The sequence below is a fragment of the Suricata suricatta genome, chromosome 1, assembly GCF_006229205.1.
Source record: "Suricata suricatta isolate VVHF042 chromosome 1, meerkat_22Aug2017_6uvM2_HiC, whole genome shotgun sequence".
Lineage (NCBI taxonomy): Eukaryota > Metazoa > Chordata > Mammalia > Carnivora > Herpestidae > Suricata > Suricata suricatta.
In genome coordinates, this window is record NC_043700.1 from 91,497,367 (window position 1) to 91,600,298 (window position 102,932).

Here is a 102,932-nt window from a genome sequence, read left to right on the forward strand (position 1 = left end):
GTGATGGACATTTAGGCTCTTTCCATGATTTGGCTATTGTTGAAAGTGCTGCTATGAACATTGGGGTACATGTACCCCTATGCATCAGCACTTCTGTATCCCTTGGGTAAATCCCTAGCAGTGCTATTGCTGGGTCATAGGGGAGTCTGAATGCATTTTCTATAGGAATGTTATTTCTAGGGGCCACATTTCAGGGTTTTATTCAATTATAGGTAGTACGTAGTATACTATATAACTACGTACCTATGTAGGTTTCCTCAGAAAGATTACAAAAACCTACTCTTTGTATAATGCAAGTTTATATCAAATACATTCATTTATAAATGAATATCAGGAATATGTGTTTGTAAATTTAGGGAAATATACATACTGATTAAGGAGTAAAACTTACTGAGCACTAATTGCAACAGACACATGGTTGAATATTTCCTGGGCATGATTTTGTTTAACTCTCACAACTATCGTATCAGGCAGGTACTATTATTATACCTAGTATACAACTGAGGTGATTGAGATTGAGATAGGTTAAATAAAAACTGCTGAAAATCACAATGTAAGGAAAAGGCTGGGATTGGATTCCAGAATCTGACTCCTAAATCTATTAAATTTCTACTGCCTCTCTATAAAAATTCATTCCAGATAAAAACAGTAGTATTTTTGGTCAGATAATCCATTCTATATAAAAACCAGTATTTTTGGTCAAAATGAAACAAGGGAAAAAGACGATGCAAATGTAGGAGTATTTTGACACTGTCTAGTCATACAGAATAAAATAGCAATTTCCTAAGATATAATCACAAAATTGGTACGGAAAAACATAGTGATTGTGATATCTTTCTTTGCTAATAAAATATCTAAGTTTTTGACTTAATTGCTAAGAAAAAATAATCTCTTCAAAATTTAAGGCTGAGAAAAAAAACATTATGAACTCAATTCTGAGAGAATAATTAAGAATTAGAATGGAACAGAGGCACCCGGGTGTCTCAGTTGGTTGAGCATCTGACTTCAGCTCAGGTCATGATCTCACAGTTTTTGAGTTCGAGTCCTGCATCAGGCTCTATACTGACAGCTCAGAGCCTGGAGCATGCTTCAGATTCTGTGTCTCCCTCTCTCTCTGCCCCTCCCCTGCTCACACTCTGTCAATCTCTCTTTCAAAAATAAATAAACATTAAAAAATATTTAAATAGAAGAATTAAAATGGAACAAACAAATGAACTTACGGAGAGAAAAAGAGAGAGAGAGAGAGAGAGAGAGGCAAACCATAAAGCAGATTCAACTACAAAGAACAAACAGGGCTGCTAGAGGTGGGGTGGATGGGTTAAATGGGGGTTGGTATTAAGGAGGGCACTTGTGATGTACATTGGGTATTGTACACCTGAAAGTTATATTACACAGTATGTTAACTAACTGGAATTTAAATAAATACTTGAACCGGAAGAGAGAGAGACAGAGAGAATTAAAATACAGACCTGATGGGAAATGAGAAAAAGGTACTTGGCCATTTGCCAGTCAGCTTACTAGCCAAGCATGATAATGCTAAACATGTTTGGGTATATATATTCTAGACTGGTGTGCTACTACATGTTTTGATATACCCATCAGTAAAAAATATGTAAGGCTGATTCTCAAATATGTGTATATTAAAAAGATTATACGTATTTTCTACTACACTGCTCTGTTATGCACATTTGTAAAAATACCCAAAATAGAAATTAAAAGATGTAAAGATTCTTCATTTAACAACCTTTTATTTGGGATCTAGTATATAGTGGACCTGCTGGGGGAGCAATAGAAACAAACTTCTTGGGCTTATGGAGCTTATAATTTTAAGGAGAGGGACCAGGGAGACAGACTATGAACAAAAAATTTGTAAAGTGGCTTTAAGAACAAAAATAGTATGTGGACATGGAGACTGAGGAAGGGCTAAGATAGTGTAGTTGGGGAAAACTTCTGGCTAGGAGATATTAGAGAATAACTTGGCATTCATTGAACAATTAAATAATATTTTTAGATATTTTGCTAATCATGATGTTTTCATACCATTATACCCTTGAGGTGAGGTTCATTCTTAAGAACAGTGTACTTGGGGGCGCCTGGGTGGCTCATTCAGTTAAGTGACTAACTTTGGTTCAGGTCATGATCTCTCAGTTCATGGGTTCAAGCCCCTTGTAGGGCTCAGTGCTGACAGCCCTGAGCCTGGAGCCTGCTTTGGATTCTGTGTTGGAGTCTCCTTCGGATTCTGTGTCTCCCTTTCTCTTTGCCCCTCCCCAATTTGTACTCTCTCTCAAAAATAAAATAAAACATTAAAAATATTTAAAGAACAGTGTACATAAATATATACTTCAAATAGTCTTGATACTTTCAAATATTCAGGTGGTCTTGTCTCTATAAATCCAATGGAGCAAACATAAACTATGTTTATTACATAATAATTGAGGAAAGGTGCCTGTCAGCCCCTCTACCGGTGTGTGTAATTCATATTCTTTTGTTCAGAATGCCTTAGTGTCCTAGGATCTGTAAATGACATTTGGTCCAAGCATAGGTGCCAGTGCCAATTCATATACCAAATGTCAGTAATGTTTATGTTTACTTTCCCATTTTATTTAAAATGAATGTCTAATATTTTCTTTCCATATTTAAAACACTGTCTTCAAGATATAAAAAAAACCTCATAGCCAGAAATTCCTAAAAGATGAAAAGAGGTCTGGTAGGTGCTTAAAAATGAGCTGCATAGATCAGATCTTTGAAGGATTATGTTTGCAATATATGAAATAAAACAATTATTTTAAAAAATTATTACTTTAATTTAAATATTCTTACATATATGCACATTGTGCCCAGTGAAAAATTATAGCATAAACACCAAAATGGTAACTGTGGGGATTTTAGTAATGATTTGTTTTACTTTCTGATTCTTTATATTTTCTAATTTTCTATAACACACATTTTTTTGTGTAATACAGGTTTAAATAGTACTAAGAATATGCAAAGTTGGAAGGTTCTACAACCAACTAAAACATGGAGTAAATCTTTAAGAACAGCACCAGTCAAGATAAATCCAGAAGCTTTTATAAGCCAAGAAAAACTTACAGGGAGTATGAAAGATACCCAAAGAGATGTGGAAAGCTAAGTTCAGAGCTTTAAAATGAAAAGATCTAGCCGTGGGGACAGTGAGAGAGCATCTACCTACGCCTTACGTGTGCATGTCTCTCAGGTTCATTTCATGTTGCCTAAAGGAAGGAAAAGTTATCCGTAAAATGAGAGCAAACGTGAAACACAACAGAAACTTCAGAGCATTTGAAATGGGAATGTGCCTTGACTTTCAAAAAAGGGACAGAAGGTAAATTCCAGAAAATAAAAATTTCGGAACTTCACTGTCCAGTAAAATTCCAGTATGATCTACCATAGTGAATCTCAATCTTACCAGGCTTAAGTCCTCTATACAGAATAAATATTTAACAACACTTCCTTTAGGATCTAGAAACAATTCAAAGAGTGACTTCTTCAACAATGTTTTAAACATCCATATAATGCCCTCGTTACTACATAGGAAAAGAAAATAAATGCATTTTAAATAAAATTGGTTTTATATTTTATTTTTTAAAGTTTACTTATTTTGGAAGAGAGAACTGTACTGAGAGTTGTTCACCATTGTGAAAACTCAGGTCACCAAGGATGCTCACACACCCGAGCAGGGAGGGGCAGAGAGAGGGAGAGCAAGAAGCCCAAGCAGGCTCCACACTTACTTAGTCCCTGACGTGGGGCTCCATCCCACGACCATGAGATCATGACCTGAACCATAATCAAGTGTTGGACACTTAAACCACTGAGCCACCCAGGCGCCCCTAAAAAGGTATTTTAATTAGTAAATTGGTGAGGCATGAACACACCAAGGACAAAATTGTCAGATGCTTCCTTTCCCTTAATAATATTATACTTTATATACCATTAACATTTCTTTTAAAAGGGTTTTATAAATATATTTGTTTATTTATGTACAATCATCATGAATTCAATAGTTACAAATGAAGATGATGTTAAGTGGTGATCAAATATCAAAAGAATTGGTAACATAAGTTTTTACAACGGTGAACACCTCTCAGTATAATTCTTTAAAAATTTTTTTAATGTTTATTTATTTTTAAGAGACAGAGAGAGCGAGAGAGACAGAGCACAAGCAGGGAGAGACAGCAGAAGACACAGAATGCAAAGCAGGCTCAAGGCTCTGAGATGTCAGCACAGAGCCGGATGTGGGGCTCAAACTGGGGCACAAACTCACAAACCATGAGATCATGACTTGAGCCAAAGTTGACACTTAATGGACTAAGCCACCCAGGCACCCCCTCTCGGTACAATTTTTAACAAAACAAAATACAATATTCCCTCTACTCACAGGGTAGCTGAATTACTGGAATAAGTATATATGGAAACTATGTCCCAGACAGTTTGTGTTTGTAAGTAAATCAGTTAAGTTCTAGGCTTAGAAAAATCATAAACAGGTTTTACTGCTACATGAATGTCCAGTGGGAGAACTGAGCCATTTGGGTTGCAGGATAAGTGTTTGTTATGCAGGACTGGCCATGTGCAGCAGCAGGATGTTTAGCATCCCTGGCTTTTGCCTTTTAAATCATTGCAATTAAGTATTACAAACTTCTATCTTTGTGCTAAACAGAAAATTCCCTCCAAGTTTGTAAAAATGCCCCTAGATGGCAATATTATCCCTGTTGTGAATTACGAATCTCTTAGCATAGGATATTCCACGGAGTGTGTATTCATAACAATTTCTGCTTATAAGAACAGAAAGCATCTTCAAGTTCTGCTTATGATCATCTCATTGGAAGGTAAAGGAAGCAAGCACTAGAATGCTATTTAGAATGATCTCAACTTACAAAAGCCATATTGAATATATTTAGGTTTAAATTTTATTTAAAACACTTAAAATATAAAATAAATTAACAATGATCAGCACAATCTGACAAGAATATTTAACTTTACCTGACTAAATATTTAAAGCAGATTAGCTAATAATAGAGTCCCTACTTCTCTGAAGAGGTCTTATAATATAAACCAAGAAGAGATAGGCTCCGACCTTTCCTGTAAAAACCCTGGGGGACATGGGAAGCTTACTCTGATAAAGGAAATGGGAGTAGAGAAAAGTGAAGGACTATGAAAGATCTGAGCTCAGAGCTCAGCTCTTCAGATGCGCATTCTAAATTTACAGCTTAGATGATGCCTTAAGAATTACACTCCAAACAAAACAACTGCTTTAAAAAAAGCTAGAAAAACAAAAACAAAGGCAAAACCCAATTATACTCCACCCTAAATACTGCACCCAACAGGCATAGAGGAGTTGTAACTACATCTCTAGGGAGAGAATGGTTTTTTCATGGGAGAGTGACCTGCCACAGACTTAGGAGTAGAAGAGAGAACGGCCCTGGAGTGGAAGCCACTTCACTTCTTCAAGCTATATAATAAAACAGGTCCCTGCCGTTTTTATTTTTTCTAATGTTTATTTTTGAGAGAAAGAGACAGACAAAGCATGAGTGGGGGAGGGGCGGAGAGAGAGGAAGACAGAATCTGAAGCAGGCCCCAGACTCTGAGCTGTCAGCACAGAGCCCCATGCGGGGCTCAAACGCAGGAACTGTGAGATCATGACCTGAGCTGTAGTTGGTGACTTAACTGAGTGAGCCACCCAGGGGCCCCTGGCCTATTCCCTTTTTAGAGTTCACATATAGTTTTTGACTGAATACAACTACATGGGTGAATTATAAAAGATTTTTGATAAATCTATCCTCTTATCCACCTAGCTAACCTAGGTGCAATTCTGTAACAGAAGGGTATTTAATGGTTAGCAACACAGTTGGATTATTTATTCCTTGAAATCATTTCAGTATCACTGGATAAAAACCTCCACAATGAAAAAAAGATCAAAATTTTAATCAAGACAGGGCTGATACAAAAAGAAAAACTGGTTAATACTATTCTTGTCTTTATTTAAAATTTTGATATTTTAATCATTTTGGATTTTTCACATTAATTTTGATTTTTAAAAATACTGCACTAAAAAAATCATTTGTCTTTACTGAGTTTTTGGACATCCTCTTCTGAGGACACCCTCCTCCCATTTATTCACGGGTGAGTGTGCCTCTCTAGTTTCAGCCCTTGTCTTCAGTAGTTCTGAGAAATGAACAGAACCTCTTTCACTGAATAGCACCACAGTACTGGGAGGCTCCTATGCTTCCATATTTGGAGTACTTCTCTTACAAATATTTCAACAAATATTTAAGCAATATAAAGCATCTGTTAACATACAACAATGTGCCTAATGGCATCTCCCTAATCCTGGGAGGTCAACCACTTTCCTTCTGAGTCAGGCACAACTGCACCAAGGTGTAAACCCCGATGTGAAGGAGAAACTTAAGAGAAAAAAAAGAGAGTGTGGTGTCCTCTCCTACCCAGGACTGGTCACGTTATAGGTCTTCTTGGCTCTGGAAAGCGGAGCCTCTTAGGTTGAATAAGGAACTGAACTGTCAACAGTAGAGAAACAAACGCATCACTTGTGGTGCAGTCACCCACTCCCGGCCCACCCCTTCTCTGGCAAGCAGACCTAGACCCGGAAAGGTTGGCACAGCGGCCTCTGGTACGCACCCTGCTCGCGGGGAATCCGCACGAGACAGTCCACCATGCCTTTGTACTGCGCCTCGGCGGAGATCTGCTTGGACGACGCCTGCACCTGCAGCAGCAGCTTCACCCGCTCGATGGGCGCCACCGCTGTCTTGGACACAGCCGCTGCAACCCCGCCTGCCAGCAGGTCCTGCCCGAAGGACATGGGGTCAAAGAGCCGCTTTTCCGACTTCTCCTGCTTCCTCTTCGGAGGTTCACGCTGCATGGTGAGAGGACGGCGGTAAAAACGGGCAGCAAGAGGGAAAAAAGCCAGAGAGAAGTGATGAAGGGAAGCGTAAAACCGCCTAAGTTTCGTGCTGGCGGGAAAGCGACGCTCAGGACGCCGGGAGATCAGCGCGCCAGGACCTGTGGGAGTTCCTGGAGCTGCGCAGGCGTCTCCAACGGCCTCCCGCCATCTGCACCAGCCACGTGACTCCCAACACGTGTCTCCTCCGCGCTAAGCACTGCCTTTGATATTCAGGGGTCTGGGGTTTCCTTGCTGCCTGCACTGTTAGAAGGCGGTGGGTTCTGAACCGCGGAGGCCTAGGAAGGGGGCCGGCAGAACTAGTCCAGTATAAGGATAGTTAGTAGTCAAAATTAGAACAGGGGAGTAAACCAAATGTGTGAGGTTAACCAGGTTTTAAATTTTAGTTCCCGGAATTATCCTTTCATTTTCTCTTAAAAATCACATTAATTTCTGCTCCTTGAATTTAGCAGGGCTTGTTTATCCAGTCACGTTTTCAGTCTGGCTTTGCTGATTGCACCCCAATAGCTTAATCCAACATGTTCCTCTTTCTTGTGTATTTTATTTAAATTGGTAACTTCATCTGGAGCAGTGTTTCTCAATCCAGACTGCCCAAAGAAGACAGGGCTATGCTGTTTTAACTAATGCTTGGGCTTAGGGAGGCTGAGAACCAATGACCTATTATACAACAGTGTTTCACAAACTTAATTTTGGATTGCTTTTCACTTTTACAAAATTAAGACCACAAAGAGGCTTGTTTTTGTTATATACATTGATAGTGTCTGAAACTGAAACGGAAAAATATTAATTCACTTAAAGTAGCCCATATAAAAATTTTTAAATAAAAAGTAACTATTTTTCAGAACAAATGAGAATAGCCTTATTTTATATTTTTGAAAATCTCTTTAATGCCTGGCCTAATAAAAGACAGCTGGATTTATATGACTGCTTTTGTACGCAGTCTACTGCAATCCCACACATCCTGCACTTGCTGGAAAACCCCTCTATGCACTGAGAGAATGAGAGTGAAACAGACAAGTAACATCTTAGTATTATTAAAAGAAGTTGTTATCTCATGGAATCTCAGAGGAGGTCTTGGTGAGATCTACCTCCATACCACCATTTAAGAATTCATCTGGAGTCTTACCAGGTTCAGGTCTGACTCTGAGCAAGAATATGCAATAGACATACATCTATCCTGCACATGAGGTCTTGGTCTATTTTCTTTCACCTTGCTTTTTTTCACTTTGTACATCCTGGAGATCCTTCTGTAGTAGCAGCATTTAATATACTCCTGATTTCTTTTTTATAGCCTGTTTGATGGTTTCTAATAAAGAGATCCTATTTTATCATCTCTTACTCTGTAGGTCCTGCAGTCTTGAAACACATCTACAAAACAGGAGATTAGTTTTTTGAACTTGAGGTTCTAGTTTTTTATTATCTTAAGTGTGTTGTAACACTTTTAATACTACTTGTTGCTAGTACAAAACCATATGTAGGCCAAGATTACAAAGCAGGAATTTTGTTTATATTTTGATTACCTCATATAAAACCAGTTGGCAAGTCCTGCTGGTACCATTTTGCTGCTACCTTCCTTTCCATGGCAGATTGACTCTTAACTGGGTTTACGGCCAAATCTCTCCATTTTACATGCCGTTGCCAGATTACTATTTCTGAAGCAATTGCATTAATCACTATTCCTAGGCTTAAAAGATTTAAAGTCTTCTCGATGCACAGATTTCAAAACCCTTGGTGAAATCTACTGCAAATTCAAACGTGATTGGTGTTTTATCTGCAAAAATATGAATAATGAAAGAGGTTCTCGTCTCCTTTATGGTATATGAAAGTATTAACAAGAATACAGGGAGAAATTTAAGGAGGAAGGGGGAATACTTGAGTCACATTCCAGGCAAGATTGTGTTTTTAAGGTTCCAAGAGAGGTCAAAGGAATATCTCTGGTCACAAGGAACATCTATATCTCAGAAAAGCAAGTGTTCTGCTGCTCCCCAGGGAAATTTTCTCTTCCTTCCTTTCTTGACTCCCTTTTCCCCCCAACCCCACTTTTGACTCTATAGTTGACAATGTTTATAGTATACTGATTTATCATATCCTCAAGCTTATTTCTGACATATATTCAGTGATAGAAGATAGCAAAAGTTAAAGTACTTAGACATGTAGCTTTTTACCTTAAGAGCTGTGTATCAGCTCCTATCAAAGGTCTGAGCTGAAAATGTTTCACCAGCTTCATTGCATTTTATTTACTGATTTTGGGGGGAAAAAAGCTCTGGTGATTTATATGTTGATATAAAATAATAGCATCTCAGGGCCTTTGGAATGTTCACTCTGCTTTTCTTAGAAATCAGCATGGTTAGTTTCCTCTCTTAATTCGGGGCTTGGGTCACCTCAGCAACCCTTTCTCTGGCCACCCTATTTTTCACACTTCCTATCCAATTTCTTCTTTCACTCCTTTTTTTCCTCTTAACTTTTATCAACATATTTTACTTATTTGTCTTATTTGTGGCCTTCCTCTCCCACTGGAACATCAGGTCTGTGATGGTCATCGCTTTACCCCTGGTATCCAGAACAGTGCTTGGCACAGAGTAGAAAGTCAATAAACATTTGTTGGCTGAATGCATGAAAAGACAAGACAACTGCAAACAAACCTCCAAACCATCTTTATTAAAGACTATCAATATAAAAATAGCTTCAATTATATAGAATATAGAAATACACCTCTAGAAAATTAAATCATTTTCACATAGTTTAGTGTATAGATTAAGGTTTCAGTAACATTTAATAATGTATTTTAAAATATCCAAAATATACATCCTTGTTGTCAAAAGTGTACAGTGCTGAATATTTTTTCTCAGCTTTTTTCCAACATTTTGTACAGTAGCAGGTGTGATTTAGCTGACTCCTAGGTTTTCTTTCAACCAATGGATATTTAATAATAATAAATGGTGGTAGTAGTAGTAGATAACATTTTTATGGCACGTGCACTGTGCCAGGCACTATTTAGGGGGGACTTACACAGATATGAAATAATTATTCACAATATTATTTCCAAGCATGTTCAAAGCAGACAAACCTACTAAATTGGTTTCATAACTTTCTCCATTTGTGTCAGAAATATAAAAAAGCAGGCACTGCAAATTTAGGATCTGGTCAGTATGCATCATTATCAACAGTTCCTTGGCACAAATAAGAAACAAATTGCTAAGTACAGTTCTCTAACCTAACAAAAAGAAAGAAACAAAAGAAGAAAGGGGAGGAAGGGAGAAGGGAGGAAGGTGTAGAATCTAAAACATAATTTTGAGGGGCTAAAAGATATAGGTGATGATAAAATAGTACTTGATATTCCCCAAAATTGATAATTCGATAATCTTTTGCATTCATAGCCTGGTAAAAGGGAACATTTGTAAGATGCTAATAATAAAATCCAACTTAAGAATGTTTCTGTATCTGCTAAAGCATACCTCTAGGGTATCTGCACTTTTACTTTGTACCCTTTTTTTCAATAAAGTGGCAGATAGGCAGTCATTGGTCAATAGATTGATCTTTCAGATATGAATCTCAACAGTTTTGGAAAATGGGCAGCTAGATTTAGTTACAATGCTTACTTAAATATCCCTTTAGAGATGACAACCACAATGTTTGGTTTTATTTCTTAAAAATGCAGTGTCTCCGCAACATGGACATTACATTATACATCTACAATGTAGCTAAGGATTGTCCTCTTATTAAAGTAAGTAGTCTACTTTGTCTTTTAATTTTATTATTGAGTGGTGGTCTTGAGATTCTTTGACACCACGAAAGCAGTTAAAAGACCAAAATTTCATTAGATGAAATTTTTAAAAGTCCCTTATAATAAAACCTGAAATTTTAGTTCAGTCTGTTTGAAAAGCTGAGGTGAATAATAGGTGCATTTATTAATAAATCTCAGTAATGAAAATAGCACATGGTGTTTGGGGGACATATTAAGAAATTTAAGACATTTAATAAATACTTAAAAAACAAAGTGCCTTAAACTAATGCAGTGGTTAAGAGTCTCTACCACTCTGACCAATATTGTGATCTTAAGGGGAGGATATTTCAACCCATTTTGTACATTTCAAGAACCAAAATTTCTTGCCTTGATTTCAATGCTAAATTTAAGACCCACAAGTCTTAGGACAAACACAGTTATTTGCATTTTAAATACCTGGGTGAAAATCTCTTAAACTGATTACAGAGAGATAACAGTGTTTCTTTTAAAACCAAATATTTCAAATGGTGCACCCACTATGTTTTACAGTTAATTCTAACCTGGAGGGCTCATGTTCCAGGCGTCTGAGAGGGAGGAAACAGAAACTGACTTTAGATGTGTTCGCATAATTTCCCTTCCAAAACTTGAGTCACGAAGGAGAAAAAACCCAGTATTGTAGTCTTAGGGGCATCTGAGACTTCAGGAGGATCCATTAGGTAAGTGGTAATAAAAAATGCAGTATTATGTTTTTCCTTTCTTCTCAATCCACCAAATTGTCACAGCCAAAGAAAATTCTAATCTCATTAGTTTTCTTTCTCTACTAAAGGTCAAGTAAACTATTGCTCATTAAGGTACCTTCCTCTGGGAAAACCCAGCACATAATGAGCCATATCTGTAAGGCAAAGATTAGTATTTAACAGAAGTCACCATAGGATTACTTTAACCCAACTTTTTCAGTGTTTTTTAAAACATGATTAGATTCATAAAAAGATTTACATATAGCTGTCTTGAAATTCATAAACTATATAAAATGTGTGTGCATACCTGAATATATTTCAATGAAAAGAAATATAATAAAAGTTTATGAACAAGTAGTTTAAAAACTATATGCTGGAGAAAACAGAGCTAATCTGAAAGAGTAAAGAAAATCAAATAAATAGAGAAAGAAGTTTAATTTTCCTTCCTTAGTTCTTCTATCCCCCAGTGAGGTATCTATTAAAGCACTTAAACTAAAGAAAAGTATTTGATCTAATAAGGAATCAGTACTCGGACATAACGAATGTAGATACTGCTGAGTAGGCAAGAATAAAAAAAACTGCACATGTTACCTAAGAGGGACTTTAGAAGTCTCAATGCAGTCATCTCATTTATACATGAAGATTCTGAACTCAGAGAGGTATAAAAACTTGTTCATGGTCACAGCACTAATTAGTTACAGGACCTAATCACATCCTCCAGTTTTGTGATTCTTTCACCAGATATCATTATTAGTCTTGATAAAAATATGCAAGTGAATTCACTTATGAATTGTGTATTTTTTCCAAGATAAATATTTCCTCTATTAATTTTGCATAAAACAAATTCACATTATTTCAAACTAGTCAATAAATTAACATTACACATCAAAATGGAAATAAGTTAAAAATCCCTTCTTATTTTGATCAAGTATCTTTTCAAAAGTCTCACAATACTACAAAAGATTTAGTGCATCAAATCCAAGAGCATATCATCTCAATATTTAACATTATTATGTTCAAAATTGAACAGTTGAAAGAAGCTAAACCTTATCTTCTTGTGTATGATTTCAGCAATTCTAACACTGTTCAATATTCCATGCATAGTTGCTATGTATCAAGAAAACACAGCTATAAGGTTAATCCAAAGAACAATTTAAAAGCCATTTCTATGGCAATTTCTGTGACTGAATCATGAAAACAGACGTAAAGTTCTTGAAGTTTGGGACGAAGAAAGAGTCTCCTGTAGAGGAAAAGAACACACTTATTTCAGAAATTCAAATAAACAAAAACCAAAGGGAAAAAACTCCAATCTTTTACTATATTTAATTTTTGTTTTTGAAAAAATAGTGGTGAATTAAAAACCACTAGTCTAAATCTATAGGAGGGGGAATACAGCTAGACTTTATTTTTAAATTAATAATATATGCCTTAGGTCAATTATTTCTATTTTTCCAGAGCATAAAAAGCCTATTTAATCAATATGTATTACCATATCCCTTGGTTTTAAAATATTAAATGTAGTCATTCTTATAACAATAAAGCCAAGTGATGGTAACATCATTAAGTACAATAGCTACTGAACACTGCCATTTACTTTCTAAATGTTAATTATTATTAAAACATTAAGTATATGATTGCTGGTTTTGGAGATAGTATTCAATTAGAAATACCACTGAAATTTTATTTTATTTTTTTAGCATTAAAATTTTGATATTTTTAGTCAACACTAGTATATACAAATCAAACCATTTAAGTCAGGGATAGTTTGCCTGACTTCCTTAAATTTCTCTATTCTTTTTTTTTTTTTAATGTTTATTTTTGAGAAAGAGAGACAGAGTGCAAGCAGAGGAGGGGTAGATAGACATAGCATCTGAAGCAGGCTCCAGGCTCTGAGCTGTCAGCACAGAGCCCAAGAAGGGCTCAAACTCACGAACTGCGAAATCTTGACCTGATCTGATGTCAGACGCTTAACCAACTGAGCCACCCAGGCGCCCTGAATTGCTCTATTTTAAACATATCTGCATCATCACAATTCAATACCTCTTGATTCTTTCTATTCCAATTGTGAATGTAGTTAAGGCTCCACTGCGCATCTGCATATATGACTAACTGTTCTTCTTAACTCTGTTCTCTGTCTACACCACTCCTTTCTCTGCTCCTGGCTTAATCTTAAAGTAGCACATCACTGATCAGACTACACAGAGTTGAGCTTATGCTGATCCTCCTTCCAACTTTGGTTGATTACACATAATGATCACAAGGAACTTTGCTAAAAATATGGAGTCCTACTATCCTAGATTCTGTTAGCAGGTCTGGGGTGGGCCATAGGCATCTTTGATTTTAATAAGTGACTCAGGTGATTCTAAATCTTATGGACCAACACACAGGATTACTTCTTCCACCAATTCTTTTTTTTCTTAAGTTAAATTTTGTTATTTATTTATTTGCTTAAATATAATCGTTAGCTAATATACAATGTATATAGGGGTGCTCTTGGCTTTGAGAGTAGATACCCATGATCCATTGCTTACATATAACACACATTGCTCATCCCAACAATAAGTGCCCTCCTCAACGCCCATCACACATTTTCCCCTCTCCCCCAACCCTGTTTGTTCTTTGTATTTATAAAACTCTTTTATGGTTTGCTTCCCTCTTTCTTTGAAACTATTTTTTTCCCCTTCCCTTCCCCCATGGTCTTCTGTTAAGCTTCTCAAATTCTACATATGAGTGAAAATATATATGTCTTTCTCTGACTGACTTATTTCACTTAGCATAACGCCATCCAATTCCAACCACATTGTTACAAATGACAAGATTTCATTCTTTCTCATTGCTGAGTAGTATTTCATTATATATATAAACCACATCTTCTTGATCCATTCATCAGTTGATGGACATTTAGGCTCTTTCCATAATTTGGCTATTGTGGATAGTGCAGCCATAAACATCAGGGTGCATGTGCCCCTATGCATCAGCACTCCTGAATCCTTTGGATAAATTCCTAGTAGTGCTATTGCTGAGTCATAGGGGAGTTCTATTTTTAGTTTTCTGAGGATCCTCTAAACTGTTTTCTGGGACGGCTGCACCAGTTTGCATTCCCACCAGCAGTGCGAGAGGAATCCCATGTCTCCACGTCCTCGCCAGCATCTGTGGTTTCCTGAGTGGTTAATTTTAGCCACTCTGAACCATGTGAGGTGGTATCTCAGTGGGGCTTTGATTTGTATCTCCATGATGATGAGCGATGTTACGCAACTTTTCATGTGTCTATTGGCCATCTGGATGTCTTCTTTGGAAAAGTGTCTAGTCATGTCTTTTGCCCATTTCCTCACTGGATTATTTGTTTTTCAGGTGCTGAGTTTGGTAAGTTATTTATAGATTTTGGATACTAACCTTTTATCTGATATGTCATTAACAAGTCTTCACCCATTTCATCAGTTGCCTTTTAGTTTTGTTGATTTGTTTCCTTTGCTGTGCAGAAGTTTTTGTGTTATCTTAATGAGATCTCAATAGTTCGTTTTTGCTTTTATTTCCCTTGCCATCAGTAAGAAGTTGCTGCGGCTGAGGTCAAGGAGGTTGTTGCTCTCCTCTAGGATGTTGATGGTTTCCTGCTTCACATTTAGGTCTTTCATCCATTTTGAGTTTATTTTTGTGTACAGTGTTAAGAAAGTGGCCCAGGTTCATTCTTCTGCATGTTGCTGTCCAGCTCTCCCAGTACTACTTGCTAAAGAGATTGTCTTTTATTGATTGGATACTCTTTCCTGCTTTGTCGAAGATTAGCTGGCCATACATTTGTGGGTCCAATTCTGGGTTCTCAATTCTATTCCAATGGTCTATGTGTCTTTTTGTGTGCCAATACCATACTGTCTTGATGATTACAGCTTTGTAGTACAGGCTAAAGTCCAGAATTGTGATCCCTCCAGCTTTGGTTTTCTTTTTCAACATTAGTTTAGCTATTCAGGTCTTTTGTGGTTACAAATTTTAGGATTGTTTTTCTAGTTCTGAGAAGAATGCCAGTGCAATTTTAATTGGAATTGCATTGAATGTGTAGATTGCTTTGGGTTGTATCAACATTTTCACAATATTTGTTCTTCCATTCCTTGAGCATGGAATGTTTCCCCATTTCTTTGTGTCTTCTTCAATTTCTTTCATAAGTTTTCTATAGTTTTCAGTATACAGATCTTTTACATCTTTGGTTAGATTTATTCCTAGGTGCAATTGTAAATGGGACTGATTTCTTGATTTCTCTTTCTTTTGCTTCATTATTGGTGTATAGAAATGAAACTGATTTCTGTACATTGATTGTATATCCTGCAACTTTGCTGAATTCATGTATCAGTTCTAGCAGTTTTTTGGTGGAGTCTTTCAAGTTTTCCATGTAGAGTATCATGTCATCTGTGAAAAGTGAAAGTTTGACTTCTTCTTTGACAATTTGGATGCCTTTTATTTCTTTCTTTTCTTTTTCTTTTTCTTTTTCTTTTCTTTTCTTTTCTTTTATTTTTTTGGTCTGACTGCTGAGGCTACAACTTCTAACAGTATGTTAAACAACAGTGGTGAGAATGGACATCCCTGTGGTGTTCCAGATCCCAAGGGGAAAGCTATCAGTTTTTCCCCACTGAGTATATTAGCTGTGGGCCTTTCATATATGGCTTTTATGATGTTAAGATATGTTCCTTCTATCCCGACTTTCTTGAGGGTTTTTATTAAGGATGCTATATTTTGTTAAATGCTTTTTCTACATCTATTGACAGGATCATATGGTTCTTATCTTTTCTTCTATTAATATGATGTATCACACTGATTGATTTGTGACTATTGAACCAGACTTGCAGCCCAGGAATGAATCCCACTTGATCATGGTGAATAATTCTTTTAATATACTAAATTTGATTTGCTAGTATCTTGTTGAGAATTTCTGCATCCATGTTCATCAGGAATACTGGCCTGTAATTATCTTTTTTAATAGGGTCTTTGGTTTGGGAATCAAGGGGATGCTGGCTTCAAAGAATGAGTCCAGAAGCTTTCCTTCCATTTCTATTTTTTGGAGCAGCTGAGAAGAATAGATATTAACTCTGCTTTGAATGTCTGGTAGAATTCTCCTGGGAAGCCATGTGGCCCAGGAATCTTATTTCTTGGGAGAATTTTGACAACTGATTCAATTTCTTTCCTGGTTATTTGTCTGTTCAAAGCTTCTATTTCTGCCAATTTGAGTTTTGGTAGTGTGTGGGTATCTAGGAATTTGTCCATTTCTTCCAGATTGTCCAGTTTGTTGGCATATAATTTTTCATACTAGTCTCTAATAATTGTCTGTGCTGTTAGTTGTGATCTTTCCTCTTTCATTCATGATTTTATCTATTTGGGTTCTCTCTCTTTCCTTTTGGAGAGGTCTGCCTAGGGGTTTATCAATTTTGTTCTTTCAAACAACCAGCTCTTAGATTCATTGGTCTGTTTTACTGTGTGTTTTTAAAAATTCTATATTGTTTATTTCTGTCTTGATCTTTATTATTTCTCTTTTGCTGGCTTTGGGTTTCTTTGCTGCTCTGCTTCTAGTTCCTTTAGGTGTGACGTTAGGTTTTATATTTGGGATTTTTCTCATTTCTTGAGACAGTCCTGGATTGCAAGGTATTTTCCTCTTATGACTATCTTTGCTGCATCCCAAAGGTGGACTGTCATGTTTTCATTTTCATTTACTTCCATATGTTTTTAAATTTCTTCTTTAATGGTCTGGTTGACCCATTCATTCTTTAGTAGGATGTTCTTTAACCTCCATGCATTTGGAGGGTTTCCAAATTTTTTCTTGTGGTTGATTTCAAGTTTCATAGCATTGTGATCTGAAAATATGCATGGTAAGATCTCAATCATTTTATATTTACTGAAGGCTGTTTTGTGATCCAGTATATGATCTATTTTGGAGAATGTTCCATGTGCACTCAAGACGAATGTGTATTCTGCTGTTTTTAGATGAAAAGTTCTGAATATATCTGTCAAGTCCATCTAGTCCAGTGTATCATTCAGGGCCACTGTTTGTTTATTAATGACACCTACAATTACCATAAGATTGCTTACATTTGTGACTAACTGATTTATACATTTAGGTACTTTCAAGTTGGGGACATAAACATTTACAATTGTTAGCTCTTCTTGATGGATAGACTGCTTAATTATGATAGAATGCCCTTCTTCATCTGTAGTTACAGTCTTTAGTTTAAAATCTAGTTTGTCTGATACAAGTATGGCTACTTGAGCTTTCTTTTGACTTCCAGGAGCATGATAGATGGTTTTCCATCCCCTAACTTTCAATCTGAAGGCGCTTCAGGTCTAAATGAGTCTCTTCAATCTGAAGGCGCTTCAGGTCTAAATGAGTCTCTTGTAGACAGTATATAGATGGATCTTGGTGTGTATTTTTTTAATCCAATCTAATATCCTACATCTTTTGATTGGGGCACTTGGTCTACTTACATTCACAGCGATTACTGAAAAATTCAGATTTTGTGTCATTGTGTTATTTGTAGGTTTTGTGCTTGTGGTGATGTCTCTAGTCCTTTGTAGTCTTTGTAGCATTCCACTCACAGAGTCCCCCTTAGGATCTCCTGCAGAGCTGGTTTAGTGGTCATGAACTCCTTCAGTTTTTGTTTGTTTGGGAAAGCCTTTATTTCTCCTTCTATTCTGAAAGACAGCTTTATTGGAGAAAGGAGTATTGGCTGTGTATTTTATATTTTAGCACATTGAGTATTTCTTGCTACTCCCTTCTGGCCTGCCAAGTTTCAGTGGACAGGTCTGCTACTATCCTTATGTATCTACTCTTGTAGGTTAAGACCCATTTGTTCCTAGCTGCTTAAAGAATTCTCTCTTTATCTTTGTATTTTGCCTGTTTCACTATAATATGCCTTGGTGAAGTCCCATTTTTGTTGATTCTGAAGGGACTTCTCTGTACCTCCTGGACTTGGATGTCTGCTTCTTTCCCCAGATTAGTTCTCGGCTATAATTTGTTCAAATAAATCCTGATGTCTTAAAGGATCCCACCCCACGTGCCCCATTGTGCCACTGCCCACCTGACAAAAGATCTCTGGTTGGTGCCTGCAGAGTCTTTTGTCCTTGGAGTGGCAATATACCTCCTTCCCACAGCACTTGAGTAAGGGGACTGCTCTCCCAATGCGCCTCTGAGTTCACTGCTTAGCCAGGGATGGCTCTGCTCCCTGCCAGAGGCCAGGTGTAAGCACCGCACCAGCAGCTGGCTCTTCCACCAAGTCTTTACAGCAACTCAAAGAACGTTTAGTGGCTCAACATTTCACTCAAATTGAATTCCTGCGTCAGAAATTGGAGGCTCTTTGTAATGATCCTTACTTACCTTTCCGGCTTAATCTTTCATTTTATCTTTGTATATGTCATTCCTTTACCATCCTGGCAAATCAGTCTACTCAACTGCTATACCATATGGCTTCTCTTGTTTTGGTCTTTCTTCATCCCATCCTTTTCCTAGAATGTTTTATCCAAAACCAATTCATTTTCAAACTAGGTCAAATGGAATCTATAAGCCTTTCTTTGTAATCCCAATATGGGTTTTTTCTCCTTCCTCAGAACTCCCAAAGCATTTGGTTGTAACAACTAATTTATTCTATTTTAAAAAATCTATATATCCGTCTCTCTCTCTCTCTCTACACACACACACACACACACACGCACACACACACACACACACGTTTGAGCATATTTGTGCTTCTTCTGCTAGATGTAAGACTGCTAAGGGCTGTTACTTTATCTTTGTGTTTGCCATATCACCCTCCCATTACCAAATTTTGCCAATCACAATTCCATTTACTCAACTGTTACATATTTATCAAGTGACTATGTTTTAGGTGCTGTTGCAGGCACCAGTAGTGGACAAGACAGATATAATTCCTGACCCAACAAAGCTAATTTTCTAGTGAAGGAGAGGAAGACCATAACAAACAAGAACATAAACAATATAACTGAGAGGGAGGGAAACTGTAAGAGACTCTTAAATACAGAGAACAACCTGAGGGTTGATGGGGGTGGGGTAAATGAGTGATGGGCATTAAGGAGGAACTTGTTGGGATGAGCACTGGGCTTAACATGTAAGTGATGAATCACTGGGTTCTACTCCTGAAACCAATTATCACACTTTTTGTTAACTAACTTGAGAATAAAACCCATGGATCCTCTTTTGAGGCTAACACTTATCTGCATATCAAGGAGCTGGACATACAAAGGTTAGGAGGTAGAACATTTCACACAGGAGGAACAGCAGGAACTTAACAGTGTGGCTGTGCAGAGTGTGTGGAGAAGGAATGATAGCTGGAAAGAAGTGGCAGGGGCTAGGTCAGGTAGGGTCTTGTAGTTGGTAGGTGGGGATGGGGAGGAAGAAGAAGGAAGAGGTAAAGAAAGGAGAGGGAAGAAAAGAAGCAGGGATGGAAGGAAGGAAATAGTAAAATTGTGGAATCATTATCTTTTAGTGTATTGCTAGTATAATTTTATAAGGTTAACAGAATCAGCTTTTTTTTTTAATAGAAAATGACTTAGCAGTCAGACAAAGACGAATACCACATGATTTCACTCATATATACAATTTAAGAAACAAAACAAAGAAAAAAAGAGAAGCCAAAAAACAGTCTCGTAAATACAGAGAACAAACCGGTGCTGAGAGAGGGGAGGTGGGTGGGAGATGGGTGAAATAGGTAAAGGAGATCAGGAATACACTTATCATGATGAACACTGAGTAATGTATACAATTCTTGAATCATTATATTGTATACCTACAACTAACATAACACTGTGTTCATTATCCTTAAATTTAAAAATATATTAAAAAAATAAAAAGTAAAAAGAGAAAGGCTTGGAATTTACAGGACACAGTAAATAAAACAAAATTCTAAAGTCTTTTAAAATGTAGTTGGATTAATAATTCCATGCCTACATCTTAAAATGCTTATCTTCTTTACTGCTTTTCTAACTGCTTTTTTCTATTTCACTTTCAAATACTTTTTTCCCCACTTACCCTACTACCCAGTAAGCCATAACTGGTGGTGCTTTTCTCTGATCCGTCCACTTTTCAGGTGAGCATTCAAATAAAACACCATGTTCTTTCACAGGGTTAAGAGAAGATATGGGATTTGTAGAAGCTGAATGATCTCCACCATCTAGTGCTTTCTTTTTCTGTAAATTAAATAGGTATCAATAGTATTCACTAGTATTAATAATGTTACTTTAATATGTTCTCATGTAGAGATTTAAATTGGCTGATCCTAATACTTAAGTGCATAGAATGACACTCTTCACCTCTCAGTGGGAAAATTTCTATTCTTCCTCATACTTAGTATAAATATCATCTCCTAAAAAAGACTTAATAAAGTCTCCTTGAAATCTCCCAGAAAACATTTTGCTCACAGCCCTATTAGTATTTATATTAATTATATTAACATTTTATAGGTCTGTCTTCTCTAGTAGATTATACGCTTTTTGCTAGGGCAGAGACAATATGATACTCATATTTGTATGTATTGAAGCAACGGGGCCAGGTACATAGTAGGTGCTTAATAAATAGATTACTAATAAATAGTGTACTAAATTAATAGATGATTTTGTAATATACTTAAAAGAGTATTGTCTTTTCCTTTCTTAAAGTTTGTTTATTTATTTTTTAGAGAGAGAGCAAGAGCGCGTGCATGAGCTGGGTAAGGGCAGGAGAGATTTAGAGAGAGAATCCCAAGCAGGCTCTAGGCTGTCAGCATGGAGCCCAACATGGGGCTCAATCTCATGAACTATGAGATCATGACCTGAGCTTAAGAGGTGGCTGCTTAACCCACAGAGTTACCCAGGTGCCCCTTGTCCCTTCTTTCATGCATACTCTAAATTTCCTATTGATTAAGTCACTAGCAAAACAATAACTCATTTGGGAAAAAAAAAAAGACTTTTTGTAAGGCTCAGGCTAAAACAGTGATGTGATCCTTGCTTCTTCTTTTTCTCTCAAAATCCTTATCTGTCAACAGATCCTTTTGGCTCACCCTCCAAAATATATCCAGAATCCAGAAGGCACTATCATTTCTTGCTCTGAGAATTTCTATAGCCTCCTAATGGAAATTCCTGGTCCCTGCCTCTACCCTTGCTACCCCACAGATCTTGTTCTTGGCACCGTAGTAGCTTGAGTGATCCTTTCAAAAATTTAGGATCACCTCCTTCCTCTGCTCAGAATGAAGAGTTTCCCATCTCCTTCAGAGCAAACCCCAAAGTCCTTAAATATTATCAGGCCACGTGCAGTCTGGCCCTGCTAACCTCTGTGATCTCAACTCCTACCACCCTCCTCCCCAGTGGTTCCAGCATTCTCAGCCACTCCTACATCTGTGGCTTTGCACTTGCACTTGCACCTGTTTCCTCTGGAAGCCCTAAATTCAGATTGCCACATAACATGCTTCCTCACTACATTCAGGTCTTTAAATATTACCCTACCTTATTATTCCTCTTAAAAAAGTATCCTACCTGACATATTACACTGCTTGCCAATTAATTGGTCTTCCCCATTAGATACAGCCTTTGTTAGAGTAGGCAGTTAGTTAGACATGAGCAGGAGGCAAAGGTGGTGATAAATAGGTGACACATAAGAAGCCTGAGGGCACAACATCCTGACTTGGTGGTTTTTAATATCCAGGCCTTAAATTAAGGGATCCAAAACCCGAAGGCTGACAGACAAAGAGCCACAGGTAGAGCCACAGGTGCAGAACGTGTGCTCTCCTCTTCCACCTCCCCCTGCCCCAGGGTAACCTACAGCTTCAGTATAATATATTTACATTGTAGTTTCAACCCCCACACCCCTCTCACCAAGGAGGAAGATGGCCTTGACAGTTGTGGCAAGAACCCTGCAGGGCCCCAAACTCTCCCTCCCCACCAGTACAAGTCCTTTAGACTGTCCTAGCTATGACCCATAACCTACGCAAACATAAAAAGAAAAGACGCCCCTAGCCCCGGTGTAGCTGCTACCTCTGGGCCTGCCCATTTTCCCACCTTGAGAATGTACTGTCCTTAATAAATTGTTTTATGCTTAGTAGTTTCCTCTTAGCTGTCTTTATTCCAGCACAGATCCTCATGTAAAGCCTTCATGGGGAATCTAAGAACCCAGACCTCCATTCACACAAGGAAGACTCTTCCACTGGTAACAGCTTCATGAAGAAAGGGACTTATTCACTGCTGTATCCCCAGCACCAGAATAGTGTCTGGTGCACAGTAGAGACCTCAATAGCTCAGTAATATGGAAAAGGCTAATTTACATTACTAAGTATTACTGAATAAGTTACTGAGACATTGCCTTATAGAATATATCAGTTATGTTAAAAGGAAAGAGGGAGCATAAGACCACAAAACACAGAGAGATATATGGTCAGACATAACATTTTGCTGAATACTAATTTCTGACAGCTCAAAGAAGAAATCCTGAAAGACACAGAATTTATTGCTAAATAAGTTCTAAGACATAATTCAGCCCATTTACTTTATAGTAAGGAAATGGGAAGAGTTGAGGCTCAGTCAGGATTCCTTATTCCCAGGCCATTCTACCTTTAACCCCAGTTCTTCACGACTTTAGCATTCATAAAACACATACTGCTATATACATTACTATCATCCTCAGAGAGCATTTTGTGGCTTTTATTTTTTAGTTTTTGGCTGTATGATGTTTGACCACTGCCAAATGAACTTCTATATGTTTATCCTTTTCAAGAAAGCAATATATACTTTCCCTGCCATTAAGATAATCTAATTGATTTTTTAACTTTACTACTTATCTTTATCTTTACTTACTTAACTTTACTACTTTATCTTTACTACTACTAATATACAACATTACTACTTATCCAGAGGTATAATATTAAATGAAACTTCATCCTGGATTAAAAAGCAAGAAAGAAATGAATCAAGTGGCTGAAACATTTGTAACAGTACTGTGTCTACTGCTGTCTTATTATATTACAAAATATCTTATATTACTGATGGAATACTTAAAGAATTATCAGAGTTACCAACTGGTAATGGTTGTGAGTAATGGTTGACTCACAAATATCAAATATGGAGGCTAACTTACATTACAAACTACCATATTCTACTTTGCTATAGATAAACACAAGTCTACCATGTTCTGAAATAGTAATCCAGGACATCAAACTCAGTATTATGAAACAAAGGTTTGAAGTTAAATATTGTGAGTATAATCCTTTGGGCATTCAAGTTACATTGGGTACTCTAGTTAGATTAGGTGACTGTTAAAAATTTTTTTAATAAAAACTGTCATTATTGGACATATTAAAGACCTTTTAGGAAAATACTTAGAGCTCTGGGGACAAAACAGAAAACTATACTTTTGGCAGTATCCTACCTCTTCTACCAATGTCTGTTGGAAAATTGCACGAATGGAGAGACAACACTGATGGAAATTCTTTATTAGTTGAGGGTGGATAGAGCCACTTAGCTGTGCCACTTCTTCATGGGTAGGAGTAATAAAGATCCCTTGCACAGTTTCTAAGGCAACATAGTGGAAAAGTGTGTTCTCAGGACCAGATGTCAATCTTGAAAAGAAGAAAAAAAGAAGACAAAAGGTATTTAAGTAAACTTAAAAATATTCTTTCATTATGAATGTTTGTAGACTCCTAAGCTTTTATCTACAATATAATATTAGTAGTATAATTAGGGCAAGGAAACTAGGCCAAACATTTAATTCCATTTCTTCCTAAACTAAAGTACAGGCTAGGGTTATTATAAATTCCTTAATGGAGGCAAATACTACAGGACAACTTAATTGTTCCTTTGCTAAACAACCCAAATTGGTTAACCCCTTCTTTTTCCATAGTTGGTAATAAATAACTCAGCCTCTGTCTGGCCCAGATACCTATAAGTCATAAATAAGGTATCAGTCTAGAGTGGACCACATACAAGAACACCTTCCAACAAAATGAACACATTTAAGTTAGTAGCATAACAGTCAGACTGATGATCCTAAAGAAAAATAAAATTATTACTGACTGCAAAGATGGGTTAATAATCTAGAATACTATGGCATTATTGGTAGTATTCTACTACTCATCATCACAGTCTTCCTTCTCTTCCATGTTTTCTTACTATTTCCATTCTCCATTCTTCTTCTAAATTCTTTCTTCCCCTGTTTAGGTCTCAGACAAGCCAGTAGAATCTACGAATATGTACTTCTACCAGTGGTAAGAAGAGCTAAAGAATAACAGTAACAGCAACAACAAAATACTAATAGTTAGCACATACTGAATGCCCTCTCTGTGCTGGAGGGCGGGGGGTGGTGCTTTAAAGTACTTCTCATAATGGCCCTGTGAGATATTAAATAGTATTACTCCCCTCATTTTAACCATGAGGAAATCAGTGTTCAGAGATCTCAGATTAACTTGCTTGAGGTCACACAGCTAAGTGGCTGAGCTAAGCTAACTCCAAAGCTTACTCCACTATACCTTGCTTTTTCCTTTCCACTGATGACTTCTCATTAGCAATCTTTAAACATACGGACAGCAAATGTCCATCTGCATTTTAAACACTCAAGCTGCCCCCCAGTTGATTTCTTTTCCAGCCATAAGCACAGAAAAGGCATATTTTAGCTCTTAGCCTAGATACTGCCTTTGATCATCCATGCTAGTTAAATTCCTGTTAAACTGTTAATTAGGTGACATGATCAGAATAATTTCTCCTTCTTATTAGTGATTTATGGCCGTGGTTCTCTTTTCAGACCAGGGATAAATAGGGAAGGAGATCATCGGCAAATTTTTCTCATACTTTACTAGAAGGTGGCTGGCTCATTAACAACTCAACTGGTGACTGATATTTTTCAACTAGTAACTCAAATAGTCAAGAAGAAAGAAGTTATGATTATTCAAAAAGGAAAAAAATTAAAACATATATTTTAGTTTAGAGGTCTTCAAAATTAAGAAAAGTACAGAACAGAAACAATTCCTTAAAAAAGAGCAATTAATAGAGTCCTTTTCTTAAGTTTTCAGAATCTTTTGTTTGTTTATTTATTTTTGAGACAGGGAGAGACAGAGCACAGAGAGAGAGAGAGAGGGAGACACAGAATCTGAAGCGGGCTCCAGGCTCTGAGCTGCCAGCACAGAACCGATGCGGGGCTTGCACCCACGACCGTGAGATCATGACCTGAGCCAAAATCGGGCACTTGGCCAACAGAGCCACCCAGGAGCCCTTGAATCTTTACTTATTTTTTAATGTTTATTTTTGAGAGAGAGAGAGAGAGAGAGAGAGAGAGAGAGAGAGAGAGAGACAGAGCGTGAGCATGCGCGGTGCGTGGGGGGGGGGGGGGGCGGGGCAGAGAAGGAGACACAGAATCTGAATCAGGCTCCAGGCTCTGAGCTCAGGCTCTGTCTGAGCTGTCTGCACAGAGCCCAATGCGGGGCTCAAACTCACAAACTGAGATGATGACCTGAGCTGAAGTCAGATGCTTAACTGACTGAGCCAACTAGGCACCCCAGTAAGATTCCTTTTTAGGAAGGTTTAGAATTAATATTTTTGTTGTCTTTTGTAACTCTCAAAAAAAATTTAAAAACCCACAACACAGTGAGTAAATTTAGCTCTTAAAAATCATAAATTCACTTAGAGTATATTAACTCAGGGCATATACTACAAGTTTAAAAATCATCACACAAACAATTACCCAATGGGAAGACAAGATATTTGTGAAAGCACAGCTTAAGTCAGATTTATTACTGAGAAAGGTCACTGCTGTAGCAGAAAATGGATTCACGGTAGGCTGGGAGTTTAGAGACTGTTGCAGTAGAACCGGGCAAGACAATGGCAGCCTGATCTACGGTAGGAACAACAGGGGCTGAATGGATTAAATAATTATTAGGATGTAGAATTGTTAGGACTCATTTACTGAATGAACTGTTTTGTGGATGTTATTTTTAATATGTTATACATTTTATTTTGTAAAAGTATGTACATACAAATTAAGATAATCGACACTGGTTTATGTCACACTTTTAAAAATAACTACACAGTATGAACATCTTTCATGTCAATAAAGAAAATAAATATGCATCTGTAGCATCTTTTTAAAAAATTTTTTAAATGTTTAATTTATTTATTTTGAGAGAGAGAGACAGATAGAGAGCGAGCACATGTGGGAGGGGAGCAGGGGGAAAGGAAGAGAGAGAGAGAATTCCAAGCAGGCTCCACGCTCAGCATGGAGCCCCAGGCAGGGCTCGATCTCATGACCTCAAGATCATGACCTAGGCCAATATCAAGAATCGGATGCTTAACCGAGTAAGCCACCCAGGCACCTCTGCAGCATATTTTTAAATAGAGAGCCTGTGATTTACGTCGTACATGAATTTATATTTAAGCCTGAACTGAACTTGGAAAAACAGTTCCTTTTACTATAGACTAGGCCAAAATAACACACACATTTAAAAAATAAGTTGTGAGGGTAACAAAATTTCAGAGTGGTAGCTGTTGTTAAATGGAAAATGGGGGTTTGGGAAAGTGTTTCATAGTTCCACAAAGGGTTTGACTTAGATTTGTTTAATAAGCATTTTTAACTATTAAAAATTAATCATGGTTTTTGAAGGCTTAAATATAAAATTTAACACATTAGATTCCCACTGCATTATTTTATGCAGACAAGTTATCTTGTTTTTGTTCTAATGTCAGAAAAAAAAGTTGTTTCTGACAACTCTATGACATATATATATGAACTTATTATAAAATGTTTTGGAGTGCCTGGGTGGCTCAGTTGAGTAAGTGTCTTGATTTTAGCTCAGGTCATTATCTCACGGTTTGTGAGTTTGAGCCCTGTGTCCAGCTCTAGGCTGACTGTGTGGAGCCTGCTTGGAATTCTCTCTCTCTCCCCCTTTCTTTCTCTTTCTCAAAGATAAATAAACATTCATAATCCTTAAGAAATGTTTCATGATTAAGAAAGTAATAGCGCCAAAATTTTTTGCTGTGATTTGTAGTTCTATGTGTCCGCCTGTTCAAATAAAAGTGTGCAATTGAGTTTGTTATACTAACTGATTCTACACATAATATAATTAAACATCAGGCAGATCTCAGACAGACCTGCTCGTCACCACATAATAGTTGCACAAGAAGTGAATATGTAACATTTTATATTTCAATAATTATAGAGTTTAATAATTATAGACATTTTATATTTTAATAATCTATTACAGATGTGCTCCTCTCAGTTCCTTTTATTTCAGAATTCCCTAATTAATGAAAGTTTGAGGTTTCCTCTCTTTCCTAAAATGGGTGTTATAGGCTCAGTTCCTGCCCCCAGACTCTGAGAAAGTTTACTAGGGAGAACTCTGGGGAATAACACCCGTTGCGGGGGGAGCGTGAAAGAAGCAGGACTGAGCAGAGGGAGAAGCTGAACCACCTGCAGTTGAAACAAGATCTCAGCAGATACCACTTGGAACTCTGAGGCTTGGATGGCCTTTTAGAGTTGTCTTAAATTTAGGCCAAGTCTTTGTATTCAACTTATCTATTAGTCATTAGATGTGAGCTAGTCCCAGGAAGAAATTGTCATCTTGGCTGAGTCAGTAAACTTCCAAGCAGAGCAAGACCAGGGAGGGACTCAGTGGTGAGCAGTTAGCAGCCATTATCCCCGAACACTGGGAAGGTATACCCAGGGCTACGGAGTATCTGTGCAGCAGACCACAGCATCCACCAAGGTCTAAAAACAGTACATACTATAACTACAAAACTAGACATACAAAAGGGAGGTTATCTGTGGGAAAGAGATAAACGGGAACTTTCACATTTTGAAACATTACTCTCTTTTTTCATCACTTATAACAGGAGTACAGGTTCCCTATTGTATAATGAAAAACAGTAGTGAATTAGCATAGACATTTCATTTAATATGTAAGATATATCATAATTACATTTTTGAATTAAATCTCTATATGTTATGGATTCATACTTTCTTATTGTAAAATTTCCTCAAAGACATGATGTTTAAAAAAAAAAGATTATTATAAGGAAGTTTCTTACTTCATTGTGTTATATATTTCCAGTTCTTTTTCTGAAAAGTCCTTTTTCAAGTTCCCCAAATGAAATGGATTTGGAAGAGCAGACTTCTTTTTAGTGACCTGAAAAATGCAGTTAAGTAGATCGGTTTATAGCTAAGAATGGAATCAAACAGAAAAAATAGTATAAAAACTGAAAACCCTTCTAAGAGAGCTACTTACTATTTTGCAATGTTTCCTTTAAATATGTTTGATGCTAACTTATACCTCCTGGCTTATTCTTTGCTAACAGTGATCTCAGGCCATGTCATAGAAGGACATGATAGTTCTTCCTGAAAATCTATGTGAGCCATTATCAAGTTTTGTTATACTTTTTTCAATTTTTTTCTTTTCTTTATTTTAGAGAAAGAGAGTGTGAGAGGGGAAGAGGGGCAGAGGGAGAAAGAGAGAAAAATCTCAAGAAGGCATGTCCATGCTCAGGATAGAGCCCAATGGGGGGCTTGATCCCACAAGCCTGGGGTCATGATGTGTGCCTAAACCAAGAGTCAGACACTCAACCAAATGAGCCACCTATGTGCCCCAAGTTTTGTTACATTTGATATGTAAATATCTTGTCTTCCTCTCTAGACTTTGCACTCCACAGCAGGGGCTGTGTCTTATCCGTCTTCACATCTTCTCTGTGTAGTATGACCCTTAGCACATAACAGGTATTCAATCAAATCTGTTGAATGGTTCAGTCATAGAGATTATTTAATTTCTCTGCAGAGCTATTCATGGCTCCTTAAATCTATTACTTTTTAAACTATGTTTCCTACCAATTTCACCAACTGGGATAATGAATGTATAGAACAAATGCAAGTATTTTCTAAATATATTCACTAAGACTCCAAGAGTGCTGAACTGTCTGGAATTAGAAGATGGAATTGATGGCTATTTATGCCATGACACTCAGAATCTCACATTTTATTTGTGCCCCTTCTCAGATTCCACTTTCTTCATGCCTTGTCTGGCATCACCTCCATCAATCCAAATGACAAGTTTCAAAAGTGTTTTGAGGGGCGCCTGGGTGGGTCAGTCAGTTAAGCGTCCAACTTCGGCTCATGTCATGATCTCATGATTGGTGGGTTTGAGTCCCGCATTGGGCTCTGTGCTGACAGTTCAGAGCCTGGAGCCTGCTTTGGATTCTGTGTCTTTCTCTCTCTCTCTGACCCTCCCCTGCTCACACTGTCTCTCTCTATCAAAAATAAATAAAATATTAAAAAAAATTTTTTTAAAGTATTCTGAAAGTGGAGCATCACTAGAATAATACAAGACCCCCCAGGGTAATTACTTTGATGATCATTTGGATACATTATTGTATCCAAAATCATGGAAAAATGATAAAAAATAAACAACCTGGAAAAGGAACACTCTCTTTGCTTTATAATCACATTTTAAATTCTTGACAATGGAGGCCATACCTTTATAGATGCAGATAAAAACAAAACAAAACAAAACAAAAACGATTAAAACCTATAGAGTAACATGTACACACACAAATATTTACACAAATACTTTTTTAAGTTTCTGATTCTTTTTTCTGTTTCTGCTGAACATTTTATTGGTTATTTGGTCAGATCAGCCCTCAAAAACCCCCCACAACTAGGATGTTCTCTGTTAATGCTGTGAATACAGAAGAAAGATGAACAGAGAAAGCAGGATTAAAGAATTTCCCTACTTGTACGTAGTGTCAAGCACCTGTCCTGGATGCTAGTATTTTATTACTTAATATTTCTTTCTCTTTTTGGTTCTAAATCACTGGTTTGCTAACAATAACCAAAACAACTACCAGATCAAATGAAGAATGATTTGCCATTAAAAATTTTTGTACAATTATAAGAACTTGAAAGACAGCTTAGCTCCCAAATGTACACACTCAAGTGAACACATACCTTAAGCAAGGCCCCACTCTCTTCCGGACCATCAGAGCCCCGAGATTCTCTTTGTGGTCTCTGTACTGCATCTGGTGCAGTGTGGGGGCTCAGGCCAACACCTTCTCCACCTTCACAACCATTGTCAGATCCTCCACTGCTTCGGGAAGGACTGGGCTTACGTGTCTTTAAGGAATAGTCACCAAAAAGAATTCTTCTGCATGTTGGAGAGGTTGCTACTTTTGAAGTACCTGGTAGCCTACTAAGGATGGGCGAGGCTGTCAAACTATCTAATTTTTCATGTGATCCAGTAAGGAACCAGTCAGCACAAGACAAACAGGGGCTTGGAGAAGATGTTAGTCGCTCATTTATGCGACAATCTATTCCTTCCAGCTGGTGAAGAGTTGTTTTGACCTGATCCACATATATACAGTCTGGTCCAGGAGTCCCAATAGCTTTGGATGCACAGCCTCCAGCTTCTAATAGTACACATAACATATAATGCTTCTATAAGAGAAAAATATTAATAGAGGTTTAACTACATGAGAATGTTTATATGCAGTGTGCATGTATAAATTAATAAATAATAAAAACATGGTGTAAACATGATTATTAACAATTCCCTCTGTTTCTTAGGTATTCTCAATGCTTCTTGATCATCCTTGAAAAGAAATCTCATATTGCCTTCTCCTGGTATACCAACAAACACTACTTTCTGGTACATGGACTTCCCTAAGGTAGCTTTCAAAGAGCCACAATGATTGTATGTCATTTCATCTACAATCATATGTTTTTTTTTCTGATTCTATATTCTTTTTGAGTCTCTATTTCCTAAGACAAACCAGAGGATAAAAATCACTATAGAAATGAGAACAAAAGATCTTAAGAACCTGATAAAATCTCATTCTAGGCTTTGTTAATATATCTCCACAAGTATTAAATGGATGTAAAAGAAAAGGAATAAGGGACAGGTAACATTTTCTTGAATACTGGCATCTGACATGCTCATAATTTTAAATTATCATGTTTGTGTATTTATTTAGATAATAAATGGTCAAAAAAAAAATCCCACCCGAACACACACACACACACACACACACACACACACACACACAAACCAAAGTAAACTTACCAAGCCAACAATCAGCAAAAAATATCTTCCTTCAGGTTCCTGAAAGACTTCAGTGTTTGGGTCAGTAGAAGGTTGGAGGTGATGTCGAGGAAACACTTCTCTCCATATAACCAACTGACCAATTCTTTGTTTTGCTGCTAAAGGCAGTAGGCAGTGGTGGCGACAGTATACGGCGATATCAATAAGGTCATCCTTAGGCAAATGACTGCAGATCAAATAACCCTTAAATTTAACCACAAAGAACAAAAGTCAATTATGCCATAATATATTTCTAAGAGTTTGATAGGTACTTCAGGTAGCTTACAATATTCCAGTTTCAAACAGAATAAAGACATAGCAAAAAATAAATGTTCTTTTTCTGAGGTCAGTTAGAGATCAAATATTTATGATAAGTTAAGTCTACAACAGACTTTAGCACAAAGCAAGATGACCTGAGCAGTATAAGCCTGAAGGTTTGGCAAAGTTGGAAAAGAATTGAATTCTGAGGATGGAAAGTGGGTAAGAAATGTTACGGTGAGGACAGACTTAACTTTTCACTGTGTACCATTCTGTACTGTCTGATTCTTTTTTTGATGTTTTAAATGGTGTTTAAAAATCTTCTTGAATTACCAAAACACTTAAATGCATTTGATGACTAATTTGCTTTGCATGGAAGTCTACAAAATGTTAGAAGATTTACTAAAAAGATACATGGTTATGTCTGAGGATAAGAAAACAAGCGCACCGCTGCAAAACCCCCAGGAAGTATTGGCCTTCTCTCATGTGCACTTGGCCCCTGAGTACTGTTTCTCCTTCATACGTCTGCAAATGCTTTAGAATGTAAGAAAATCAGAAATATTTATTGTATATGTAAATATGTAGGTACTGTTTTTTTTTTAAGACCTTAATTTATGGTAACTACATTCAAAGGAAAAGAGATAAATTTATTTTCCATGTTTGTAGATATTAGAGAAAATTTACTTTAGGTCTGTTCACATAGCTGTTGGACATTTATAAAAATGTCAACCTTCAACTTACCTTATAAAACAGAGAAGATCCTAAAATTGTATACAGCCGCCTCATGTCATAGTAGTCCTCAGACTAGGAGAGAAAAACCACATTTTTCTTTGATTAAAAAAATCCTAGTTAAGCTCTAATAATTAAAAATGGCAACTATATTCTTTAGTAACTGAAGTTTTCTTAGTGCCTTCTTTAGAAATGAATATACTAGGTTTCAAAAAATATCAATAGAACTCCCTTATGACCCAGCAATAGCATTGCTGGGGATTTACCCAAGAGAGACAGAAATGCTGATGCATAGGAGCACATGTACCCCAATGTTCATAGCAACAATGTCAACAATAGCCAAAACATGGAAGGAGCCTAAATGTCCATCACCTGACGAATGGATGAAGAAGATGTGGTATATTTTCACTATGGAGTACTACATGGCAATGAGAGGGAATGACATATGGCCCTTCGTAGGAAAGTGGATGGACCTTGAGGGTGTCATGCTGAGTGAAGTAAGCCAGGCAGAGAAGGACAGAAACCATATGTTTGCACTCATAGGTCTAGCAGGAAAACAGGAGAGACCTAATGGAGAACCACGGGGAACGGAGGAGGGAGAGAGAGTTGGGGAGAGAGAGGGACGCAAAACTTGAGAGACTATTGAATGCTGAGAATGAACTGAGGGTTGAAGGGAAAGGGGGAGGGGAGAAAAGAGGTGGTGGTGATGGTGGAGGGCACTTAAGGGGAAGAGCACTGGGTGTTGTATGGAAAACAATTTGACAATAAAATATTATGGAAAAAAAATGAATATACTAGGGTATTAAGGTGAAAGATAATGTGCATATATTTTTGACTGAAAATAATATTACTCTTTATTCTTACAAGATATTGTTGATTAGAGACATTTAGGGATAGGACGTAAGTAGGGTGCCTGGGTGGCTCAGTAAGTTAAGCACCCAGCTACTGATTTTAGCTCAGGTTATGATCTCATGGTCTATGGATTCAAGCCCCATGTCAGGCTCTGTGCTGACAGCTCAGAACCTGAAGCCTACTTAGGATTCTGTATCACCCTTTCTCTCTGCTCTCTCTTTCTCAAAAATAAATAAATGTTAAAATAAATAAATAAATAAATTAATTAATTAAAAATAAATAAATATGAGTTTTTTAAGGCAAGCAAAATAGATTTTATTCATATCAAGATAGAAATCCAGTGCTACATATTTCAGGATTATGACATGACCATTTGAAAAATATTTAGAATAATGGCTGATTTACAATATATGAAATCAACATTACACTTAAAAGACACTGGTTTTCTTACCAGTTCTGCAAAATCTGCAGACTCCAAGTCACTTAATGCTGTGTCGAGTTTCATCTATGTGGGGAAAAAAAATAACCATTTAACTCACGTTTCTTTAAGAAATGAATAAATATTTTTATTCTTTGTGATATTTAAGAAATATCCAAAAATAGAACATGTTGTTTTAAGCTTTGCAACTACAGGGAAAAACATTATTCAACATATTGTCATTTTCCAATTAAATCTCAATTATTACAAAATGAGCTTCACTCTGTATTCAATGCAAAATAACTTACAAGGTTAAAAAATTGCTTTCTAGTTCTGAGCCAGAAAATTTTTGAACCTATTAAAATTCTTACAGGAAAATAATCTTAATTTGCCCATCTATTTTGAAGGTTTTCTCCCTCTATTGCTATATATTTCTCAACAGTTAGTCCCTGGAAAATAAACATTCATCCCTGTTTCTTTCCTATGTTCTATATAAAAGGACTTTTAATCTTTATTTATGGATTAAAACATGAAAACAAGTGTTCCCCTGGAACCTGGCACAGTTTAGCTTCCCTACAGAGTTATTAGAAAAATCTTACTTAGGATTTAGCTTTTGTTTCTATGGAAATTGCCCAAACTCTTTCATGTGTTGTTCTTCCATAAAACATTCAAAATTTAAAAACAGAATAAATTTAACCTGTAATTTAATCTGCAATGCTTATATATAAATTGAAAACTATTGGCAATTAAAGCGCGTAATATATATACAATTTGTGGAAAAGAATCCTCTTTTTTTTCTTTTCCTTTTTCTTTTTAAAGGCCAAGGCACTCTCCCCAGGACTATTTCGCACACTGTGTCTCCCTGAGATGACAAAAGCTTTGGAAACATTAGTCCTGCCTTTCAGTGCTTTTCACACGCTATGACTTATTACTCATTTATGACCTACATTTTTCTGTATCTAGCAAATATTTCACTTACTCCTTTTTGTGGCTATAATTTCTCTTGTAAAAAATAACAGGCAAAATAAAAAGTACCCACTTGTGAATTCTGATCTCACAAATACGAATGTTTACAGGCTGCTATCCCTGCGACTGAACTCCGTAGGCTAATGTACAAGGTCACTGTAATTGTTTCTTCACACTCCTTATGAGAACAGGCAAAGTATCTGTTCTCTTAATTATTCCCGTGTACCTTATGGAAAGTGACATTAAAAAAAAAAACATGTGACAAACAAAAGCAAGTTGCACCATATAATTATGATTTCTGAGAAGTATTACACATTTTTAAAATGTTTAAATATTAAAGTAAGATGAGAGAGCTAATTTCTGTTTAGAAAGAAATATTTGTCTTTCTAAGTTCACTGTACTGGATCACCTACTTCATCAATCAATGGCTTCAACTCTTACCCACAATCCTGAAAATAACAAAAAGGTTAAAAAAAGAGAGAAGATAAAAAAATTACAAGGCAACTGTTCTGATTCTTATTTATGACATACAGGGTTACCTTGATTTCCCGTGGAAGTGTGAGCCACCGGACTCCGGGGAGGCTGTCTAAGAGCACTGCACTGGAAGCATCATATTGTTGTGCGTTCAAACTGGCACTGGCATGCAGTTTAGCAGGCTGGAGTGCTCTTTGAAAGAACAAGTTGAAAAAATGATCCAAACGAGGAACATTCTCAACCTGGCAAAAGGCACTGAGGAAAGAACAGCTGTAAGTCAGAAAAGCATATGGAAATGGCGGTCGTCTTTTGTATGTTCCTAGGAGACTGGATCTTTCCTAAATAGATAGGCTCTCTTCCTTCCTCCTCTCCCTTATGAAGAATTACTGCTATAATGTTATTGTACCAAAAACCTACTTTCAAATGCACTGAGTAGATGGTATTATGGAAGAACCACAGGGCTAATACAAGCAGCATATTTACAACAGAATGGGCTGAAGCACCCTTTTCGTAAAAAAAAAAGTAAGTTACCATATTTCTTAATTATTTAACCTCTCAATATCTTTCAGGCAGGATGGAAACATAAAGAGATTTTGAGTTTTGTAAAGGAACTTTGAATCTTATCATTGCTTTTACCAGGTAGTTGTCTCAGGAAAAGTTCTTTGAACTTTTGTTTCCAACTCTAAAAATGGGGATAATACAATCTCTCTGGCATGCAAAGTATCTAGTACATAATAAGTATTTATTATACTTATTACTTACTGAACACAGTAAGCACATAATTAACCTAAGTTATTTCTCCTCTCTTCACCAATGTAGGCAACACTACTGAAGAACTCAAAGGAGAGAAAGAAAGAGAGAAAGACTAAACACTTGGCTTTAGTTAGGTAAAAATAATAGAGCATTGCCTACAACCATTCATTGGAATAGCCTGCTTGACAACACAATAGCTATATATGTACCATTAATACATCAGAATCACATTCATGGATTCATTCAACAAATTGCTTGAGTGCTATGTTCCAGGCACTATTCTCATTGCTGGAGGTACAGCAGTAAAAATATCAAGACAAAAGACAAGGTCTTTGTTTCTGTGGAGTTCATGTTCTAAAGGAGAAAGACAACTAGTGAACAAAGAGTAAACACAGGAACTTGTACAAAGCGCTAGACAGAGAATCAGATCATGTGAATGGGATATATGACTGGTTGGTTATTTTAGATCAAAAGTTGGGAAAGAGTCTTTGAGAATGGGCATTTAGCTGAGATCCCAATGTCAAGAAGAGCTGGTGAGAGAAAAGAGCACAAAAGTCCTAGGGTGGAAACAAGTGCGGCCAGGGTGTCCACAGAACAGCACAGAGGAGTAACTGTGGTTTGAGATCTGAAATCAGAAAGGAGCCAGATTATAATGTAAAAATACCACTTTAGCTGCATTTGGAAATTTATTAAAGTGGCAAGAATGGACATGGTTGTAGTGAGAAAGAGATGGTTGTGGCTGGACAAGGTGATAGTGAAGATGGAGAGAAATGAAATGGATTTGAGATATGTTTTGGAGACAGACTGTTTAGAACTCGCTGACAGTGTAGCTGGGAATAGTAAAGGAAATATATCATTAATATGATCATAACACTAAACTTTTTTTTTTTTTTTGAGAGAGAGAGCATGAGCAGGAGAAGGGTAAAGGGAGAGGAAGAAAGTGAATCTTTTAAATTTTTTTGTTTTTTACTTATTTTTGAGAGACAAAGAGAGACAGCACGAGCAGGGGAGGGTCAGAGAGAGAAGGAGACACAGAATCTGAAACAGGCTCCAGGCTCTGAGTAAGCTGTCAGCACAGAGCCTAACATGGGGCTCGAACCCACGAACTGTGAGATCATAACCTGAGCTGAAGCCGGACGCTTGACCGACTGAGCCACCCAGGTACTCCTGAAGAGAGTGAATCTTAAGCAGACTCCACGTCCAGCACAGAGCCCAATGCCGGGCTCGATCTCATGACCATGAGATCATGACCTGAGCAGAAATCAAGAGTCAGACAGTCAACTGACTGTTTAGGGGCAAGGTGCCCCTAAACTTTGTTAATACATAGTTTAGTGATTAATACATAATCACTTTTCCGTGGCTCACAGGAACTAACCACCTCATAACTTTAAAAAAATTAAGTCTCTGGACTTTTTAGTCTTTTCATAATTTCTTTCATAATTAGAAAAAATTATTAAAAATTACTACAAAATGACTATTAACAACATCTTGGATCCATACTACTTCTAATGGTCTTAAGAACTCAATGGATCTTCACATGTACTACCTTAGTTTGCTTTTCCAATTCTCACTAGAACAAGAAGAAACTAAAATTTGCTGCCAATCCGGCGATACTTTCAAGTAAATGGAAGCTAAATTTCAAAATGAAATTCACAGAAATGAACAGTCCCTCTGCTCCCAACCTAGTCCATTGAAATTTGCAAAACAACCCCAGATGATTGTCTTAAGGTGTGGAATTCATCACAAGAATTTAATCTTTAATCATCTCTGTTTTTATGAAAACATAAAGCTTCATTTAAGGCAAAACATAGCAAGATTTGCTCACCCAGTATAAATTTAAGGAAGTAGTTGACAACCATATCCTTACTGTTCATTGGAACTTTCATTAAAAGTTTCCTTATTAGTAAAAGGTAAAAACAATGTGGCTGCCTGGCCTTTTGTAGTTCACACATTTGGAAGAGGCTCATCAGTAATTGTGTTTGAGAGGATGTATCTCCTAAGAGGCTCTCTGAGGAGAATTCCAATGGCACAATCACAGAAATTCTTTCAGGCTGCTCTGAGAACAGAGACAACAAAGATCCACAAGAGATAAACAGAGAGCTGATACCACCACTATGGTTTGGAAAGACATAAAAACTGTTCTGGATTTTTATACTGATATACTCTTAAGGTTTTGAAAGCAAAGGTATCATTTTAGCTCTCTGAAGTATTGGGACTTAGAAAAGTCCCACAAACAGAAAAATCTATTTTTCATCCATAATTTTATATGTTCAAATGTTGAAGTTACCTCAAATTGCCTCCTTCAGATCAAGAAAGAGGAATTACTGTAATGTTAAAAAAGCAAGAAGCAAGAAAATAGGCATAACAAGAGCCCACATATATTTTAAAAGAAAATATATATACTGTATTCATATTGTATAGGAAATATATGACACATTTGAAACTAAATAATCAATACCTTCTTTGTTGTGTCATTTATTTATTTTAACAGTGCATTTTTTTTTACTAAAAAATTTATTTTAAGAAAGAAGAATCACATTTTAGGATAGTGAATTTGACAATGGTTTTATAGTCAGAGAAAAACAGAATTTAAATTCTTACTCTTTTCTTTATTTGTTTTGAAGAAATGCCCTTAAAATTTGCTTCTACAGAAATATATCAAATCAGAATATAATTATGGTTTTATCACTATTTTACTTTATTTCACTAAACTAACATGAGACCAAAAAAGAAAAAGCAATGAATGGATCAAGTGAAAAAGTACCTAGAACTGTAAAATACAGCCTATAATAAAAGATGAGAAAATTAGAGGAAAAAAGAAAAAAAACAAATAACTAACTTGCCAAGCAAGGAAAGGTATTAAATACAAAAGGTAATTTGGAATCATGTACTTAAAACTTGAGATTCATTTTTTTAGGAGCACTGGTATCTTTATTATTTTTCTATATTATTTTTATTCCAGTATAGTTAACATTCTGTTATATTAATTTCAAGTATGCAATATAGTGATTCAAGACATTCCATATCACCCAGGGCTCATCACAGCAAGTGCACTCCTTAATCCCATTTACCAATTTTCCCCAACCTCCCACCTCCCTCCCCTCATAACCATCAGTTTGTTCTCTATGGCTAAAAGTGTGTGTTTTTTTTTTTTTAACAAAAACCTTGAGATTCAATTCATACTTACCTATCTAAAGAACCATACATAAATGTTAAGGTTTGGGCAACATCTTTTATCATACTCCTTAGCTGTGGGAGAGGAACTCTAAAAAGAGCAAAAATACATTTGTTTATTTATAATATAACCAAGTGATACATATTTAAAAGCAGCAGAACATCATTACACTTTATATGTAAGGAATGTGAAAAGTCTGTGTCAACCCCGAGTATAGCTGCATAAAATAGTTCACTGAATTAGCAATTCAAGACTCTCATATCTAGACTTGGAGTTCTAGTATGGGTCAAGTAGGGACTTTTACATCACTACCTACATGGAAATTATTTATGCCTCCTTAGGATTCGGTTTCCTCATGTATGAAATGGGGGAATAATCACTAAGCCCTTCTCAAGTTCATTTTGAGGATTAAATTAATGCATATAAAGTAATGCAGGGCCTATAGAAAAAAGTGCTAAATTCCTGACACTTTCTAGTATTACTCAGATCTCAACTGAACTTCCAATTCCTGTGACAAAAGACCTCCCTAAACAAATGGGAGAAAGGAAAGGAAGTAGAGGAAAGAAGTAGACTTAACAGTGTTTTCATGGTAGCCTGATAAAAATTCTACAAAGTCGGTCTGATTATTCCTGTTAGAGCAATGGGTAAACGAAGGTCCAAGAAGTTAAGTAACTTGGACAAGGACATAAAGGGAGTAGAACCTGCCTGTGGACATCCATGTTCCTGGCTCTGAAGTTTCCCTCTCTACTACCTCACAATGACTTCCTGGTTGGGTTCCCACGATTCACTGCAGCCATCACAGAAAGATGATCTCCCCTCTGAAAACACATGTTCCTGGATTATACACCCGACCTGATCTTCTGCGGGATAGCACTTTTCTCATCTTGCTCGTAAAAGGCACAGTGGCAAAGAAGGAAATTCACAGACTATGGCATTTCGGACAAATGAGAGAAAAATCCCAGGCCTTCCACTTCGATTACAAACCATATGCACAGTTTTGGGAGATACAAAGACCTATTAACTGTCACTGAGAAGGTGCTTGTGCATGATCTCTCAAACTCTATTTCTCAGTTTGAACAAAGTAGAATAATAATTCCTATCTTTCATAGCAATGTGAAACAAGGTGGGATGAAGAAAAGAATCTGATACAGAGTGGAATAAAGGGGATCTTCAAATTCATTCTAATTTTTCAAGCCAAGTTCTCCAGGATAGGAATGACTAATATTTAGGGAAGACACCTTCTATCCCTATCACCCAGTAATAAAGATTGTAAAATTGGCTAGAGCATCCCTTATGCGGTACAACCTTGATCCAGAGCTCAGCTCTGCTGGGACAATTTTTGGGGGGTTTTGTTTTGTTTTGTTTTGGCTTCAGTGTAAAACCTTGCCTGGAAACCGTCTCTAGCTGCATAATTAATTTGGCTGATAGCATCAGAATGTGGCTGAGCAGCCTCTGCTCAGTTCCTTAGCTGGGCCTTCCTTTTCTCTGTCTGTCTACGCTACCTTCGGCTTACCATTGTATTACCCGTTTTCTTTCTTTTGCCATTTGGGCTACTATAAAAGTCTAAGGACAATTGTTTTATCCTAAAGTAATTTATAATGGGTGTTCTTCAATTCTTGTAAGCCCATATTTTCAAAATAACTCAGTTTTTTCAAAATCTAACCCATTGGCATAAGGCTGTTATCATAGCAGTGTTCATCATAGTCTCTTCTGAGACAGAAGAATACAAATTAGCTCGTTAATTTGAGAGTCACCATGTAGTATATGTCACAACACCACTGTCCCTCAGGTTAAACATTTTGAAACACACAGGAAATACATGGAGACAAATTAAAATGAAAACACAATGGTCCAAAATCTTGGGGATGCAGTAAAAGTTCTTCTAGGTGGGAAATTTATAGCAATACCAGCCTACTTTGGTAACCAAAAAAGTATCAAATAAACAACCTAATCTTAACTCCTAAAGGATCTAGAAATAGAAAAACGCAGTCCAAAGTCAACAGAAGTAAAAAAATAGTCAAGATTGGAACAGAAACAAATGAAATTATAAAAATTTTTGAACCATACATTCATGACAGATCATATTACTTTTTGTCCAAAATTAGACACCTTTAAAGCATAATCATTTTGATATTTTTTCACTTTAGCCTCTTTTGGAGCTCCTGTTTATGGTGTGAAAACATGTCTATAGATTGTTCAGTACTCTTCCTCTCTAGAGGGAGAGCTTAACTGCCCTCCCCTTGAATATGGGCTGGATTTAGTTATTTACTTCTAACAAATCGTATATGGTAGAAATGACTGCATCATTTATAGGACTAAGTCAGTGTCCCCTCTTTCTCTGTTTTGGAGAAATCTATTCCTCTATCACCTACTTTGGAGGAAGCCAGCTGACAAATGAGGACACTCCAGCAGTTCTACAGAGAAATCCACGTGGCAAGGAACTAAGTCCTCCCAACAATGTCTGTGTGTAAGCCATCTTGGATGCAGATGCTCTAGCTTCAGTTAAGCCTTCAAATAACTGTGTCCTTGGCCAACATTTTGACTGCAACCTCAAGACAGATCCTGAATCAGAACCACCTAGCTAAGATGTTCATAAATTCCTGACTCACAAAGACACCTATGAGATAATAAATATCTGCTGTTTTAAGTCCCTAAATTTTGGGGTAATTTGTTATCTAGGAATAGAGAACTAATACACTGTTACATAATGAAAGAAATCTGGTTAACAAAATCATCAATAATACAAAATAGTCATATTCCTGTTTGGAGTGGCTGTACAATGAATTTTTTTGAGGTCTACTTTTTTCTTCCTTGGGAAGCATAAGGCAACAGCAAAGGAAAAGTTATCTAAACTGGTGTTCTCTAACCTATGCCAGTCATATAGTATAGTATTTATTTTGATATTTGATTACTATTGGGTAGACAATATATGGTTCTATGGACCAAAAGGTTAAAACTAAAATGTGTTAATAGTTTAATAGAAGTTGCCCAATTTTTTCTTAAGCAAGGAAGAGTCTAAATTACAAGTTTTAAAAAAATCATTGAATAGGGACATAAGACTAGTCTGACAATAATTAAAAACCTCTCCTTTGGGCAGTTCTCCATATTCCTACCCCACTTTCCCCCAGCTTTTAATGTCTTATGACATTAGGGAAGCAATGCAGTTTCAGAAATAATTCAGAAAGACTCTCCTTCAATTTCCAATTCTGTTTCTTGTTAGTTTTGTGACCTTTAGCAAGTTATTTAATCTTCCCTTGGTTTTACTTTCCTCATTTATAAAATGGGGCCAAAGATCAAGAAGTACATCTGGAGCTGATTTTGAAGATTAAGTGAGATTAATGAATGTAAAATACCTAAAGCAGTCCTTTGGTTCACAGTCTACTTATTATAAATGTCAATCCAGATCTTACCTCCAACTATAAAAACAATATATATATATATATATATATATATATATCAAAATTAAAAGTTAAGAAGGTGAAAATAATATGAGACATACTATTAGAGAAGTCACTTTAACTGAAAATCCAAGTATAAATTTCGACTCCCCGAAAACTTAATATAATAGTCTACTGTTGATGGGAAGCTTTGTGATAATACAAACAGTTAATTAACACATATTTTGTATGTATTATATACTGTATTCTTATGATAAAGCAAGCTAGAGGAAAGAAAATGTTTTTAAGAAAATCATAAGAAGAGAAACTGATACCATAAGTTTGTATCATCTGTTTACAAGATGAATCATCTGTCAGTACCTATGGCATTCATGTCTTATATAATATAAAACACTGTAGATGTTATACATATTGCTAAGACTAGACATCCAAAATGAAAGATGTTAAAAAATTCATATTGATTCACAGGTAATTTATGTGCTGATAATAAAGAAACAGCAATATGATTGCTTTACGGTAGCCTCGTATACTTGATAGTATTACTTCATGGTGGCCTAGCCTATATACTAGCGAATGAATCATTAACTTTTTTAGGGCACACTGTATTATATTCATAACACAATACTGGAAATACTGCTACAAAAAAGCAAAGTTATAAAGCAGTTAGAAAACTAACACATTATTAATTTTACATTAAATATCAATCATCTATGCCTCTATAAGGAAAGGCTATTCACCTTCCACAGAAATCCTGCTCATGATGTTCTACAAGATGAATACTTAAGACGATGATGATGACACAGTTCTTGCTCTACAATTATTAGATTTTCACATGAAGACACACATATACACAATGGCTAAGTTCATTAACTGTATCCCACAATGATTATCTACTATTGACTAGGTGGAAGGGGATCATCATAAAGATCTTCATCCTCCTCATCTTCATATTGAGTAGGCAGAGGAGGACGAGAAGGAGAAAGGGGAGTCGGTCTTGCTGTCTCAGGTGGCAGAAACATGTGGAGGTGGAAGGGGAGGCAGGAGAGGCGGGCACACTTGGTGTAACTTTACAGAAATATATTGTAGTTTCTTTCTGACTTTTCTGCTTTTTTGTTTCTCTAAAAATATGCCTATATGGTATCAAAATTTCTTCCACCATTTGCTTTATTATCAGTGCCCATATCATAGAAGGGTTCATGTCGTAAAGAGGTCAAAAGCAGTCCTGAATAATTAGAATGTTTCTGCCAGATTGTCTAGTATCAATTTGTTTGCTGGCACTGGTTCAAAAGTACTCAACTCCATCTAGTCATTGTTCACTGCTCTGGTGTGGTATCTATTAGCTCTTGAAATTCTCTAAGATCTCTATCTTGAAGCTCTTCACCTCCCCTGCCCTGATACCTATTTGCCATATCCACAATATCTTTCATGATTTCCCTGAATGGCTCTGTCATAAATCCTGTGAAGTCATGTACGGCATCTGGACGCCATTTGCTCTAGCAGTAATTTAGTGTTTCAGGCTTGATGACTTTCATGGCTTTTCCTATAACAACAATGGCATCTTCAGTGATGTAATCCTTCCAGATTTTCATGATGTTCTCTCTATTGGGGTCCCCTTCCACAGCACTAACAATCCTTTTCATAGAGTACCATGTGTAATGAGGTTGAAAGGCCCTTGTGACCCCCTGATCTATAGGCTAAATTGGAGATGTGTTTGGGAGCAAGTAGACAGACATCTTAGGTACTGAACTCATGAACTTTGGTTCTGAGTGGCCAGGGGCATAGTCCAATGTCAAATGAACTTTCAAAGGCAGTCCCTTACTGATGAAGTACTTCCTGACTTCAGGGACAAAGCATCAGTGGAACCAATCCAGAAAAAGGGTTCTCATTGCCCAGGCCTTCTTGTTGTATAGTCAAAAGACTGACAACTGGTGTTTATCTTTTCCCTTCAAGATTTGGGGTTTAGCAGCTTTTGACACAAGGCCAGTCCTCATCATAAACCTGTGTTTGCATAAAACAGAATTAGCCTATTCCCCCCACTTAAATTCTGGTGCTCACTTTTCCTCTTTATTAATGTCATATGAAACAGTTTTCTTTCTCTCAGAACGGGGCACTTTTGTCTGTATTAAAAACCTTGAGGGATGCTTGGGTGGCTCAGTTGGTTGAGCATCTGACTTCAGCTTAGGTCATGATCTCAGGGTTTGTGAGTTCAAGCCCCACAAGGGGTTTGCTGCTGTCAGTGCAGGACCTACTTCGGATCCTCTGACCCCTCGGTCTGCCCCTCTGCCATCTGCCCTCCCTCAAAAATAAATAAACATTAAAAAAAACACCAACCTTGAGGCAGATATCCTTCCTCCTCACTGATTTTTTTAATGGCATCTGGGAAATCATCTGTGATCTCTTAGCAGAATCTGCTTCTCCTGTTATCTTGACATTTTGAAAGCTAAACCTCCTTCTAAAATTGTCAAACCATCCTTTGTGCTGGCATTAAATTCTCCCGTCTTAGATCCTTCACCTTCCCTTTGCCTTAAGTTGTCATATCATGGCTGTTTTTTCTTAAATCATACTAGTCTATAGGGATGCCTTCCTTCTAGCAATCCTGCACCTACATAAAAGCTGCATTTTCAGTACGAGATAAAAAAGATCTTTCACAAAAAGTGCAATGTTTTGGCACCTGCTGGCCTAACTGTAATGATGGCTTCAGGAATTTCCTTTCCTTTCTTTACAATGGCCACCATGCTGGATTTATTTATCTTGAAATGGTGGCCAACTGCAGCTGCAGATCTCAATCTATAGTCATATCAAGCAATTTTTTTTCTTGTAACGTCCCAACTTTTCTCTGCTTCTTGGGAGCACTTCCCGCATTACTAGTGGCACTTCATATGGGTCTCTTGGTGATATTCGAGGTTTACACTATTGCTTCTCTCAACTGCGAATAGCTCCATGTAAGTGTTTGTTTAAGTGTTGACAGATTTAAACTTTCAATAATAGATTTATGTGTACTTTATGGTAGCAAATGATAAAACTGACTAGTATCTACACATATTTTATGCATTCATGACATACGTAACTTTTCCTCAATTTTTTCAATATTTTTAGACTATGGAGTTCATCTTCTAGCTTTTTCATATTATCACAAATCTCCAAAAAAAATTTTACAATATATTTATTGAAAAAAAGCTGCATATAAATGAATTAGCATGATTAAAATCCACGTTGTTCAAGGGCCAGCTGTATTTTATCAAAGGTACTCAACACCTTTTTCCTTGACCTTTAATTCTCCAAATTCTCCAACAGTAAAAAATCAAATACACAAAATCCAAACCACAATCTTGTCAACAGTTTGAGCAGAGAAGGTCATCTCTCAGCCACCTTCGTACTGGCCACATCTCAGAAGAAAGTGTATTGAAAACCCTTCTCCTTACTAAGTGGTCCAGCTGGGTGTTCCCAGCACTTTTCGATAGTTTTAATATTAAATTAACATAGGTAGCTATTGCTCTGGTGGAACAGATCTTTAAAATATAAGACTTTATTTTTTTTAATTAAAATTTTTTTTAATGTTTATTCATTTTTGAGAGACAGAAAGAGAGTGAGAGAGAACACAAGCAGGGGAGGGTCAGAGAGAGAGGGAGACATAGAATCCAAAGCAGGCTCCAGTGTCTGTGCTGTCAGTACAGCCACAAATCATGAGATCATGACCTGAGTTGAAGTCGGAGGACTGAGCCATCCAGGTGCCCCAACATAAGACTTTGTTTAAAGGAGTTTCACTTTTGACAAAAACGTCATACTTTTAATGAAATAGACTTTCTTAGCGGTATATAAGAAATGATTTTAAGGTAAACAAAAATCTCAACTTACTCTTCAGCAGGCAGTCCAATTAACAACAACTTGTCACATTCTTTCCAATAAGCCACATGGATTTGTTTCCCATTTAAAAGAAGGGATGAGCTAAGAAAAATTAGAGTTAAATAAAGTTAGAATATCTTTAAATGTCATAAAATTATAAACTCATAAAAGATTACACATGGTATGAATTAAGAACCACATGCTTAATAAGCAAGTATTGGCATATATCTGCACACAGAAAAGGCAAAGAATTGCATAACAACAATAATGTATTCTAAAATATTTTTTTAATACCTATATAAAGCTCTAGGTCAAACAAAAATAGACACATTAAAAGTAAAAGGTATTGAAATTCTTTTGAGAGGGAGAGAGCATGTGGACATGTGTGACCAGGGAGGGGCAGAGAGAGGGAAAAAGAGAATCTCAAGCGGGGTCCACGCTGTCAGCACAGAGCCTGATGTGGAGTTTAATCTCATGAACCATGAGATTATGACCTGAGCCAAATCAAGAGTCAGACATTTAACTGACTAAGCCACCCAGATGTACCCCCTCCTTTTTTTAGCGGTTTTTTTTTAAACTTTCTTTAACATTTATTTATTTTTGAGAGACAGAGAGACAGTGTGATCAGGGGAGGGGCAGAGAGAGAGGGAGACACAGAATCTGAAGCAGGCTCCAGGCTCTGAGCTAGCTGTCAGCACAGAGCCCAACACGGGGCTCGAACCCACGAACTATGAGATCATGACCTGAGCCGAAGCCGGACACTTAACTGACTGAGCCACCCAGGCACCCCAGTGTTTTTTTTTTCTTTAAATGAGAATATACACATCAGTTTTTATCGAGTGAGTCCTTAGAATATAATGTATATTCTATACTCCAACAGATAAGTGCTATCTATTGCTAAGTAGAGTATTTCAAAAGAAATATTACTTTTGCCTTAATAAAATTTAAAAATATGTATGCTTTTTGAAAAATATTGGATTCTTTTTATACTCACACATTAATATCACTATAGTTTTAAAACCATGTATATAAGACATACATATTGCTAAGGAATCTCTGAATTAATAATCATTTTCATATTTACTATTTTACAAAAACGTTTTTCTACCTATATTTACTGTTTTCCACGTTTCACCCATAGCTTATCATTAATAATAATATTTAAATATCAAGTAAAATAACATCTATCTTTAAAGTAAGAAGAAAAAAATCAAATCCACATGGAGAAACTTAAAACAAAATTTCTTTCCAATATGATTAAGACGGGGGCCTTAACCTTAAAAACAGTATCCTAAGAAGCCAGTCACAAATAAGCATGTATTATGATTTCATTCACATGAAATGTCCGGTATAGGTTTTTATTTGGGTGCGGTGAAAATATTCTAAAATTGACTCTGGTAATGGTTGCAAACACCTGCAAATATACAACCACTGAATTGTACACTTTAATGGGCAAATTGTATGATAAATGAACAGTATCTCAATAAAGCTATTTAAAAAAAATAAAAGGAGGGCACTTGGGTGGCTCAGTTAAGCAACTGACTCTTGATTTTGGTTCAGGTTGTGATCTCATGGTTGTGAGATCAAGCCCTGTGCTGGGCGCCATGCTGAACATGGAGCCTGCTTGGGATTCTCTCTCTCCCTCTCTTTCTGCCTGCCCCCACCCTGTGTGCACTCTCTTTCTTTCAAAAAAAAAAATTTAAAAAATAAAAATAAAAAATAAAAGGAGGCCTGCAACATGTTTTTTCATATCATTATTTTGATTATTTTCTTTAATGCTTAGTATGTATTATTTGTTATTGTTATTATTTTTATTATAATCAAATGCATACCACTTGCTAGATATTATATCTTGTAATCTTTTTAATATCCTATTCAGGTATTACTATCATTATATTTTTAAAATTTTTGTTAACTTTTATTTAAATTCCAGTTAGTTGGGGCTCCTGGGTGGCTCAGTCAGTTAAGTGTCTGCGTCTTGATTCAGCTCAGGTCATGATCTCATTGTTCATGGGAATCGTGGGATCGAGCAATGTATCAGGCTCTGTGTTCACAGCACAGAGACTGCTTGGGGTTTTATCTCTCCCTCTCTCTGCCCCTCCCCGACTTGTGCTTTCTCTCTCTCAAAAATAAATAACTTTATTTACAAAGATACAAAATAGATTTTTAAAATCCTTTAAGTTCCAGTTAAACATACAGTGTAATATTAGTTTCAGGAGTACAATACAGTGATTCAGCACTTCCATACATCACCCAGTGTTCATCACAGCAAGTGCATTCCTTAATTCCGATCACTTATTTTACCTATTCCCCCACCAACTTTCCACCTGGTAACACCAGTTCGTTCTCTATAGTTAAAAGTCTGTTTCTTAGTTTGTCTCCCTCTCTCATTTTATTTTCTCTTTGCTTACTTGTTCTGTTTCTTAAATTCCAAATATGAGTGAAATCATTTGTTGTCTTTCTCTAACTTACTTAGCTTAGCATAATACTCTCTAGCTCATCCATGTCATTGCAAAGATAAAGACTCTACTAAAAAAGAAAACATTAGGCCAATATACCTGATGAACATATATGCAAAAATTCTCAATAAACTACTAGCAAACTGGATCCAACAACACATCAAAAAAAAATCATTCATAGGGTGCCTGAGTGGCTCAGTTGGTTGAGTGTCCAACTTTGGCTGAGATCATGATCTCCTGGTTCATCAGTTCAAGTGCCATATTGGGTTTGCTGACATCAGCATGGAGTCCACTTGGGATCTTTTGTCCCTCTGTCTCTCTCTGTCCCTCCCTCACTCCCTCTCCCTTCCTCTCTCTCTTTCTCTCTCTCTCTCCCTCTCTCTCAAAAATAAATAAACATTACAAAAAAATCATTCACCACTATCTAGTGGGATTTATTCCTGATCATTTACCACAATCAAATGGGATTTACTCCTGAGTTGCAAGGGAGGTTCAATATTTGCATATCAATCAATGTGTTACACAATAAAAATTTTAAAATATCCTTCAATAGAGGAAAAAGCATTTGACAAAGTACATTCACTTATGATAAAACCCTCAAAAGTAGGTTTAGAGAGAGCATACCCCAACATAATTAAGGCCTCATATGAAATACTCACAGATAATATTATCCTCAATGGGGAAAAACTGAAAGCTTTGCATCTATGGTCAGAAACAAGACAAGGACGTCCACTCTCACCATTGTTATTTAACATAGTACTAGAAATCCTAGCCTCAGTAATCAGAGGACAAAAAGAAATTAAAGACATCCATATCAACAGGTAAGAAGTAAAACTTTAACTATCTGCAGATGATATGATACTCTTTATAGTAAATTCCCCCCAAAAAACACCAAAAACCCTGCTAGAACTAATACACGAATTGAGTAAAGTCACAGGATACAAAATCAATGTACAGAAATCTGTTGCATTTCTACACACCAAAAATGAAGCACTAGAAAGAAAAATAAAGAAAAAAAATCCTATTTATAATTGCACTAAAAATGAAAAGATACCTAGGAATAAACCTAACCAAAAAGGTGAAAGACCTGTATTCTAAAAACCATAAAACACTAATGAAAGAAATTGAAGGGAGGGGGGAGGGGGGAAGAGAGGTGGTGGTGATGGTGGAGGGCACTTGAGGGGAAGAGCACTGGGTGTTGTATGGAAAACAATTTGACAATAAAATATTAAAAAAAAAAAAGAAATTGAAGACACAGAGAAATGGAAAGACATTCCATGTTCATGAATTGGAAGAACAAATATTGTTAAAATGTCTACACTATCCAAAGCAATCTATACATTTAATGCAATTCTTATCAAAATATTACCTGCATTTTTTCACAGAGCTACAACAAATCCTAAAATCTGAATGGAACCACAAAAGACTCTGAATAGCCAAAGTAATCTTGAAAAAGCAAAGCAAAGCTAGAGATATCACAATTCTAGACTTTAAGTTTTATTACAAAGCTATAGTGATCAAGAGAGTTTGGTACAGGCACAAAAACAGACACATAGATCAATGGAACAGAATAGAAAACCTAGAAATGAGCCCATACCTATATGGTCAATTAATCTTCAACAAAGGGGAAACAAAGAATATCTAATGGGGAAAAAGACCATCTCTTCAACAAATGGTGTTGGGAAAATTGGACAGCAACATGGAGAAGAGTGAAACTGGACCACTTTCTTATACCATACACAAAAATAAACTCAAGATGGATGAAAGATCTAAATATGAGACAGGAAACCATTAAAATCCTAAAGAAGCACAGGTAGTAACTTCTTTGACATTGGCTGTAGCAACTTACTTTTAAATATGTCTCCTAAGGCAAGGGAAACAAAAGCAAAAATAAACTACTGGGACATCATCAAAATAAGCTTCTGCACATTGCAGCAAACAGTCAACAAAACTAAAAGGCAGTCTATGGAATAAGGGGAGATATTTGCAAATGGTATCATCAGATAAAGAATTAGTATCCAAAATATGTAAAAATCTTATAAAATTCAACACCCCAAAACCAAATAATCCAACTTAAAAATGGGCAGAAGACATGAAGAGACATTTTTCCAAATAAGACATACAGATGACTAACAGACACATGAAAAGATGTTCAACACCAGTCATCAGGGAAATGAAAATCAATATCACAATAAGCTATCATCTCATACCTGTCAGGATGGCTAAAATCAATAGTACAAGACACAATAGGTCCTGGTAGAGAAAAGGGAACCCTCTTGAATTGTTAGGGGGAATGCAAACTGGTGCAGATGCTCTGGAAAACAGTATGAAAGTTCCTCTTAAAGTTAAAAACAGAATTACCCTACCATCTAGCAATTGTACTACTAAGTATTTTCCTAAAGATTACAAAAACACTAATTCAAAGGTATATATATACACGTCAATGCTTATAGCAGCATTATCTACAAGCAACATTATCTACAACAACTAAATTATGGGAAGACCTAAATGTCCACTGACTGATGAATGGATCAAGAAGAGGTGGTATGTATCTACAATGGAATATTACTCAGCCATAAAAAATGAAATCTTGCCATTTGCAATGACATATATGGAGCTAGAGTATTATGATAAGTGAAATGAGCCAGAAAAAGACAAATGTCATATGATTTCACTTAACACGTTTTTTTGAATGCAAATTTATACACTAAGTATAGCCTCAGTTATTAGCGTCCAGAAAATGAGTCCCAGAGTTAAACCTGACTTTCATTTAGAAAAGAAGAAAATTCTTCTTGCTGTTGTCTTGCAGATCTTAGCTTTCAGAACCTTAGAGGTGTCATTTTTACCAAAAAATGGGAAAAGTTAAAGCCTTAGAAAATCCAACTTTATATTTCTAAAACTTTTGAAATATTAAGGAAGAAAAATGGCTTGTAATCCCTCAATTTATTTTATTAAGAAAACAAAAAACAAAACTCAACAAAGTTTTGAGCACCCTCTTCCCATAAGTTAATTGTGGCATTTCAAAGCCAGGGCTTACTAAATCAACATTGAATGGGATATGTGGCTCTATAACTGAGTATATGGTATATTTTATTTTTCAAAAAATTATTTCACAATAGTCTTGTTTATCCATCGAGTGAACGTACACAGATAATACAAGGAGCATTCTGGCTCCTCTTCTCAAAGTGTATGCGTATTGTGTTTTTCTCTGTCATTGTTGTAGAACAGACTATTTTGAACTACATGAAAAATTCAGTGTTCAATCATTCTTTCCAACCACAGGAATATTGCCAGGCAGGTTAATAATCAAGACAAAAACATGAAAAAGCCCAGACTCAACATAATGCCATGCTTAATAAATATTACCTTCATGAATAAATGCTAAAAGACAGGTCATTAGTCCAAATTTGTTATTTAAAGTATGCCAAACACCCACATCTACAGTGTATTAAGAACCTACGCCTTATAGGTGACCGGTAGAAATAACTTGGACAAAACAAAATATCTGCAGACATCATAACTGCTATACGGATTTCTACATTATAGATACAAATATATTTGTATAATACTTGTAGTAGTATTTTGTCAGAACCAAGGTACAGAACTTGAAAGAAACAGAAAGAAGCTAAATAAAAAATCAATTCTTACCTAGTAACTTGTGTCCCAGTTACATTCTCCAACATGTCACAGAGTGTGAGAAATATCCCTCTCACACTTTTCAGTTTCTGAGATGCATCAGAAATTGGACAATGATAAAGAATTTCCTGCTGTTAAATGAAAAGAAATGGAAGTGATCAACCCCCTAAATTTTCCAACCATTACTTTCGTCATGGAAAGTTCAGGCTTTGTACTATTAAGAAAAGAACAAAAAAATGAATCCTTTCAGCTTCAGGGGAAGTTTTATTCAAACACAAGAAGGAAAGTATGCCTGGAATTTTAACACATTACCTAGCATGTAAAACACTGCATTTGAAAGTCAGTTACAAACTGTCAAAATTGGTCATAATGCCAAAATGTATACTGACTAGGACACTGATTATTTAGAATAATTACAATTAATTTCATTGTTTTAAACTTTAATTTTTTTTACAATAAATTCTAAGAATAGTATTTTATTGTAATTCATTCCTCAAATTTTCTTATCTCCTGGGGTAGCATATCTGTACAGATACCACATGTAACTTCTAAGAGTCTTTAAATTTAATTACTTTCATTACTGACATTTAAAAGATAATCATCATCTTTGGTGAATTCATTAAATCTCTATTTAAACATAAGACAGTACTATAATTAAATTTATGAAGTAAGAATACAAAATCAAAGTGGTGCAGATAGAGAGAAAGCAGGATTATGATATTATAATATCTTATCTGTCTTAAATTTAAAAGGGTATTTTTTGCCCACCACAAATTAATCTGAATTCAAACTTTAAAAGAAAGCACATTTTAAATTAGGGAAAAAAACTAGATCTATAAGATATTCACAAAACGCTTAATATTTTTTTTGTTTTCAAGAAAAGCATGTTCCAAGGAAACAAACAGTTTTTATAAAATAAAATAAATTTCAAAATCAGGATATGCATTTGTGCTAGATCTTTTACACAAAGGGATGAATTATTCTGTACCTCACTTTTTTGTTGTTAAAACAACATGCTGTTTTTCTCACAAGGAAAATTAAAAGCAGGCAAAATAAAAAATTTTTGATGGAAATAACAGAATTCAAAGTAACTCTGTTATACTATTTAATATTTAATACCCCTAAACGATTAATACAGTCACTACTGAAAGCCCAAATTCCTAACATAGATCTTTTCCTTGGCTCTCTCACTAAAGAGTGTTCTACATCTTGTTTTGATCTCTCTTTACAAGAAATAATTATCTGTCCTAGAGTCCATGTCTTGGCAATTTTTACATCAAGACAAATATAAATAATGATAAACTGGACACATCATTTTTAATACTTATTAAGCACATTCACTATATGCAAATTGCTATAGAATATGTTGGCCAAATACACTCTACCTAACCATCAAATTTTCTTGCAATATTTCTAGTGTAAAACAGTTATAAAAATTCTATCTTTAGAAATTAAGCCAAATATCAGTTAAGATCTTCTGTTATGCTTACTTAGTAAAGCTAAACCTTGACTAGTAAATATACTTATTGCACTTGGCCAAATACCAAAAACCAGTTTAAACAAATAACCATATACTCTTTGATTAGGTTTTTGAAATTTTCAAATCTTATAACTTGGAGAAGATAAGTTATTAAATATGTAACTCACATGAAAACTAAATGACCCCTATGACATTTTATTGTAAATTAAGTCATACTAGTAAAAAAGGTCATTTGAAAAAGTCTCTATTCCAACCTCTGTAGCAACCAGCCTAGAAAGCCTATTAAGGACCTGGCAAACTCAACAGTTTCTAACCAGTTTAATTAGCTGTATTTTTAGGCACTTGTTAGTGGCATGCATTTGCAGCAGCTTCCACTCTGTTCAGTAAGAATAAAAAGCCTCTTCTAATTACAATGTTGATACAGGGCTGTCAACAGACAGAAACCTGTTCATGTGAGAAGCATCTACACACTTTCCCATGGAAAGAAAGGCTAAGACGACAAAAGGCCTCAGCAGTATTCTACTCCAAGGGATCTAGGAAGTTTCAGAGTATTACCATCCTGGGATTTTGTTGTATGTTTTTAATAATAAATGGTTAAATTTCTCATTTGTTTTAAAGGTATAAGAGACTAGTAGTACATGCAAGAATTCAGAAAACAGAAAATTATTAAAATACACATAAGTAAATCCTTTCTTTTTTGATATACAAAAAAAAGCAACACTTTTGAAAAAAAGTTAAAAAAAAAAAGCAAGACGAGGAAACACTCCTTGGATAAAATGGCTTCAGCAATGAGAATATAGGCTGCAAGGATTTCAAAAGAAAAGAAGTGTAAATTAGGTAAAAACTTTTTAGATCTTACTTGTGCTTGAAGCATTATGGTAAACTAGATGCTTTGAGAGATCCTTATGCTAAAAACAAGTAGAGTCCTTCCTAGAACATAACTTGTTGTGTTGCTAGATATGTAAGAAGGACATTTTCTCCGTACCCTTTCATTCCCCTTCCCCAGAACTGCAAAGCAAGCTGGGAGTGGTGAGTGGTGGACCGAAGGACAGAGGTGGGGTTGTTTTGAGGGATGATGCCGACAGTAGTGTCAGTGAGGACCCTGAGTATTGGATTAGTGGCTAAGTAGGTAAGCTGAACCTAGCACCATTTTGTTAAATCCAGATTCTTGAGTAAGGCTGAAGTACCCTAGGTCAGTGGCAGAAGCAGAAGCGGCAAATTCTCTTTGGAGGATGTCATTCCCACTTTTAAACCACAGGACTCCCAGTGATAAAATCAAGCAGTAAGTTTAGTCAGTGATCACCCAAGGACACAAGAGGCAAACCACCACAAGTCTGAGCACTTATGACTTAGAGTTGGTAGAATGCGCAGATAAAGGATACAGGAGAACAAAGAATATGCACAACATACTTACAGAAATAAAGTATAGAATCACTAAGACAAGCAAGCAACAAAAGACTACCTGGAATATCATGGTAGATTTGAAATAATACATTAAAGAGTTTTCAGGAATTCCTGTAAATAAAAAGATGATTGCTTAAATAGAAAACACAAGAGAGAAATTACAAACAGTTTGGACACTGCAGAAGCAAGAAATTGAACAAAGAAATAAGATTCCTTACAAATGAATGACTGACAGTAGACTTCTTAATAGCAATAACTGAAGTCAGAAGTCAAAGGAATACTATCTTCAAACAGATTAAATAACTTTCTACCTGAATGATATAAGCAATAGCACGTGTTAACTTCATCTTCTTTTCGGCCAGACAGGAGAACTCCATTTTCTTACCTCCTTCCATTGGGAGAGACCACATAACTAGTTCCAGACACTGGAACATGGACAAAAGTGATGTTCCAATTTTTAAGCTAGGACTCTGAAATGTCACATCAGATATTAAATGTTTCCTCTCTTCTCTCATTGGTGAACTAGATGCAAGTGATCTACGGCTCTGAAGCCTTTGGAAATCATGGGACCACTAGAGGAAGGGTCTAACCACCGAGCAACATGAGCAGGAACATTTATATTGAAGTAAGAGATAAACTATGATGTTAAGCCACAAAGACATCAGGGTTGTTAATAGCGATCGGCCTATTTTCACTAAATCAGTGTAGAATTAGAAAGCACCTTTCAAGAAGGTGAAAACATCATCATCAGATAAATAACAACAAAAAGAATTTATCATCAAGAGACTTTCACTAAAAAGAAATGCCTAAAATATACATCTTAAGAAGAAGAAAAATGATCAAATAAGGACAGTTGGAGTTATAAGAAAGATAGTAAAGAAAGTGGTAAGCATTTATGAAAGTTTAAAGTTTATGACATTTATACATTATACAGCATAATATATGATATGCATTTTATAATGTATTACTTACATATTTTATAATGTATACAATGTAACAATAATTAATAGTAGTAGCACTAGTATAATTACACTCAATTTCTGGAATTTTAAAAAAGTGATAACACTAAAATACTGAGGAAAAACAGCATGTATGTGAAGAGGGGAAAGGGGAATTAAGGTGCACCAAGGGCCTCGAATTTTTTTTAAATTTTTTTAATGTTTTATTTATTTCTGATACAGAGAAAGACAGAGCATGAGAGGGGGAGGGGCGGAGAGAGAAGGAGACACAGAATGGGAAGCAGGCTCCAGGCTCTGAGCTAGCAGCTGTGAGCACACAGCCTGACGCGGGGCTCGAACTCAAGAACGTGAGATCTGACCTGAGCTGAAGTCGGAGGCTTAACTGACTGAGCCACCCACGTGCCCCTTGAATTATTTTTAAAAAGACTTAAGGTACTATTTTACAGTCTGCTAAGATAATTATAATAAAGTTTTAAGAGCAAATCACTTAAAAAACAGAAATAAAGACCAAAGCAACCAATAATAGGTAAGAAATATATTATGGAAAAAGTCGTTCAAACAGAAAATTTTAAAGAAGATGGTAGAAACAAATTTAAATATTTCAGTAATCTGTATAAATGGACTCATTAGGCTTGACAATTAGAAGACTGTGTAAGAGACATTCCAAAATGATAAAGACACAGAATGACTGAAAAAAGTGATTATTCACTTGGAAGACTATACAAGATCCGTATTCTTTTTCTTTGCACCTTTGAGAAGGCACTCACCTCTTCCTTTGATGCTTCCGAATCAAGCTGAAGTGTGAGATACATAACAATATGAGGAGTGTTTAGGATATTTTGCTGGATACCTTCAACCTCTTCTCCCCATATAAGTTTGACTAAATCACTTGTGTTCGACTGTGCCTTTTTCTGTTTTGGTTGAGTTGTTTCCTTTTTCACAGCATATGCATTCTCAAATGTCAGTTTTACCTTTAACAATTAAAACACTGTGTTGATTTCTTTAACAAGAGAAAGTAAGCTACAGTTTTTACAAAAAAGGGCCTGTACATGCATAAATATTCAGGTACACATAGTATATCTAAAAATCACCTAGAATGTGAGCTCTCTATGGCAAGGACTATGTAGTCTATTTGTATTTCTATCTCTAGCTTGTAGCCTAGCACATATTATTATAAATATTTATTGAATAAAAATTCATAATTATGTGTACAAAAAATCATTATTTAATTACTGTATTCTAAGTTACTGACAACAAAAGAAATTGCCATGGAAAAACAAGAATTTGTATGACCTCATAATTTCAAAAAGAGTTAACACTATTACTACGAATGCTGATAGCACTGATTCATCTGGGAAAGGGAAAAGGAAGATTCAGGATTAAAAGGAACTTCATAAAACCAGATTAGCTTTCCTTTCAAGTAAGGTGATATTCAAACATTTTTCTTAGACATTCTTTGAGGTCCTTTAAAATAAAGACCAAGGAAAACTATCAATGTCCTGGACCTTGGATCATGACTTTGAGATTATCAGGCTTATCAAGACAGTTTTATTTTCATTGTTGACAAGCCTGGGAAGAGTCCAGAATGTGGCATTTTCCAGTTGTTGAAAGGAAGCTTCCACTTCTCAATTACATTTCCTTGAAAAAGGAGATATATATAGATGCCAATTGGCCAAAGATAACTCATTCATTTTAAAAAAGCACCAGTGTGTATCTTGACTAAAAGAAGTTTTCACTAGATATAGCTAATTTGGTGTAATAAGGACATCATCATAAGCTATATAATCACAAAGTATTCCTGTGTTTAAAATCTTAACAGAAAATACATGAATAAAACAGGATACTCTAACTGTAATAATCTATAGAGTTTCAAACTTAAATATTAAAGTGTAGTGACTCTTTTAAAATTAGGTTAAATTTGAAGTCAGAAAATAAATACATGCTTTATCAAGAAAAAAGAAGTCTGCTCAATATATGTATATTAAATCATCACACTGCATCCTTTAAAGGAAATCATGTACAACCTAAATATATACAATTTTTATTTGTCAATCAAACCTAAATAAAGCAGGGGGGATGTCCAGCCAATATTTAAAAGGAGATAAAATTATACATATTAAGTTATATTTTGAGAGAAAATCTTTAAAAGCTATTATCAAGATAGTAATAAATAATCCCTAAATAAATTTTAATAATTTATTATAAGAGGTACCATTTTTAAGGCCAACTTTAAATATGTGATGAATACTAACATATGTAGTCACTTTTTAAAAAATGAGCTTTATATATTTATATTTTTTCATCAAAAATATTAAGCATATTATTTTAAAAAATTCATTCATAATCCTCCCAGCCATCCAATTGTTGTTAATATTAGACTATAAAATAAATGTGTGCTGATAAATAAAATGTTCCAAAGGAAAAATATCTAAATATCCTTTTTTGTTGACAAGGAAAGACTATTTATGGTTGTATTCAATTTTGCTAACCTGTAGCTGTCTGTGGCATTTCAGGGGCACTAAATTATCTCTGTCTACCTAAAGTGAATTAAGTTAAATAAACATCTTTTCTAAATTAAATCTCAGATTTATGTTATTTACAAGTAGAAAAGTGACATGAGGTCTAAATTCATCAATATGTATATATTCAAAGTAAAGATAAACTGATCAAGATCAGCAGTAATCTGTATAGAAAGTAGGAGGGGAAAAATTCTTCATAAAATTTTCCTGAGGTCTGATAATCATGCTTTTCTTTACAAAGCATGTAATAGTATTCCAAACAGAAAAGATCAACCTTTACTAAATTTTTCATGTTTGCTATAAACCTAATGTTGAAAAATGGGCTCTTGATATTACAGCACTGTGTCAAAAAAAGGCTGGGTAGAAAATTGGTATATGGGGGGAGAATATTAGGCAAACTAAATAAAAATATTAAAAATTAGAGATCCTATATGGGAACAATCAAGCAATATCTGATGAAACTTAATATAAGGTTACAGTGAGAGATAGCTGAAGAGATGTTATTTTAGAAAAGATCTTAGGAAAATTTGAAAACGAATATGTGGTGTGAGGTTCTGACCCATAGAACCAACAGGTAAGCATTAGATGGCCTGAAAGACTGTGTTCTGAGGGTTCTATCCGTACTTGTGGGCAGTGCTCAACATATGTATACAAAAACAGACATACAAACATAAGCATAAACATATAAAATCCTTGAACAAAGATCTCATGAAGTGAATGGTTTGGTGGCTGAGGGTCCTTTTATCTGAGAATGAGAATTTAAGTGGGTCCAAAAGAAAATATATGAGAGCCTTCGGTGGTGTTCCTTGAAAATGTGAGAAATCTAAGAATTTGGGGAAATCTGGAACCCAGACCTTATGACAGGATAGATGAGAGATTTTGAGATTGTCCCCATCAGTGGGCTGTGGTGAGGAGCCATATACATAAGTGGAGTGGAGAAGGCGAAATCTGACTGCAGGAGGCACAAGACGAGTGACATCTTGGGAAGCAGGTGTCACAGCGACAGGCTGGTCTTTTGGGAGTGTCCCTGAGAGATACGCATACCAGTGGTGAACAAGGAGAAAGGTGGTCTACAGAGAGAGAGACATGTTTCAGAACAGGGAGGGCATCGTTTCCAGCTGAGATTCTTGTGGGTGGAGAGGTCAAAAGACCGGGTGTAACCAAAAATGACAACAGGAAATAAAGTGGTAAACTCAAAATAAAAATTCACTAATTTTACTTGAGGCAGCAACAACAACCTAAAATTTAAGACTAGTTTGCTATGCTTAGTGAAAAATGACATCCTTGAAAACTAATGTTATACTTGGCAAACAACTGCACTTCTTTTCTGTGGTGTAAGGACGTTTCCCTCTCACAATGTCAAAAACGCAAACAAATACACAGACCGCAGAACCATCCATTAAAATTCTTTTAAGAACGATTTTAGCCACCATTCTTCTGATTTAAGTAAAGTTAGCTTCAAATGCAAAGATAATTACATTTTAGCCAGACATTCTGAAAAGCATAATGTTAGGTAGCTCTAAAATGTCAGGATATCTGGTTGCCTTGATAAAATGAAAATGGGTGAGACAAAATTAAGAGTTAAGTGCTATTTTTAAAAAGAGGTTGATACACATAATATTAAGGATATGTGTTTTATAGAAAAAAAAACTTTTACTAAGAAACATTTAATATAAAATAGTTTACAGGAGACTTCTTATAAAAGGGTTTTCTTTTGTCGTTCCTTTCTAGATGTTACCTGTGACATGTTTTATCATTCCTCGTTGTGGGTCTCCCTCAAAACGTGTGTGTGTGTGTGTGTGTGTGTGTGTGTGTGTGTGTAAGCGCAAGCGCGTGCGCGCCAATTTCCCATCCTTTCTTTCTTCCTTTCCTTCCCGTTCAGGAGATGATGAGCCCTTCCTCAGGGTCTGGCATGCTCTCTAGAACTCATCACTTCCAAATCTTGTTTCCTCAGTTACCACCTCTCTACGGCTATCTTCAACGCTTCCATGTAACCAGCAATGTCTCGTCAGCCTCTGTCAAACAAGCAACTTCTTTCTCTCCAGGCCATCCTCTTCACAGATGGGAACCAGGAGCTTGTCAGGTTCTGAAGCAGCTCCAAGAGCTGACCAGTCTCCCACCTCTACCTCACGGCCCTCGTCGTCTCTCTGACAACCTCTGGCTACTATCTGCATATCTGGTCCTTTCTCCTTTGTCTGATAGATGCTTTGAAAATTTCTCCATCAAAATTCTGAAGGAATTGAGTCTCTTTGAGTCAGCAAATTGTCTCTCCTTGATCCTCTTCTCTTTTGGGCAATCTCACTGATTACTCAGACAAAACCCGGAAGGCACCTTGCACTTTCCTCCATTCTTCAGGAAGTACAGTCTTCTTCAGTTCACATTATTTAAAATCTAATCTACTCCTTCCTCCATATCCACAGTCCACACCTTGTTCAGGCCTTTATCACCTCTCTTCTGATTGCTGTGAAATCAGTCACCTGGTTTCCCAACCTCCAGTCCCGTTCAGAGTGAAATATTCCTAAAATGCAAATCTGATCAAGTCAGTCCTCGCTTTAAAGGATTAGTTAGTTCTTTAGATATATATCACTTCAGTCTGCCTTAGTCTAGAACAGTTCTCCAGTCTTTTGTCCTTTCATGACAGTTAAATTTTTGGAGACACTAAGACAATTGTTTTTGCAGAATGTTAAAACTTGGCTTTGAAAGAAAATGATTTGGGCTTTTTTATATCTCACCTAACATACAGGATTCACCTCTGCATCTCATTCTGGTTTCGGATGCCATAGCAGCAGCAGGTAAAACACTTTTTCTGAAACAAATTCACTCAGTTCTGACCCAGCAGGAGTGAAGACCCACCCAGGTTTTGTCACAAAGGGAAGGATTGTGCACTGGAGCCAGTTTCAGTTCCTTGAGTTAATTCTACTGTCTTGGAGAAATCATTAAATTTCTCTTAGATTCTTTTTCTTTACATATAAAATAGAAATACAATTATTGGCATCTTAAACTGTTATATGGAATAAAGAATAAATAAAATTGCTAAAGGAAACGATATTAACAAAATCCCAACATATGCCTGGCACATACAAACACTATTTCCTTTCCCAATTCTACTCCTAACCTCCCTGAACCTCCTAGTTGACAGGGCTGTTAGTGAGAAGCTTATACTTTTCCCTATTTTTAACACTAAAAATGTGATTTACCAATTAAACATTATTTCTAGTTAGAAGAATTTTTACTATGTTCTAAATCATTATTAAAGACAAATTACCCTAAATGCTGCCTGCTTTTGAGTATGACACAGCCATAATACCAATTCTGCTAGTAAAACAAACAAATGCATACATTTTTATACTCAGGGGGTTAAACCAGAATAAAATATTCGAAAATATTAATAGTAGATATCCTCAGGTGGTGGGATTTTAAAAGATTTTGTCCCTTAGGTCTTCATGTTTTCCAGTTTTTACAATAAACATGTATTACATTTATAATTAGAAAAATTTAATAATGTACATCTTAAGACAGGATTATATTTTCAAATTATATAGTGTCAAAATCACTTTGAACTTACATTAAGAAAGGCAAGAACATGCGACAGTCCTGGAGTAGAACATATTCTCTCAATATGATAAACTCACACAATTCAAAACAGTTTTTCTTCCATCTTCAAAGCAAACTTCTTCATTTAGGCACAAGATGTACATATTGGCACATAAAAGCTGCGTGTGTGTGTGTGTGTGTGTGTGTGTGTGTGTGTGTGTGTTTAAATCTAGAACCACACTGGATGCAGTAAGATGCTCATGCTGTAAAAGGCAAACCGGGCAAACAGCAGATATGTGACTCCTACTTCACACTTAACAAGGACATGTAAATGGTGGGTGGAATTGGACCAAAATATTTAAATCATTATTTCTTCCTCTTTTTTTCCTCTGAGTGTGCAAGCTGACTTTGCAAATGTTAATTACACCTAAGTATAATGTGACTGCACTGTAAACGTGACTTTTCTGTTTTGGAAGACAGAAGAGACATGGTTGAACCGTGGCGACACTGGCAGACACCGGCACCTGACAGAGGCAAGAGAGGAGGAATGGCAGACGCAGGGCTGACGTACAGCCAGTTTACTTGGGTGAAGCTGGGTCAGTTGTTCAAATGCCGTAATTCTTCATTACTGACTGGTAAGTAGTTGCTATCTGAGCCCGCTGAGGAACCCTAGTACCTTGGCTGACCTCTCCATGTCCGGCAACCAAAGAGGACAACAGTATACTCTATTTCTGCATTAAGGCTGGTGTCTGCCTGATTGTTAATATTTTGAACACCACCTTGTGTCCATTGATATCTCTCTATCCATTCCTAAGCACTCCTGGTCACTAGCTACCACAGTTACTTTAGCACTTTCATTTTGCATTTCCAAAGATAGCTACTTTTATAGAGCATCCATATGTGTGTTTGGTGTGTATGTGTGCTTTAAGAGAAAAAAAAATGAGAATAAGGGAAATGTTATTTCTTAAAAAATAAAGAATTGTTCATTAGGGTCCTATTATTTCAGAATCTCAAATCAGATGCAGGATGATTCTGATTTATCAGGAATTCTGTTCTTCATCCTGATCAATTCAGAAAGTTGCTTCATTCTCTCATAGTCTAATAAAACATCTAATCTATCTAAAGCATATCATCCTTCCTATCCCTCAAAAGAGAGAAAGCTACTTTATTTTTTTATTTTTTAAAAAAGTTTATTTGTGTGTGTGTGTGAGAGAGAACGAGCACACAAGCTGGGGAGGGACAGAGAGAGGGGGAGAGAGAGAATCCCAAGTAGGCTCCACACTGTCAGCACAGAGACCAATGTGGGGCTTGAACTCACAAATCATGAGATCATGACCTGGGCTGAAACCAAGAAATGGACACTTAACTGACCATCTAGGCACTCCAGCTAATTCCTGAGACTAACAAGAGCAGAGCATTCATAAATAAAAGTATAGAACTTTCAAAACACATCTAATGACCTAAATATGTCATCTATGATACAAAATGTCAATGCTTAGACTATCAAAATAACTATTATGAAAGAGATTTACTTTTACCTACAAGGAATGAAAAATAATTCACTAAATAGCTAAATAAGAGCTAGGGAATACGGTTAAACTAGATAACAGAAAAAAATCAACAAAATAGTATAGTTTTTTAAATAAACAAAGCCACACTTTAAAAAGCTTAATAGTGATTTTAATAAATCAGAGAAAAGAAAATTACATGACTGTTTAAAACAACTTTTCTAGGAACTGGATTTTTATCAACATACGTGGTAGTTATAATGACAGGTTAGTCATTATAGATCTTTTTATCATTGTTCCTGCTTTACTTAGAAGTTTTTTTGTTTGTTTAATTTTTAAAAATTTTTTAAGTTTATTTATTTATTTTGAGAGAGAATGAGCAAGCACAAGCCGGGGAAGGGCAGAGAGTAGAGAGAGTCCCAAGCAGGCTCAATGCTCAGCAGTGACCCCAATGTAGGGCTTCGACCCACAAACCATGAGATTATAACCTGAGCTGAAATCAAGAGTCAGACACTTAACTGACTGAGCAACCTAGGCACCCCAGGAAGAATTTTATGTGTAGATATTTCTCCTCTTTTTAGAATAATCTCCAAAAGCTAAAAATGTTAACAAGAGCTAATTTATTTTAAATAGCCAAGTGTTTAGGGGCGTGTGGGTGACACAGTTGGTTGAGCTTCTGACTTCAGCTCAGGTCATGATCTCACGGTTTGTGAGTTCAAGCCTCATATTGGGTCCTGTGCTAAAATCTCAGGGCCTAAAGACTGCTTCAGATTTTGTATCTCCCTCTCTGTCTGCCCCTCCCCTGCTCATGGTCTGTCTCTCTCTCTCCCTCTCTCAAAAATAAACGTTAAAAAAACCCACAAAAAAACCTTAAATAGTAAAGTATGTAAGTATAATTCACATTATATATGGTAATTTTCAGAATCTTAAAAAAATAAAACAGTACAAGATGCCCTTATTTTTTGAAATTCATCATAAAATATAGAAAAAGACTGTCCTTACCTGCATAGGTCCAGGAATGCAAGATAGAACCCTCTCTATGTTCTCAGAAGTCACATCCACATCATTCACGGCAACAAGGACATCACCTGAAAACAGTAACAAAGGTTGTATGAATATCCAAAACCCAAAAAGATCTAGAATTAGAACATTAAAAAGCATCTATTCTGACTTCTTCAAAGTACTATGGAACTCATTATGTATTATTATACAGCTCATTACCAGGAGAGGTACCTTTTCTGACATTATAATACAGCCCAACACAGTACCATATCTAAATACAACCTATGGATATTTAAAGAGATGAATTTTCTCATTTTAGATATAATTTGAGAGCATTATGTAAACTCAAAGGACAAGTAGTGCACACTTAGCAAAACGGACACTATTCACTTAAACACACAGTAAAGAAATGTAGCTAAAATTTTAACTCAATCCATGTGGCATATCATAACTCAGTATGCTGCAGTATTCACTGTAAATATTGATCTGTGCCTTTGTTTCAAAGGCCCCAGCCATAACAAAACACACAGCATGTTTTCATAACAATCTCCTTCTCCATGGCTTTTCTTTATATGTGTATGTTTATCAAATTTGGTGGCTTTCATAAAATAAAGATCAATGTTAAAATGGAAATTTACTTTTACAACATAATTAGAGGTAATATCAAAATACCAATGGGCTTTATTAATAGGAATATATATATATATCAAGGTTATTTTTTATCATTCCTTATCAATCATATCATTAGGAAAGGGACCAAATAATTAATATTCACCTAACAAATCCTCATTGAGCACCTGTGTGTCATTTACTGTTTTAGGCACTACAGATAGAGAATTGAATAAAACAGACAAAAATCTCTACCCTCATGGAGCTTCATACACTTTGTGGAAGACAGATAATAAACATGTATACAGATAATAGTGTTGGTAAACAATTCTCCATCAGTCTCTCATGTTTTTGTAGATCTTGCAAGCTAAAGCACTGAAAGTCCTCGCCCTGAATTATTTTTTCAACGATGTTTGCGTAGTGAACAGCCTTGGACAACAGAGATAGTGTTATAGGGACTAATCATCTGAAAACATGTCTAACAAAGCTCTAAAAGTAGGAACCATACATGTATCATCATAACAGATATGAAAATTAATTTTAGAGTGAGTGTAGTATGCAAAATATTTGTTAGGTAGAAAAATTTCTTTCTTTCTTTGATCAATTTTTGAGAGAGAGAGAGAGACAGAGAGAGACAGAGAGAGAGACAGAGTGAGAGCAGAGGAGGGGCAGAGAGAGAGACAGAGACATGGGATCTGAAGCAGGCTCCAGGCTCTGAGCTGTCAGCACAGAGCCCGACACAGGGCTCAAATTCATGAACCACAAGATCATGACCTAAGCCGAAGTTGGACACTTAACTGACTGAGCCACCCAGGCGTCCCGAAAAATTTTTTTCTATAACAGAAGAGTTATATCCACTTCTTACTCTCCCAGCTATTTGTTTTCCTCATGTTTTGTCAGCATCTCTGTGACTCAGAAATGGCAGGCTTCCTGGACATATCACTGTAGTGGGCAGTATACACTCTGGAAAGTTCTTTTTCAACAATGACATAGGAGTCATTAGTATGCATTGTCAAAGGCTGAAAGGAAATGAATTGCATGAATTGGTTTGAATTGTTAGATAAGAAATGGTCTGTGAATTGCTGATGGAAAATTTTATCGAGATACATTCAAAGTCAAATAAAATATAAAGAGGTGAAAACAGCATATCGCAGTGCTTAAATCTGTCCCTCAATGTAAAATTAATCATTTGAAAAAATCCATCAATTTCTCGCATCTACTTACTATCAAATGTGTACTGAAGGGTACCAAGGCCTATGAAAAGATATATGCCCAAGTTTGTTTCCTGTTCTGTTTATACTATATACAAAATGAATATACAGGTTAAGACATTATTTTTAATATAAAAATATTACATGTAAATGCAGGAAAAAGAAAAGATACATATAAACTTTTTGCCTTTGGGCGTATGTGCTTTTTCTTTTTTTGCTTAATTATATTTTCTAAACTGTCTACATTAAACAAATTACTATTACAAAGAGAAAAAATTAAAACTCATTATGTTACCTAAAAAACCCCACCGTGGTAAGTAGGTACACAGAGGAAGCTGGAGGAAAAAAAATAAATCTTGTTAGACGGAGGGACTTATGCACAGAAAGACTGGGAAATATGTATGTGCCAGCGGTGGGACCAGACTGTGAATTTAAATTGGTTATTTAAATTAAGCTAAATTTGACTTCAGGGAGAAAAGAATCTGACTTTTGAAACAGAGTTACCATACTGCTATTTTACACCTTCAAGTTAATGTGTTTACCATCAAGGTATATACTAAAAAATTTTAAATTTTAGAGAATTTTACTATGCATTTTTTGAGCTTCAGTACCAATCCCTCATTTATAATGCACAGGCATAAGCAGAAAATTAAGTCCCTCCTAACCTATCGTTCTAGAAATCCTTGAATAATGGTGAGTCATATACTGTAACTATCATTCAAAACATTGGATTAAGTACAATATCACATTCCCTGATGAAGCTGAAAAAGAAACTAGTGTAAGGTTTTTATTTCTTATTAAAATAGAAAATAATACTACAGGGGAGCCTGGGTGGCTCAGTTGGTTAAGCATCTGACTTGAGCTCAGGTCATGATCTCATGGTTTGTGGGTTCGAGCCCCGCATCAAGCTCTATGCTGACAGCTAGCTCAGAGCCTGGAGCCCGCTTCGGATTCTGTCTCCTTCTCTCTCTGACCCTCCCTGTTCACGCTGTCTCTCTCTCTCAAAAATATATAAAACATTAAAAAAAATTTTTTTAGAAAAGAGACGTTGGAAAAGTTATTGATGACCCCAGCACTATAACCAAAATTATTTTCACAAATTATTTTTAGTCTTTACCTATACTGACACAAATGAGGTATAAACGAATTTCATCCTTTTAAACCTCTCAAGCAGTAAGAATTTTAATGTTAATATGTTGGTTTTGTTTTTATAATGTTTATTTTTGAGGCAGAGAGACAGAGCAGCAGTGGTTGCGGTGGGGTGACGGGGGGCTGGGGGGGCAGGAAGAGAGAGAGTGAGACACAGAATCTAAAGCAGGCTCCAGGCTCCAAGCTCTCAGCACAGAGCCCAACATAAGGCTTGAACCCATGAACTGTGAGATGGTGACCTGAGCTGAAGTTGGCGCTTAACTGCCTGAGCCACCCAGATGCCCCACACTGTTTTTAGATTATAATTTTTATAGACAAATAACACATACATTTATTAAGTTATAATTCAAATAACCATAGTTGGTTTGACATGTTCATGATTTTTTATTTTTTATTACTGAAAAATGTTTAAATAAATGTTTTCTTACTTTTTTTTTTACATTTTTTATTATTTTTGAGAGAGACAGAGAGAGCGTGAGCGGGGGAGGGGCAGAAAGAGAGACACAGAATCCACAGGCTCCAGGCTCTGACCTGTCAGCACAGAGCCCAACATGGGGCTCCAATCCACGAACCATAAGATCATAACCTGAGATGAAGTTGAACGTTTCACCAACTGAGCCACCCAGGTGCCCCTATATAAATGTTTTCATGCACGTAGTTTTTCCTTCTTTTACATCTGGGGTCAGGAAACTTCTGCAAGAGGCAAGATAAGTAAATACTTTAGGCTCTGCAGGCCATATGGTATTTGTTGCAGCACTACTCAAATTTGCAACTGTAGCTTGAAAGCAGCAATAAACTATAAATGAATTCGGCTATGTTCCAATACAATTTTATTTATGAACATTAGTACTGAATTTCATAAAATTTTCATATGTAATAAAATATTATTCTTTTGAAATTTTTTTATCATTGAAAAGGTAAAAGCCATTCTCAGTTTGCAGACTGTACAAAAATGGGTGGTCGTAGGCCTAATACAACATGCAGGCCATGATTTACAGATCTGTTTTAGATTATTTCTTTTGGATAAGTGTCTCAAAATGGATTAAATGGGTTAAAAAGTACATTGTTGTAGCTTAATCCTTATTTCCAAATTACATTTTGAAGGGACTAAATAATTTCTTTTATTTTTACTTCAAAGAGAAATCCTGGCACTTTCTCACCCATTCAAGTGAATACTACAGCAAGCCAAAGAACTTTGTGAATGGAAATCGAACTTGTAGGTCGCAGTTTATCACTGACTGCCCTCTGTTCCTGGGCAAATCATGTAATCCCTTTGGTACTTGTCTGTAGAAGGTATTAACTCTACCAGAAGCTCTCTAGGAAGGCCTAAAAACTCTAAAATTCTATCTTTCCAATGATCTCACTGCTTCAGTTTCTTTCCTTTACTGCTGAGTCAAGTACCACAGGTAAAATGTGGGAAAGAAATGTGAGGAAGGAGAGACAAACACAGCAGAGTTCCCTTCCATGAGAATATTGAAATGTTTCAAGTATTACAGAAGGTGAAAATAAAAATGTGTATCAAATAACAACATGCAAAATATTAAAAGGATAAAACCATCCATTATGTATTCATAAAAAACAAATCCATCTTTTTTAAAAAGCACATCAGGGGTACCTAGATGGCTTAGTTGGCTAGGTGTCTGACGTTTGGTTTCAGCTCAGGTCATGATCTCGTGGTTCATGAGGTTCGGCCCTACATGGGCTCTGACAGTATGAAGCCTGCTTGGGATTTTCTGTCTCTCTCTCTCTGTTCCTCCTCCCCTGCTCATGTGCTCGCTCGCTCTCTCTCTCTCTCTCAAAATAAATAAATAAACATTAAAAAAACCTGCTTTTTAAAAAAAGTACTTCAAATGTTTTACCTAGAAACAACCAGAATGTCATCAACAGTGAAATGGAAAATAATAGAGTACATTCATATGAAGGAATACTACAGAGCAACAACTTGGATATTTCTCACAGATTGTAAGATAAAGAAAATAAACACAAGGGAATACACACTATAGACTTCTATTTATATGAAGTTCAAGAAGAGGTAAAATAAAACAATAAAAAAAGAGGAGGAAGCAAAATCAACTCTGTTGAGAGAAAACTTGACTTTCAGATTACCTTTGGGAGGGGGTACTAAGTGGGAGGAGGCCCCATGGAGACTTCTGGATACTAGAAATGTTCTACATTTTGATCTGGGTGGTAGTTACACAGGTGTAGACATATGACAAAATTCACTGAATGTACACGTAAGATTTGTCCATCTTATGAATGTATGTTATATATACACCTCAAAGAGATTTTTAAAAAGTAAAAAAAAAAAATTCAAAAAATTTAAGAGAGAAATAGCACAAATATGTCATACCAAAAAAATGCTATTCAGTGATTGCATTAGAAGTTACATAATAAGAGCTTAAAATAAAAATTTTAGGGACACCTGGCTGGCTCAGTCAGTAGAGCATTTGACCCCTGACCTCAGGGTTATAAGTTTGAGTCCCACATTAGGTAGAGAGATTACTTAAATATAAAATCTTCAAAATAAAAAAATAAAAACTTTGTGTTATTGTTGAACTGAAACATTCTTCAGGGTTATGTGTGTCTAGAACAATAATGTGTGATTTTTCTAACCCTATCCTTCCCCATCCTTAAAAAACACCTAGTTAAAATGAGCAAAAATGGGTTATCTTGAATTAAAAAAATTTTTTTTTGTCACCTATACCCTAGAAACTGGGTATAAGAGGATATGCTTTGGTCTGGGGATGGAGGCTGGCTATTGGTAGTCAAGAAGCAACCAGCTGTCAAACTTTAGGAAAAACTCAGAAATAAAAATAAAAAATAAAGATGAAAGTTGGCAGTAAGAAGAGCAAAAATGGCACTGAAAAATACAGCAAACCCCCAAAATCCCGGGACAGAAGGATCAGAATAGAATAGAGTTCTGCTGTCTTGAAAGGAAAGAATGAGAAGATTCACTGGTCTCACTGCGATGGCCAACGGACTTCAGTCAAAGGAGGGTCACCCTCCAGCTAGGTAATAGCAGAAGTCACCCAGCAAACTGCGTTACCATGACAAAATTCTCATGATCCTCCCCCTCCCACTCACCCAGACTTCAGTGTGAAATGAAACTATGAAAGAAACAAATGAGAAAAGTCCATCTTGTGGGATTATCAAACTCAACATGACATTAAATAATCCATTATTCATTCCCAAAGTATGCAACCTTAAAAACATACAACATAATCATAAAATTAAAAATCTGAAAAAAGAGAGAAAACAAATCACCCATAATGTCTCCGCACTAACCCAACACTATTAGCATTTTGCTGTATTTATATTTACATCTAATTGTTTTCCCTATGCGTATTTTTTACACAGTTTATACATTTATTCAGTCAATGTTTTTGAGGGCTTATTTATCAACCAAGCATTTTGTTATGCACCAAAGATCAAATAATCATTTTATTCTGACTAATGCTTTTTTTGTAACTTATTAGTTAGTAAGTCATAAATGCTTCCATTATGAAACTGAAACCATGAACCTCTTTTTTCTAACTTTTTATTGTTATTCCATACACATGCAGACAAGTGCACAAATTGTAGCGGTACAACAATAAATTATCAAAAGATGAACACATCCATGTAACCACACTCAGGTCAGAAAGTACACTACCAGTATCCTGTGTATCTTTAAACTATTTTAAAGATGAATAGCAGGACCGCCTAGTAATTTCTTCTTCTCTATAGTCATTCTCTTTCCTCCTATGCAGTTGGGGCAGATGGATTAACCTAGAGGTAAGGCCTAGAAGGTTCAGGAGACTGGAGTGAAGATCAGGGGAAAGGAAACATGGAAGAGAAGGCTCACTGACCATAATCACTCTCTACTAGGTTTCAAGAGGAATGAGTAAAACGGATTTTAGAGATTTGTCTATAAATCAGTCCAATTAGGTACTGAGCAGAGGCCCCAGATAAATATAGATAGTACGTTAGCTGGAGTTTCCCATCCATGGTACCTAAAATTATGGTGGTTGGCAATCCAAGCAGGATTTCATAAGCATGAATTCTGGCCTCCTCTGATGGAATGAAAAGAATAAAACTTGGAGATACTTTACAAAAAAGAAAGCTGAGAACCTGAGAGAATGTAAGCATGCATTAGCTTCTCTTCCAGCTTTCCGTTGCCACATAATGAATGACCCCAAAACTAAGTGGTTTAAAACAATGAGCACCATTTATTATCTTTCCCGGTTCTGGAGTTGACTGGGCTTAGTTGAGGTTCTCACTCAGGGTTCCTCACGTAGTTGCAGCCACATGGTGGTTGAGGCTGGAGTTATTTGGAAGGTTTCTTCACTTGTGTGTGGTAGCGGATACTGTAGAGGGTTAAGGCCTCAGCTGGGGTGATTAGCCAGAGTACTGCTCATGGTCTCTTCATGTACACTGGCCTTGCTCACGGAATGGTAACTGGATACCAAGAATACCAGCAGAAGCTGCATCACCTTTTATAATCCTACCTCTGAAATCACATAATACTATTTGAGCTGTAGCCAAAAGCCCAAGGCACAGACCAGGGGGTGTGGGAAGTAACACAGACACTGAAACTCTCCACGGGAGGAGTATCAACATTACATTGTAAGAAGAGAACGTGGAGATCTTGTTGCAACCATTTGGAACACACACTGCACAGATGCTCTTCCTACATGATTCATCCTTGTAAACCCCCATGATGGCACTTATCATACTATTGAAAGTATCTGCCTGTTTCTGACTCATCTTTTCCACCACAGTATGAACTTCCTAAGAGGAGTAACTGGATCATTAGAGTAATCTTCATATTCCTGACACTTTGCAGATGCTAAAACATTTTATTGAGTCAATGAACAAATAAATGTGACTCAGACTTGAAGAAATATTTTTAGGGGAGTCAGAGTGGCTCAGTCAGTTAAGTGTCCCACTTCAGCTCAGGTCATGATCTGAACCCATGATCACGTTCACAGCTTCAAGTTCCACATTGGTCTCTGTGACAGCTCAAAGCCTGGAGCCTGCTTCAGATTCTGTCTCCCTTTCTCTCTGCTCCTCCCCAACTCGTGCTGCCTCTGTCTCTCTCTTTCTCTGTTTCTGTCTTTCTCAAAAATAAATATTAAAACTTTTTTTATATTTAAAAAAATGTTTCTAAAGTGTTTATAAAAGTTCCTTTATCTAAATCTTATAGGCTGAGTCAACTTAAAAGACTGTCAGCTTTTAGATTTGTTAATAGCTTTTAAATTTCACTAATATATTTTCACATCTGACTAATATAGCTTTCCCTAAGTAATAAAGTTGCCGCTGATGCAAGAATTATATCCAACAGCTAAAAATGTATTAGCAATACAAAATTCTCACTTTAACATATATTCAGAATAACTTTCGGATTTATTTTTTTCCCCTAGAAACTGATGAGATATTTTATGACAAGTACCCTGAAAAGGAAACTTACGTATAACATCACTGTGACTAAATATGCCAAATGAAACAGTTTAAAACCATTCCAAGAACTTAGTGTACTCAGTGCAAACATACAATTTAGAAGTATTTTTATTCACAAATTACATATTTCTTATTATGCTATTGGGTATAGGTCATTCAAATCTAAATTATCACTGTAAAATCAACTTATTTTCTTTTTCTTGTCAGCAAATATAACCAAGATGAAATAAAATTATATAATTCAAAACTCAAAGATTAGTTAAGCTATTCATTGGCCTAAACAAGGCACACACACATTCAACTCACCAAAGTACTCATTTAAAGAACACTATGCTTTGCAGTTCACCATGCTTAAATAATTTCACTACTGTCCCAAATATCATGAAGCAGTCCTTAATCTATTGAGACTTTGGGGTATAATTCTGCTTTGATCACATGTCTCAAAAGGCATTATTAATCATAAATTTCTGCAAACAAGAACTGATGTTCACTAACAACACTTACCAATTAATATCTGACCACTTTTCATAGCAGATCCTCCTGGCAATAGGCCATGGACCACAAGTCTCTCTCTACTGCCCTGTTTTCCAGTTTTTTTCCAGCTCCACTTAGTCTGATGAATAATCCCAACGAGTACTTCCAGAAGCTTCAGCTGCTCTTTGGCTTTGGTCACAGTTAACTTTTTGGGGTTTACATAAATATTCACATCTTTGTACCGCTGTTGGACAACCACTCCTGTTTTCTGGTTGGACTGATGCTTTAGAATGGACACCGGCTCACTGTCATTGCTATTTTTTTTATTGTAGCGCTTGGGTAAAAGACTTTTACTTTTTAAAATTTTGGTAAACCGCTTGAGTTTAGGTTCATACTTTTTTCCTTCTTTGTAATCATCCTCTTCAATTATAATTTCATTTTCACTGAACCTGACATGGTTCACAGTAGGAGTTTCAGGAAGGAGACTTTCTTCTTCACCCTCACTCAATTCCAAATAAAATAATTCTCCATTTTTCTGCACACTGTCCAGCCATTCAGGTTCAACATCACTATGAAAAAGAGAAAAGATAATCTGAATAGCAGCCAACATAAGAAAAATAGTTATGTCTTTTGGGCACAGGTGGTGAAGAGAAGGGGGAGGTGGTGAAAATTCTTTGATTCTATCCAAGTCTCTTTATTATTTCTAATTTATTGTAAATATCAACATTATTTCCTAGCACACTTTTTGTAGAGTCTTGAAGAAATGGGGTTGGAGGACAGGGAATCAAAAAGGCATAGTGATAGAAAAGAAAACAAAAAGGAAATGGCCTCCTTCTAGAATCTAAGGTATTTTTTATTATTACTTTAATTCAGTCCCTGTATGGTTATAGTTCACTTTAGCCAATCTCACTGGACAATGATTTACAGTAATAGCTGATTGTGCAATTATATCCAGACATAAGCCATTTGGAAACTGGACATAAAAACATCCTATTTGCATAGAAATGATTCATCATGGCTATCATGTTAAATGAAAGCTATAGCCTACCACTATTAATAAGATTTGTTTATACAATAAATTTCCAAAAAAAGAAACGTTCACCTCCCCATAAAATCTTTGCTGAAAATGACCAGTTTGTAATCACAGTTAATAATGATTGCTTCCATAGCTTGTAATTTCCGTAAAACTCCTTTTTATGAATAATTGTAAGAAGGAAAGTAAACCACATATTACATAATTTGCCATGTGCTTGTTAAAAAAAAAACTTTAACTGGGAAGTAGGCCACTGAAAAAAACAAAAGTATTGCTATTAAAATTACTGAAACAGTGTTAAAAAACAAAATGCTCATCTTAAGGTAACAAACCTAATCATGAAATCTATCCCCCTGTTGAATGTTATGAACACCTTACCTTTCAAACTGCTATTTTTTAGAGCAAAACTGGTTACAGTGGAAAATATAATATGTAAAGAGGGTCCTTCAGAAACACCAGCTGTAATATCCTGATGTAAAAGGGTATAATTTGTGTTCTAATCATTCTATCAGACAGACGACATTTCTATTTTCTGCAGTGTTTATTAGCAACTCTGGTTCTTTTTAAAGTCAACTATCTCTCTAAAATCTGTGAAAACTGATCCCCTCCAATATGCACTATTCTATTACTCAACTCTGGAACTAACCACTGATCTCATTCATGGTTGGTAACTAATATATAATTTTCAACTATATACTAATGGCAAAAACAAAAAGGCATACTAGTCCCAAATATCAAATGTGTTGCATCATTTTGGCACCACTTAGCACCAGGTATTAACCATTTATCAGTTGGTTTAACCACATCTATCTGTATCCACAGAAATTAGTACTTAACTCTGCAATTCTACTCTAAAGAATCTAAAATTTTCCAACCATAAAAAATTTAGATAACCCTGTATCATAATTTAAAATGGTACAATGTACAGATCATGATTATATATGATTACTTATGAAGATATGTATCAATTTAAAAAAGGAATGAAATTATTTGCTCTATAATCTTACTCCTTTAATCTGGTATGTTATTTGTATTAGAGTATGTGACCCCAAAGAAAAACTTTTCCCCCTATACTAAACAGGAAGATGTTTCATCTTAATCTCTGAAACTGAATGTGAAACCACTTTTGGGCTATAACTTAAAGACTTCTGTTGGTGGGAGGCTGGGGGCACAGGGCTTTAATCATGAGCAAATGAACAGTGCCAGGCACCTGTAAGGTGCTAGAATTATAATGATTAAAATATCAGTTCCTTCCCTTGTCTTGTGGAAATGAGAAAGTAAGAAAGAATTCATAACAATGCACAAGGTAAATTCAAGACAGAGGTCACCTAGTTTAGCCTAGGAAGGAAGGTGAGGTCAAAGAGAATTTCTAGTAGAGGAAACACAGAAGTTAAGTCCCAAAAGAGTAAGTGGTTGGGGAGGGTGAATGGTGGGGGTGAAGAGGAAAAGAGAATCCCAAGCAGAAGTAACAGCATAAGCAGAGGCCTTGAGGGACAGTCTCCATGGCCTAGGTGGACAACCAAAGCTAGTTAATGGTTGCCAAAGTAAGGATAGAGGGAACACATTTCAACATCATAAAGGCCTTTATATTAAAAACCCACAATAATATCAGCTCTCAGTGGGGAAAACTGAGAGCTTTTCCTCTACAGTCAGGAACAAAACAGGGATGTCCACTCTCACCATTGTTATTTAACAGAGTACTAGAAGTCCTAGCCTTGAAAATCAGACAATAAAAAGAAAAAAAGGCATCCAAATCAGCAAAGAAGTCAAACTTTCACTATTTGCAGACAACATGATACTTTATGTAGAAAACCTGAAAGATTCCACCAAAAATTGCTAGAACTGATTACAGCAAAGTCATAAGATACAAAATCAATGTACAGAAATCTGTTGCATTTCTAAACACCAATAATGAAGTAGCAAAAGGAGAAATCAAGGAATTGATCCCATTTACAACTGCACCAAAAACCATGAGATACCTAGGAATAAACCTAACCAAAGAGATAAAAGATGTGTATGCTGAAAACTACAGAAAGCTTATAAGAGAAATTGAAGAAGACACAAAGAAATGTAAAGACATTCCATGCTCATGGATTGGAAGAACAAATATTGTTTAAATGTCTGTACTAGGGAGGCAAGATGGCAGAGAAGGAGCTCCATTACCTCTGCCCACCTGCAATTATCAAACTGAGAAGAATTAAAAGCCACAGCTTTCTGATCTACAAGAACAGAGATGCGTGCACAGACTCCTTTTTGACAACAGCCTCAACGATGCCTGAGTAAGTGTGAACAGGCACCCGAGACTTTGGGGGAGGGAATGCCAGCCCAAAGCGGAGTCAGAGAGAAACTGCACCCAGAAACTTGGCACCAGACTGCAGAGAGCCGTGTGTCCAGAGGCTCACAGAACCGTGGAGAGCTGTGCGGGATGGCAGTGCAGGGTGGCGGCAGTGCAGGGTGGCGCAGAGACCGGGGAAGACCGTTCGCCCCGGACTGAAAGCCACTGGGCGTGGGGAGACAAATCTGTCCCCCTCAGCGGGCTTGTTCTCCCTTGGGCCCAGCAGCTGGCTGACTTCAGGCAGAGCCAGGGGAAAAACTGGCTTCACAATCCCCCTACTCAATCCCGGCCAGAAAGCCGCCTGCCTGCCAGAGATTTTAACTGTGATGGCAGCATCAAAGTGCACAGGCTAAAACTTAGAAACCTGGCAGAACTTAGAAAACTGAAACAATTTGACCCGCCCGTGGCACAAGGAAGTTGGACTCAAGAGAGTGGCTGGCAACACATGGTCTTAGGGGGCTTGGGGCACCACCATTCTTCTCCCCACATCCACTAAGGTGGGGTCTCTGAGAGCAGCCCCTGAGGCCCGACCTACCTACACCAAGCCACGCCCATACACGCTGGAGAGCTGCTGTGGTTTGCTTATTATTTTTAATTGTTTTTTCTTTCTTTTGTTATTATTACTTTTTAATTTTTTCCCTTGTTTTCCCTTTTCTATTCTCCTATTTCCTTCTTTTCTCCCGTTCCCCCTGGAGTCTGGGAAAGACCCACATTTATGCACTGCTGTCTTTAGATCAAGATATTTTTCCCTTTATCTCATCCTTATCTCCCCTCTCTACAGGTTTTATGCTCTCAGACTGTCCTTTATTTCTGACTTTCGCTGCCCCCCCCCTTTTTTTTTTTCCTTTCTGGTCCTCTCATTTCTTTCCTGTTCCTCTTTTTCTTTCCCCTTTTGGTATGCTTGTTTACTTATTCGTCAGTGTGTTTGCATGCTTGTGTTCTCTGTGTGTTTGTCTGTCTGTTTTCCTTTTCAGGGCTACCTCAAGAAACAAGCCAAAGTATACATAGTGGAAAGTCCCAAATATCACTGAGTAGGGAAATAAATTAATCAGAGACGTAACAAGAGAAACCAAAATACACCACACCATTAAAAGAACATCTCCTGAAACGACAGACCCTAGACAATCAAAGAGCCTCCTTCAATAGAGAAATACTAATAGGCACACAGTGCAGAACGAGCTTTTAAAACTGTCAAGAGACAGAAAGCTAGCCAAAATGATGAAGCGAAAGAATTCTACTTTAAAGAAACTCCAGGAAGGAATCACAGCTACAGAACTGCTCAAAACAGACAAAAGCAACATAACTGCACAAGAATTTAGAACGATTGTCAGAAAATTAGTCACTGGGCTTGAAAAAAGCATAGAAGCCGTCACAGAAGATATTGATACAAAGACTAGGAACCTTCAAAATAGCTGTGATGACTTAAAAATAGCTATATATGAGATGAATAATAAAATGGAGGCTGCCACTGCATGGATTGAAGAACCAGAGAGGAGAATAGGTGAATTAGAAGAAACAATTATAGCAAAAGAGCAAGCCGAGAAAAAGAGAAATTGATACAGGAGTAGGAAAGGAGAATTAGAGACCTGAGTGATACAATCAAGGGGAACAATATATGTATCATAGGAGTTCATGAAGAGGAAGAAAGAGAAAGAGGTCATGAAGGAGAGCTGGATCAAATTATACACGAAGATTTCTCCAATCTGGGGAAGGAGAAAGACATTGAAATTCAAGAGGCATATCAAACTCCCCTAAGACGTACCTTGAAATGACCTTCAGCACAACATATCATAAGTGAAACTGGCAAAATATAAAGATAAAAAGAGAATTCTGAAAGCAGCTAGGGATAAAAGGGCCCTAACATACAAAGGGAAACCTATCAGAGTGGTTACAGACCTATCTACTGAAACTTGGCAGGCCAGAAAGGAATGGCAGGAAATCTTCAATGTGATGAACAGAAAAAATATGCAAATAAGAATTCTTTATCCAGCGAGCCTGTGATTCAAAATAGGAGAGATAAAAATTTCCCAAATAAATAAAAGTTGAGAAAATTCATCACCACCAGATAGCCCTACAAGAAATTCTAAGACAGACTCTATAAGAGAAAGGTAGCGAGGAATATAAGACATCAGAGACATTAATACAAACACAAACCCTACAGAAAACACAATGACTCTAAACCCACATTTTTCAATAATAACACTGAATATAAATGGACTGAATACTCCAACCAAAGGACACAGGGTAGCAGAATGGATAAAAAGACAAAATCCATCTATTTGCTGTCTAGAAGAGACTCACCTTAGACCTGAAGACGCCTTCAGATTGAAAGTAAGGGGATGGAGAAATATCTACCATATGACTAAAGAAAGCTGGAGTAGCCATACTTATATCAGACAAACTGGACTTAAAAGTAAAGGTAGCAACAAAAGATAAAGAAGGACATTATGTAATAATTACAGGGTCTCTCCATCAGGAAGAGCTAACAATCATAAACATCTATGCACCGAATTCAGGAGCACCCAAATACATAAAACAACTAATCACAAACAGAAGCAGTCATATTGATAAGAATGTGCTAATTGCAGGGGACTTTAATGCTCCATTTACAACAATGGATAGGTCAACCAAACAAAAAAAATCACTAAGAAACAATGGACCTGAATGGATACTGGAACAGATGGAATTAATACATACATTTAGAATTCTGCATCCTGAAGTGAGGGAATTCACTTTCTTCTCGAGTGCACATGGCATATTCTCCAAGATTGATCACATACTGGGTCATAAAACAGCCCTCCATAAATACAAAGGAACTGAGATCATACCATGCACACTTTCAGATCACAATGCTATGAAACTTGAAATTAACCATAGGAAATAAACTGGAAAACCTCCAAAAATGTGGAGGTTTAAAACTACCCTACTGAAGAATGATTGGGCAAACCAGGCAATTAGGGAGGAAATTTAAAAATATATGGAAATAAATGAAAACAAAAATACAACAATCCAAACTCTCTGGGACGCAGCAAAGGCAGTCCTAAGAGGAAAATTTATTGCAATCCAGGCATATTTCAACAAACTAGAAAAAGCACACACTCAAAATCTAACAGAGCACCTAAGGAAACTAGAAAGGAAGCAACAAGAGACCCCAAACCCAGCAGAAGAAGAGAAATAATAAAGATCAGGGCAGAAATACACAATATAGAATCCACAAAAACAGTGAACAGATCAATGAAACCAAGAGTTGGTTCTTTGAAAAAATAAACAAAATTGATAAACCTCTAGCCAGGTACCTCAATAAGAAAAGAGAGAACATCCAAATAGACAAAATCATGAATGAAAATGGATCTATTATAACGGATCCCTCAGAAATACAAGCAATCATCAGAGATTACTATGAAAAATTATATGCCAACAAACTGGACAATCTAGAAGAAATGGACAAATTCCTAAACGCACATGTACTACCAAAATTCAAATAGGAAGAGAGAGAAAATCTGAACAGACCCATAACCAGTGAAGAAATAAAATCAGTTATCAAAAATCTCCCAATGAATAAGATCCCAGGCCAGATGGATTCTCAGGGGAATTCTACCAGACATTTAAAACAGAGTTAAACCGATCCTTCTCAAGTAATTCCAAAAAATAGAAATGGAAGGAAGACTTCCAGACTCATTCTATGAAGCACATATCACTTTGATTCCTAAGCCAGATAGACCCAACAAAAAAAGAGAACTACAAGCCAATATCCTTAATGAATACGGATGCAAAAATACTCAACAAGATACTAGCAAATTGAATTCAACAACATATAAAAAAAATTATCCATTATGATCAAGTGGGATTCATTCCTTGGTTACAGGGCTGGTTCAATATTCGAAAATCCATCAATGTGATAGATCACATTAACAAAAGAAAAGAAGAAAAACATATGAATCTATCAACAGATGCAGAAAAAGTATTTGACAAAATACAACATCCCTTCTAAATAAAAACCCTCGAGAAAGTCAGGATAGAAGGAACTTACTTAAACATTATAAAAGCCACTTATGAAAAGCCCATAGCTAATGTTATCCTCAATGGGGAAAAACTGAGAGGTTTCACCCTGAAATCAGGGACACGACAGGGATGTCCACTTTCACCACTATTGTTTAACATAGTGCTGGAAGTCCTAGATTCAGCAATCAGACAACAAAAGTAAATAAAAGGCATCAGAATCGTCGAAGAATTCAAATTGTCCCTTTTTGCAGATGACATGATACTCTACATGGAAAACCCAATCGACTCCACCAGAAGCCTTCTAGAACTGATCCATGAATTCAGTAAAGTCGCAGGGTACAAAATCGATGTACAGAAATCGGTTGCATTCTTATACACCAAAAATGAAGCAGCCGAAAGAGAAATCAAGAAACTGATCCCATTTACGATTGCACGAAAAACCATAAAATACCTAGGAATAAACCTAATCTAAGATGTAAAAGACCTATATGATGAAAACTATAGAAAATTTATGAAAGAGATTGAAGAAGACACTAAGAAATGGAAAAACATTCCCTGTTCATGAATCGGAAGAATAAACATTGTGAAATGTCATTACTACCCAAAGCAATCTACACATTCAATGCAATCCCCATCAAAATTGCACCAACATTCTTCTCAAAGCTCGAACAAACTATACTCAAATTTGTATGGAACCACAAAAGACCCCGAATAGCCAAAGTCATATTGAAGAAGAAAACCAAAATGGGAGGCATCACAATCCCAGACTTTAGCCTCTATTACAAAGCTGTCATCCTCAAGACAGTATGGTATTGGCACAAAAACAAACACATAGACCAATGGAATATAACAGAGAGCCCAGAACTGGACCCACAAGTGTATGGCCAATTAATATTTGACAAAATAGGAAAGAGTATCCAATGGAAAAAAGACAGCCTCTTCAATAGGTGGTGTTGGGAGAGCTGGACAGCAACATGTAGAATGAAACTACACCACTTCCTTACACCATTTACAAAAACAAACTCAAAATGTATAAAGGATGACCTGAATGTGAGACAGGAAACCATAAAAACCCTCAAGGAGAAGCAGGAAATAGCTTCCTTGACGTCAACTGTAGCAATTTCCTCCTGGACACACCCCCAGAGGCTAGGGAATCAAGAACAAAAATGAACCCTTGTGACCTCAGCAAGATAAAAAGCTTCTGGAATGCAAAGGAACAATTAAAAAAAAAAAAACCAAATAGGCAACCAACAGAATAGGAAAAGAGTGGCAAATAGCATATCAGATAAAGGACTAGTATTTAAAATCTATAAGGAACTCACTAAACTCCCTACCCGAAAAACAAATAATCCAGTGAAGAAATGGGCAGAAGACTTAGACACTTCACCAAAGAGGACATCCAGATGGCCGACAGGCACATGAAACAACACTCACCGTCACTCATCATCAGGGAAATACAAATCAAAACCACAGTGAGATACCTCCTCACACTGGCCAGAGTGGCTAAAATGAACAAATCAAGAGACTATAGATGCTGGCGAGGATGTGGAGATATGGGCACCCTCCTACACTGTTGGTGGGAATGTAAACTGGTACAGTCACTCTGGAAAACAGTGTGGAGACTCCTCAAAAAACTATCAGTGGAACTCCCCTATAACTCAGCAATAGCACTGTTGGGGATCTACCCAAGGGATACAGAAGTGCTGACACACAGGGGCAGATGTACCCCAGTGTTCATAGTGGCACTTTCAACAAAAGCCGCATCATGGAAAGAGCCTAAATGTCCATCAACTAATGAATGGACCAAGAAGATATAGTATATATATATACAATGGAATACTACATGGCAATGAGAAAGAATGAAATCTGGCCATTTGTAGCAAAATGGACGGACCTGGAAGGAGTCATGCAAAGCGACATAAGTCAGGCAGAGAAGGAAAGATACCATATGTTTTCACTCATAGGTGTAGCAGGAGAAACCTAATAAGGGTCCATGGGAAGGGGAAAGGGAGGGAAAATAGTTGGGGAGAGGGAGTGAGGCAAATCATGAGAGACTTTTGAATGAAACTGAGGGCTGAGGAGGGAGGGTCAAAGGGGAAGGGAAATGATGGTTGTGGAGGGGGGCACTTGTGGGGAAGAGCACTGGGTGTTATATGGAAACCAATTAGTAATAAACTATTTTAAAAAAATGTCTGTACTACCCAAAGTAATCTATGTATTTAATTTAATCCTATCAAAATATCACCAGCGTTTTTCACAGAGCTAAAACAATCCTTAAATTTGTATGGAACCACAAAAGACTACCTGAATAGCCAAAGCAATTTTGAAAAAGAAATGCAAAGCGGGAGGCATCAAAATGCAGCCTTCAAGTTTTATTACAAAGCTGTTGTGATCAAGACAGTATGGTAACTGGCATAAAAACAGACCCAGAGATTAATGGAACAGAATAGAGAACCCAGAAATGGACCCACTACTATATGGTCAACTAATCTTTGACAAAGCAGGAAAGAATATCCAATAGAAAAAAGACAATCTCTTCAACAAATGGTGTTGGGAATACTGGACCACAACATGGAAAAAAATGATACCGTACCACTTTCTCAATAATACGTAAAAATAAATTCAAAATGGATGAAAGAGTTCAGTATGAGACAGGAAACCATCAAAATCCTAAAGGAGAACATAGGCAGCAACCTTTTTGACCTGTGCTGTAACAACTTTCTCCTGCAGCATGGGAAACAAAAGCAAAAATGAACTATTGAGACTTCATCAAGATAAAAAGCTTCTTCACAGCAAAGGAAACAATCAACAAAAGTAAACAGCACCCTTCAGAATGGGAGAAGATATTTATTTGCAAATGACATATCAGGTAAAAGGTTAATATCCAAAATCTATAAGGAACTTATCAAACTCAACACCCAAAAAACAAATACTCCAATTAAAAATGGGCAGAAGACATGAATAGACATTTTTCAAAAGAGAACATACATATGACCAATAGACACATGAAAAGATGCTTGATATCACTCATCATCAGGGAAATACAAATCAAAACTACAATGAGATAATTACTTCACACCTGTCAGAATGACTGAAATTAACAACTCAGGCAACAACAGGTGTTGGTGAGGATGTGGAGAAAGAGAAACCCTTTTGCACGGCTGGTGTAAATGCAAACTGGTGCAGCCATTCTGGAAGACAGAATGGAGGTTCCTCAAGTTAAAAATAGAATTATCCTACAATCCAGCAACTGCACTGGTATTTACCCAAAGGATGCAAAAATACAGATTTGAACAGATATATGCACCCTGATGTTTACAGCAGCATTATGAACAATAGCCAAATTATGGAAAGAGCCCAAATGTCCATCGACCAATAAATGGATAAAGAAGATATGGTATATGTACACATACAATGGAATATTACTCAGCTACTAAAAGAATGAAATCTTGCCATTTGCAATGCTGTGTATGGAGCTAGGTATTATGCCAAGCAAAATAAGTCAGTCAGAGAAAGACAAATACCATATGATTTCACTCATACATGGAATTTAAGAAACCAAACAAATGAACATAAAGGGAAAAAAGAGAGGGAAATCATAAAACAGACTCTTAACTATAGAGAACAAACTGAGGGTTGCTGAAGGAAAGGTGGGGGGGGACTAAATTGGTGATGGGTATTAAGGAGGGAACTTGTGATGAGCACTGGGTGTTGTAAGTGATGAATCACTAAATTCTACTCCTGAAACTACTATTACATATGCTCTATGTTAACTAACTGGGATTCTCATAAAATCTTGTACACAAAACAAAGCTAGTCTATACTTGGCAAAGATGGGGCATAACAGGAAAAGTAGTCACGTCCTAATTTTGCAAGGCCTTTTAGACCATGGCAAGGGGTTTGGATTTTGTAATGTAAGTAAGGGGGCATCAAAGAAGAGTTTTAGACAGAGAGTCTAATATCCCTAGACAGATGTACTTTGACAAGAAAATGTAAGAAGAATTTGAGTAGACAAGACTCAAGTCAAGAGAATAGTTAGAGGGTTGTTTTAGTAGTCCAAGCCAAGATGGTACCTAAAGCAATGGCAGAAAACATGGAAAGTAAGAAAAACATTTGAGAAATGCTTAAAAATCACTGGACTTTGAGGCTGATTTGATGAGAAGATGAGAGAAGGAGGGAATTAATATCAACTAGATTTCTAGTTGGTGACTGTACTTTCATGCATCCTTTTATACATTCATATGCACAGACTCGTTTTATATAAATGGGAACATAACTATAATATATGTTATCGTCCCTTCCTAATTTTTACTGATATAAACAATATATCCATGCTATGCATGTTCTTAAAATCATAAAAACATATAAAAATGTACGTAAGAATATTCTGTCATTGTTTTTGAAAAACAATTATTATATATTGTTTATATATACAATTACAATTATATATTTTTTCAAAAGTGTATATACATATGTACATGTATATATACATACATACCTTTATCATTTATCACTGAATAATACAGTTTAGAAACCTCTAATGGCTGCATTAATAGTCCCTTATTAAGGATGTAGTACTTCTGGTCATTCATCTCCTGATTAGCTTTGTGTTCAGATTTTGTTTTGCCCCTTATGGATGATGATACAGCAGCTCGCTCTCTCGCTCTCTCTCTCTCCCTACCACATCTGTCTATATGTTTTTACCTAAATGACACTTCATTTTATGAGGAAGAAGAAATTAAAAGAAGGGAGATGAGAGGAACAGGAATAAAGACAGGGAAATGAATGTACAAGACTCTGAGAAAAGAAGGAAACATGTATAGTAAAAAGAAAATGAACTGAGACGTAACAAAGACCTGGATTCAAATTTGGTTCTATCGACATTTTTACTTTTCTAAGCTTTACTTTTTCTCTTTTAGAAAATGGATTACAGCGACTTCAGATGGCTGTTACCAATAGTAAATTAAAAAATATGCTAGATGATGTCAAATAAATGTCAGTTCCTTTCCTCTTGCCCAGCACAGTTAAAAATGTAGAGAAACTTACAACTTTATTGGATACAGCACCCATACTTCTGCACTCTTTCAATCCCTGGCAGTAAATGAAGATGTCTCCAGTGACCTCTATTTGCTGGGTTCCAGGCTAAATGCCTTTGGCATAAGGAGCAGAAGATGGCTATGGCTGCCATAGTTCAGTATTCCTGGAAAGTTCCTTGTTCCTACTCTGGATGATTAATTCCTATTTAGATGCAACAAGAGCGTAGCTGATTAATGTGCTAGAAAGCTTAACAGACTTGTAGAGACTGTACTCCAAACTAGTTCTAACAGGAGGGGTTATATTAAAAACAACTATAAGAAAAGCCCAACCTTTCACTGCAACTATTATTCATAATAAAATTAAAGAAATTAATATTATATGTTGATACTCCCTGCTCCAGGAGATGGAGCTTAATCTTTCCTCCCCTTTATCGTGAACTGGACTTAGTGACATGCTTCCAAAGAAGAGAGTATGTAAAGTGAGAAATAGTAACTTCACGATGATGAAACTTTGCAGATGTTACTTTAAGCAAGTAATCCTGGTTATAAAAAAACAAGGAACAACTAAGAAACTGTCACACCAAAAGAAACTAGGGACACGTAATGACTAAAGGCGGCATGATATCCTGGTTTAGATCCTAGAAACGGAAAAGGACATAAGTAGAGAAATGGAGAAATCTAAATAAAGTCTGGAGTTTATTTAACAGCACAGTTCTAATGTTAATTTCTTAGCTTTGGCAAACATACCATAGTTGTGTAAGATGTTAACATCAGGGGAAACTGGGTGAAGGGTATATGGGAACTCTGTACTATGTCTGCAACTTTTCTGTCAATCTAAACTTACTACAGAATGTTTATTTTTAAAAAGGCATGAATTCTAGCTGCTTTAATTCAGATTTTTGTAAAAATGTTTCATTCTCTTTTCTGAGATCCTCCGGTACATGCTGCAAAGTTGTCATTGTATAAGTGTCTTTCAATGAGATTACTTTATTCTATTTTTTCATAACAGAAATAACTGTATATTCAGTCTGCTTGCAAAGTTTGAGAACACGTTAATTGGTTTTCAAGGCTCTAAGTGAGGTAGTAAACATGAGCAGAGTCCTTCCCAAAGAAAGATTTGCTAATTTGTAAATAAGGAAGTTCGCTTATACAAACTGTAGTATAATTATAATAAAGAAAATGAACTTCAGATAATGCAAATCAGTTTCTCAATTCGTATTCAAGAATTCTCACTAACACTAATTTTTTTTCTTCTAAATTATTGAATCTCTCAGGCCTTTATGTGTCAGTATTTTTCATCAATTGAAATAGTATTAGAATTTTCTTGGCTATCACAAGGAAAGTTATAAATAGCCAGATCTATTGGTTCATTTCTTTAAGGAAAACAGATTTTTGCTATGTCTCCAAACCTGTTATAGAATACTTTTTGTTTTTCCCTTTTAGTAGGCAAAAGCACACCAAAGTGGCCAATACACATAGTGACATGGTGCTAATATGTACAGCAAGACCATTTTAGGGATGGAGAAAAACCACACAGAATAAAACCATCACGACAAACGAATACGGTTTCTCTCTGGTGTTTGTTCAGTACTGGTCTGCCCAATGCTTTTCTGTGCTCTGATGCTTAAAAGAAGTCATGTGACATGGAAGGCCACATGACAAGTGTCAGGGACGAAGAGAACATAGCTTGTCTGACACCTACTCTTACAGTACTCACTATACTGCATCAGGATGACTATTTCAGGCAGCATAATAAAGAAATGCCTTTGTAATTGAGGTGGTTGATTCTTTGCACAATACAACCATCAGCAATCAAGCCTGACATTATTATTTTTTCAATCTCAGCCTTATCTTGCTGATCACAGGGATGATCTAGTTAAACATGGATATTTGTTTCATTTTATTTAGCTTCATTGGTAATATTTATGCATGTGTTTAATTCTATTTTTGATCTAACTGGCACAATATATCTTTTTGTAGTAGGTTCTCTAAGAAACAAATGACTTAGAACTGTGTTTTAGAAAGTAAACTCTGGCAGCTATATGGAAAAAGAAGACTAGAAATAAAAGAAATTAGAGGCATCCAGATCAGTTAGAAGGCTACTCCACTCGTGTATGGGAGAGGCAAGCCCTTACAGTCAGGTAGTACCTCTAAATAAAGAAAGAAGAAGGAGTGGATATTAGAAAAGGAAGTCAACAGGACGGGAGACTTATTAGATGTAAAGACATGAACAAGGAAAGAGTGATGTCAGTAAAGAAGATGGGCAACACTAGAAGAAAAACAAGGAAGATAATGAATTTTCTTCAAATATGTTGATCTGGAAGTAGAGAGAAAGGGTAGCAAAGAATTGCCATTTCTCTTCGTAAATTTAGTTATATACTGTTTGAATTTTTAATTTATTTAATTTGATAAAAGAGAAATTAAAAGAAAAAAGAAGTCAGAGTTCAGAGCTGGAGAAGAAAAGGGAATTATCCTAAACTGGATATTAATACAGAATATAGCATCATAACTTTGAAATATTTTGAGTATAACATTCTTAAGTTAAAACCCAAGAAAAAAAATTTGGTATATTCATACAATGGAATGCTGTTCAGAAATTTTAACAGAATGAACTACATGTAGGCAACAACATGGATAAGTTTCAAAATACTTATCTTGAGTAAAAGAAGTCAGACAAAGAGAGTCTATATTGTTTGATTCCATTTTTATAAAACTCTAGAAAATACAAACTGACTTATAATGACAAAGCAGGTAAGTGTTTGCGAGGCATGACAGTATGTGAGCAGTCTGAAGGAGATGCATGGGGAAACTTCTGGATGACATAGTTATGTTTGTTATCTTGACAAATGTATACATATAAAGACTTACCAAACTGTACACTTTATTTTTATTCTTATTTGAGAGAGTGAGAGAGTGCTCAACTGGGGTAGAGGGACAGAGGGAGAGAGAGAATATCTTAAGCAGGCTCCCTGCTCAGAGCCTGACCCGGAGCTCGGTACCCTGATGCTGGGATCATGACCTGAGTGGAAATCAAGAGTTGGACACTTAGCCAACTGAGCCACCCAGGCACCCCTGTACCCTTTAAATACACAGTTTGTTGTATGTTTAAAAAAAAATCTCAGGAAAAAACTGTAAAGGACATATTTCCCTTCTTTTCCAGTCATTCTTATTTTCAGTGGAAGTTCCTTAACTTTTTATAGCTAAATTCTCTTTTTGAATTATCCCTCTTTCTGTAAGTCAAGCTTTTAAAAATAACTAGAAACAACAAAAATTCACTTTGAAAAGACAAAAATCTAAGTTACAAAATTGAGAATTCTGACCAATCTGAACTAACCAATGTTGCTTCAAAAAGCTGGATAACTGGAAAACCACAGCAAAGGATGCCAACCACAAACCCAAACCCTAATTTAATCATGACCTTAAATCTAACTACCACTAACCTGTATCCCATAAATTCTACCCTAATCCTAACTCTAACCCCAAACCTAACCTCTGGAGAGGTCTCTGGACTGCAGGATATGAGGCACATACCCTCACCCCAACCCTAACCTCAGCTCTAAACCTAATTTCTAACACAAACCCAAACACTAACCCTAAACCTAAACCCATTCCTCTGGAGAGATCTCTGACCTGCAGGATAACAGGCACACGCCCTACCCTGGCCTTAATCCTAACCCTATTCTAGCCCTAAACTGAACCCTAATTCCAGGGGGAGAAAAGTTGGTATATATACACACATACAAACACACAATGGAATATTATTATTCAGCCATAAAAAAGAATGAAATCTTGTCTCTTGTAATGATAGGGATGCAACTAGAGAGTATTATTCTAAGTGAAGTAAGTCAAAGAAAGACAAATACCATAACATTTCACTCATATGTGGAATTTAAGAAACAAAACAAACAGGCAAATGGACAATAAGGAAGGAAACAGAATTTGTAATATTTCTGAAAATGGGTATGTAGAGATCAAAACAGTTAAAAGAAAACCTCAGGAAAGGAACTTGGCATTATTGAAATTAAATGTATGATTTCCATTATTTCAATACTGAAACTAGTCATTGATTTCCTCAACCCAACTCATCCACCAGTATTATCTCTGAAGTATCCCCAGGGATCTGCCAATGTGTATTCTAATCTATAATTGTCCTCTTATGTAAGTCTTAAACAAACCTATTAAAAGTACCTAAAGTAACTTCATCCCCAACATGATCAACTTATTCTGTATTGACAATCACATGCAGCTCAAACTGGTTTTTGGTTAGAAAGGATGTATGAAATAATAATTACCAGAAAGAATATGCAGATAATTAACTATTAGAATACTGACAGTTCAGAATATTTTATATGAATAAACAACTAGCATAAACTTCCTTTAAACATTTTTTTAAATGTTTATTATTTATTTTTGAGAGAGGACAGAGTACAAGCAGTGGAGGGGCAGAGAGAGAGGGAGACACAGAATCTGAAGCAGGCTCCAGGTTCTGAGCCATCAGCACAGAGCCTGATGGAGGGCTTTAACTCAGGAACAGTAAGATCATTACCTGAGCTGAAGTTGGACACTTTAACCGACTGAGCCACCCAGGCACCCCTAGAATAACTTCTTTAATAACCTCCATGTAGGCAATGAAAAACAATGGGCAATTCATATCTCTTGGCTTCGATGAGAAAAATTAAGTTCAAATCCCTATGCCTTTGATCAAGAAGTGATCTTGTCCTGGGGGCACCTGGGTAGCTCAGTTGGTTAAAGCCTTCAGACTTCAGCTCAGGTTCCTGAGTTCGAGCCCTGCATTGGGCTCTGTGCTGACAGTTCAGAGCCTGGAGCCTGCTTCAGATTGTGTCTCCCTCTCTCTCTCTCTCTCTGCCCCTCCCCTGATCATGCTCTGTCTCTCTCTCAAAATAATTAAAAAAAAAAAAAAGTGACCTTGTCCAAACTGGGAAGATCAACTCTGCATTGCTGACTCGCAGATTAGATAGGTAAACAGGAGCAGAACAGAAGCCTACCTGGTCAGACCAGCAAATCAATTCTCATGTCCTACACATCAAGAAGGGACAGACATAAAATCCGAATCCTGATAAGACTTGAAGTATAGACCAACAAAACATTTTACAATAGGGATTTACTGTACTTTTACTATTAGGAGGATAAAGACAGTGGAACATCTGGAGTGATGAGTGAATGACTAATGTAGAAAGCTTAATGACCATTTAAATATATATATATGATATACATACTTACACGTATTTTGATTTACAAAATGCTTTGAAATAACAAGCATTCCTAATACAAGGTCCTCAGATTACTCATTTCCTAGGAACTTAAGAGAGGGCTAGTTCATTTGCCTTCATTCCATTAAAATCAAGGTAATACATTCAAAATGAGGGCTCCTAAATCTCTACAGTGATAACACTCAGCTGTGAGACTATGGGCAAATGATAGATTCTCTCTGGGCTAAAAGTGTGTGACTCTAAAATGCAGAGAAACCAAGAGCTTGAGTCTCACAAGATCTGACTCCCACAGCAAGACCAAATAAGGTTTCCCATAATCCATACTTCCTTCCAGTACCTCTCTTGATAACCATAATTTTATAATTATTTTTTAAATGACCACAGCAGATTACACAAAATACTTGATACTGTAAAATCTGTTAGGTCTTCAAGAATATAATCTGTCCTTATTGAGCCTCTAGAGTATGTTAAGCAGCCATTAGTGACTGCTCTTCCCCAATGCTTTAATGATAATGGTAAAATTTTTTTACATACCCATAGGTGAAAATAATTGCCAAGTAACTTTTCTCCTAAATACACATTAAATACTTAATTCCTAAATACACTTAAAATGTCATCCTAAAAGTGAATGTGCATGGTAGTCTTTTATGGGATTGGTTGATGTTTTGGCACCTAAACCTTTTCACTGTTAGTCATTCATTTTAAAGCTACCACTAATTGACTTTTCCAAAAAGGTCTTAATCCACAGCAGTAGGGATAGATTCCTTCAAAATTGAAGGGGCACTGGGTTTTAAGAATCAAAACATTTTTTTCATTATTATTAAAGATTAAAAAGTGGAAAATAATATTTAGGCATTTTGTATTTTAAAAATTACGTTATGACATTAAGTAGAAAACAAGAAAATCATGAGACTGTGTAGGAAAATATAGCAGAAATACCCCAAAATGCTGAGAGCTTGTCCTTGAAGGTGAAGACTACCGGTGGATTTTCTTTCTTTTATATATATCCATTTTTATAACATAAATTTAAATAGTTGACTCATAAGATGTGTAGCGTATCCCTCCACTAAGGTCACAAAGATCATAACACCAGAGAAGAAGACACTGAAATGGGGACATTCTAACAGATACTCTATTCTAACAGATATACCCTTAAATATTATAGAATCCTCCACAAAGAGGAGAACCTCCTCATCTGATAATCATAAAACCTATAGTAGCAAAGAACGGCACGTCATTTCGGCTCACAGTACCTCACAACTGGAACGTGGCTCAAATAAATCCCACTAATTATAGAGCCTCAAAGACTCAATCCCAACTACTCCAACACTCTGGCAGCCCGCCCCGCCCCCCACCCGCGCCCAAGTATACACGCCCTGGATTCAAAGTATGGACTTAATTGTCCCTCTTCAAGAATCTTACTCGTAATCACTACTCGTTGAGGAATATGAACCCGAGCCGCTGACCCGATCCTCATAATCGCAGTCCTCATCTTCTTGTGAAGAGGGGTCTCCAGGGAGCTCGTCTGGGCTCTGGCGGGAGCCACACGAAACCGGAGACGCCATCATCAGGGATGCAGTAGCTACTCGTAATGCAATTCAAATCTCGCAGCTGCGGCTAGCCGGAGCCGCCATGTTGTCTCCTCTAGGGAAGGCGCAGAGCCCACGTGACCGCCAATCCTTGGCTGCAATTGGTGGCAGCTTGAGTTGCCAGGGAGACGAGGAAGCTTTCCCGAGAGAGAGAGGGAACTGAAAGAAGCCTACGAGGTGAAATTTCCAGGAGGGCGTTTCAGTTGGAGGAATAGAAATAGCTAAAACTTCACCACTTAGGCTCTCCTAAACGCACTCCCTTGGAGCAGTATACTTTATTAACAGCGGAGACCTATTTATTTTCTTCCCCCCCGCGCCGCCTTTTTTTTTTTTTCTGGTTCGCACTCTGCCCTGTGTTTCCAAGTCGGACAGCTGCCCAAAACCTCAGAGGCACTCAGTTTAGGGTTCCCATGAGGTAAAGGAAAATCCTCCGCACCTTTCCTCCGCACCTTTCCTCCGGGCCTCTGCGTCTGTGCTGGGAAAGGGACGCTTTTAAGCAAAGTTCACTAGGTGTTACTGTAAATTCGCTCCATTGTTTCTTTGGTTTTCTTATTGTTTCACAATTGCAAACATTTTTATAGTTTTCCCAAGCAGATATTGTAAATTGCTTAAACTAGGATGCAATGTGAAATCAACTGCACGTTCGTTTGGTAATTTTATAATTTGATGAAGTGTTATCACTGAAGTTGGAAGTGTATACTGGTAAATTTTATCAGTAATTTATGAATACCTACAAGTACTTTTCTAAGTACAAAATAATAGCCTTTATTGAGAGTCAGCCATTTCTTAAATTATTTGCTCTATTGATATACTCTAATGGGTATTCACATACTATGAAGTTAATATTCTTATACTACAATAAGGAAACGGAAGCTTGGGTTATTCATCTTAATGGTCACATGGCTAGAAGGCAGCAAAGCCACACAAGAATTGAACCTAAGTAAGTCATTAACTACTAGATTTCCTCCTCAGGCTTTAGTAATTCCACTATTACAAATCTATTCTAAGAAAAGAAAGGATGCAGAAAATTTATAAAGTTTGTGAAAGTGGAAAACTGAAAGCAATCTAAATATTCAACAATAGGGGAAATGTTAAATACTACACTTTTCTATATGAAATCTAAATATTATGAAAGAAGTGTTTTCAAAGAGTAATTCAAGGGGAATATTCATATTATAGCAAGTTAAAGGATATAATATTTTATGATTTCAATGGATAGATGCTGGAGATTCAACTTAAATTTCATGGGCAGATGGTGGAGAACTGGAAGACAAATAGGCAATTTATAACAGTGATAAGTATCATGATAAATACTAAGACTACTAAGGAATCACCCAAGGGAAGACAAACTGGGGCAGGGAGAGCAACAGCAGATTTCTTAGAGTAAGACTGAACTTCTTTAGTTCCTATGGAGAATTACATTCCAAAAAGAGAAGGGTAGAGGGAAGTATGTCTTCCCATGGCCCAAAGTGGTCATATACACGGAAAATTCTAAAGAACCTGAGCAGTAGCCAGCCAATAGTATTTAAACAAGCTGCAATTTAGTTCCATTTGTCACATTAAATTATGTACATTCAAATAACCCAAGTTTTAAGGTTGTGTTATATTAATTTCTAAATGTGCTTTTTCTTTGTTTAAAAAATTTTTAATGGTTTTTATTTATTTTTGAGAGACAGAGACAGTGCGAGCAGGGGAGCAGTCAGAGAGATAGGGGGATACAGAATCTGAAGCAGGCTCCAGGCTCTGAGCTAGTCATCAGCACAGAGCCCGATGCGGGGCTCAAACCCACGAACCGTGAGATCATGACCTGAGCCGAAGCTGGATGCTTAACTGACTGAGCCACCCAGGAGCCCCTAAATGTGCTTTTTCATAGTTGTATACCAGCTATTGAACATTGTTTTGTAGTTTGAATTAATTTATAAAATTGTTTTTATCTTATGTGAAAGCTATAGAGCACAGAGCTTATACCTGTTTATTTAAAATTATAATTTAAAGAAGTTTAAGTCATTTCTGGAAATCCACAAGTTTTTTTCCTTAAAAGAGGTCTATGTATCATTCAGTTTGGAGAACAGGGGACTAGTTCATAAAGGGATAATGGGGCAAAGGAGGTCCTTGAGGTGGCAGGAGATCTGGCACCTATGACACAGATGGAAGGACATGACCTTGCTGACATGTCTTCCTTAAAATCGGATCGTAAAGGAAGGTGCAGGTGTGGATGCTGATTTGACAGTTTTAGTAAGGAAGTTGAGACACTCTCCATATATAATGGTGTTTATTTTCTCAGGTAAATAGAAGAATAGAATTTCACCTTGTCAGGTGAAAATGAAGGAAGGTAATAGAGTTAGAAGTTTGAAGACAATAGGTCTCAGAAGGGAGGGAAACAAATATTTCCATCAACACTGAGGTCCAAAAAATGTAGTTACTTTTGAAATCAGAGAAACAATATTATAAAAAAAGTTAGAATCACTGTAATAGTTATACTGTTTCATGTTAAAATATACATACTCATTCTCACCACAATCTCAAATGTTAAAAATTTTAACATTTTAAAAGCATCTTATTTGGAAATAAAAAAAAGACATTCTAAATATTAACCAAAAAATTCCATTATTTTCTTCTTATAAATGACACTCTTTTTTCTCTATAAACATTTAAGGGATTTCCTACACTGCTCAATGCCACCTCATTAGAGAATAAATTTAAAAACTATGTAGTTTCTTTAAAAAAAGATTCCAATTCTACAAACAATTGGGCACCAATTAGAAATAGATGTTTTATTTCCTGCATTGATCAAGTTAATTAAATGTGCCCAGCTTGCCAGATCAAAAGATCCCCTGGGGTTCTTGTTAAACAGAGATTTTAGGACCTCTCCCACTTCAAACGGATCAGAATCTCCAAGGAAGTTTGCTTGGAAATCTCCATTTTAAACAAATGCTCCCACCACTCAATGATCCGTTGATTAAGGTAAACTTGGGAAACACCGCCTCTTGCCTCCCCTCAGTTCTAATGCTTTATACCTGCAGGCCCATAACCAGTTCCCAAATAGGCTAGAACTCTCTCCCACCTCCTGATTTTGAGCCTGGCAGACAGACCTCTCCCTTGCTCCAGCACCTACCATCTATATAATCTTGAGCAAATCAACCTCTCCAACCTCTCCTTTCTTTACTGGTAAATTCAGATATTGATATGTATGTCACAGGACTGTTTGTAGGTCTAATAAGTCAATGTACGTAAGATACCTACCACATAAAGTGTCAATAAAACTTAAGCTATTTTATAGATCATTTATTTATTCATGCAGTTCTCTCATTGCAAACATTTTCCTTGCAGACCCAATTCTAACAGTACCTTTTACAAGAAGCCTTCCCACACTCTTTTCCTATCTCAGTGACAATTCCCCTTTCCACTTCCCCCTCATATCCAATAAAGGCAAACAAGTATCAGTCTGCCTAGTATCTAAATTATTTAGCAATCTTTGCTACCGAATGACAAATTCCTGGAAGATATGGACTGGGTCTTTTTTGTTGTTGTTTTTCAATCTTTCATCTTATGTAAGGTTGAACAGGAGCAAGAGGTGCCACATAAAGGTATTTTTTAAGCAATGTTCTTCACACTAGATATGTCTCTGAGTTAACTTCCTTGGCTAGTCTATTTCCATATGTTAGATTAGTAGACAAAATCTGCACCCCCACAAGTTTACCACTTTCCTGATCTTTCACAAAAGAGAAAATAATAGCAATCATTTTATATTCTTATTTAAATTTTCAGGGTGTGACATTAATCAGGTTTCTAACGTTCTACGTTATATTTGTACTAAATTAATATTAACAACCTTAGATATACTAGAGGGGATGAAGAATGGGAAAGAGTAACATGCAGTTTTCAGGGCCTTTTAAAAAATACTGACTTTGTTTTATACTTAGCAATTGCTGGAAGACTTAAAAGAGACTAGAGTATATTCTCAATTTTTATTTTCCACTACAGAATTACAGATGGCCAGCCATCTCTGAGAACTAAATATATTTAGTTTAATATATATGACATAAAGTCCTTATTTTCATAGTTTACTCTTTCAATTAAGCAAACAACAAAGTTCTGACATAAAACACAGCAGATAAGAACATAATTAAATATTTAGTATTTTTAGCAGGTTCAAGAGTTCTTTGCCTAGTAGTAATGGAAGCTAGTAATGAGAAGTAAATGAAAACAGGGCCACATGAGGTCATGTCCATTCAAAACTTTTAAACTGCAAAGTAAAAATTCACAGAACTAAGCATTGTTAGAAACTAATATCATCTTAATTATGAACATGGAAATCATTCATGAGCCATGTGGTAATCCTGACAACCCCAACCATTTTAAAAATCATGAATAAATAATTTGGCAAACCAGCAAAACAGCATTTTAAGAACTGTGGGATTTTTTAAATTGGAGATAGTCATAAATGAATAACATTTTAGCCATCCTATGTTTATAGAATTGGATTATGATATTCTAATTTTCCTATATAAAAATTGAATTACCATTTAAAATGTATGGACCTTGTTCCATAGAAATCATGCATTCTCTATTTGAATAATAATGAGATACAGATGAGAACACAGAGGTAAACATAAAAGTAACTGAAGTAGATGCCACAAAGCTCAAGCCCCAAACCCTTCATTTACTTTTACTTATCCTCATTTTATTCTTTCATTTACAAATTATAAAAAGTTGATGAAACGTTCTACTGCCATAGATCAGTGGCTGCCAACCAGAAGGAAGGGAGGCCTCCTTAAACCAGGAATACAATAGTAGCAGAAATTGTTGATGGCTGACAATCTGCCATTGAAGAGGAAATCAGAAACAGGAATTACAGAAAAACCAAACCCCAACCCCCCAAATTCATGGCTTATAAATGAGTATCAAGTGCCCTCAAGAGCACCTAAAATTAAGAAGGAAGAAGGAAGAAAGAAAATTACTGCATTGTAAAGTCCTACAGTAATTTGATAAGACTGAAAATGCTTGGTAATCCCAAAGTGCCATGCATCCTCCAATCACACTCTCATCCTGATTTTGGCACCAATAACCAAGTAAATGTGGATAAAGTCAGTTTCATCATTTGAAGACGACAATAATAATCCCATCTACTGTACAGGGTTGCTAAGAACCAAGGGCCCTTGGATTAATGTCCCACACAAAGAAACAGAAGAGTGTGTGCTATATGCTATATTTAAATGTTTTTTATTTTTGGGCACCTGGGCGGCTCAGTTGGTTAAGCATCTGACTCCTGATTTTGGTTCAGGTCACAGTCTCAAGGTTAATGCAATCAAGATCAAGGACTCTGAGCTGACAGCAAGGAGCCTGCTTGAGATTCTCCCTCTGTCTCTCTGCCCCTCCTCCTGCCTTGTGCATGCCACTTTCTCTCTCATACTTGAAAAAAATAAAATAAAATGTTTTTTATTTCAGTATTTTCTTTAGTTTTTACTTTTTGAGCTTAGAGGATATTTTATTCATCAGGAATATTATATAATGGGGCACACATTTACCCCTGAGGCTTCTGGATATTTGAGATATTTTAAATATGCTATTTTGCTATTGGCAAAAGTATGAAGTTTAGGTTATCAAACACTTTGAGAGACTCACCTCTTGCTTTTTTTTTTTTTTTTCCTGGCTTCGATGTTAGAACACACTAGCACTCTGGCCTGGACCATCCCCATATATTAGTCATTAGGCTTTGGCCAAAACTCAGCTGAATTTTCTCAGAGTCTTTAGGAATAGCTATTGTTCTGTGTTTCCTTTTGATTTTTCTGGACACTTGTTAACATAATCCTTTATATTTCATAGAACTTTAGTTTTTTAGAGCACTTACATATCTGAAATTCACACCACCACTCTATGAGGTAGGTATTATCCCTTTATATTACAGGAAGAACAGGAAAATATAGACAAGTTAAAAATCTTGCAAATCACACAACTAATACACAAAAGAAATAGGACTCCAAGGGAATGGTTAAACCGCAAAACCCTTGTGCATAAGGTTTTTTTTTTTAAGCTGGCAAAAATACTTACGAGCCCTAATATAATTATTTGGGTACTTCTTATAATCAAGATGACACAAATATGTGTTAATTTCCTTAAGTAAAAGTAACTGAGAAAAAATCTTGAAGCCCTGATTCTGACAACCTATATGTAACTTTTAAACCAAAAGCAGGATGGCTTTTTACCCCAGCTGTTGTTATTTTGGTCTTGACCATATTTTGTAGCTAACACCTCACTCATGCAGAGAAAAGTTTGCAACTTTGCTTCACTTTGGGTTTGGCTGAAGTATCTCTTTCAAAAGCATAGCAATTTAATGCTTTACATTTTGCAAACCACATTCACAACAGAAAATACACAAGAAATTTAAAAATAACACTCAGAAGATTTATCCTTTAAAATAATATGTAAAAACAAAATAGAATCATCTTGTTATTTTCTCTCATCTATAAATTTCCTATGGCTCAAAGCTATTGGTCTCTTTAATGCAATTGCCAGAATTTTGTGGATATCTCACAAGGGATGTTTTAAGGGAAAAACATAAACATTTTCTAAAACTGATATAAAAATAAGCCATGCTCTGGACTAGAAAATGAGAGCTATAGTGAGTAGATGAACATGATTTAAAAGTTATCTGGTTTCTCTAAGTTCTACTACACTATGTCTAAATTTATATATACAAGTAAAAGACATTTGATGAAATAGGAACTTGTGTGCTTGTGTGGTAATATAGCTTCATTAAATGAAAGAGAAACCTCTACAGATATCTCACATTTTTTAATAAGTATGTTTGAAAACAATAATAAATAACCACTAATGAAAATGACACATCACAAAAGCAAAAAGACTTCCACACCATGTTAAAAATGAAGCACCGTTAGCCACGATACTGACAAACACATTTATAGTTTCAGATTCCATTGGTTCCTATAGCATGTGGGAGCAGTTATTTGTAATTCAGATAGAGTACTAGGGTAGTTTTTCATATACTAAGTAGGTTTGTTCCAGAAACACTCCACTATTTACTTCTGAAATAATCATTTCAGTCTTGATGACTATAGTTTAAACATATTCTTTCGCCCTGGTTCATTCAGATGCGTTTGTGCTTTGGCTCTGAAACCCTGTAGTGTTAATCAGTTTGGAATTTTTTTGGCACTTGGCATTTAAAATATGAAATTCTGTTGCAGCAAGGTCTTAAGCATTTAAAACAAAAACATGTCCCAGCTTTATCAAAGTCATGCGGTGAATGAGTTTCTAGTTAATGTTTTAGGGGATTATGGCTGAACCGTAATGTTATCAAATGTAGGGGGATTTGTTTTTGGGAAGTTAGCAGAATCCCCTTTTAGCTACTCATTTAACAATATTTTATAGTATATGGCAGGGGCTCTCTTCAGGGGAGGGGTGATGGAAATCAACTGTGGAAAATTGCAGGTTTCAGAGGATGGCCTTTGAATTGAAGAGACCCAATTTCTTCTTTGCACAATGTCTTTCCTTTTTACTCACACTTCCAACAGAACAGGGTTTCTACAGCTCATATGGTTTTGTAGCAAGACTTAAAAGGGTCACTTGAAACGTTTACAGATGAGAGAACTCACATAAACCTCCCCCTGACAGATATGTACTAAGGGCCACTTACTCTTTCTCACCACAAATGTATTCAAGAGACACTTTTGATGTTATTTCTAAAAGTTTCCCCCATATTATGTCTTAAGAAGGCCTGGCTTTCCTAGACTTAAAGCAGCATTAACTGCCTGACATTTCACCCATCCTCTCTTAACCTTAAAATAGAAAGAAAATTCGCTCTTCATGTGGATTCTTCTTTCTTTCTTTTCTATAAACCCATCAGAGTTACCATGTAATTTAACGTTCGTTGGTCTATTTTGCATAAAGTATAAGGTTGGACAAAGGTACCAGCAGTAAATTAATACACTAGCAGTTTACGGAAAGTTGGGGTTCTCATCCTTCTTAGAGGAACTCTTAAATTTCCTTTGTGTAGTTAATGTGTAGAAGCGCGAGCGCGCTTGTGCGTGTGTGTGTGTGTTAGAATTTAAATTTGTTAAAAAGTGACTCATTCTAACTCCAGTCACAACCAAAGTCCAAAAAAACCTCTCAGCTATTTTTTCCCGGAGAAAGTCTAGAGGTGTTTAAGTAACAGCTTTGCTTAATTTTCTCTTCTTTAGAAAGTGGTGTTTCCTGAAGGAGGGTGGATAACCCAGTATAGGGGCCAGACTCCCAGCAGCGAGACCGGGTGGATCCGGAGCATCCAATTCTGGAAAGGGTGGGATGCAGGTCCCAACGCCCTCCCGCGGCCAGCACCACAGCAGGGAGAATCCCAGGACCCCGGCAGGACCCCCGCAGGGAAGTCGCCCCTCCCCTCGCCATAATCCCCGGGACCAGAGGGCGGTCTTTCCCGGCCCCCCCACCCCCGCCCCCCGGCCCAGCACTGACCTGTGTAAGAGGACGCGCTGCACAGAGTCCAGGTCCTCCAGGTTCCGGGGGGCAGGTTTGGGGATGCTGGACCTGCCCACCTGATACATGCCCACTTGAGCCTTGCTGCAAAAGCGTACAATAGGTCACAGGCGGAAGGCGGAGGGGGCGGAGGGGGCGGAGGGGGCGGAGGGAGCTCTCCCGCAGCACTCGCGTCGCAGCCAGCCTCGGGCACCGCTGGGGCCGCGGCTGCGGAACCCCGAGCTGAAAGAAAAGGCTGTCAGCTTTGGACGCTCAAAAACCTGAGGCTGAAGGGCCACGGTGTGCAGCGACGGCTGTCCCCGTCCTTCGCCCTTCTTGCTATCCCGCCTGGATCTTGGAGCCCCGAGGCGGGCTGCGCTGCCACTCCGGCGCGGGAGGCCCCGGGGCAGGTGGGTGCTGTCGGCAGTCACCGCCGCCGGCGCTGGCCAAGCCCTCGGTCCACCTCTTCCACGTCCTGGTTCCTCCACCCTCCAACTTGTCGGACCACGCTTCGAGGTCCCTTGCACGCTCGACGAGCCGCCCAGTGCCTCCGGCCCGGCTGTCCAAGGCTGCGCTCTCTCGCCGCCTAGTGCTCTTCACTCTCCCTTCCTGGACACTACGGCTGTCCCGGGCGAGGGACACCGGTGTCCAGGCACCGCCCCCAGAAAAGGAAGCTACCACCTGCAGCTTGGAGGACTGTGAGCAAAGGAGGAGTGGAGGAGGCAATGAAGAGGCTCCCCGCGGCTCTGGCTGCCTGAGGAGGACTGGGAAAGGGAGTAGGAAAGAGAGGCGAGTTAGGTTTCAATTATTGGTGGGAATTTATATTCTGCCTAAGAAGTCACATACATTCATAAATCTTGGTAAATATATATTGGTTACCTGTGATGTGCCAGTCTGAGTTCTAGTCTTCAGAGATAAAAACGAATTAAAGGTGGCTGCTGACCAGTCTAATGTCCATATTCTCTTTTGGGATCTGTGTGCTTTAAAAATACACTTCACCCTAGAAGATAACATAGGAGAAAAATGTAGGTGACCTTAGATATGGCGATCATAAAATTTTCTTCAACATTTATTTATTTTTGAGAGACAGATCATGAGCAGGGGAGGGGCGGGGAGGGGGTGGACATACAGAATCCAAAGCAGGCTCCAGGCTCTGAGGTCATGTCAGCACAGAGCCTTACTCCTGGCTTGAACCTAGGAACTATGAGATCATGACCTGCCCCGAAGTCGGACGCTCAACCGTCGTAGCCACCCAGGCGCCCCAGATATGGCAATTTTTAAATGCAACACCGAAAGCATATGCCATGAAAAAAAAAAACCTGATGAATTGGACTTCATTAAAATGAAAAACACTGCAAAATAAGCTGTTAAGATAAAGAGAGGACAAGCCACAGTCTGGGAGGAAATATTTGCTACAGACATATCAGAAACAGGACTGTTATACAAAATAAATAAGGAACAATAAGAAAACGGACAAACTGATTTAAAAAATGGCATAAGACCTGACCCGCACCTCGCCAAAGAAGAATACAGATGGCAAATAAA

General features: G+C 36.6%; 2 protein-coding genes across 3 annotated transcripts in view; both read right to left on the reverse strand.

Annotated features, from left to right (window-relative positions):
- The window catches only part of SLC25A31 (solute carrier family 25 member 31), a 34,782-nt gene extending 27,800 nt beyond the window's left edge, over positions 1-6,982 (reverse strand). For both annotated transcript variants that reach the window (XR_003900414.1, XM_029915619.1), the window contains exon 1: positions 6,649-6,982. Coding sequence is in view for 1 of the 2 variants with exons in the window: in XM_029915619.1 (XP_029771479.1) it covers positions 6,649-6,889 (241 nt within the window). In the remaining variant the exon portion in view is untranslated. The remainder of the gene's footprint in view (positions 1-6,648) is intronic.
- A 4,827-nt stretch (positions 6,983-11,809) lies between these two features.
- On the reverse strand, positions 11,810-92,969 carry INTU (inturned planar cell polarity protein). Its single transcript, XM_029941177.1, has 16 exons — positions 92,755-92,969; positions 73,726-74,264; positions 64,814-64,899; positions 57,018-57,221; positions 52,420-52,538; positions 46,325-46,414; positions 39,084-39,161; positions 35,209-35,398; positions 33,737-33,790; positions 32,446-32,508; positions 31,429-31,650; positions 30,318-30,803; positions 28,412-28,509; positions 23,769-23,958; positions 20,406-20,563; positions 11,810-12,629 (listed from the first exon to the last, which is right to left on the reverse strand). Exons 1-16 carry the CDS (start codon positions 92,898-92,900, stop codon positions 12,518-12,520), a joined length of 2,835 nt encoding a protein of 944 aa, XP_029797037.1. The 5' UTR covers positions 92,901-92,969; the 3' UTR covers positions 11,810-12,517.
- Positions 92,970-102,932: the final 9,963 nt, after the last annotated feature.

What these genes read in the sequence shown, in the direction of transcription:
- INTU (XM_029941177.1), bottom strand. Translation starts at nt 92,900, where the DNA reads ATGATGGCGTCTCCGGTTTCGTGTGGCTCCCGCCAGAGCCCAGACGAG. An exon ending in CTGCAGATTTTGCAGAACTG is followed by an intron (nt 32,509 to 33,736) that starts GTAAGAAAACCA and finishes TTTCTCTCCTAG; the next exon opens with TCTGAGGACTACTATGACAT. An exon ending in AACAGACATTGGTAGAAGAG is followed by an intron (nt 20,564 to 23,768) that starts GTAGGATACTGC and finishes TTTAATTTACAG; the next exon opens with AAAAAGAAAGCACTAGATGG.